The 134077-nt window shown below is 37.2% G+C and overlaps 5 protein-coding genes across 16 annotated transcripts; 2 read left to right on the forward strand and 3 right to left on the reverse strand.

Annotated features, from left to right (window-relative positions):
- Positions 1-27593: 27593 nt before the first annotated feature.
- On the reverse strand, positions 27594-31396 carry avpr2b.1 (arginine vasopressin receptor 2b, tandem duplicate, 1). The gene is made up of 2 exons (XM_067373556.1): positions 30526-31396; positions 27594-27799 (listed from the first exon to the last, which is right to left on the reverse strand). The coding sequence occupies exons 1-2, from the start codon at positions 31394-31396 to the stop codon at positions 27594-27596; spliced, it is 1077 nt and encodes a 358-aa protein (XP_067229657.1).
- Positions 31397-33072: 1676 nt separating this feature from the next.
- On the reverse strand, positions 33073-38258 carry trnt1 (tRNA nucleotidyl transferase, CCA-adding, 1). 3 transcript variants are annotated; one of them, XM_067373960.1, is made up of 8 exons: positions 38071-38258; positions 37695-37804; positions 37189-37382; positions 36949-37087; positions 36706-36832; positions 36324-36517; positions 34588-34841; positions 33073-34365 (listed from the first exon to the last, which is right to left on the reverse strand). In XM_067373960.1, the coding sequence occupies exons 1-8, from the start codon at positions 38085-38087 to the stop codon at positions 34117-34119; spliced, it is 1284 nt and encodes a 427-aa protein (XP_067230061.1). In that variant the 5' UTR covers positions 38088-38258; the 3' UTR covers positions 33073-34116. The 3 variants fall into 3 exon arrangements, with proteins under 3 accessions (XP_067230061.1, XP_067230059.1, XP_067230060.1); XM_067373958.1 differs by having other exon boundaries at positions 37695-37841; positions 38071-38167; XM_067373959.1 differs by having other exon boundaries at positions 37695-37841; positions 38121-38160.
- Positions 38259-38690: 432 nt separating this feature from the next.
- arl6ip5a (ADP-ribosylation factor-like 6 interacting protein 5a) lies at positions 38691-41929 on the forward strand. Of its 2 annotated transcripts, none has more exons than XM_067373961.1 (3): positions 38691-39013; positions 40103-40320; positions 40849-41927. In XM_067373961.1, the coding sequence occupies exons 1-3, from the start codon at positions 38835-38837 to the stop codon at positions 41034-41036; spliced, it is 585 nt and encodes a 194-aa protein (XP_067230062.1). In that variant the 5' UTR covers positions 38691-38834; the 3' UTR covers positions 41037-41927. The 2 variants fall into 2 exon arrangements, with proteins under 2 accessions (XP_067230062.1, XP_067230063.1); XM_067373962.1 differs by having other exon boundaries at positions 38792-39013; positions 40083-40320; positions 40849-41929.
- A 7300-nt stretch (positions 41930-49229) lies between these two features.
- Positions 49230-101152, reverse strand: frmd4ba (FERM domain containing 4Ba). 5 transcript variants are annotated; one of them, XM_067373485.1, is made up of 25 exons: positions 100959-101152; positions 79156-79221; positions 78975-79069; positions 78389-78481; positions 78037-78121; positions 77641-77697; positions 76054-76110; positions 75601-75623; positions 68753-68836; positions 67818-67883; positions 67336-67393; positions 66933-67019; positions 60312-60388; positions 59539-59677; positions 59279-59420; positions 59050-59183; positions 58835-58951; positions 58509-58737; positions 58231-58278; positions 57614-57746; positions 56852-57016; positions 55587-56296; positions 53454-53577; positions 51109-51303; positions 50373-50505 (listed from the first exon to the last, which is right to left on the reverse strand). In XM_067373485.1, exons 2-24 carry the CDS (start codon positions 79219-79221, stop codon positions 51135-51137), a joined length of 2958 nt encoding a protein of 985 aa, XP_067229586.1. In that variant the 5' UTR covers positions 100959-101152; the 3' UTR covers positions 50373-50505; positions 51109-51134. The 5 variants fall into 5 exon arrangements, with proteins under 5 accessions (XP_067229587.1, XP_067229590.1, XP_067229589.1 ...); XM_067373486.1 differs by lacking the exon at positions 51109-51303 and having other exon boundaries at positions 49230-50505; XM_067373487.1 differs by lacking the exon at positions 77641-77697.
- Positions 101153-127316: 26164 nt separating this feature from the next.
- mitfa (melanocyte inducing transcription factor a) lies at positions 127317-132591 on the forward strand. Of its 5 annotated transcripts, none has more exons than XM_067373026.1 (9): positions 127317-127349; positions 127743-127964; positions 130283-130378; positions 130488-130602; positions 130751-130843; positions 131275-131331; positions 131499-131574; positions 131721-131868; positions 132196-132591. In XM_067373026.1, exons 1-9 carry the CDS (start codon positions 127317-127319, stop codon positions 132589-132591), a joined length of 1236 nt encoding a protein of 411 aa, XP_067229127.1. The 5 variants fall into 5 exon arrangements, with proteins under 5 accessions (XP_067229127.1, XP_067229128.1, XP_067229129.1 ...); XM_067373027.1 differs by having other exon boundaries at positions 130760-130843; XM_067373028.1 differs by having other exon boundaries at positions 130760-130843; positions 131278-131331.
- Positions 132592-134077: the final 1486 nt, after the last annotated feature.

A 134077-nucleotide genomic window follows, 5' to 3' on the forward strand; every position in this document is an offset into this window, starting at 1 on the left:
GCCGACTGGTAAAGTCATCCCGCCACTTCAGCGGCCGTTAGAATTGCCGGTTTCTATAGAAAGAGTCAGACGTGCGCCTCCGAAGAGACGCGCATTTAGGTCTGCGCATGCGCTTTAGCTTGATCCAGCCTGAAAAATACAGTTTTTTGTCATGATTCGTTTAGAAACTAAATTTATGAGCCGGTTGTTGTTAGATTTCATTGGTGATTTCAAATATGAAATTTAATCGTAAGGTTGGCAAACAGTTTTGGAGAATTTAATGTTTCCCCATTCAAAGAGATAGGGCATGATGCCCAGGATGCCCGAGAGGCGATTCAAAGATGGCCGCCGAGTGAAATGACTTGTCTTAAAGGGACTTTGGCTGCACCCATGGTACGACAGCAAAGTTCCTTGATTATTATGCCGGAATGAGAGTATAGTTCCTAGCCATATCGGCCTAAAAAATCGCAACTTTTCATTTTCCGTCAGTCTTAGTACACAATGTAACTACAGAAGTGTCAAGTTTTAAATAGGAATAATATTAAACTCTTTGGTCATTTTTGATGATGAGATGCTATTGGTCTCATCAGATTCAATGAACTATGCTAAGCTATGCTAAAAGTGGTACCGGCAGACCCGGAGATCGGCTGAATGGATTCGAAAAGGTAAAACTCAACTGTTTAACTCTAGGGGAGTTGGAAAATTAGTCTATTTTCAAAAAAAGTGGAGTGTTCCTTAAAGAGTTTAACAAAATGGTTGGATGCAGATGCCGCATTTTGCGCCAGTCCCTGCTGATTAAAAAGCTGAGTTTCTAAGCTTTAAAATGATATTTTAAACTATTTTGACTATTTTGTGTTATTCCTGTCAGTGGTTGCTTAGTAATTTGATTATTAATTTTTTCACGGGGGGTGGTGTTGTATTCTACTCCACTTCGGGCTTAAGGGGTTAAAGAAAACATCCCATAATTTAGAAATCCAACTCAGACCAGCCCTCCACATAATTGTATTATTAATTATTAATTTGAATAGTAATTTTATCAACAAGTTCCATCTGTCAAAGACTAACTAACTAAATATATATATTATTATATATATATATCTGGTACAGCCTATAGATAGCCTATTTAATTTCATCACCTCCATTTTAAACAAACAAATTAATACATTGTTAGAGGTTATGATTGTAAAATTCTAGTACTATATTAGTTAAAATATTAGTTTTATTGACAGAGTAGTCAAATATGGCCTACATATTTTAATGATGCAGGAAAACCCCACAGATTTATTCAGATATGCACAGACATAAGTAACATTGATATAATACAACTAGACGCACATACTCAAAAACCCTTAATAAATATTCAGTCACTTCAACAGACATTTTTCTATGTCTACAGAATCTGTAAAGTGCTGTAATTATGTAATACACTGGCAGATGTGTGTGATGCTATATTATGACCTCCAGAGATTGGGCAGTGTGCTGATGGCTGGGATAAAGACGTGGAACCATGTCATTATGTCATCATATTTAATCAAAAGCACACAATGTTTAGTGTACTTTCAATTCAAGTCACACTCTAGGAAATTATTGTGAAAATAAGCTATAAAAGGGAAGCATTACACATTACGACTTGTTAAGAGATAATATCTGGATTTGTAATCAGCACACATGCGATTGCATATCCCTCAATCTGTGCAAATTTCTATTAAGGTTTAATGGAAAATTAAAATTCAGAGATATATTAGGCACGTTTTTTTTTTTTTTTTAAGTTCTTAAAAATCTTTAAATGCATACCTAAAAACAAATCGATACATTTTTGTTGTTTAGCACATGCAGTCTTATGTAATATTCTCATGCCGACAGTCCGCGGTTGATTACCTTCAAGTTTCTATGCTTTCTATACAGCATTATCCTGATTGAATGCAATCAGCGTCCCATTGGATGATTGATTGATTTTCCTCTCTGAAACAGCCAGCTATGATCAGCCTTGTTCTCCTTCTTTACTGAGATACCATCCAGTGTACTAGTAGTCACACTATTAAAGGTGCTAAAGAGGATCTTTTCGTCGACTGAGAAACCAAAGACTGTTACTGAGTTTTTGAAATGAGTGCATGCGTAAGAACAACCCCCCTCCTTTGAAGGAACGCCTCCCAAAACTTGTAATCACTCGTATTGGAACACGAGTGTTTACCACCGGCATTCGCTGTGTCGTGTTAGTGGATTCATTATGTCGGACTCACCGCAGGTAACTCATAATCTGCAGTTGTTACTCCTGTCTCCGGACAAAAACATTGCATGCGGCGCCTGTGGAGTGTGGAAAGTTACTGGAGCGTGCATCCGTGCACGTCTCGAACAAGGAACGTCATGGCAGTGACTGACAAGCCAGAGGGCCAATCCATGCACGTCTCTCACAAGGAACGTCACGGCAGTGATTGACAAGCCAGAGGGCCAATCGTTTACACGATGATCGCGTAAACGTTTGGCTGATTTTTTTAAGGCCCTACCTCGTGCACAGATGATGTATATTAATATTATTCCTTTCAGTGCACCTAATAAATAGTCTTTTATCAGTTAGTAAAGACAGTTTCAAGTAATATTGCAAAAATGTATAAAACAAAACATCCTCTTTAGCACCTTTACTTTACAAACCTTTCCCTCATTGTGGGATGGCATCAGTAAATTGTTCTTCAAAATAGCTTGAATAACACCCCAGGTAATAGATAGCAATACACCCACCGATAATTATATATTTAGGGTAGACATGGTTGTAACATGGGAGTTGATTAACACCACCAATTTCAGTTCCCTTTCGATACTTCACTCGTACTGCGTATGGGGAACGGTCTCCCTTTTTCCCCGCTGCTGAAGCCTTTTTCAATAACGCAGTGTAACTGCACCGTCATTGGTTCACTCATAGACAAGTTGTTGAACCAATGGCGGCCCGGCATAGCCGCCATTGGTTCAAAGCGCCGGCGCCCTCGCGGACTGCAGCTTCTAGCGCCGTCGCCGAGCCGCCGCTTCCCGCTTCCGGCCGCTTCCTGTGTGTCCCCTGCCGCAATCCGGCGCGCCGCCTGAGAGCTTCATCCGCGGCTTAAACGCCGCTCTAAAAGAGCGAATTTCAGCGGTTTTCACCGCTCTAAGAGCTTCCGCGGCCCTCGCCGCTCTAAAAGAGCCACCCAATTGCCGTTTTCACGGCAGCGGCGTCTCACGATGCCCCGCCACTCATGTGGTACTTGCAGGGCCCCCCTGCACGACGACGATGGACACAGCGAGTGTGTCGCTTGCCTGGGCAAGCCCCACGCAGACGGCGCGCTCACTGGAGACTCATGCCCGCACTGCGAGTGTATGAGTCTCGCTTCCCTGCGCTCGCGGGTCGCCTTCTTCACTGAGGGCGATCTCGCCGCTCGCGCCCTCCCGTCTCCTTCCTCCCGCGAGCCGGTGAGGAAAAGACGGCGGGGTAGAGCGACTCAGCGCCAGGAGTTGAGCGAGCTCACGCCGGCCCAGCCCCCGCGTGCCTCGCCCTCTCCTCCCAGGGAACTCTCTCCCGTTCTGTTCTCTCGCCCTGAGCAGCGTCCCTCCGCAGAAGCGAGTGACCTCGTCTCATTCGGGGGAACAGACGACGAACAAGACTACTCCATGTCTCTTGCGGCTTCCGAAGCGGAAGGTTGGGCTGGCGAGCCGGAAGACCCCGCTCCACCGCCTCCCTTGGAACCCATCGAGCATGGCCAGGGCATGGATGCCGAGCTCTTCCGCATCCTGTCTAGGGCCGTTGAAGAGCTGGACCTCGAGTGGGCCCCTCCAGAGGAGCCGTCTCGCAGCCGCCTGGACGAATGGTTTCTGCCAGGCCGCCGCCAAGCACCTCGCCAGCGTTCAGCGCCCTTCTTTCCTGAGGTCCACGAAGAGCTGACGAAGTCGTGGCGCGCTCCTTACTCTGCCCGCCTCCACACTACGCACCGCTCCGCCCTCACCGCCGTCGACGGCGCCGAGGAGAAGGGATACGAGCGCTTGCCACCCCTAGATGAAGCGGTGGCTGCTCACCTCTGTCCTCCCGCAGCTGTGGGTTGGAAGACGGAGAGGGCCCTTCCTTCCAAGCCCTGTCGGACCACCTCTACTCTGGCTGGACGGGCTTACACCTCGGCGGGCCAAGCTGCCTCTGCGCTCCACACCATGGCCATATTTCAAGTATTCCAGGCCAAACTCCTCCGCTCTCTGGATGAGTCTGGAATCGACGCGCCAGCCTTCAAAGATCTCCGCAGCGCCACGGATCTTGCCCTGCGAGCTACGAAGGCTGCGGCCCAGGCCATCGGTCGTTCCATGGCTAGCCTGGTCGTGTTGGAGCGCCACCTGTGGCTCAACCTAACGGAGATCAAAGACCTAGACAAGACGGCCTTCTTAGACGCCCCGGTCTTGCCTTCCGGTCTCTTCGGGCCTGCAGTGGATGGCTTCACTGAGCGCTTTACTGCCGCGCAGAAATCGTCTCAGGCTATGAGGCATTTCTTGCCTAAGCGCTCCAGCTCCGCTTCTGCGTCTAGCCGCCCCAGGACTGCGCCGGCTCAGCAGAACAATCCAGCCCCACCTGCAAAACAGGCAGCGCCGCCCCAGGAGCATCGCCAGCGCTCGCGGGACCCCGGCCCAGGATTGTGCTGGACCCGGTGCCTCCGAAGTCGTCCTGATTCGTCGGACAGGAAGAGGATGGGGGACCGACCCGTTACGACCGGACCACCCCAAAAGCTCCCACGAGTAATTTCCCCTCCGCCTCGTTTATTTCCGGGCGTGGGAAACATACTCCAAGTGACAGCTGGGCCCACACCTGTTGCGCCCACTCCAAACGCCGTTTTCACGGCGAACAAATTTTTACCTCATCACAAAAAGAGCAAATTTCCTCTTCCACCCCTCGTGGTGTACGTCCCTCTCAACGGCGGTCTGTCACCCAACATTATTCAACCCCTAGCCACTCGGGCCGAGGCCTGGCAGGCCATCCCCGATGTGTCAGAATGGGTCATGGGGATTGTAAACCAGGGCTACTCGCTCCAGTTTGCACGACGGCCCCCCCGCTTCGCCGGGGTGCTTCAAACGTCGGTCAATCCGGACGACGCTCATGTCCTCCGGGCCGAAGTCATGTCGTTGCTGGAAAAAGGAGCTGTGGAAACGGTTCCTCCGTCAGAGAGCGAGACAGGCTTTTACTGCCGCTACTTTCTGGTCCCCAAAAAGGATGGCGGTCTCAGACCCATCCTAGACCTCAGGCTTTTGAATCACTCCCTCATGAGACGGAAGTTCAAAATGCTGACGCTGAAGCAGATCCTCGCGCACATTTGCCCCGAGGACTGGTTCTGCTCGCTGGACCTGAAGGATGCGTATTTTCACATCCAGATAGCCCCCCGTCACAGACGATTCTTGAGATTCGCTTACGAAGGGGTGGCATACCAATATACGGTCCTGCCCTTCGGGCTGTCTCTGGCTCCCCGCACTTTCACCAAGTGCATGGACGCGGCGCTTTCCCCTCTGAGACAGATGGGAATCCGGGTTCTGAATTATCTCGACGACTGGCTCATCTTAGCCCGTTCGCGAGTCGAGCTGGAACGCCACAGATCCGTGCTCCTCAGCCATCTACAATGCCTGGGTCTCAGGGTCAGCTTAGCCAAGAGCTCGCTATGCCCCACTCAACGAATCTCGTTTCTGGGAGCAGTTTTCGACTCGGTCCGTATGACGGCAGTAAGTCTCGCCAGAGCGCGCCCTGGCAATTCAGCAGCTCACGGCATCTGTCACGAACAAAGCCTATCTCCCTCTGAAGTTTTTCCAGAGGCTGCTAGGGCTGATGGCTTCCGCCTCCCCGGTGCTGCAGCTAGGCCTTCTTCGGATGCGGCCTCTTCAGTACTGGTTGAAGTTCCGGGTTCCTCCCAGCGCATGGCGGCACGGCCGCCTATGTCTCAAGGTCAATCGGGCCTGTCTTCTAGCCCTGAAACCTTGGATGGATCCAGTATGGTTCCAGCGCGGAGTCCCTTTACGGGCGGTCTCACGGAGGACGGTGCTCTCAACAGACGCCTCCAACTTGGGCTGGGGCGCTGTGTGCGAGGGCAGACCGGCCTTCGGCTCGTGGAGCCACGAGGAAAGCCATCTACACTTCAACTGTCTAGAGATGCTAGCAGTGATGAAAGCCCTTCAGTTCTTTCAGGCTTACTTGACGGGACGTCATGTTCTAGTTCGGTCAGACAGTATGACGGTGGTGTCATACCTAAACCACCAAGGCGGTCTTTCGTCCAGCCGCTTATGCGCTCTGGCGAAACGTCTGCTGGAATGGGCTCTTCCGAGGCTTCAGTCGCTCAGAGCGACTCATGTTCCTGGCAGGAGCAATCTGGGTGCGGACATGTTGTCACGGAGCAACATCCCCTCCGATGAGTGGATGCTCCACCCCCAAGTGGTCCTCACGATCTGGGAGCTCTTCGGGAAGGCAGAGGTAGACCTCTTCGCCTCAGAAGACAACTCTCATTGCCCAATATTTTTCTCGAAGGAAGTAGATGCTCTGGCCCACACATGGCCCAGCACGCTCCTTTATGCTTTCCCTCCGATCGCACTGATCCCCCAGGTCATCAGGCGTATCAGAGAAGACCAGCACAGAGTCCTTCTGGTGGCCCCGGTTTGGTCCTCAGAGCTATTCAGGCTCTCTCTGAGAGCCCCGTGGCCGATTCCCCTGAGACGGGACCTCCTCTCTCAGGCAAACAGAACAATCTGGCACCCACAGCCGCAGCTCTGGGCTCTGCACCTCTGGTCCCTCGATGGGAGCCGACTAGCCTCCCCGAGGACGTCCTAAATACCATTTCTCAGGCTAGAGCCCCGTCTACGAGGCGCCTCTACGACCAGAAGTGGTCAGTCTTTGTTGATTGGTGTTCAACACGCAACATAGACCCTGTGGAGAATTACGTATCTTCCATACTGTCTTTCCTCCAAGAACGCTTGGAAATGGGGCGCTCCCCTTCCACGCTTAAGGTTTACGTAGCAGCCATTGCAGCGTTCCACGCTCCTGTTGCTGGCCAATCGGTGGGACGAAACGGGCTTGTGATCCGTTTTTTGAGAGGTGCTAGGCGTTTGAATCCTCCTCGCCCTCTCACTATTCCCTCCTGGGACCTCTCGTTTGTCCTCAGGGCCTTGAAAGGAGCCCCATTTGAACCAATGGGTTCAGCCGACCTCAGGCCCCTAACGCTAAAAACCGCTCTGCTACTAGCACTAGCATCGGTAAAGCGTGTTGGCGATTTGCAGGCCCTCTCCGTGAACCCTGCATGCCTCGAACCCGGGCCTGGTGACTCTAAGGTCGTTCTGAAACCTAGGCATGGCTACGTCCCTAAAGTGCTCTCAACTCCGTTTAGAGCTCAGGTCATCTCGCTCTCTGCTCTTCCTCCCTCGGCGGACGAACCAGAGCTGCAGCTACTCTGCCCAGTCAGGGCATTGAGGACCTACATAGACCGATCACAGTCTTTCAGACAGTCGGATCAGCTTTTTGTTTGTTTTGGCGGCCGCACCAAAGGGTCTCCGGTCTCGAAACAATGCATTTCCCGTTGGATAGTGGATGCTATTAACCTGTGCTACTCCTCACTGGGCACTAATTGCCCCATAGGAGTCAGGGCCCACTCCACTAGAGGAATGGCTTCCTCGTGGGCTTGGTCCAACAGAGTTTCCATCCAAGACATCTGTGAGGCGGCCGGCTGGTCTTCGCCGTCCACCTTTGTCAGGTTCTATCACCTCGATGTCCCGACCTTACAAGCTCGGGTCCTGTCGGTGTGATTAGCAGCCTTCAACAAGTCCCGCTTCACGCCACCATAGGAAGTATCTTCCTTCAGTGTAACCATGGGTTTGGTTAGGCTTTGCCTCCGCTTGTCCTTTTGGCCCCCCTCTGGGTTGGCCAAATGCAAGCTATATCGTTCCCAGCCGTGGCACGGCGTGGTTGAATTCATTCCCCATACGCAGTACGAGTGAAGTATCGAAAGGGAACGTACTCGGTTACTAACGTAACCTCGGTTCCCTGAGATACGGAACGAGTACTGCGTCACTTGCCGTGCCACGAGGCTGCGGCTCAGGGTCGTCGCTTCAGTCGATTGACACTGAAATCCTATGGCGAAACGCCTGCTTATATAGCCCTATACCCCGCCCATTTCGGCGGGAATATTCGCGCGCTTTGTCGCCATAGGCCGCGCTGCTATGCCGCGCCGCCATTGGTTCAACAACTTGTCTATGAGTGAACCAATGACGGTGCAGTTACACTGCGTTATTGAAAAAGGCTTCAGCAGCGGGGAAAAAGGGAGACCTTTCCCCATACGCAGTACTCGTTCCGTATCTCAGGGAACCGAGGTTACGTTAGTAACCGAGTACGTTATCAGGGATTGTTGGAGTTCTATGATCATTTAATTATTTACCCACTTCCTCCAAGATCCCTTATGAATGTCAAGGCTGTAAATAGGTACATGTAGATTTTATAAAGAAAAAAAAAACAAAAGGTAAGAATCTAAACCATTATAACACAGCTAGCTAAACACTGGCTGACGTCTTTAAAAAGTTTCACAACCATTCTCTTACATACAACTAAGAACAGTTTCTTTTTAATAATCTTACAGAATGCCTAGACAGTGGAAAAGAAAGACCGATAGATGTGTGCCAGCCAGTGTTTAAAGGGGACCTATTGTGCCCCTTTTTTCAAGATGTAGTTTAAGTCTCAGGTGTGCCCAGAATGTGACAAAATACCTCACAGATCATTATACCATGTTGTAAATACCGATTTTTGAGTGCGAGCAAAAACATGCCGTTTTTGTGCATGTGTCTTTAAATGCAAATGAGCTGCTGCTCCCCGCCCCCTTTCCAGGTAAGCACTTCCTTCAACAGCTCCTGCCTCTCTTGGATACTCTGCCAAATACTAACAAAACTTCTGATTATTCTTCATGAAAGTTTATTATCTGCATGCGTTTTAAAGCTATATCAGTAAATTAACACTTATGTTAACTCTTACATCCAACAACAAAACACCTCAATCGCTTACAAGACAATCTTGTCACTACAGCTGCTCCAGCATCATGAAACTATGCTAATACAGGACAGTCCGTCAGCGGCCGTGGGCGGGGCCTGATCAGTATGATGTCACACTGCTCAGAAAATCAAAACAGCTTGTTAATTGAGACTATTGAATTTTTTTAGTAATTAAAAAATAGGAGTGAGTGGACTTTTATCATTGTAGTGTGCTTGGGTCCACGCACTGCTAAGACACATTTATATGCAAACGCCACATAAAAGTGAATTTTGCATAGATCCCCTTTAAAAAAAAAAAAGGGGGACTGATCAGGTTTCAAAGAAGGGAATGTCAGTCAGATCAGTTGCGCAGATAATGTTGAAAGCCAGTCTTGAGGATTCTGAGACCTCAGACAATGAAAACTTTTATGTTGTCTGTAAGAGCTTGGCCACTCAAAGCCAAAGGAAGTGTGGATAAAATATGCCCTATGCAGTTTCTGGGCCCACCAAGCCTGCACTCTTGATTTTTCACCATTGTTACTCAAATTGAGAATATTATTCACACATAAACACACAAATTTACACTTCTTTTTTGTTAGATGTTACATGTTCTTTACACAAGTACGCTGCAGTCGAGTGTTCATTAAACATTAGTTTGTTCTAGTTGACTAATTTACAAACACATGCACAAACTCCTGAGTCAAACAGTAAGTTGATATGAGCTTTGGTCAATCACAGAAAGAGAGGCATTGTTTTGTATTGTTCTTTTGGATTGTTTTAATAAAACTCTTTTTGGTGCATATTTCATAGTGTGGCTGCTGTTTTTGCTTCTTTTTTCTTACAACTTAGCCCAGCATGTGTTACAAACCTATCCTGGTAGTGGGGTAGATTGTAACAAATGCACACCATGTTTGACATCAACTCATAAGGGCTGTGATATTCTTGCAGAGGTTTGAATTGATGCCTTTTGTTGTAAACAAATGTGGGTACTTTGTATAAGAGTTTAAGCACTCTAACTCAAAAATTCAGTGTTACAGATGGTGAAGCAAAAAGTGTTACAACAATACTGGGTCTCCCCATACTTTTAAATTTTCTCTAAAAAAGATTCAATTTTCCTCAGGAGGCAGAAACACAGATTGTTTTTCTCTGCTGTTTCTGCTAATTAAGACACCAAGGCATTCTTTTAAAAGCAATCAGACGAGAAACACTGTCATATAATGTTCACATAACTGACCACAAAATCGGCCCTTAGGGGCAGTTTAAACAACACCATTTATCAACTAAAAACTGAAAACTTTTTATGCATCTTCTATACTTTAAACATGAAAGAGTATTGCAATCATTTAAGACATTCCTCTTTATATAAAACCTTTTTGGCATAAATTGTTGGATTCTATATAGAACCCAACTCATCCTCTAAGAGACTTCTTCTAAGAGTGCAGTGAGTAATTGGACCAAATTTGCTCTGATTTGACTCTAGCCACAAAGTAAGCTGAGTAACCAACTCCCTAGTTTTTAGAAACTACATATCCGCCAAGATGTGTTTTGTTTGCTGGTTCATTATATTACATTCTTTCCAAATTTAGTGTGCAAAAATGTCATAACATGTATTTTAAATGAATGAAATGAAAATACACCATGGACATTATTAGTAAATTACTCAAAGTGTGAAACTATGCAGAGGTGAGGAGTGTGTACATGATGCCAAACTACTGGACCAACCTGAGAACAAGAGAGCAATATAAAATGTTGTAAAAGAAAGTAAAAGAGTTGTAGGTGTTTGACACTTCAACAGACAAAATAGAGAAACTGGGAATGCTAAGAGACTAGTGTGAAAAATAGCAACTCTGTTGAAAAAAAAAAAACATGCCAGCTGGTTTGAGCTGGTTTATACGGAAGAGGATTAGGGCCAAGCAATAATAAAAAAATAAAACCATCTCGAGATTAAAGTTGTTAAATTTTGAGAAAAAACTCGTTAAATTTAGAGAAAAAAAATTTGAGATAAAATGTTGGGAATAAACTTGTTAAATTTAGAGAAAAAAATCATACAATTTTCGAGAAAAAAAGTCGAGATAAAATGTTGAGAGTAAACTCGTTAAATTTACAAGAAAAAAGTCGAGATAAAATGTTGAGAATAAAGTCATTAAATTACGAGAAAAAAAGTTGTTAAATTAAGAGAACAAATTCGTTAAATTTTGAGAAAAATGTCATTAAATTTCGAGAAAAAAGTTGAGATTAAATGTTGAGAATAAAGTCATTAAATTATGAGAAAAAAAGTCGTTAAATTACGAGAACAAATTCGTTAAATTACTTCACTGTCGTCGCCCCTCCTCCTGGAGCTCCTCCATGAGAGACTCAAGGCCGGTGTGCCTCGCAGGTGAAGCTCATTATCTCTCGCGTCACTGGCCTCGCGCCATTCCCTCACGGCTCTCGCCCGCCCTTCTCGCCACAGGCCTAACTCAATCTTAGGGGACCCATGTGTATTTGGGGGTGCAAACACAATAATCTCCATTTTAGATTCATTTATATGCAAAAAATTCTCATCCAACCAAGTTGTCAGGTAATTCAAACAAGCAAGAAGAGGCCCTAGTGAGCTACTTTCCTTCTTTACTGGCATATATATTTGTTTGCCATCAGCGTAACAGTGAAATGATATGCCGTGTTTTTTTTTTAAATAGACCCAATGAGAAGCATATATAATGAAAACAAAATGGGACCCAAAATGGAACCTTGGGGAATCCCACATGTAAGAGGAGCCGAAGATGATGTAAATTCATCCAAGGCAACTGAAAAACGTCTATTTGTAAAATAAGAACAGTACCAAACCCTATCAATCTCTCAAGCCGTGCAATAAGAATTTTAGGTCTATGGTGTCAAATGCTGCACTAAGGTCAAGTAACACCAGAACTGCAGCATTACCAGAGTCCACAGTTAACAAAACATCATTAAAAACCTTTAAAACCACAGATTCTGTACTGTGATGCTCCCTAAACCAAGATTGAAATACTTCAAAAAGAGAATTTCTATTCAAGAAAGAATCTGCATCTGACTGAGAACTGCTTTCTCCAACATCTTTGAGAGAGAAGAAGAACCTCAAAATGATCAAACACCACAGGCCAATACTGATGTACAGATGGATTCGTAACAGCAGGAGGAATTTGAGATCTAATATTTTCAATCTTAGAAATGAAAAATCTCTTAAAATCACATTAGGTGGGTAATAACAGAGTTAATAGTATTACTCTAGGTCTATGACAGTTTCTCTCAATAATGTCTGAGAAATACTTTGACTTCACTGCTTTAACAGTCCAAATAAGATGAAGGATTTTCAAAGGCAGAAACATTATGATTGTTCACAAATGCCACAGCAAAATCGTTAATAACGCAAGAATTTATCTTATGACACAGACATGCACTAGAGTGTGATTTGGTATTCTGACATGGAAAAGAATGATGCCCTAAAAATTACTGTTTTATGGTCAGAGAAAGTTGCATCACAAACATCTACATCACACAAAGAAATGCCATTAGATAAAAATTAAATCCAATGTATGTCCATGTTCATGTGTAGGACCCTTTACAGACTAAAAGATTCAATAATATTCAAAAAAAGTCTTTCACTAGGGGGTCTGCTGGACAGCAGACATGAATATTAAAATCCCCCACATTTAAAAACTTGTCAAATTTAAATGAAATTCCTCCTAAGAATTAAAAAAAATCCTGAATAAAATCTTTATTAAATTAGGGTGGCCCACACAGCATAAGTAATGCATAAGTAGTAATTCTAGTTGAAAGTTAAGCTGGTCCTGAGCTGGAGCTAGTTGCTTACGACAGAGCACTTGACCAGCTTAAACCAGCTCATGAGCAGATAAGGACCAACATAAACCAGCTCAAACCAACTGCCATGCTTCAAAACATATCTAACCAGCATATGCTGATTTTTTCAACAGGGAACAATGTCATTGATTTCCCTGCAATTTCTACCCCCACAAAAGAATCTTCAACCAAGTCAGATGCTGCAATCACTAACTATTATATTGTGCTTGCAGCAGACTGTTATGCAGTTGCTCAATCTCAGACACGTTGTCTGGTAGAGTTGTCTTTGACTGTGAACTTGACAGTGAAAAACTTATAAACTATACAATGTCTTTTATGGTACAATAACCTCAGCAAGTGTTCCTCTGGACCACCATATAGCAAATAATGAATGTGACCTATATGTAAAAAACATGACTTCCCTATATTGTTCACATTTTCACTGGAGAAACCCATTAAGAATGTGTGAAAATGTTGACTAATCTTGATCCTTTCTTTGAGTTGTTTATATGAGCCACACACTCCTTTCATCTTTCAGATCTTAAAACCCTGTCACAGACAAAAAATTTGAAAAGAAGCTAACCCTTACTTTCTGGTTAGCTCTCAGATCCAACAAGGAACATATAGTAAAAAAAGGCTCACGTGGATGATGATAGGGTGAGATGACTCAAACCTTTCAGAGGTTCTTTCTAATGGGAGGGAGTACATCCAGTGGTCATGCACGTGAATGCATGGTCAGTGCATTCAGTTGTCCATTTAGTCCTGTGGAAGATATGTTTAACCAGCAGGCTTTGATTTGGATTTGAATATATGCATGGGCGGTTAGATGAGGCGAAGATAACATGCTTATGAATTTAGAGTGCACTTGTTTATTACCAAATACAATGTGTTCTAAGAGGTGCTTTAGTGTCCTACTTTCTACCAGATGTTCAAGCAGTGCACAGTGTGGCATAAAATAGAAAAAGGTCACTCTGGATATATTTGTTTCATGTCCATTGGGTTGAGTGTGAAATACGGAGTGAAGAAATCAGCCTCTATCTAGAGTGCTCATGCTTTACACATGTGTTCAATAGGGGATAGATGATGAAGCAGTCTCAAGGGAATTAGATCAAAATGCCTTAATCAGGCTCTTCTCACGCACAAAAGAGGAAACGTGGGGGTGGAGTGGGACTATATGACCCTGCGATGGACACAGACAGCTTCTTTTGTGTCAACTGAGTTTAAATTAATCAATTAATTAATTAGTTAATAAAAAATGTAATGGATTTAGTTTATTTTACGTCTATCAGTCATGTTATATTATATGGATAAACAAATATTGAGGACATTTTGCTAGATTCATTTATGTTTTATGATCTTCTCTGTTTGTGTAATTTACCTCACTGCTTTAGAAGCTTTTAGCAATCAGGCTGTCTTCATTCCCAATCAGTGTTATTTTAGTTTCACTGGGATACTATTATAGTTATGAAGTTTGAATTAGTTTTTATGTTTATATTTTCATTTTTTTTAACTTTAGATAAAGTTTTAGTGATTTTGCTGTTTTTGTCATTTTTATTAGTTTTATCTATTTATTGATTTTATTTCAATTTTAGTTTAAATTATTTTAGTACCTCAAGTTAAACTAAATACAAATGAGAAATGTTTCCCTGGCAACAAACTGAAATAAAATTGTTTTTTTTTTGTTTGTTTTTTTTTTTTATTTCAGTTGATTTATTTTATTTTATAAGTAACAAAAAGTATGTTTCTTTTTTATTCCATCATTTTTACGGAGAAAAAACTGGCAGCTGGCATTGCAAGAATAATTTGGTGAAAATACAGTAAAAATTTTAAACATATTTACAGAACAACCTGTAAATTTTATAGTTTAAAACTAAAGTTTACACCAAAAAGCAAACAAACAAAATTTGCAGTAAATCAAGATACAGATAAAATTCATATATATATATATATATATATATATATATATATATATATATATATATATATATACATATATATATATTCTTCTGAAATCTGTACAGAGATGCAAATTAACTTTAAACTGGACATGTCAAAGCGAACATTCTTTCACACTTCCATTTGTCCTGTTGTCGACAGAGTCAAGTGCGTGGAGTATGTCAGAAATCTGAACATGCATCTGTATACTGTATCAAGTGTAGACAGCATCAGTGATTTATGATAGGTTCTATTTGCTTTTCACCCAAAAATTAAAATTCTGTCATTAATTACTCACCCTCATAACGTTCCAAACCTGTAAGACTTTCGCTCATCTTTGGAATACAAATGAAGACTGTTATAATGAAATCTGAGAGCGACATAAGGATGAGTAATTAATGACAGAATTTTAATTTTGGGTGAACTAACCTTTAAGTAACTGATTGCCAGTGGGCGGGGTCTATGGTGCAATGATGTAAAACTATTCATCGATGTCTTGCTTTGGAGGCAGGCAAATGTATTTCATCTGTTCTTTGAGCTTGATTAAATAAATGCTTTGTTTATAATGAGGAGAACGTTTTTTAAGCTATATGAAACTTTCAGGATGTTTTATTGGTTTAAAAATAAAATTTGATTTCTAATGTCATGTTTGTGGATTTGAAAAACAAACCCAACTGGCTAATTTTCCATAAATAGAGATAAAACCAGTACTGTTTGTTTGTAGTCAAACGTAAAGACTATGCATGTTCTAGAAAGCTCTTTCATCATAGAGTAAATATAAAACACACAAGTAATCAAAAAGCATAGCAGAGGTCCACTGACAGACACTGTTCACATTGAATGATAACTTGTTGTCTGCTCGCGCCCACCTGCATCTCCATTTTCAGGGAATTCATGCATCCATATACTGTCCAACAATCAAAGCTTGTATGGATATTTCAAAGCCCTTATTGAGACACATTCATTGATCCCATTCTTTTCTTTGAGAGCCTCTGATATACCAGAGATAATGGTGTCAGCAGGCATCAAAGTCTTATTATGAACACATTAGATCTTTTTATCCCCAAAACCCATTTCCGTCTCGGTTCCTCTGTAACGTCACATCCTTTTTATACTATTTTTTTTTTTTTCAAATTCTGCTGCCCAATAAAAATGCACTCATAAATGCTTGTCTTGTTTTAGATATTAATGGTCATAAATCTTGTGATTTTTACTGAGATTAGGGTAGGGTAGGTCATTTTCGGGGTAGGTCATTTTCTCCCTTCAGATCGTATCCAGAGCCACACCTCGTTCAATACATATGAACACGTAGGGAGCAAACAAAACGTCACAAGAGACACCATTAAACTACCTCATGTCTTAAATCGCATAACATTACAATAATAATGAACATAAACAACTTGAAGAGCACTGACCTGTACCACCTGACTGCTGCAGACTGATTGTGGCGTTGATAGTGTTGCCATTGAAACGCATAAATTCAAGTCACAAACCGCTCTGAGTATAACGTCACTGGTATCCATCTCTTCCAAATTATGGTAGTTATAGTGTGAATGCAGTATAAGCTCATTGTTTTGGTTCAGCAGGAACTGTAAAACATGGCTGCTATTTTTGTTGCGATGCTTGTGACTGGCATCTGTCTTAACTGTGCATAGCATGAAACGCGCTGATGACGTGTGATGTCTGCATGAACGGGGTGCACGACGGTATGTAAAAACATCTGCTGACAGGCAGGTAGGACATCTTGTTGTTTCCCTTGGACCAGGGGATATGATTGGACAAACATAAAACATATTGCCAAAAGTATTGGGACACCCCTCCAAATTATTGAATTCAGGTTTTCCAATCACTTCCATGGCCACAGGTGTATAAAATCAAGCACCTAGGCATGCAGACTGCTTCTACAAGCATTTGTGAAAGAATTGGTCACTCTCAGGAGCTCAGTGAATTCAAGTATGGAACTGTGATAGGTTCCCACCTGCGCAATAAGTTCATTCGTGAAATTTCCTCACTACTAAATATTCCACAGTCAACTGTTTGTGGTATCATAACAAATTGGAAGCAATTGGGAACAACAGCAACTCCACGTAAAATAGCCACGTAAAATCACAGAGCAGGGTCAGCGCATGCTAAGGCGCACAGTGCGCAAAAGTCGCCAACTTTCTGCAGAGTCAATAGCTACAGACCTCCAAACTTTGTGTAGCTGAGCAGCTGCATCCAAGCCTTGCATTACCAAGTGCAATGCAAAGCGTCGGATGCAGTGGTGTAAAGCACGCTGCCACTGGACTGTAGAGAAGTGAAGACGTCTTCTCTGGAGTGACGAATCACGCTTCTCTGTCTGGCAATCTGATGGACAAGTCTGGATTTGGCGGTTGCCAGGAGAACGGTACTTGCCTGACTGCATTGGGCCAAGTGTAAAGTTTGGTGGAGGGGGGATTATTGTGTGGGGTTGTTTTTCAGGGGTTGGGCTTGGCCCCTTAGTTCCAGTGAAAGGAACTCTTAATGCTTCAACATACCAAGACATTTTGGACAATTTCATGCTCCCAACTTTGTGGGAACAGTTTGGGGATGCCCCCTTCCAGTTCCAACATGACTGCGCATCAGTGCACAAAGCAAGGTCCATAAAGATGCGGATGAGTGAGTTTGGTGTGGAAGAACTTGACTGGCCTGCACAGAGTCCTGACCTCAACCCGACAGAACACCTTTGGGATGAATTAGTGCAGAGACTGCGGGCCAGGCCTTCTTGTCCAACATCAGTGCCTGAACTCACAAATGTACTTATGGTCAAAAATTCCCATAAACACACTCCTAAACCTTGTGAAAAGCCTTCCCAGAAGAGTTGAGGTTGTTATAGCTGCAAAGAGTGGGCCAACTCCATATTAAACCCTAAGGATTAAGAATAGGATGTCATTAAAGTTAATGTGCACATAAAGGCAGGTGTCTCAAAACTTGTGGAAATATAGCGACTATGGTCCTATGACTTCCACAGACGATATAAATAGGCTACATTTAGACCACTTAACTTGATTGCTATCGGGATGTGAAGAGACTTTCAACCAGCATAACAAAAATATTTTTAAAGCAAATCACCTATATCCTGCCTTTACTGTAAAAAACATGTAAACATCATTAAGTCAAACAATAATTGTTGTGCTCAGACAATTTAGAGTTCATATCATATACTTGGAGTTAAGTTTACAATCCAAAATCAATCCATAAAATGATCCCATGATAGGAACCCCTAAACATTCTGTATGAAGCACCTGACAGAACCCCATGGTTCTATATAGAACCTTTTCTTCTAAAAATGCTGTTTCCCCCAGATTTCATCCAAACTAGTCTAGTATCTATGCTGCGTTCCAATTCGCCTACTTATACTACGCCCTAAAAGTATGTACTCTTTCTGTGAACAAAAAGTACTTACTTTTGAGTGTGTAGCAAAAGAGTAGACAAGCTTTGGGACATACTAACACGTCATACAATCGCGTCAATTCTCTCTGTCGCATCCAGTCACCGTAAACTGCCCTGTCAATCATCTTACATCCTCCACATTTCATTTAGTTAATTTCCTACCGTATCGTAGAGAAATACAGCACGTTGATCTGCAGTCGCGGGTCTTTCATGTGGAGAACTGTCCTCATATTTATGCATAATGATGCATTTAAAAGTTAATGGCCATTCGGATCTTTATAAAAGTCCACATTGGTATTTGCAGATGAAAAATAACACGGGTAACATTAAATATATATTTTCTATCAGGTTAAACTGATTATTAGTCACTCAAATCTCTCAGCGTCGATCGTGCGTATCCGCCATGTTTTGTAGTTTTTTAACACTTTTTACTCGTGTTTGTAGTTCTGAACTGAATCCTCGTCCAATGCGCAATGGGTTGTGGGCAATATTAGCCTTTATAGTGTGCACGGATCCACACTTCAAAAATCTACCGGAAATAGTAGACCATCCGGGGACTTTTGGCATACTCTTTTCAACATACTATGCTTTGGGACACACTTATTTTAATCTCACATACTATTTAGGATGGATAGTATGGACATTGGAACGCAGGGCTAGTTTCAACTTTCCTAATAAACAATGTTAACTTTTCTTAACTACCTCATTGTACATTACAAACTTACTTTGGTCAAAATTTGAAAGTCACAAATCTGCTTCACATTGCACATTCACAAGAAAAGAAAAGAAAAGAAAAAAGAAAAGAAAAGAAAAGAGAACAGTGATGCACATTACTGCTTTGTTGGAGTTGATTGCCATGGGGAGTGCTTTGTAGCTCAATTTGATGAATATTCTGAGAAATGTTCTGATTATATGTTATGTAACCTTTCATCCAGATGCTGTAAATGTACATCTGTGCTAAAATAAAATGCTAAAAGATAATTTGTTTCCTTTGGTGATTTGTGTTAATCATTGATAAAGTTGAGTGGGTTTTGTTTTTCTTGTCTTCCTCAACCTTGCATGATCATGATTATTATTAGTAGTTGCTGTCATTTTATGAACAAGTATGGAATAGTGTTATATATTCAAGAGCATTTTCTGTATCACAGCAACCATTTCCAATACCCTCTCAAAAGTAAGGGGCTATTGGACATGGTTGCTGTGATACAGAAAATCTCCACAATATTTGCTGTATTTGCTATCAATATTGTAGCAAGTAAAGTGGAGACAAAGTGTTTGACCATCAAGCTCGTGATTGGATGCAGTGGACAGCGTTTTTATGCAGAACACGTGTGGCTCAGTGGTGTCATGGGGTTTTTCGACGAATCACAAGAACACATGCTACTTAATATAAAAAGCCTTATGAATGCAGTTGAACGTACATTTTATTCAGATACTCAGAAGGCACGTGTACCAAATCTTTGCACAAATGATGTCACACATGGGCACATGCTCTTGAATTGATCTCACACTGTTTGAACTGCAGTTGCAAAGTACTGGAGTTTTTATGTAAGATGCATCACAGTTTCTGCTCCTACTGTCTGTCAAGACAGAGAGTGATTGCTAGAATTTTCCTCTGAACAAAAGCCATTTTAAGGCTTTTTTTATTTACTTTAGGGTACAGGAGCTTGAACAAAAGCCTTTGGTTTTAGGATTTTAACTAAAACAGCATTTCTGGATCAGAGTTGACATTATAAATCAACTTATCCATTGAATGTTATGGTGTGAGTATCAAAATTTGCATATAAATAATAATATTAATAGTAAAAAAAAATTAACAATTTTATCATTTTCCAGCAACTGTGGATTTGTTACAACATCAGGATGAGAACATTATGACAGAATTTCTTTTCTTTTTTGAGTGTGAGCTATCCCTTTAAAGGGATGGTTGATTATGATTTCACTTTTTTAACTTAAGTTAGTGTGTAATGTTGCTGTTAGAGAATAAACAACATCTGCAAAGTTACTGTTATTTTACAAGGGTCAATTCAATGCTGGATTTGCACAACATGACGGCACATGCTAGACGATAAGGTGAATCATCAGCAACTACATAAATTTATCCACTAACCATTCAGAAATGTCCAGTTGCATTCTAAAAGTTGTAACTGTCTCTCCATCAGTGTCCGACTCCAGTTTGAACAATATAAGGCTGAAAACCGTTACTGACAATCGTGATTTTGACTGCATAAGATTCTCCTGCTTTGTTGTTGTTGAGCAACCAATTCGCAAGCTGTTAAAGCTCCATCCTCTTTTGGAAAGTGGCCGGGAGCAGCAGCTCATTTGCATTTAAAAAGGACACACACAAACATGGCGTGTTTTTGCTCACACCCAAATAGGGGCAAATTTGACAAGCTATAATAAATTATCTGTGGGGTACTTTGAGCTGAAACTTCACAGACACATTCTGGGGACACCTGAGACTTATATTACATTGTAAAACAGGCATCATAGATCCCCTTTAAATGAGTGAAGGTCAGTAACAATTGCATGTTCTTTACAGTGTGCACTGTTATCAGAAATGGCTTACATTGAACTGACATGATTTTTAAACCTTCCATAAATGACGGGCCCCTAATTTTTCTGAAAACCATATGGGAAGATCATTTGGAAATGCCTGTCTAGAAGTATTTCAGTGTATGTATATGTAAACTGATACAGTATTTATATTATCAGAGGAGACGGCTTTAATAATTGAGTGTTGGGCCAGTAAATGTAATTATTTCAGCAGAGTTAAAAGCAACAACAGCTGCATTCTGAGTAAAACACTGTCAACAACATTTAAGTGATTCACTTCCAAAGGAACAACTTATGTTGGACAGTATATATTTTAAACACATTCCTAAATGCTGTGCTAATTGTTATTGCTGGCTAATGTGTCCTTCAAACACATTCAGTAATGATACAGACTTATCCAGTGTTCAAGTTCAATACCGAAGCTCACACTGATTAGTGAAAAAGGGGGTTAAAAGGTTAAAAGCAAAGCTGATATTTTGTCTATTTAAAAGTTCATGTAGAAGTGTTATGTGGAAGTGGAATTGATGAAGTAAGATGTCTGAACAAATGCCTTTTTCTGATGCTTTATTTAAAGTGTCCATGTGTCTTTTTATTAATAAACTCTATGAAGCCTTCCACTGTTCAAAAATGTCTTAATCAGTATTTTGTCTTGGTTTCCAGTAAAAAATATCTAAAAACAACAAAATTGTGTAATATAATTGGACATATTCTCAAAGAATGTATCTTTATTATTTTTTTCTTATTCAAATGGTAGCCGATATTGTTTTTTAGGCATAAACCTTATTATATTTAACACAATTTAATTTGTTTGTAACTCATGATTTTGCTACAGTACAGACATTTGCTACAGTACAGACATGTAAATATTGCCCACTAGTAACCATCAATGGAGGAAACATTTAAAAAAAATATTAACATTTTACTGAACAAACCACTGGAAACAATTTCTCATATTTTCATCATGCAGAGAGTCTGAAAGCCCAGCAGACATGATCCACGAGTCACACAGAGATACACTAAAAACGCTACACAGGAGCAGTTGTGCAACACAAACACACGTGTCTCATGCTGCTGCTCCTACATAAACCGTAAATCGATTCCCCATTTTGTAGCCTAGAAATGATTGTCCCTTGGGAAACATTCAGAGCATGCTGTTTTTCAAGTCTGGATTATATATAAAAGACTACAAAAGACTAATTTATGGTTTGTATGGAAAAATAATACCCGTGATATCTTGTTTCCAGCCTAAACCAATTATTAAAATATATATAAAAAACACTTTTTCAATTTAACCCTTTAACTGTCACCCCCACTTTTTTTTTTAGACAAGAAAATGCACTATCCAAACTTAAATGGTTGTAATTCAAGAATACTTTGGAGTATAGACATAAGGCTGGTCTTGTTTTAAAGATGAAATTTGGCAGATTATTGTAGATGTAAGTGAAACAGAAAAAAAGTTATAGAAGTTTAAGTTTACGAAAATATAAAATGTAAAAATATAATATTTTATATTTGATATAAAATATATATTTTACAAAACAAGTTTTACTCTAAAGCTGCAAAGAAATCAAAGCCAAAAATCTGAACAAGTTGTGTTCCAAATTTCAGGTTGATATCTCAAAAAATGAGCTTTCAGTAAGATTTAGTTTGGGCGCAGTACCACACTTTTTCACTAGATGACAACCAAGCTCCATTGGTGACCATATAAAGGCGCCTCCATTTCCATATATGGTTTGAGTGATCTGAACCATATATTTCCATTATTTTCATACAAGTTATGAAGTATACATCATATATAGAAGTAGTATGGGAAGTTTTGCAGAATTTGATATGAATTCAGCCTCTAATAAACATAAAAATAACATGTTGGTTATAGATCGCCGCGACAATCATAAATGTTTTTGTTGTTGTTGTTGTTGTTTTCTATTAAAAACATTTTCAGACCTTTTTTTTTTAAAAAAATTGAATGGATGTTATCTTTTGGCATGAAATCAAACATGTTTCAACCAATCTTTAATGATTTTTCATGTTCATCGCTATTTCAAAATAAAGGTCTGAACATGCCTTATGAGTATGAAAATATGCTTGTTGCAAATTTATAAATTACTGCTCATCTGTAATTTATTTTGAAAATCATGTAAAATATGTAAACTAGAGATTAAGCTTTCAAATGATATATAGTTTGTCAAGATTAGTTTAGGTTTAGTATAGAATATTACTGTTTTAAATATGTAATGGAAAACGTCAGTTTTGGTGACAGTTAAGGGGTTAAAGCAAATGTATTTGTAGTTTATTTAACAGTAAATATTTTTCCAAAGAAACATTATAGTGTCATACAACCAATAATACAGATAAATTAATTATGAAGTTTGCAAGGAAAGAGAAAGGTCCTACTATATGCAGATCAGGGTTATTATAGTTAACAATAAAAACAAAACAAAAAAAAACATTTTTGTTGCTTGAAATAAAACAAATGTTAACTGAGTTAAAATTATATATATATATATATAAAACATACTTTTTTTAGTTCAGCTAGTTGCCATGGTAACATTTCTCATTTTCTTTTAGTTTAAAGGTACATTACTTTTTTTGTTCTAAATTAACAAACCTGATGGAGCACACTAAATCTTGAACCTCTGGGGAATCACCTGTTGTTTATAAAAAAAATTTAAAAAAAAAAAAAAAGCCAAAAAGAGGAGAGCCTGCTGGCAAAAAGAGAACGCGACAGAGCTATAAAATGAGAATCAAGATTGGCTTGGCTTTTCAGAGATAGCAGGAACTGAGGGATTTTAAATGTAAAAGTGACGCAAAGATTTTTATTACTCAACAGGCAAGTTTTTTTATTGAACTGATGTAGTTGTGAAGGGTCATATTCACAGTCATGCAGAGCCAAAGCACAACAATGTTCTTCTGTAAAATGCATGCAGTTTTGTTTTTTAACCGCTAGAGGGCCAAAAGTTACATTGTGTACCAAATGATTTACTAAAATAAAAAAAATGAATAAACCAAGATTAAAAAATAGACCAAAAACTAATACAAATGACAAAAACACACAACAAAATTACTAAAACTTTAACTAAGATTACAAAAAAATAATAAATATATGAATAAAAACTCTAATAGTATCTCAATTATACTAAAATAATGATTTTTTTATTTATTTTTCCTCTCAAATTTTTCACAGACACCTGTACAAACCCTGTGCTGAAAATGATAAGGTACTTATCAAACATTGACTGAAGCTCAAAAACCAAGTCGTTTCATGTTACACACTGATGATTTGGATCAGATTTATATCAAAGTGCAATTTTTGATAGTCTCCCTTAAGGCTCTCATATCACAATGTTACATGTGACCATCTCTTCCCTCTGTGGTAGTAATTTTAATGCCATGTGCTTCCTTCAGTTCAACACTCAAAGATCACAGAACCATTTCCATGAAAAAAACTTAATACAGACACAGAACTAGAAGTTTCCATGCATATTACACACAAATGTCTTATATGCTGTAGTGGTGACATGTAAAATGGCAATTACACAATATATGAATATAAAAATAAAATAACAATTGAATTTAAAGCACCCTGACTACATCACTAAAACGAAAGTAAATTTTAAGGGCCATTTACATTTACATACATTTTTACTTTTTACACTGTGGCATCTCCGTGTATGCGAATAAAATTAAGCCTTATGCTGAGGACAATAGCAAGTTATATATATATATATATATATATATATACACATATGGTGAGTGAAGATGAATCACTGTGGGCCACCACCATATCTATTAAGGTTTCCGTCTAAGCCATCAAAGACTCACATCGGCAGCAATGATTACAGCCCGAATGATGTATTGAATGATGTACCTTTATTTTTGGTATCCCTATTCAAACATATTACATTTAATCACTTGACCTACTGGCAAGCTTCTTTAAAAGCATGCTTATTTACATTGATATATAGGTCAGGAACACGTCTGTCATCTGCTGGCTACTAGAATGCTTTTTATGTTAAATTCATTTGATGTACGTACTGGAAATGAAGCATTACAAGGGCAGAAATCAGTCATGATTGTGAAGTGTGTCTTAGTTTATATGCACCAATGTCAAGATCTTGACTACCCGAAATCAGAAAAATAACATATTGCTCCTTACCAGGGCACCACTTCAATACAACAATCACTCAGGAGTAAAGCATGTGTTGTTTTTCACATGCTTCAGTCATTTGACTACTTAATATGTTCCTAAAAAGCACTCAGAGTTCCATGGTAGTCAAAGTCAAAGCTGATTCAAACCAAAAATTAAAATATCATTTTTTAGTTGATGTGTCAGCCTTGCAACAAGACAAACATTTCAATATTATTGCATTATTATAATCAATTTTCCAATATTTCCACCATACTAGAATGTTTGGTTATCGACAAAAGAAAAGGTAGGGGTCATTAGCATGTGGTCTAAGCCTCTCAACTGTGATTTTCAGCAGACTGGTATGACAGATGACCATCTATAGATTTAATCTCCTTGATTGGTGACGGGTATGAAGATGTAATCTTCCACTTGTCAATATCTGGCAACATGCTTCAGCTAGAGATTAAAGGGATAGTTCCCAAAAATGAGACTTCTGTTATTAATTACTCTCCCTCATGTCGTTCCACACCCGTAAGACTTTCGTTCATCTTCGGAATACAAATGAAGATCTTTTTGATGAAATCTGAGAGCTTTCTGTCCCTTCATTGACAGCTAAGTAACTGACACTTTGATGCTTTAAAAAATTCATCAAGAGATCATAAAACTAATCCATATGAATTGAGCGGTTTAGTCCAAATTTTCTAAAGAGACTTGATTGCTTTATATGATGAACAGATTGAATTTAGGCTTTTATTCACATATAAACATTGATCAGCGAACATAAACAGAAGCTCAACCGAACCTGCTCGACACACAAGAACAAACTTTTTGGGGAACCTCATTGGTTCTCGCACTCATCAAGTAAACATGCTTGAGCTTCCGTTTACCACAACTGATGTGTGAGTTGATGAATGTTTATGTGAGTAAAAGCTTAAATTCAGTCTGTTCATCATATAAGGCAATCGAGTCCCTTCAGAAAATTTAGACTAAACCACTCAATTCATTCAGATTAGTTTTATGATCTCTTTATATACCGTATAAACCTTTTGAAGCGTCAAAGTTTCAGTTGCGTAGCTGTCAATGGAGGGACAAAAAGTTCTCAGATTTCAAAAAAAATATCTTCATTTGTGTTCCAAAGATGAACGAAGGTCTTATGGGTTTGGAACGACATGAGGGTGAGTAATTAATGACAGAATTTTCATTTTGGGTGATCTAACCCTTTAAGAGCCTCATTGATTCATGTGTATCAGTGCTGGTTACAAGGCAGTCACACAAAATTCACTGCAAATATGTTTGAAATGTTCACATTTATGTTTTTTCTGTTGTTTTTCTTCAATTTCCTGTTACCTCACGACTTCATCCATTTGGCACAATAGGTGAAAATACACTAGGTTTGGGGTCAGTGAGATTTTTTTTTTTTTTTAAATAAACTACTTTTGTTCAAAGACACATTAAATTGATCAAAAGTGACAGTTAAGACATTTTATAGTGTTACAAAAGATTTTTATTTCAAATAAATACTGCTCTTTTGAACTTTCTTTTCATCAGTAAATCCTGAAAAAAGCAACACGTTTTCCACAGAAATACTTTAAACTGTAATATTTTAAACTGTTTTGAACATTGCTAAAAATAATGTTTCTTGATCAGCAAATCAGCATATTAGAGTAATGATGCTGAAAATTCAGCTTTGCCATCACAGGAATAAGTGACATTTTAAAATATATTCAGATAGAAAACTGATATTTTAAAATGTAATAATATTTCACAATATTACTGTTTTTACTGTACTGTATTTATACTGTACTTACTAACCCCACATTTTTGAATGGTAGAGTATATGACCAGTTTGTATGGCAATCTTGGTGGTTGGAACTCTTAAATATTTGAATTAGACAACTCCAAAACTCCTTTGATTTGTGTTCTTTTGGGAAAAGGGGTTAAGCTTTAATTAGAGGGTCAGACCACACATAGTCAAATAGTCTTACCAGCTGAGATAATACTATAATTTGTGTTCATGCACTTTTTAAACTCTAAACATGCATGGCTTTGTTTCTCTCCACAGATGGCTTATTTCTTTTGTTAGTCTTGTCTCTCACCTGAAGCTCACATGAGAGTCAATGTAAAAATTTACCTTTTTAAAAATGACCATATACTTGATCATGTTAGAACTGATTCAATGCCAAATATTTCATTTTGAAAGCACTTTATTGACACATAAAACAGCGAGAATGTTCAAGCATTTTTATAATATTACACCTAATAGTCTAATAGATGTTTTTCTCAATATTTATAGACATTATATTTTGTACATAATTTTGATAGTGATTACAGCACACACAATTTATTTTCCGGCTTGCTATGTACATTTAAATAAAATAAATGATAAAAATCACTAAGTGACTGTGACCAGTTTATGAAGAAAAAATCATTTTGGGGACATATGAAATAAGGGGAAGGTAAAATTGGAGTTGAACATTCATTGAATGTAAAAATGAATCATGAACATCAAAAGCTGTTTGATATGCTTCAGTACACGGAGACTCCACAACGAGACGCCTATAGCTGGTTTCATTTTTTCTTTACATAAATGTACTGTGCTAATACCATGGTACAGTGATGGTATCAGATGATCATATCATAGTACTTTGATATTTACAGTATACTATGGTACTGAACACACCATATTAATGTACAATTTACATGGTACTAATAGAATACTAATAAGGTACATGTCCAAAAACATGTTTGTCCAATGAACATGCTTGTTAGTGTTTCTTTTTCACCGTGTGTCAGAGTGTTTAAAGCTCAAATACAGAGAGCTGACCATCGTAGCTTCATCAGGCAGTGACTCCTTCATGTCTATGTGTTTCATGCACATGAGAGTTCCCAATAGTTTGGGGAACTTCACAGTGAAAAGCAGGTAAATACACGGATTGGCAACACTGTTCAGGCTGGCCAGCAACATGAGGATGGTGAAGGTTGCAGCTAAAAGATAAAATTGATATATTGGTTAGATACAAGAAATTACATATGATGACATTCTCAATAAATGCCCCTAAACATCTTTTTAAAAGATGTAATATAAGTCTAAGGCAGTGGTTCCCAACCTTTTTTGGGCCAACGCCCCCCTGTCCATTATCAAGGTCCTTTACCATCCCCCAAACACCATTAGCCTTAATCATGAATCCATTTTCCAAACCGTGTTTTTTTCTTATCCTGAATCACTATGACACACTAATATTAAGAGTTTGTATTGTATATTTATGGGACTATTAGACTGGTTCAAGTCAGCACCGCTGCGGAGTACAGTACGTGAATTCTTGTCAGTGCTTGAGCGCTGGTCTATGACTGGAAAAATAATCGTTGCAAAAGAAACGATACATAGCGTAGCTGACATGTTACGTTAAACTGGCAGATTTTATAATGTTGTAGGCAATTCTTTTGCAAGTAATTACACGTTTAATCTTGTCTTGCCTGGATCTTTGGTGTAAACTCGTGAACGCCCCCCTTTTAAAAATCTTGCTTCCAACACCCCCCGTTGTTCTCTGAACGCCCCCATTGAGAAACACTAGTCTAAGGTGTCCCCTGAATGTGTCTGTGAAGTTTCAGCTCAAAATACCCCATAGATTTTTTTAAATTCATTTTTATTTTACTGCCTATTTTGGGGCATCATTAACTTTGCACCGATATATAGGTTGCGGCCCCTTTAATTCTCGTGCTCCCTGCCCCCAGAGCTCGCGCTTGCCTTGAACAGCATAAACACCGTTCACACAGCTAATATAACCCTCAAAATGGATCTTTACAAAGTGTTCGTCATGCAGCATGTCTAATCGCATAAGTATTGTATTTATTTGGATGTTTACATTTGATTCTGAACGAGTTTGAGGCTATGCTCCGTGGCTAAAGCTAACATCACACACTGTTGGAGAGATTTATAAAGAATGAAGTTGTTTTTATGAATTATACAGACTGCAAGTGTTTAATAATGAAAATAGCGACGGCTCTTGTCTCTGTGAATACAGTAAGAAACGATGGTAACTTTAACCACGTTTAACAGTACATTAGCAACATGTTAACGAAACATTTAGAAAGACAATTTACAAATATCACTAAAAATATCATGTAATCATGGATCATGTCAGTTATTATCACTCTATCTGCCATTTTTCGCTATTGTTCTTGCTTGCTTACCTAGTCTGATGATTCAGCTGTGCACATCCAGACGTTCTGCCCTTGTCTAATGGCTTGAACATGAGCTGGCATATGCAAATATTGGGGCGTACAACCCGACTGTTACGTAACAGTCTGTGTTATGTTGAGATTCGCCTGTTCTTCTGAGGTCTTTTAAACAAATTAGATTTATATAAGAAGGAGGAAGCAATGGAGTTTGAAACTCAGTGTATGTCTTTTCCATGTACTGAACTCTTGTTATTCAACTATGCCAAGGTAAATTCAATATTTAATTCTAGGGCACCTTTAAGTAATTAGAAACAAGTTACAAGGGGTAGCATTATATCATTCAGGACCACTCTCCTAAGATAGGCTAAGTACATGTGCAGAAATATAAACCATTATGATGTAAGAAAGCTGACATATGGACTTGGACACAGTCACCTATGATAACAGATTACTCTAAATTATAGGCTAATTCAGAAACATGCATTTTCTGTTAAGCTGCTTTGAAACAATAGGACTTTTCACACTGCGCTTAACCCCGGGTTATCTTCGTCCTAAACACCGCATTTAAAGTGTAAAGGAGCGTTTCACACTTGTAATTCACATAGGCCCTACGTGATGTATAAACAGTCGTTTCTGTGTATGAGTTTTCTCAGAAAAATTTGATATTACAGTCAGCAATATGTAATATGAGGACGCGCAATGCTAGAAGCCATTATGTAAACGGGTCACGTGCTGTGTTTGTCCTGACACTGCGAATATTCAAATAACCCGGGGTTTAGAAATGTGCAGTGTGAAACGGCATTTACGAATACCCAGGATTAACTGACAGTTATTAACCCCGCGTATATTATGAGCAGTGTGAAACGTGAATAAAGATAACCCAGGATTCAGTTTACCCGGGGTTTAGAATGACCCAGGGTTAACTATTTCAAGTGTGAAAAGCCCTAATATGTAAGTAGGCAATTGTGAAAAGCGCTATACAAATAAATGTGAAATGAATTGAATAATGTAATCGAGTATATGTGTGTTATTAAAAACAGTAGGCTAACATTGTGAAATAGCATAATTTAAAATAACTGTTTTCTATTTGAATATATTTTAAAATATCATTTCTGTGATGGCAAAGCTGAATTTTCAGCAGCCATTACTCGTCTTCAGTTCCATGTGATCCTTCAGTTATTTTAAATTATAATAATATTTGACAATATTACCGTTTTTACTGAATTTATGAACAAATAAATGCAGCCTTGGTGAATATGAGACTTCTTTCAGAAACTTCTTAATTAAAAAAAAATCTTAATTATTCCAAACTTTTGACTGTTAATGTACATAGTAAAACATTTAAATATAGGCTACACTAATTTAGAATAGATAGATAGATAGATAGATAGATAGATAGATAGATAGATAGATAGATAGATAGATAGATAGATAGATAGATAGATAGATAGATAGATAGATAGATAGATAGATAGATAGATAATTTATAACACTTCATGACCCAAAGTGTTTGTTAGAAGACTTTCTCTTACTCTCAGTCGGCGCGTCGGCGTCCCACACAGACCACAGCTGCACGGTAAAGAACGGAGCCCAGCACACGGTGTAGGCGAGCACGATCACCACTGTCATCTTCACGGTCTTAATCCGAGATTTGGACACAAACACCACGTTGCTGGCTCTAGAGGAATAAGAGTGTGGGTGTCCATCACCTCCCTGCTGCTGCTGCGTCTTCAGGTACATGTTAATCTGGAGCGCGCGGCAGATGCGCACCTGGCACACCGTCACAGTTACGATGGGCACCAGGAATATCACCAGTGTCGTCCACGTCACGTACGCTTTAGGTCCCCACGGCTGAATAAACTCTGCCCAGCAGTCGTAGACACCCGGGGCGATTTGAACCCTGGAGAAAATAAACAGTTGAGGGACGCTGAAGACGAACGACACGAGCCACGCGACGCACACGGGCAAGTTCCAGCGCGCGCGCCTCCTCTGGAAAGTCACCATGGGGTTGCAGATCGCCTGATAACGGTCCACCGTCATCACAACTATCATGTAAGTGGAGGCGAACATGCCGACGATCTGCAGATACTTGACTAAACGACATACGAGGTCAGGACCGATGAAACGGTCGGTTATGTCCCACATGAGCTGAGGACACACCTGGAAGAAAGCGACCACCAGGTCCGCCAAGCACAGATGGGTCACAAACACACGCATCCTGGACATCTGCTGTCTCTTTCTCCACAGAACCAGCAGCAGACCGAAGTTCAGAGTTGATGCGGACAGAAAGATGACGCTCAGAAGCGCGATCTCGATTTGAGCCAAGCGCTCGTTCCGGGGTTCATCTCCGGTGACTTCCATCTCTAAAGTTGCGTTGCTTAAGTTTAATGCGAAGAAAGACATTATCTTATTAACTGTAGATCTCTTAAAAATAATTCAAGTTCAGAACCTGCAGTCCAACTGACCCTGTGCACACAAGACAGTGTTCACGAGTCTGCGCATCTTTAGTGTGTGAGCGTGAGTGAAGACTAGAGGTTTTTATATGTGGGTCTGGTGGATGGAGGGTGGGTCTTTCATTCAGAATTACTCATGAACAAAATTGCATTCAGAAATCTATAAGCAGAAAAGATGAACTATGAATTTATTCATTACACAAAGACACTCATTCAGACAGTTATGCTTAATAAATAAGACTAAAAAATAGCCTATCGACTCTTGGTTTCCATGCATTTTGCCAAAAAAATCGTCACTGAAAAGCACTAAAGATTCATGTAAAAACAAAAAACCTGTAGAGACGAAAAATATAAAAATATGCGTGAAATTTAATAATTCCCATTTCTATTGTTTCTGTTGTGGTAGGGGTCCATTTGACCCCACATATTTTTATGTTCAAAATTAGAATTACTGCATAAACACGACATAAATAATGACTACTCTGTCACGACTAATTAGCACACTGAGGTGCAAATTACTACAAGCAAGTGTAATTAGTATAAAAGTTTTTTACTTCGCAAATAGTTTCTATAATTTAACTCGGGAGCACTACAATTTCGCTTGTAGATGCTACATACAAGTTAACCTGTGGCAAATTCAATTGAATGGGTATGATATGGAAAGGCACACACCTCTCAATAAAAGGTTTAACAGCCGAAAATGCACATCAGAGCGAAAACCAAGCCATGAGGTCAAAGGAACTGCCTGTAGAGCTCACAGACAGAATTGTATCAATTCACAGATCTGAGGAAGACTACAAAAAAAAAAAAAAAAAAACTCCTGAAGGTTCACAGAGGCTTGTAGCCTCCATAATCCTTAATAGAAGAAGTTTGGAACAACCAGGACTCTTCCTAGAGCTGGCCTCCTGACCAAACTCTGCAATCAATAGAGAAGAGCCTTGGTTAGAGTGGTGACCAAGAAGCTGATGGTCACTCTGGTTAAGCTCCATGATCATTTATGGAGATGGGAGGAATTTACACTCCACTTATCTGGCCTTTAGGGCAGAGTGGCCAGACTCAAGCCTTTTCTCAGCGAAGACACATGAAAACACACTTTAAAAACAAAAACAAAAAAAAAACAACCTAAAGGACTCTCTCAGACTGTGAGAAACAATATTCTCTGGTCTGATGGACCTCAGTTCCCAACCAGGCACTGCTCTTCACCTGTACAATACCATCCCAACAGTAAAGTGTGGTGGTGGCAGTATCATGCTGTGGGGGTGTTTTTCAGCAGCAGGGAATAGGGGACTCGTCAGGACCTCGGACAGGGCAGAAGCTGAACCTTCCATCAGGAAAATGACCCTAAGCACCAAGATAAGACAATGCAAGTGTGGCTTAAGGACTACTCTGTGAATGAGTGCTCACCCAGTCGAACATCTCTGGAAAAACCTGAAAATGGCTGTCCACCGACATTCCCCATTCAATCTGACAGAGCTTGAGTGGATCTGAGGAGAAGAATGGAAGAAAATCGCCAAGAGCAGATGTACAAAGCTTGTCACATTATAACCAAAAAGACTTTGTAAAGGTGTAAAGGTGCTTTAACTAAGTACCGAGTTAAGGATTTGAATACTTATGCAATGTACTTATTTCAATTTTTTATTTGCAGTGTTAATGATGATAGAATTTTCTTTTTGGGTGTACTATCCCTTTAATTTTGACACCTTTACATTGTCTTTGACTCTTGTAAAGCTGTGGAGATATATAAAAACAGTTAAAATTAGAAATAATGAATGGGAAAAATGATGTGACACAGCTTACCCCAAACATTCATCAATGTGAAACCATTATCATATTGTCTTCAAAAATAATACTCAAATATCAAAATTATTACTCAAGATCATCCATGGACTTAAAGCAAGACATCACGTCTCTGTAATACTTGATGTGTGCTACTTTATTTCAAAGTAAACACCTGAAGTGTTGGTTACATAACCATCTACTAACTATGAACTGCTGACAAAAGGAACATAATTTTTCCTCATACTGAAACCATGGCTACGTCTTCATATGCGAAGATGTCATCTCTGCAGGAGAGCTAAATTACTCTCTTGACTATAATAAATACTCCACTTCACTCTTCTGAAAGGGCAAAATCCCACATCAAATAAAAAAAAATTGAAATGAAACTGCATCCCGTCATTCAATTTAGATGCATCCTTGTTCAAACCAATTATATTAATGAATAAATTAATGATATTATGTCAAACTAAAATCACCATTTATAAAAGGAAAATGATAGGGAACTTAATTTATAAAACTTCAGAAAGAACGCTTTTTAGAGAGTGATTATGATGCCCATGGTTAAGTGTCGGGGTAAATGCTCCATTTGTTAAGCGTTCTAAATCTCACAATGCATGTTTTGATATTACAAGACATTTTCTGCATCCCAAAAACAGCCATTACATACTCCCAAGATAGCAACCATAGATATTCCTCAGCCTTTGGCAGCATTGTATCTGCAAAGCCACAGGACAAAATAATAAGTGTTATACAAGTGCTCCATACAGCCCTGATGGCTCCTCTGTTGACACTATGGAGGTGCAGCTTGTGTACACGGACTCGTAATGCATTATAGAACATGCATGCAGAGACAATAGCACTTCTGACACTAGTGTGTTTCCTTGTCTGACATCAGGATCTGCTGAGGTTGGCCAAAAGTTCCTCTTTGCTCATCTGATAGCGGCTCTTCTTCCACACGTCCCTAAGCTCCTGAAGGATTGTGCCAATCTCTTTACCCGAGGTAATGCCCAGCTTGCGCAGGTCATGCCCACTCACAGGGAAGCGGGGGATGGACCACTTTCTCAGCTCATCTAAAAGTTTCTTTTCTCCCTGATACTTCAGAAGCTCCAGTGCTTTACTCTGGGAGTCCGGCTCTCGAGACTGCAATGGGGGAAAAAATGATATACTGATATATATATATATTTATTATAGAGTAAATTTTGTCATAATGATTTGTTGTAATGATTATGGGGATAAAGCGGGTCTTCCTAGTGTCTGACAAACATTTTTCTGTATGTCAAAATGATTTAAATGGATTAAGTTAATGTACAGCAACTGATGTACTGACATTTTTGTACTAAATATTAGAGGAAATGTACATACATCAATAATGAAATCTGTGTACGGTTTCAAGCTGTCGTGTTGATCCTGTCCCTTAATGAGATCTTGTCTGTATCTGACCAGAAAGAGGCCCAGGTTTTTCTCTTCTCTGGACAGCTTCAGTCGTAGATCCAGTTTCTCCACATCCTCCTGGCTTCGGAACAGAGCAGCCAGGATAGTCATGGGTTTAGGAGAGCTGTCTTGAGCCCTCTGCCAGACCTGCTTCATCTCTCCAACATTGCCATCTGCTGGAAGACCTGCAGGGAAACACACAGCAAGTCAGAATATTTATATGTTTTAGTCTTAATCTATAATCTCATCTATTCAAATATAATAAAATATATAATTTAGTTTAAATTAGGTTCACACCCAGATATATTTGTTTTCATAAAAAAAAAAACATTTACACTATTTTCTAACAAAAAAATCTTGTGTAAAAAACTTTTAGACAAAAATTGTGTAACCACAAGGTAATGTTTTTCTTTTTCTTTTTTCCTTTTTACAATCTCCAAAAGTTAAATTGCCCAATTTTATGCTCCACAATTGCGTTTTTAAATAGAAGATAGATGATTCAGAGAGAGCAGTTGTTATGTAGGCTATAGGTATGAAACAGCTTCACAAACAGTCTTTTCAACCACACTTTTGTTACAATAATTCTAATCGTCACAGAAGTACTGGGGAAAAGTTTATAGTTTGGATATAAAAACACTGCTGTCTACTGTAGCGATCAAAATAGAGTAGGGACGGTTGCCTTGAACCGAGCCCAAGTGCGTTTGTAAATCACCATTTGAAAGTAATGAGGCTTCAAATAAACATTGTATCAATTACATTGTTACACCAGTAGGTGGCGACAAGTGACTGTTAAAAATGTATTTGTCATTGACTCAATCATTCATTCATCCAGTAAAAGAGGCTGAGCATTGCTAGACAGACCAACCACACCCTATCCTACCCATAACCCTATCGCTAAACACAACTCGACCCATTAGGTCCAAGAAGGTGGAGCTGGACTAGGACAAGCTCCAACCATTACATCCAGAGAGGATGACATTTGTCCAGTAATGAGACAAGTGAAGTCTTTAGGAGTAATTGAATCATTCACAGATTTAAAAAAAATATAAATAATAATAATTAATTCAAATAATTAAATATTTTTAAATAGGCTGCAGCTACAATTTGTCAGAACTAGGGCTGCACGATTAATCGCATGTGTTTGTCATGCGTGTCTCATCAGTAAAGCCGGTTCTGTGATTAGCGGTAAATGTCCATCACCTGCTTTCAAATGGAGCGGCACTTAATATACAGAGCCGTAGTTCGCGGACAACCTACGCAATATCGCGTTCATAATCGAAGGCGATTCATCTGCGAGTATGAACGCGATATTGCGTAGCTTGTCTGCGAACTACAGCTCTGTATATTAAGTGCCGCTCCATTTGAAAGCAGGTGATGGACATTTACCGCTAATCACAGAACCGGCTTTACTGATGAGACACGCATGAAAATCTCCTGGGATTAATCGTGCAGCCCTAGTCAGAACCTCTATTATTTTGTTTAGTTGTCTATAGAATCGTGGGAGAATTGTGATCTCTATTTTAAATTATTATTCTTCTTATCCAGAATTATTCTCAATTTATCCAGCACTAAAAGACAGATCAATGACAGACAGACAGACAGACAGATAAATAGTCTTAATCTTTTCAGCCACAGTTAACAAATATCTCTATTTCTTAGTTTCTCACCTGTGTACTGGGCTAGGCCTAACTCATAGACAAGGTCCAGCAGGTGACCAGCATGGTTTCCAACCAGCATCTTCTTCAGCTCCACCCAGATCCTCTCACCTGAGATAACAGCCAGTCCTTTGGCATTCTCTCTTATTGCCTCCAGAGTCTCAGGTTCATGTTGCCCAGGCTCAGCTGCCACCCGCCCATAGAACCTATAGAGCAATCAGACCAAAAATGCAAAGATAAACCACAAGAGCCACTCATAGGCTAAACAGTGGACTTCAGTGTTCATTAAAAATATTTACAACATTTTAAACTATTATAATTTATTCACCTTATCAAAAAAATGTATTTCTTTCCAACTACTTTCTATCAAGATACTGTAATAGCATATAATTACCTGAAATATCTCAAAATTCGAAGGTAGTCCTCTTGGATCCGTAGCGAGGCACTGCCGACAAACCTTACTTTCTTGTTCTTGAGGTCTTCATATCCTTGGAAATAATCATATAGAGTCCCATCCAGCCCTTTAAAAACACAAAAGGCCAAATATTAATGATTCCAAATCCTGTAAAAGCCAACTTTAAATTAAAGAGGAATTCACTCATTAAATTGCAAGGCTCATTCAGGTGAAATATCTTACCAAGAAACATGGAGTTTATGGTGAGATCTCTGCGCTCTGCATCCTTCTGCCAGTCAGTGGTAAACTCCACTTCTGCGTGCCGCCCATCGGTCTGCACATCCACTCGCAAAGTGGTCACTTCAAAGTTCTCGTTATGAAGCTATATAATGTACCAAAACAGATCACACTGCAGAAGTTTAAAAGAGGCTTGACAAAAGGTCAAATGTTTTAGGAATATCAATATAAAATTCTTCACTTTACCCTGGCAGTAATGGTCCCATGTTTCTCTCCTTTATTGTTTATCATCCTGACTCCTGCTGTCTGGAACATGCCCTTCATTTCCTCTGGAGTGGCCGTGGTGGCAAAATCTACATCTTCAGGCCGGTTTCCTGACAGAAGGTCCCGCACCGCCCCTCCTGCAATCCTCAGCTCAAACTGGTTCTTTTCAAATATTTCTATATATCATAAAAAAAAAATCATGTTCCTTGGTAAAGTAAATAGCATTTTATACGAAAATGGTAATCATTCAAAAGTTTGGACATGGACACCTGACTGAATGTACCATGTTATGTTATAGTTTTGTTATGGTGACTTTACTATTATTGTAAAATGTGAAAATACTATTAACAGACAATAAGTAAGTGTGTACAAACTTCTCACTAGTACTAAGGTAATGGTAAAGTGAGGATATCTTCACTGTATCAAGGTGCCACCACTAAATTTTTCTTTTATAAGGGTGATAATGGCGTAAGATAAAGTGAGCTTACCAGCAAGGCCAACCAGCCCGTCGGTAAATAAAGACTCAAACTCTTTAGTTTTCAGTTGCATTGTGATTAGTGATCTGTGACTCCACGTGAGATGAACTCGGTTGATAAACCTGGGGTTAAGAAATAATTTAGCCCACATCGGTGAACCTAAAGGCAACAAAGTCAGTGTCTGTAAATTTCCCGTCATATAATTAATGCTGTAAATACGTATAAATGGTAGATTAAGTTAATATGACTTCAAGTGACTCTTCCAGGTTAATTCCCAATGTGATGGATACACAACGTGAAATTACCAATGATAAAAACACTGTGAGGTTATAATGAAAGGCGCAATAAATGTATCAAACGTGACATAAAATACTTAATATTTATTCACCTGAGGGAAAACAACATATGCTATTTTAGCACATCCGTAGTTTCACTCACGCCGTGAGCAGCCATGACAGAAATTCGCAAGGAGGCGTGGTCAGACAACACGGTGTTTCCGGGACAGCTACGTAATGACACTAACAGCCAATGAAAATGGTTTATTTGCTTTTTTTCATGCTCCCACCCAACACGCTGCCTTTAAAACATTTACATCTCTTGGCAGAAAACGCTTTTGGATGTTTTAATTAAATTATGTTAATTAATGTTTATCAGTCAAGTCCTACGTTCACCATGGCTTCCCGAATCGGACATGTCCGAAACAAACGGTTCATACTTCAAAGGAATCGCGCGGAATTATTCATACCCATTCGTGATTAATGCTGCGTCCCAATTCGCATGCTATCCGTCCTAAATAGTATTGGAAATTAGAATTAATGTGTTCCAAATTGTAGTATGTTGAAATTAGTATTCCAAAGATACCCGGCAATCTGTTTTATGAAACAGTTCAAATGTTTCATTTAAAAGATCCGACTCAAGAGAATCGTTTGTTCGCGAGTTGATTAAATCAGGCTGTAAACCTTAAACTGTATGCGAGGAGCAGGACAATAAAAAGCATTATCTGTTTGATTGAATCAAGTCCTAAATATTCAGACATGATGGTTTGTTTACACTTGAAGTAACCGCCCATTTAAAGCGCATCGCGAGAGTGAGGAAGTGACAGGCTAGTGCATAAGCAGTGAGCAGCTGCTGGTATCCGGTTAGTCTGTTTCAATGGCTAAAGTGGAAATCGCCCCTTTGAGAGGCTGGGATGATTTCTATCCAGGCTCAGAGCGCTTCGCCAAACCAGACACGCGAGATTTGGCGAAATGGAACAACAGAGTGGTCAGCAACCTCCTGTATTATCAAACAAACTATCTGGTGGTGGCAATCGTTGTATTCCTGATTGTAGGGTAAGTCCAATAGTCTTGTTGGTTAATTTAAGCATTCATTCTAAATATGGGATTTAACTGTAAACAGAATAGCATTTCTAACATGTCTTGGACACGTCGACGCAAACATCGTATTACAGAAAGTATCGCGAGAAGCAATATCCTGTTAAAACTGTACATTCAGCTTTAAATGGCCACAACTTTAAATGCACTGTTACTAATGTTCTGATAAAATCAGCGTAAATGAGTTTTAAAAATGGTACTATGATAATAATGATTTTTTTTTTTTTTTTGGATATGTACCATCTTGGAGTATATTGTAAATAATGCTACATGATAATTGCAATCTTACAGTAACGTTACCTACCTTGATATTATCATTTGATACCATCATTATACCTTGGTACACTACTGTACTTGTACATAATGTTTTGCTGAAAAAAAAAAATACGTTGGGATAAACTTTCAAAAGTTTTTTTTTCCTGTCCAAATTAGAACATGAAGCCATTTCTTCCTAAATATAGTTAGTGGACACACATAGTTGCATTGATATGTGGGCAGCTGTGTTTCTAAGATGAATGCCAGTGTAATGTCTGGGAGATTATCGTTTGGTTCTAATATTATAGCTAGTTGCTAAGTCTGAACAATATTTAAGGGTGTAATCACATGACACTGACCATGAGCAAAGAGCACGAGGGCAGTATTTAGCAACTCATTTCACAGTCATCATTCAGTCATCAATGTCTATTTCTAAGTTTATTATTTAACTGTCAAGTTTATTAGTTGTTTTATTTATTTTCAGACCAACATGGTCCAGACCAAAATGCCTCTTTTTGTCAGCAATATGTGTTTACATTGTGTTTACACTTTATAGCCATTAGGTGTCACCATTGACATGCTTGTATTCTCATAAAGCTAGAAGGATGTGATCTAGAACAAATTCAAATGAGTTTTTGGGATAACAAAGGGAATATTTATGTGTACAATCCTTTTTTCTTTTTTTAGAAGACATTGACGCATAAGTTTAAAAAAAAAACTGAACTGTAGTATAATCACCATGATTTTGGCCTCAATAACATCCTGTCACCAGTCAATTCTATGTCCATACAGGTTCATGAACCCTGTGAGCATGTTCACGGGTGCAGCAGTGATCGCTTCTGTCTTCATTGGCTCTGTATGGGCAGGGGAGAACAAGGCAATCATCAAAAAATTCAAGAAAGAGAACCCGGCCTTGTTTGTTTTCCTGGTGATGGTCGTGAGCTACTTTCTCATGTCACTCTTCGGTGGAGTTATGGTATTCCTGCTTGGAATCAAGCTACCACTTCTGAGTAAGTTTCTTAAGAAATATCCTTATCATTACCATAGATCATTGTTAGCGAAAAATGAAAGGAGGAAAAAAAAAATTCTGTCTTGACATTTGCAATTCAACAGTGATTGGATCTGCCTGCATTGACACCATTGTATGCGAACTGAACTGAGCTGGATGATGACATCACTGTTTACTCTAGTGCTGATATAAATGAACTAAATTAATAACTATTGATTCTTACAATGGAATGAATCAATACTGAATTTACTTAAGATGGATACTGACACCACTTTCTTTAAGAGCTGCTGTGTAGCCAAAATCATTTACCAGTTATCACTGTAAAGCTGCTTTGACACAATCTGTATTGTTAAAAGCACTATATAAAAAAAGTTGACTTGACTTAAAAAGTTGGAAATTAGATGGAATGCAAGAGTAAGGTTGTGTGTCTTGAAAAGTAAAAACTCCCAACAGTTAAAAAACTCCCAAAGTCTTTAACACGCAATGAAACATCTGGAAGTTTAAAGTGCTTTGTCATTTTGCATTTCAGTGATCTTTGCACATGCATCGCTTCGCCTCCGGAACATGAAAAACAAACTGGAGAATAAGATGGAGAGCGCTGGACTCAAGAAATCACCCATGGGGATCATACTTGAAGCACTGGGTCAACAAGAAGAGAACTTCAGCAAAATTCAAGACATTCTGGAGAGCAAACTGAAGAATGAACTCTGTCAATAGTGCCTTTCTGAGGTTCTCACCAATACATGAAGGAACTGCTTTCAGCTGGCACAATTTGTGAAATCCACTCTGTTTCTTCCAACATGTGTATTTGGCAAAAAAGAAAGTATTTTTTTCGCATTAGTGTTTTCTGTAAAGGGATGAACAAATTGTACTGAAAAAAAGAGTGTTTTATAATGTTTGTTTACATCTCAGGTCAAATGTAAGAGGATGCAATTCAAATCTCATCTTTTAAAGATCTTTTCTTTCTATGACCTGTTGGGTAATGTGTCATATGTGTGCATAATGAGTTCTTTTCTTTCGAAATAGATTTATTCTTACATTAAGAAAATTTAAAGTATAACATAAGATGTCATCAGGTTTATAAGATTTAACATCTCCAATTTTTCTGCAGTGTGATGATAACTGGAATTCTGCGAATGAAAGAGCGCATGGTCTGGACTAAAAGTAATGGCAACTGAAAACATCTTATAATGAGGTACAATACTTGGTTGAAGAATGGCTTCTGTTTGTTGTGTATGTGAACTTTATTGAACATCATATTGCTGTTTGTTAAAGCAATTAGTAATCCTGCACTACAATGATTTACCATAGGAAAGAGGGTTTTAGACACTGTGTTTTTTTTGCATCATGCCTAAGATCATCTCTTACATTTGGTAAATTATTGTAATGCACAGCCTTTCATGGCGCAATTTTTTGTTGTCACCTATTAAGTAAAATAAGTCAAATGTGAATGTCCTGTGATGCTATACTCCTAATCTATGCAAAAAGTGTTAATAAAATCACTATTTGGTACAATCATGTGTTTTATTTTAATCAAAGTTTGATTTACATTGAAATCAAATTAATTGCTGTGGTTTGTTTGTTTTAACGCCATGCCAGCTTCTGGCTATATTCATTAAAAATGGTATCAAAAACTATTTCAAGTTTTTAAAATCTGTTTTTTATAAAACTAAATTTGGTTTAAAGGTGCCAATGAATGGAAAATTGAAATTACTTGGCATAGTTGAATAACAAGAGTTCAGTACATGGAAATGACATACAGTGAGTCTCAAACTCCATTGCTTCCTCCTTCTTATGTAAATCTCATTTGTTTAAAAGACCTCCGAAGAACAGGCGAATCTCAACATAACACTGACTGTTACTTAACAGTCGGGATCATTAATATGTACGCCCCCAATATTTGCATATGCCAGCTCATGTTCAAGGCATTACACAAGGGCAGCCAGTATTAACATCTGGATCTGTGCACAGCTGAATCATCAGACTAGGTAAGCAAGCAAGGACAATAGTGAAAAATGGCAGATGGAGCAATAATAATTGACATGATCCATGATAACATTATATTTTTAGTGATATTTGTAAATTGTCTTTCTAAATGTTTCGTTAGCATGTTGCTAATGTACTGTTAAATGTGGTTAAAGTTACCATCGTTTCTTACTGTATTCACGGAGACAAGAGAGCCGTCTTTATTTTCATTATTAAACACTTGCAGTCTGTATAATTCATAAACACAACTTCATTCTTTATAAATCTCTCCAACAGTGTAGCATTAGCCGTTAGCCACGGAGCACAGCCTCAAACTCATAGAGAATCAAATGTAAACATCCAAATAAATACTATACTCGCATGATCCGAAGCATGCACGCAGCATGCATGACGAACATTTTGTAAAGATCCATTTGAGGGTTATATTAGCTGTGTGAACTTTGTTTATGCACTGTATTATAGTCGAGAGTTCGGGGGGGCAGGGAGCGCGAGATTTAAAGGGGCCACACACTGAATTGGTGCATAGTTAATGATGCCCCAAAATAGGCAGTTAAAAAAACTTAATTTAAAAAGATCTATGGGGTATTTTGAGCTGAAACTTCACAAACACATTCAGGGGACACCTTAGACTTATATTACATCTTGTGAAAGAACGTTCTAGGGCACCTTTAACTTAAACATTTCCTTCCAAAGTGTTAACTGAATAAAAAAGGTTTCTCACAGGATTAAACCCGGCACATTCTAATAAAACATGCTCGAGAGATAAAGTATTTTGACAAAATGAACATGTTGGTAGATCTTCTCCTAATTAAAAAGCGTGTGTCATCCTGGAATGGTCTATATGGCAAAAACAATCTTGTCCCATTGATTTAAAAATGATAAAAACTTTCCCAACATTGGTTAACGGCTGTGGTTAAAGGTGCACTCAGTGATTGTATTGTTTTTGCTGTGCTGGTTTTTGAAATACACTTTTCACGTTCAGCCATTATCAGTTTGCTCTGAAATCAAGTGTTTGAAAACAGTGGGGTTACAGTGATGAAACAAGTAGAAGTCGGTCATGTGATCTCAACATGCTGGCCTCATGCAACCTGGTCCATGTAAAATAAATCTGCTTTATTAGCTTTTTTATATGACTGAAGTCTTTATCTCCTTTGACTTTAACAAAAGCATTTACTTCTTTAAATGTTAGAGTTTTAAAAAAATAAAAAAAATAAAACAATTCAAAGCATCAAACAATGGATATGCTGAGCAAAGTATCCTAAAACACTTTTCAACAGCTGCCTTTCATTACAGACTCGCAGAAGGACGGAACTTGTGGACGTACTTCTAAGAGTGAAGAGTCTTTAAAATGTAAAATCTTGACAGGAATGACTTTAAAGGTAGCTTATCGCCACGTCTGATTAATCCACTGTCATTCTGTTCCTCTCTCTTATTCTATGCAGTAGATTACAGGGTGTTTCAGAGCGGCTCACAACATCTGTGCAGACTTACCTGCAGTAAATCATGCTGCATTCCTGCTGAATCAGCAACTTCACTTTCATGTGTTTACACTTAAAAACAGCCCCAAATCTGAGCTCTTTAACCGAGCACTTTAAAATGCTGAGCAAATAGCTAAGGAATATAAAATAGATAAGTGAATAATTACAAATTGTTGAGCACACAAAAAGCAAATGTTTTAAATATTGTTGGGAATATTGTTTTCTTATGTTAAGTGGTTTGTTGCAACCAGGCCCTTTTTTTTTTGAACCAGGGATGGGGTTCAGATTTTCTTTTGCAGCAACAGGGATAGGGTTATACAGGTGGTAATTAATTAATAATTATAACTAAGACTTGGTTTGTTGTAACTAGTTTTTTTCTTGCACAGGGAAAGAGTTTTATTATCACTTTTCAGGCATTCACAGTAGAGTTAATGATCTCTAGGAGAAAGCGACCTTCAATGGCCGGTTGCTGACAATATAGCCATTCATAAATGAAATAGCTATAACAGCATCATCTATTGAGGAATTAGGTCATAAAAATGTAACCCATGCTCTGGTTGTTCTTCACCTTCACCTTTGTGCTGGTGACACATCTAAAAGCAGAAAATAATACAATTTTCTCTATACTTTTAAAACTGCTTTTAGACCCACTTGTGGAGACTGTCACTTGTGGCCATAATGTATATTATATTGATATTTTATACTTACACTTATAATTTTCCACAGCTTATGTTGTTTTTTTTTATGTTGTAGGTGACTTTGTTTCTTCAGTAGAACACAAATTATGATTTTTAACTCTAACCGTTGCGGTCTGTCAGCCGTATAATGTGTGTCAATGGGAACTTCTTTTATAAGAGTTAATAAAACTTGCATAGACAAATCAAAAAATTAAACCCTGCGGCTCATGACGACACATTGATGTCCTAAGACACGAAACGATCGGTTTGTGCGAGAAACCGAACAGTATTTATATCATTTTTTACCTCTAATACACCACTATGTCCAACTGCGTTCAGCATTCGCTTAGTGAGGTCTGATCGCGCTCTGACAACGGAAGTGATGTCTAGCACTCATTGAAGTATAAGCGCGAGACATCACTGTCGTTGTCAGAGCACGATCAGACCTTACTAAACAAGTGCTGAATGCAGTTGGACATAGTGGTGTATTTGAGGTAAAAAATTATATACTGTTCGGTTTCTCGCACAAACCGATCGTTTCGTGTCTTAGTACATCAATGTGTCGTCACAAGCCGCAGGGTTTAATTTGGATTTGTCTGTTGTGTTTTTTGACTCTTATAGATGGAATTCCCATTGACTCACATTATATGGCTGACAGACCACAACAGTTGGAGTTAAAAATCATCATTTGTGTTCTACTGAAGAAACAAAGTCACCTACATCTTGGATGTGCTGGGGTAAGCAGATAAACATCAAATATTCATTTTTGGGTGAACTATCCCTTTAACATTAGTTAGACTATAGTAAGATTTATGTATGAAGGTCTCTGAAATACACCTACAGTGATGGAACTCTGTCTCTGCCGCTACCCTCCCCCATCTCCAAAGGTTAAACATGACCTCATTTCTAATGACCTTCAGGTGTATAAGTTGACCATTGTTACAAAATTTTACACCACCATGAAATTACTGTCTTCAGTTCACTGAGGATTGGAATAAAAGAGTGTACAAACACAAAACCTAAGAGCTCAGAAGATGCAGCAATTCTAAAGGGTGTAACTGTCAACAGTAAAAGTGTGTGAAGAACAAAATGTCCTGAAGTGATTTTAGATGAGCAGTTGTGTGGTTATACAGGCTTATTTATGCACTGACACTTTGGAAAAACTAGGTAAATAAAACACCACTTGGTTAGTCAGATGACCGTATTACAACAATATTATGTCTACATACTGTGAAGTTTAAGGAGGATGAGTAACCACAAACCCACTTGACAACTGGAAGGAGTATGTGTGTGTGTGTGTTTATGAAGGACTAATAGATGGCCATTGTTTGCATGGGTTTTGAGTCAGCTGCGGATGACCTGGCTGATATCTTTGTACAGCTGGTGGCTACAAGAGCAAAGGGAGGTTAGACAGAAGGGTACAGCTGCAGCACAAACATCCCAGCATACATCAGGAGCAGTGTAGGGTGGACAGCCCCGGGCCACAGTTCATCAGAACAAAGCCTCTGTATCTCTCTCACAGCCAGGAGCAGCGGGCGATGTGAGGAGAGACAAATGACAAAAGAGCTGTGGGGTGAATTTCATGAAGAAATCTCAATATAAAATCAAAAGAAAAAACGGGAATTTAGGCCCTGCTTACATTAGTGCTTTTTCGTTTTAAAACGCATAACTTCTGCTTCGATTACTCCTGTTGTTTACACTACTCCCGCGTTTTCGACGCTAGAAAACGGAGACTTTTGAAAACATTCGCGTGGCTGCCAACGCTCTAACATGGAGATTTAGCTGCAATCTTTGCATTGTTTTAAAGGTGCACTGTGTCAATTTTAGGAGGATCTATTGACAGAAATACAATATAATATACTATGTTTAGGTGTATAATGAACCATTATGTTTTTATTACCTTAGAATGAGCCATTTATATCTCATACACCGTGGGTCCCCTCATGTTAAGTCGCCATATTGCGCCGGCATGTTTCTATTTGTGTTTAATCTGTTTTATCTGTGTCTAACAAAGGGTTATGACAACACGTTTGGTCTATCAAGATGATCTTTACAAGTTAACAACATTTATAGATTTTGAAGCCTAAATAAAGTCGTCAGATATAAAAGGCTAACAGTAGGCTAAAAACGGACTACAGCACACCATGGTCGCGGATCAACGTCGTCACCACCAAGCTTCCTCAAACTTTATTTAGAAAACAACTTTATTTAAAAACATGCTCACTGATTATGATCTGTGCTGTTATGAATACTTATCCACTTTTTCATGAGAAATGCTGTCCAAATGTCCCGTTTTTAATGACGTCTAAAGTCCCCGCCAAAGGAAGTAGTCCCTTTTAGCAATTTGTTAGCAACCGCCGATTTTAAGACACAGGAAAAGTTTAAACAATCACAAGCGGGTTATAACTGGTGTGTTTTATGTCATATATCAAAACCTGAAAGTATTTAGAGGCTTTGTTAACCACAGACCTTATTTCAGGCGATGTGCGTGAGTTTCAGATGAATTTACAGGTTTAAACATAATTACATATGACTCAGAAAAGCCCTGACATTCGGTTCTATTTATTTAATGAATCATAATGCGATCGTATTATTCAACGCTCTATTATTATGTTTGAGATATCAACCACTGGTCAATGACCATAATGTTTGTATAAACTGTATGTAACAACTGGTAAAATGTACACCTAGGTCCGTAATGATACCTACACTTAAATATTTTCTTCTCAGCCATGTCATCTTTTGTTCTTGAGCGAAATCTCCTTCCATCCATTGTCTGACTGGCATTTTGCAAGGATTCCTGGGTAGTTAAAGTGTGCGGAGCCTGCATCTATGCAGGCTTTGCGGAAGACCGCTTCAAGGGTACAAAGGGGGCGCTGCTGAGCACACTTCAGAGTGTTAAAATGCTGAATGGAACGGCCTACAGACTCGTACACTCGGCGAGCACGCGCAATTTAAGTCCACGAGACCGAAAGTCCACATGAAGTGCGCCATTTGGGACAGGGCCGCTGTCTCAGACAACAGCATTTTTGTCCTATGTTGGCCACCATAGCTTCTCTATATTGCAATTTGCAATCTCACCGCTAGATGCTGCTAAATTTTACACACTGCACCTTTAATACTGCAGCTACCTACATGCCAGAGGCAACTGTTTACATTTCTACGCGCATGACCAGTGTGCATGAATGGTCATGTGACATGCATGAACGGTCATGTAGTGTAGATAGAGATCATTTCTGAAACGCTGTGGAAATACCTGTGTAGACGAGGGTGTTTTCATTTTGAAACAAAAACGCACTAGTGTAAATAGGGCTGGGTAAAAAAATCGATTTTTCGATTAATCGTTTTTTAAAATGTGGCCGATTCAAAATCGATTCTCAAAGGCCACGAATCTATTATTTTTTCCATATTTATTTCCGCAAACATTGAACGTAAGATTAACGTTAATCTAATTATGAGTCTTCTCCACTAGATGTCACCCTCTTATTTGCCTTGCGTGATGTCACCAAGGAGCGAGAGGCGAACCTGTCATTCATTCATTCATTCATTCATTCAGTGCTTAAATGGCAGTTTCAGGTGCTTTGTCGACGTTGATGCCACCTTCACATAAATCGAATCGAGAATCGAAATCAAATCGATTTGAGAGCTTGTGAATCAAAATCGAATCGATTTGGAACATCTGAATCGATACCCAGCCCTAAGTGTAAACGTGGCCTAATATTTTGCGCAAAGAAAATGTCTAGTTTTAAATGTAATCTTTCCCCCATTTCAATGTGAAAAAACAACATCATTACTGTAATGCAGTAAAAAAACATCCTGCCCAGACAAGATGAAATTAGACTGAGAATAACACATATTGTAAAGACTTTATCATAAAATATGTAATATTATTCTTTTTTTATATTACTAATGGATGACCTCTGGATTTTTTTTTACATTTTAGATTAAAATATGGTAGTCCTATGTTATTTTGTATTATATTTAAAAAATATATATATCTTGTGAGAATGACAGTGGCTTGTGTGCAAGTAAAGGATGAAGGTCAGAAGGCACAAACTACATAGAGATTTTTAAATGGACCAAATCAAATTTAATGCATTTTAAATTCTGTTTTATTTCTATTAATCAGTCCAAGTGTGAACATAAATATGTGCATTCTGGATATTTATCAAAGGTGTAGCATAAAACGCAGGCTAGGCATATGATCTGTTCTTACCTCATTATGTACACAGATGAATGATTGCTTATCTTTAGGGGAGTGGCTCGTGTGCTCAGTCGGAGTTTTAAAACATGTTCTTCTGGTTTTATACTCCATGCATGACTGATGACGAGCTGCTTGGTCTCATGAGAATAATGCCTCTGAAGTGATGGAGAGTGTGTATAGCTGTAACGCAAGTGGTGGTTTTTACGCGAGAACTTTAATTCAACTAAATTTTCAGCAACAATTTTTTTTTTTTTTATAATGAATCTCTTGTACCACTACTTGTAAGCTGCTTTTTTGAATGTCTGTAGAATTAAATGAATGTAAACAGTATTACATGAAATGGACTTGTATTAAATAACACAAATGTTAAATTATCTTAATAGTCCTAATGGTGAGTGTTATAAGCATCATGCTCAGTCAAGCTCACAACTTCCTTATTGCATCTCGGCAGGTGGTATTTCCTTATGAAGCCATAAGAAGGTTATATTTCCTATTATAAACACTCCATCAAATCACCGATTCTCAATATTGACAAAAAACAAGGACAATACATGTCAGTTTTCGCTTTTAATTCCAATGAATTTTTTTTTTTTAGACAATTTACTAAGAACCAGCTTGAGAAATCCAAACTATATATTATATGCTTTCAAAACAAATCTTTCAAAATAAAAAAAACAAATCTCTCTAAAAGGTGAAAAATGTATCAAATGTTTGTACAGTATTTACAAATACATTTACAGTTCCCTTCTGAAGAGAAAGAGAGATGCAGTGTGCTCGGTCATGATTTCCAATCTTTCAGAGTGAACAAAGTCCATTAGGGTATAAAAGTGCAGTATATGGTATTGTACCCTGGCTAATATGAAAACAATTATACTCCCATATAATCATGTTTCAATAATTAGAGCTGTTTAATCCATTTAACAGGATTAAAAAAGTAACTGAATACTTGGCAATGGCTGACGCAACGTAGAATGTCGACAGCCACGATTTACTAGTACTTGGTATGCGTAAAAACAGAAATACTTTTTGTGACTGGTCCAAATGCTAGTTGCACACTAATCAAAAACAGCATTGCTGGTTGTGAACCAAATTAAAATGGTACACAAGTGTAAAGCCCAGTACAAAGCCAGAAAAGACTGTTATTGTGAATGCACTTGAGAAAATACTGAATGAAAAAGTTTTTGTTGCACCATCACATCCCAAGTACTTTCAGTTTATGTACAACAACAACAACAACAACAAAAAACACTGTAAAAAGTTTGTTGAGAAAAGATAAAATCTGCATGAACAACATGAACAATCCGAGTGTGAAAAAACATTGCAGAACATTTTGGTGAGGGTTTTACACGTACAAAAAAATCTGTTTTCAATCCTTCATATCATTGTTAGCTTGTGCCTGATGAAACATTATGTTGCAAAATCCTTCAGTGTCACACAGTGTATTGAGGGTTAGACAATGTACCCAGTTCATTCTGCCCACAGCATCGTAAGTTTCCACAGCAGCTGTGTCTTGTAGGCAAAGTGCTATCCCATAGTTTGTTCACGAAGAGAATGCATTGTCCTTTTCTCAAGTCGTCTAGCAGGAACAACTTCACACGCATGTTTTAAGGCTCTCCTCCGGCAACATTCCTAACTTCGGAATTCATTGCCATTAATAAGCCAATGGGATGAGAACAAGGCACATGAGAGTGAACAGGAAACAGGTTCTCTCATTCTTCTACACTATGGTTCCAGGTTTGGAGTCCTCATGCCAATACAGTGTCTGCTGGTCTTCAGAGTCAAAACTGCTGTCCATTGGGCTAGTCGTGTGTGAATCATGGTGGCTCACGTCTATATAGGATCTGCAAATAGAAAAGAAAGTAAAAAGTTTTAATAATCTACATGAAATATGGACAATGACTTACAAATACGTTGATTTAGTGAATATTTTAAACCCCAGTGGCACATAGTAAATATATAAATACAACACCAGATATACTAAAACCCAGAGTCACGGTCAATGCTTTTGCAGGAACAACAATGTTACAAAAATAGTTTCTTGTGCGGCTGGTTTTGCAGCATTATGTGCAAAGGGATTCAGTATATCTGGCCAAGAAACTGGCCTTGTTTCCATAGTGATGATTGTTTTTGATTATTTCGATTAATGCATGTCAACTTGTTGAGTGAGACACAACATCACTGAACAGTGTTAAACACTCACACACCTGAAGCAGACCATACAAAAGCACACACGTATGCTAGTCAAAACTTGCACACAGCAATCAAAAACATGAAGTGTAGGGTCACATGCTTCCCCTTAAAAGGATACCTCACCCTTTTTTTGGAAGAAGAAAACACACAACCATCCCACCACCAGTGAGTAAGCAGTAGAAAGTGCGGTAACCGCAGTCTTGTTAACCCCTGAATGATTCGCCATTACAGTTAGAGAGTCCTTCATATCTCACCACTGTTTTATGTGTTGTCTGTGTCATTAGCAATGAGTGTAAAAGTATTCCGGGTCATAACCACTGGCAACAGCACCAGGCACCTCTAAATGCACTGGCAATGGGCTTCTCCTGCCCGGAGCCATCCACCCGTACTCGGGTGGCTGTCTGTCCATAAGAGGGTCAGGAGGCGGAGCCAGCAGATGGGGGTCAGGGCTGGTTTGGGAGGAAGGGTAAGCAGCAGTCAGTCAGATCAAATGGATAAGTGTTCTACACAGCCGGAGAGAGATGACTGGATGTACGTTGACGCTTATAATAGGACAGTTTACCCAAAAAAAAAAAAAATTCTGCCATTTACTCACTCTTTATTGCCATTTACTCACTCTTTATTTTGTTGCAAACATGTATGACTTTCTTTCTGGAACGTATAAGTGCCATTTTATAAAGTGTCTTTAGTCTTAATGGATTGAGGCAGGGCTGGTGCTGCATTACCGTATGTTACATTTGTTAATTATGTATGTGTATTTTTAAACCTTAAACACTTAAAACATTTGGTTTTTATGTGAAATTTATGTGAACTAGAAAAATTATTGGCTAATTTTCCAGCAAAATTGTTTGAGTTAATGGCCATCTGGGAGTTTCCTGTGTAATTATTATACCACCTATATATTTATATATATAAAATGTATAAATGTAAATGAATACATGTAAAGTAATAAATATAGATATACAATTCTAAATGTATTATGTTTTACACTACTGTTCAAAAGTTTGGGGTCAGTAAGATTTTTGATTTTTATTAGTTTCTTATTCTTACCAAGGCTTCCATTTACTTGATCAAAATACAATAAAAAACAGAAATATTGTGAAATATTACAATTTGAAATAAGTGTCTTCTATTTGGACATATTTCAAATATTAATTTATTCATGTGATGGCAAACTTTATTTTCAGCATCATCATTGCCACATGATCCTTCAGAAATCATTCTGATATGCAGATTTGGTGCTCAAGAAACATTTACTATTATTATCAATGTTGTGCTGCTTAATATTTTTGTGGAAACTGTGCTCAATATTTTCAGGATTCATTGATGAATAGAAAAGAACAGCATTTATTTAAAATGGAAATCTAACATAAGTGTCTTTACAGTCATCAATTGATTGCGTTCTTGATAAATAAAAGCATTCATTTCTTTTTAAAAAATATCTTCAAACTTTCAAATGGTAGTGTATGTGCTAGTGTCACCCTAATAGACCAACAAAAAATAGACCAACAAAAAAAAAAAAACCTTAAATGTTGCAGCTTGTGAAGAATACTATGACTTTAAAAGACACAAAATATAACGCACAAGTTGTATGGATATAAATAGACGCTCCATTATGAAATAAACACTCTGGTCATTCTATTTGCATATTTATGAAAGAAAGAAACTCATACAAGTTTGGAAAGACATGAGGGTGGGTAGTACACAAGTGTGAACTACTCCTAAGTTGCTTGGAGGAAACACAAGCACATTTAAAGAAAGCCATGCAGCCATACTTTTACAACACCAACAAACCAGACATCCTGAGACGCTGACTAAACATCAAATCACGCTGAGTACAGACAAAGCAACCCCACACAGCTGACGCGTTACTTACTATCAAGGGCTACACTTAGCAAATGAAGCTTTATTAACTCTTGCATGTCTTGCACCACCAGATTGAGGCGGGGACAAACCCATCTGCTTCATCTGATAGCAAGAGGAGGATGAAGGAAGAGGAGGAGGGAGTGAGGAAGAACAAGCTTGGGAAAAATGAGGAGGATAGTACTGAGGGCTGGCTGGGTAGTGCCAAGCAGGTTTAGGGTGCGAACTGGAGTCGTGTCTGTGAGGAAAAGAACGGTCATAGGGAGAACAAAGTGTGAGAGCAGATACTGCACCAGCGCGCCTGCAGAATTAACCAGATGCATTGTGTCAGGCAAGCCGTTAGCTTGAACATGCCCTAATGAACTGTTGTATATCAGCTAGATTGTGGACTATATGGCAAAAATTAAGAAAAAATACATTATTCAAACTAGCATTTTCTTTAAAATGTAAAAATTTAGGTGGTTGCTAGAGCATTTCAAGGTGGTTTATAGGGTTTTGTGCTTAGTGGCCAAGTCAAAAGAGCCCACCAAAAGCTTGGGATCTTCCTTCAAAATGGGTCTTAAGGGATTTTTCAATTTTTTATTCTTTTCATTGTGCAGCGCTATAGAATCACCAAACGATGAGGTTCTTTTTTGGCATGCCATTGTGATGGTGGTACTTAACTCTGGTTAAGACGGTTCAGATAAAGGCTAATGAGCTAATCAGTAAAGGACGATTGTGCACAGAAGAGTCATACCTGCTGTGTAATGGGTGGCTGTGATGGACAGTGTTGTAGCCGTAGGACTGATGATGGTGTGTGAGAGGCATTTCATACTCTGACATTGCCATGACTGGTCGACCGTGCCAGTTTCCCGAACTAACTGCGATTACATGAAGATGAAAGCAAATTAATGAAGGAGAACCTCATGCAGATAACATTACTGTTCAAGAAAATTATTCTTCAAGACAACCAATCACCCAAGGTTTTAGACTAGCAAGTCTGATTAAATTGCCAAGTGGGCACATCTGTCAAATAACGGACGATTAAAAAAAGTGTTAGATGCCCATTTAAGCTTTTTTTCTAATTGATATTTAAAAATTTTCAGTTTTTTATATTTTTATGCATTTATTATGTAAAGCACGTGTCATTTAAAGCTGCATTCTGCGATTTTTCCTCTTTGTCGCCATCTCTGTTTGAAACCTACAATTGCAGTCATATGCGGAACCATTATCTGTACGTGCGTTGTGCATCGGCACAGCTCGTCAGCGCGGATGAATCTAATGCTTGCTGTCAGTCACCGCACCGGTGGATACTGAACTTCAGAATCACAGATTTTACATCTTGAAAGTATGACCAATATAAGAATTTTCACTGGAAAATATCATCTGAACAATTAAGTAACATTTCTGCCACTTGTTTTGACCAACTGAAGAAAAAAGCATTAGGCCTACAATAAATTGCGCTGCCAGTGATGATTAAATCTAACAATCGCTTAGCTTGGATCACGCCAAACCGTGCAAATTATTATTACTTTTATATTGTTCTAAAATTGTTAATGTTAACAACATTAGCATTGCGTGACTGTGTATTTAGTGTATATTAGCATTACCTGTATATTTCAATTTCTGTAGTCACTCCACAGTCCAAAGTCTTTTGCTTTTGACTACGGCTAAATCTCCAGTTGTCACTGATGATTGTCATTTGGACCTTTCTGGATTACAATCCGCCATCAAAATGATAAGTTTAATTATTTCAGATGCTGTGAGAAAAGGCTATAAATGATCCACTACCAGCAGCGTCCTCACGTGATAAAACCGACTAGCCTGGACGGACTCCTTCCTTTCTGTTTACGGACGTGACGTAATGACGCACAGAGGAACTGCTGCATGCTCAAATTTCCCACGGAAATCCGCCATGTCGCTCCTATTATAAAACATCATTACAAGCTTACCGTTGTGAATCGAGCTAAGATAATTAGATAATTCTGAACACTGGCTGGTTATGTACTTGCTCAAAAATTTGATTTTGGATCAATTTTATCCAAAATTTCAGCAATTTTGTGTCTCATTTGCCATCAAAAATTTAACAGTGTGTTCACTAAATAATGACATATATATTTGAAAATAAATGTTGATATAAATATTTAAAATATAAGAGGGAAATTTGAGGAAATTTAATTTTTTAGATTTAAATAAAATCATTCTGTCTAAACAGTAGGAGAAATTATTGTTTTGCGTTACATTACTGAAGAAATGTGCTTAATTGCCCTGACAATAAGGTCACAATGCAAACCACCTTAATGGTCCTAAAATTGGCTTCTTTTGGCTTTAAGGGGCGGTCACACTACACTTTTCTTTGCATCGACTTCCATTTATACGCATACGAATGCGTCAGACCACAAACACATGCTCATGTGAAAAGTTTCGCATTTTGCTGCATTCTAAAGTTCTCTGAGCAGCAAATTCGCATCATGTGAAGATGTTTGACCAGTAGAAGATCGATACGTAACGCCATGACCTCTTGGTTGAATTAAAAGAATGACATTTTTGCAAGTTGAGTAGATTGTATATTTTTTTTTACATTTTGAGTGTATTCCTATTTGTTATACACTAACAAATATACTACACTATACAAGTACACTATTACTATGTGGAATTCATGTTTATAAAAAAGACGCTGCAGAATGTGTTGTCTTATCACGACTGTTGCAGTGTCCAAAGAACTTTTGTATGCTCAAAGTCTAGTGCGACTGCAGCTTTATGCGTATTTGTTTTCATTTTGGTGTAAAAAGTCCTCGTGAGATTCAAAAATTTAAGAAGCCCTTGGAAGCCCAGAAGTATTTCTAAAATGAGGAAACAGGAGGTAGTGTTTTTATGCAATGCTTCTCACCTGTTGAGTAGGAAGCTGTACTGTCACTGCGTACATAACTTGATGACATGGTCCTGTAACCTAGGTTTTGCTGTGGCCCCCTGTAGGTATCATACCCTGGTTGTTTGTGCTGTCGGTTGTACCATCCACGCAAATGTTCCACCACTTCAGCCCTTTGCATGTTCCTGGCAAAATTCTCATTCCTGGATGGAGGACGGTTCCTTGGCGGCCTTAACGTGGCATAAAGGTTATGAGCCAAACCGTCTATCTCATCCTGGCCATAGTTCCCATGAGGGTCATGTCTTGGGTAGGAGGGGTTAACATTATAGTGTCCCTCCATCTCAGTCTCATACATGTACGGTCCATTTGAGTACACTTCAGGTTCAATGTACCGAGGATATCCAGTGACGTAATAGGCTGTGGTGGTTGGCTGTTGTCGAGGCTGGGATGTATAACCACGCGTGTCATTCTGTGCTAGGTTGGGCATGCTTCCTGTGTTGGCGTATATGTTGCCCTGTCTCCGCCGATGCCGGTTTTTGGCACGGGAATGGCAGCCGGGAACGGAGTACTCCACACTGGACTGGCTGGTGTAGGAGGAGCCATCATCAAGTATTTCAGTGCTGTTGCTACGACGAGGAGGAGGGATGGTGAAGACAGGCTCTGATGGTTCGCTTTCCACGAGGAACTGTGACTGAGATTCCAGACTGCCACTGCGCTGCCGAAAATGAGTGCTGCATGCAGAAAAAAGCCAAATAATTCATGAAAACATTATCGAAATCACAACTAAAAATAATTTTAAAGACAAGTAAAAAAAACACATATTTCTTCTGTGTATTTCTCCTCTTCTCTAGCTTGCTTTCTAATCAAGTTGTCTAATAAATCTGGCATTTTATATTACAAATATTGTTGGCTCTTTGAAAAAACTGCCTTTGTTCCTCTTTTGTAAGTCACTTTGGATAAAATTGTCAGCTAAATGCATAAATGTAAATGTGATAAAATATTTAAATAAAACATTTGTATTTCCTCGAGAAAGCTGAGCATTAATAGAACCTAATAATGTTTCACACTGGTTTGTGGCCATTTTGCTTTACACAAACATTTACAAAAAGCCATATCTAGGCAATTAAATTTTTTAGAACAGAGCAAAAAAAACTTTTCAAGATCTACACATATTAAGAAATAAAGACAGTGTTTATGATCATGGAAAGTCTTTATTCCTTAACCATTGTCATTCAGGGGCCATGCTAGTGGGCGGGTGATGAAGAAGGGTCGATTATGTACTATACCTGAGCTGGGTGCTGCTGTAGGCATTGCGGGGAAGTTGAGGGGTGGGGGGCATGCTCCTCGAGTCTGAGGGTTGCCGTGAGGGTTGACGGTAAGGGCTGCTGTGTGTCGATAAGGCGTCTCCATGTATATAGGGCACAGGATCTTGGACTTCGCCATAATTTAATCTAGAACACAGATAAGAACAACGCTTTACCAAACTTCCTTCATGGGTGGAGTTCTTACTGCATACAAAGCCTCCAAGGAAGTACAGAAAAACATTTCACAGCATACCACCCTTGTACCTAGTTAGATCTAATACAAACGCCCACTGGTTTGAGGAACAAATGATTAAATAACAAACGGCTGAATTACATCTCATTTTACGGGATTTCAGATTTCAGCCGTCTGGTCTCATTATACTTCCACCTCACTGGCTCAATCTATTAATGCCCGTTGTTCCTGTGAGATTTTCCAGAGCTGCTTTCCTCTGTGTTTATGGCCCTTCCGCCCCCACTTTGCGATTATTGTTGGAGTTTTTGCAGTCAAGCAGTGACATGCTTATTCCTGGGGCACTATTTTTAACACTGTGAGTGTTTGGGCTGATAAGAGGAGACTGTGAAGGAAGAAGTCGAGTCAAGGGAAGACTGGAATGCAGGGCTGATTCCTTGATCACAGGTCTCTACTAGCTCAACAGGCACAAAAGCAAACACCAGCCAGAGGCAGGGAAAGGTAAGAAGTGCTCAAGCTTAAACCTAAAGAGCTGTGTTTCATGGGCCTCTCACCTGCTGCAGTCCCGGTAGTCGTCACTGCTGTGATCTATGTGATCTGAATGGTATGATGCAGCGAAGGAGTTTGACGAGTTGGGACGTGGAGAATACTGTACTGATCGTGAACGTTGTCTCTGCGATGGCTCATCTAAGACAAAACAAGTTAACGAGATTAAGAGTCTAGATTGCAGCGACAAGTTCTACAGATATTTATACACTACAGTTCGAACGTTCGGGGTCAATAAAATCTTTTTATAAAGAAAATAATACTTTGTTTCAGCAAGGACACATTTGACAATAAACCAAAGGTGAAATTAAAGACAATATTACAAAATATTTTAAATAAATGCTGTTCTTTAGAACTTTCTATTCATCAAATAATACTGAAAAAAGTATAATTACACAAAATTATTAAGCAGCACATCTGTTTTAGCATTGATAACAATAAGAAATGTACCTTGAGCAAATCAGCATATTAGAATGATTTGCGAATGTAATGATTGCTGAAAATACAGCTTTTTGCCATGCAGCTTTTGGTGAGTATAAGAGGCTTCTTTAAAATAAAATAAACTAAAATAAAACCCCAAATTTTTGGACGGTAGTGTACACCTGTTTTCAAAAACAGTACTCACCATCTTCCAAATTCAGGCAGTCAGAAAGGCTGTCAAGGTTCAGATCATCTGCAAAAACAATTGAGATTATAGTTCTGTCTGTAATATTTCCTAGGTGCCATGATCCATTACCACTATTAATCTAAAACATTAGCTCATCACAAGTAAAGCATAAAACCATGACTATCAACAGAGCGAAAAGTTTACATACACCGTATAAGCATGCATGTTTTCAGTGTCCCACATATTTTGACCAGTGCATTTATATAATTATATAATGCGTTAAACCAGATACGCACCAGCAATGATGACAGAAGCTCTTTGTGTGGGCTCCTTGCCAATCTTCACTCTGTAATCATTAATCTCATTTTCAATCTCCTGAAGTTTTTTGGTAGCATCCAGAAGGTTTCTCCTGCGTTTCTTCTTCACAGTTTTACAGAGCTCATTTTCATAGGCAAGTTTTTTCCCTGCCTCCACAATCTTCTTCTGGAGTGCAAAGCAGCTCTCCAAGTTTCTTAAATGAGGGTCCTGCAAGGGAAAAAAAAACCTTTAAATTAGTAAAGAAGTACACAAAATGCAAGCAGTTCTTGCAGTATTTCTGAGAAGAAAGAATGAGACAACCTACCGCATCATAAGGGAAAAGATCATCCAATTTGAAGGCAGTTCCCATGCGCCTTCGAACAATGGGGGGCTTCTCTCCCAATGCCAAAGGATACTCCTTAGGTAACACACCGGTCAACTCCTGATCAAATAAAAAGAACAAGCAGAGAAAATCTTAAAATAGGCCTGTTTAAATTGAAAAACTTGAAAGACTGAATGGAAATATGACAAGCCACTAACAGCTTCCCGGAGGCATATTTTCTTCAGCTCTTCTTCCTTTAGTGCCAGAATTTCCTTTAAGCTCTCCTGTTTTTTCCTCAGTTCTGCAATCTTCTCTTTCTTCAGTTCCTCATTCACATCATTCTCGGCAGAATCTAAAATAAAGCAAAAGCAAGCTTAATCATGATAACAGTACAAACAACAAAGTTCATTATGCTGTTCTTGGAATGAATGAAAGAGATCATCTTACTGGAAGAGACCAAACTTCCATTGCTGGCCATGATGAGCTTGTCTTTACTCTCCATGCTGACCAGCTTACTGTTCCTCGGAGCTCCAGTCTCTGAGAGATCCATGGCAATATCACCCAAACTTCTTGCTGTAGTTATGTTAGCCTTTGGACAAAAAAGAAGAGGTTATTACATCATCTTTTGCATGCTATCAGCACAAAGACATTTCTGAATTTATGAGCACTGATTATTAAAAACTGCGCTAATGCTAATGCATACTCACTTTACTCTGTTTGCGGTCCAGGTAGAACTGGTGTTGGCTGATTGCCATTACCCAGATGGTTTTGATCAGAGAGTGGCTGGCATACCACGTGTGGATGACCTGACCAGACTGGCCAAATGTGCGTCTAGAAGCTGTTCTTCTATGGATTAACATGTGCACATTGAAGTCAAACATAATACATTTCCATCCTATGTAGTGTCAGTGAAATTAAAATGTTGGTTTCTGTAACAGATATTATTTGCATGGTATGCAAAGATGTAGACATAATTCCCAAGAAATAGTCATTGGTTCTAAGCTTAAAAAGGTTGATTCAGTCAAACTAAATAATTTCTTAAATCAGAAAAATATTAAATTGAATGTTACTACATAAAGAAGTTTTTAGGTTACCTGATATTTGATACCAATTGACAATAAGGCAGGTTGGTAACACTATGGTAACAACATACAGTGGTGATATCATCTTTGTTTACAGAGCAACCCCAACCCGTATTACTACTACAGCGTAATGTGACTGATTGCTTCACTGCTGCAGTTCAGAATTGGAAACCCATCAGCTACGTCAAAAGGCTTTGCATCACTAACATTTACTTAGTCAGTCTATTCAAAGGCCATGTCCTACATTTTGAAAGCGCAAAAATTATGCTCAATGTTTTACACTAAGAACAAATAACAAACTGTGCTCAATGAGTGCTTCAGCTCGTCTCATTCAGGGTTATGTCATGGAAAAAGTATATTAAGGCTTGACCTAGTGTAGATTTGTCTCATTCTCTCACCTCTGAGGGTCGTTGACCTCTACAGCGAACTTCTTCTCACGGAAATACAAGTTCTCAAGCTGTTTCCACAGAAAGAGCTACGGAGAAAAAGGAAATAAGATTTAGACAAGAAGTCTATTAGGAACACAGTTAGGAGAAATACTTTTTCCTCACTGAAAAAAAAATAATCCTAAAAATAGCATTTATTTTCGTTGAGCATTCATTTCTATGATTTGCATATTTTGTTATGAGATTCATCAGATCATTTACATCCTTGTATTTCAACAAACTTCTTTTTTTTTTGCTTTCTCTGTCAAATCCAGAAAAAATATTACAAAAAATACATTATTAATTCCCTCCTAGAAACACTATACTCTGAATTCACCCAAAATAAACATCACTAGATCCATATGGATATTGATATATTTAGCTGGAAGCATCAGACAATTGCTTCAGGTATAAAGCCAATACAATCTAAGCACGACAGAAGCAAAGCGTCCACTGAGCTGGAAACTCAATTTTGCCCTAAAGGGAGAGCACTGAAAAAAAGGTTTGTGGTAAAAACATGGCCAAAACATCTGCCATTCATGAGAACTGTCCTTTCAGATCTTATTTTCCTAGAGCTCCGTCATAGCTCTTCCCAGCTTAGGGCAGGGAAAGTACAATATCCAACTACTATCAGCATGCGGGGGTGAGGATTTACCAGGAATGTTAATAAATGCTTCCCAACAGGTACTGCTCCAATGCACCTCTGAGTAACATGCATAGGAACATCATAATCCGAGCATGGATCGTACAGTACATTGAGCATATTACAACAACATATTTCTGACAGTTATGTTTAATAACAACAAAATTAATAATGCAACTTATTCTAATTTCAGAGATTTCAAAATGGATCTTACCAGATCAGTTAGTAAGCCTGTAAAATCCCTTGATAGTTGGACAGGTTCAGTATAGTCCTGATCTAAAGTTTCCCACAGGGTTGTGGCTTCCCTGAACAATACGCTCTTGTCTGCTTTCAAAGAGACCAAAAGGTGTTGCAAGAGTTTCAGGCGAGTGAGCCCCGCCCCTTCCCTCCCCCTTTCTGTGACATCACTAGCACCTCACTTTGCTCTTACCCACCTTGAGCTAGAGTTCTCTTCAAGTATTTGTTTCTCTCTCTGTTTCCGCCAGCCAACTATGCCATCATCTCCCTGAAACTCTCGAACTCACACATGTAATTAAGCTTTCACAACTTCATTCTTTCTCTACAGTCACCTCCCTCTAACTCTGATACTCGCTTCCTGTTCCTGTCAAACCAGACAAACAGGTTACGCTCACTGAAATACACACACATAGAATGGCATTCCTCTTATTTCATTATGGGAGGGGATTTAGAGCATTGATCATAATGTACACCCTTCAATAGCTTTTGAACCCTTTTCCTGGTGCGTCTCATTTTTACAGTCTGAATCTTAATCCATCACCCGTTGGTTTGGATGCTTGCTCCCTTACACTTCCCAAGGCAAATATGCGAGGAATCTACTACTTTCTTGTAATCATTAATGACTGGCCATGGCACTCTTCACCTCCTGGTGAAAACAGCATGCCTCTCTCACAGTGACTAAATAGCTGAAGCGACAGCAACAGGGAATGTCTCACTATCTGACAGCATGAAAGTTCCCTGACCTTTCTCTGACATTTAAAAAAATAACTAAAATTATACTTCATATGTCGATGTGGAAAGGTGCTTATTTAAAATAAGCAGTATTAACACAAGACTGACCCAAAAGAATCATTTTTTAAGTCATGCTGTTTTTGTATTATAAAAACATGTGATAACACATTACAAATGTATTTCTTGGGACACAGAAATACTAAGTGCAAAATCAGCTAATTTAAAACCAGGACTGGGTGAGAAAAAACTATTGTTAACATTAAATTAACAGCAGTCATTTAGAATGCTGAGCAAGAGCAAGATAAGCTATTTCAGCATAATTCTTTTAGCCTATTAAATAAGAGATAACTAGATAAAGTCTGAGGGAAAATCAGAGAGCATGCAAATGCAAAGACAATGGAAACAATCCTCAACACCTCAGACTGTCTGTGACTGATAAAGCAAGACAGGCAGGCACATCTAGGAAGTCTGCAGAAGTTAACAATTAAAATAAAATTTAATTAGATTAAATTAACAAAAACAGAGATAATAAAATAAACAAATACAAAACAAATGAACATGCAAAAATGGAATAAATAAATAAATAAATGAAATAAAATATTAATATTCATGGTGACAAATGTTAACTTGCATACCCAAACCCTACATATGATGTAGTTTTAAAGTATCACTGATCCTGATGTAAATGTATCATGTGATACCTATTAGCACCAGAGATTTGCTTAGCACCAGTATTGATAACCATGGATTCAAATCACCATTACACGCGTCTAAAAACCAGTTTATGTATCTTGATGTATGAAAGTATTATTTTATAATCATACACACCTTGAACTCTTTCATATTACTGGGATAATGATGCAGTGCAGAAATATTTTGCGAATACTGACACACCCTGAAGATGCGTCACTAGACCTTCAAGACAAGCTGCTTTCACACAGAAGTAAAATACAGTTATCAGTCCTTTTTTGGAGTGGTAAATACAATTATATTCACACATAGATCTATTATATGAGTGACAACTGCATTCTGTAAACAAAATGTTAACTTGAGGACTCAATGGGCCCTATTTTAATGATCTAAACGCAAAGTGTAAAGCGCATGGCGCAGGTGCACTCAGGGCGTGTCCAAATCCACTTTTGCTATTTTAACGACGGAAAAACGGTCCGTGCGCCGGGGTGCATTTTTGAAATGAGTTGTCCTTATTCTCTTAGTGAGTAATGGGCGTAACGTTCAATAAACCAATCAGAGTGTTATCTCCCATTCCCTTTAAGAGCGAGATGCGCTCGCGCCATGGCGGATTGCTATTTACATGGTGGAATTTGTTGGCGGAAAAGCTGAATTCTTTGGCCGAGCAGGTACTCCATTTGGCTGAACAATTCGAAAATACGTAACATTATAAAATACACTGACTTATTAAACACACCGATTCAACCGAGGAGTTCAATGAGTGATGTTTTGCTGAAATTACCTGTTAAGTGGCCAGTCAATCTTTCAGTCGTCTGCGCTGGATGCAGGCTTTCAAATAGCTCAGCGCGATGAGTCAGTAAATATATATATGTGTGTGTATTGGCACCATTGTTTAATTAATTAGCCAATTTTTTTCATCATTATAAGTAGTAATAGGCTGAATTGAAAATAGCTAGCCTAATTCTAATACACGCAATGACTATTCATCATTACATTTTTATATTTATGTAGCCTACACAATAATATTCTTTTACACTGTAATCCTTTTGTTTTTAATATTTGGCATGTTTGTGTGATGCGCATCCCTGTGTGTAATAAGCAAAGTCAACGCGCACTGTGGACGCGCCCAGAGGTGCAGTTTCTACCAACGCGCTCTAACAAAAAATATTGCGCCATTGACTTTAGACTTTAGATCAGGTTTGAGTTGGTCTATGGCGCAGTCTATTTTCAGCTCCTTAAAATAGCAATGCGCCTGAACACACCTCTTTTTTAGACCAGCATGCCCATGAGCATACTAACTGGCGCAAATGCATTTACTAATTTAAGGACGTGGCGCTGAACGGGAAAACACGAACGGCGCCGGACGCAAACTAGCAAACACACTTGCGCTGCGCCTTGCGTCGCATTGCGCCGGGTGTATAGGGCCCATAACCACATTTTTTGTAAACTCATACTGTGTGAATGGAACTACACATTTGCATGAGCTGGACTTAAAAACAAACAAACAAAAAAAACATTCTTAACAAATACAGTTATCACAGTCAATCTCAAAACCGACTAAAAAGATTACCTCTTTAGAAGGTAAGGTAAACTGTTATAAATATAACAAGCCACACCAGACACCTCATGAACTCATGCATTAAATGCTGCTTCTTTTGAAGTCATGTTGCAGCCAAATGAAAGCAGCTTGCTGAAAAACAAGAACTATATTGTCTGGCATGGTCTTAAAATCTCTGATGTGTCTATGATTTGTCATCATATTACAGACAATCCAGACGCAACTGTCAGCTCTGAATTATGACTCAAACATATTCTGCATCCTCCTCTCTCAGACAAGACACACACACACACACACACACACACACACACACACACACACACACACACACACACGCACACACACACACACACACACACACACACAATCCCTATGGAGGTAACCACGAATAAATAGTAAACAGTTTAGAAAGAGGTGAGAGGTGCTTGCCTTGCCTGTGCAAAACTTGCTTGGGAGTATTGGGTTGTTGCCAGGTTAGGTTTATAATACAAGTCAATATTTTAATACTTTATTAATTTACTTTGACTTCAGTACAGTAACAATATAAAAGTAATTTATTAAATTTAGCAAACAACAGGTTATCTTTTTTAAATAATAACCATCACACATTTGCTGCTTTTATATTTTAGAGGGGATCCCTTACAAGGGAGACATCACACTTAGGGGCCATTTGGCATCAAAAAGTTTGCAATAGAGGATATCCCAGTGAAATAATATACAAAAGCACATCATTCAGTGTAAACACAAACAAAATTAAGAAATTATTAACCATCATCTGCCAAGCAGTATGTCAAGATCTAAAGCAACTTCCCTATAAATTACTGGAGTTTTGCTTTTTTCAAATTTCCCTTTATCAGCAACAATACAAAATACATTTAATTTAATGCTTTCATAGGACATCAGTTCAGAGCCCGGGAAAGTTCAGACAAAAAGTTTGGGAGCTTCTTTTAATTCTGAAGACCCCCAATAGCTCTTGCATGTGGAGGAGTTACAGCCGCGAGACCCCTCGCTCTCCTCTATGGCCCCCTGCTAAGCTAATTGTGTTTTATTGCTTGATCAATTGTCTGGCCTGAGTGAAATGCACAATGGTGGTCAGATTTGCATAATGAGCTTGGCGTGCTGGAAGAAGATTGGGGGGCGGGCGGACACAAAAACTGCCCTCTTGGCAGGAAGCACAATCAATACTGGCCAGATGATGGGTTGCACTCTGACAGGGCCTAGTGTACTTTCAAAAAGAGAGTGTTAAAACACTCGGTCGAGTGGGAAAAGACACACAAAAAGAAGAAGGAAATAATGGGAAACCTTTTTTGGACATGGTACCTTGTAAAAATGTGAATATATATATCAAAGCATCTTGGTAATACTATGTGATAGATTCACTTTACTATGGTACTGCTACATTATCCTTCTTTTAAGACAAAATGAGAAATAGAAAGGAAGATGTTTACTCTCTAACCCTCACGTAGCTGTCTTAGTTTTGCCAGGAGAAGAGCTGATGGGGGCTCTGTCAATGGAGCCAATCCCCCTTCAGACATCACATTGCTGGCATCGCTCCAGTTCCTGCCCCAAAACTGCTACCCATGAAGCTCCATAATTACACCCTTCACAGGGAGGGACTGGTGTTCATTGCAGCCATGCAGCAGGGTTACAGAGTGGGACATGCCCATTGACACTCTGATACAGGACTGAATATACATACACACCCAGCTGCATCCTACAAAGCATTGGTGTAATGGATGCCAATTAACAGACACTTTAATTTGTGAGGTTGGGATAAAATATAGAAGTCCACCTCATAAAAAAAAAAGAGCAATTGTTACTAATCTCTCACAGCCTTGAAATGTGATAAATGAGGATGTTCATTAAAAATGCCAATGAGCACAAAATGAAAGCAGGGAGATATCTAAATAGGACATTTTTGGGAAATGCATACTGCACACAAAAATCTGTTTGGCTGACGTGGCCTAACATCTGGAATTTGAGGCACACCAATCCACGTGGAAACAAAGGTACTGGGTTAATACAATGACTGCTTCTAAGGATGAACTTTAAGCACTGAATTTGCTAGTTTACTGTCATTAAATCTGAAGATATTTCAAGCAAACTAGAGTAGATATCCACTAGGGATGGGACAATACATCGACGCATCATGAATCGAGAAATGTTTCTGGATCAATTCTGATATTTTCTGTATGTATCGCGATTCTCTCAGCCGAACGCATGAGCGGTCTTCTTCATGAGCATTAGCCTAATGTGCCATCTGCTGTGGAAAACTAATACATTTGCTTGAAGAAAAAAAAAAAATCGCAACTGGTTTTGGAATCGGCCAATTTGCTTGTAAAAACATCAAAATCAGAATTAGCAATGAAAAATCATAATTTGTGCATCCCTAGACAAAACTGGTCAAAAACCTTGTAACTTCATTTGAGCTTGATTTTAGTACAATGTTAATAATATAATGCAAGTGTCTGACCATATATAAAGCCACAATATCAACTTTGACAACACAGTGTTTAATTATTTAAAACATACAGTAAATAGCAGAAGGAGGGAGGGAGGCCCAAATTTTTGCCTGTCACAATAAGAAGTAAATCTGGTCCTGGTGGTAAGCCCACCCCTAAATTATGAGTTTGAACCTAGAAAGAACCATAGAATTTTCTCCATCACCACTGAACCCTTGTACAAGGCTTTTAGCACAAGAGAAAAACAAAAACAAACAAACAAAACAGCAAACCTTTCGTGGCTTGAGCTTGTCTTGCAGGTCGTACTGGCCAATGCCTTTGTAGCTAATCCCCAACCACCACGGTATGCCCTGTTTGTCCTGTGAAAGAGAAGAGGGTTTTTTTTAAAAAAAGGAAAGGTAATTACTGCTTTTGTCTGTAAATGGTAGAGAAATAAAAAGTTCAAATGGGTTCAATCGACACAGCCTTTCACATACAGTAGCACTGTTGATCTCCAGAGACATTTCTAATGATCTAAGCACAATTATAATTATACCACACACATTTTACTAGTGTTTAATTATTTAACCAACCATAAATCAAGTTAAGGACGTACTATTTATGGCAGCTTCAGTATTTATAATGTCTAGGTTTGTATGTCCTAAAAAATACCACATGATAAATCAAACCACATACCTTCACTTTGTAGTAATGAACTCCATATGCAGGCAAGGACTCAACTAAGGTCAGATACCTGTTGATTGAAGTTACAACAGTCTAGTGAATGATGGTATAGCACAGAAAGTTAATAAGACAGTGTTTCAGACAAAAACAAAAAGGATGAACAACATTTTAACCCTAGTTAATCATCTATAATTTGTCACTGACAGTAGTCCTACAAACTCCTGGTGCCTTCACAGTGAGGGACAATGTCAATATATCAATGCAGGAGCACAAATCAAGCTGACAGAAATGACCTTGTCTCATCCCAATGAGCTAAAAATAAAGTGGGACAGTGTGATTAGGCCAGCTGAAAGCAGTCACTTTCAGTAATGTGGTCTAATTAATTACGCAGTTTCGCCCTTCCACAAACAACTGCAGCAGTTATCAGAGGTAGGGCAACAGGCTCAGACTCGCAGTTCCTTTATGTCAGGCATATAAATTATTAGTGTGCTTACCGTACGATAGCCTGTCCACGACTGAGTCCTTTTAGCTTCTTATAATGCTCGATTACTTTATCTTCACTAGAGGGTAAAAGAGAGAAACGTTACCATCCGCATGGCCAATGGCAACAAAATAGTACATAAGACCAACATGTGAATGTGCCATTTAAATGACGTGGATAGTCAGACTATTAACTAGTCAGATATTACACCAGGTGCACCCATGTGTGAATTGCCATCTGGCTGGCTGTCCTGTGAATCACACATACACTGTTTGTGGCAATTATCCTAATAACCGGTTCCTCAAACACACATACACACACACGCTTTAAGTATTCATGTCCACTATTAATATGAAACAACAAAAAGGAAATTAATATGACAGATGAACATTACAGGAAACTTTTACACCAATAAAATTACAATCTATAGACAATTTTTATACATGAACTAACAGCTGCTTATGCAGTCACTCGCACAGCTGCCCCTTAAACACTTGCACTAATGCACAGCTGTTTCCTAACATACTCATTCCCACTCACACACTTCAATAATTGCTGTCTGTTAACTGGTTTACTGGGTTACTGCTCCCCACACTCAATACCCATTGATTAAAGCTGCCACATCAATTCTTTAAAGGTGGTAGACTTCAACATCTAGACGTCTAGGGTTACAGTAGCCAGAGGGCAGGCATAATTAACAAGCAAGTTAATTAACAAGGTTTGTTTGAAATAAACAGGCTACAGCTTGCGCACTACAACCTGGCTACACTAAAGACTTTGAGTTTCAAGACTGCAATAACACACATATTCACACTCTGTGTGTCATTTGTGGGTATTAGACACTGAATAATGTTCTTCATTTCCTACTGAATATTGCGTCTCACTCTGAAAATTGTCATATTACAGAAGTTACCTGCCTTTATTACAGAAACAAAAATGCAGTCTTACCAGAATGCTAATGATGGGTGCTCCTTCAAAACCGCAGTAGGGAAAGCTGGAAGCTTTTTTAAGTCTGATCTTGTGCTTTCATCACTAAAAGATTGAAACAAACACAAACATCACTAATTGTGTTAAAATGAAATACTTCAGAAATGAGAAATGGGTGGCCTAGCATGGTAGTAACGTAGATATGATTGTAGTATAGAGGCAAAAAAAAAAAAAAAAAAAAGTAAAGACTTGCATCAACAAATTTCCTTGTTTTTGGGCATTAAAGGATTAGTTCACTTTCAAATTAAAATTAGCCCAAGCTTTACTCACCCTCAAGCCATCCTAGGTGTATGTGACTATTTCTGATGAACACAATCAGAGAAATATTAATAAATATCCTGACACATCTGAGCTTTATAATGGCAGTGAACAGGGCTCACTAGTATGAGCTAAAGAAAGTGCTTGCATCCACATCCATCCATCATAAACGTGTACTCCACATGGCTCCGGGGAGTTAATAAAGGCCTTCTGAAGCTAAATGATTGTGTAAAAAAAATATATATATATTTAACAAGTTATGAAGTAAAATATCCAACTTCCGCCAGACTGCCTTTCGTATTCAACGTACAAAGAAAGTGTAAACTGCCGTCGCGTCAGTTACACTTTTTCCGTAAAATGAATAGGGAAGGCGTAGGATGTAGCTTAAGCTTTTTGAACTTCAAGAGTTTTACACTTTCTTCGTACATTGAATACGGAAGGTGATCTGGCATCGTTTCACTTCAGAAGGCCTTTATTAACCCCCCAGGAGCCATGTGAAGTACACGTTTATGATGGATGGATGTATATGGAAACACTTTCTTCAGCTCATACTAGTGAACCCCATTCACTGCCATTATAAAGCTTGGATGCGTCAGGATATTTATTAATATTTCTCCAATTGTTTTCATCAGAAAGAAGAGAGTCATTTACACCTAGGATGGTGTGAGGGTGAGTAAAGCTTGGGCTAATTTCCATTTGAAAGTAAACTAATCCCTTTAAAAGCAAGGTATGAAGTGTTTGTTAAAATTAATTTAAAAATATTTACTGTCAATTTCTTTTTAAACATATTTTCCAAAACATGCCCTTAAATATCTCATTACCTCAACAGTCTAAAAATGTCAATACCATTAGGAAAGCTACTAATAAATTCTTATTTTAAAATTAATCAACAGTCAAGTGTAGTTACTTGAAACATTGAAATATTAGACATTTTTATTTGATTTTGACCGATGTCTCTCATTACTGCAACACCTTTCATAATTTACAACCAATAATTTACAAACAATTTTTCCATATATTTTAATAGGTTATCATTTCATTAGATTTTATTGAAACTTGACATTTTCAAACTGATATGGCAAACCTGAAAGAATATAATGTATAGATTCTGTAAATGCCAGTCTTGTTTGGCCAAAACATGGTGTGATTTAGGAGATAATGTTTGTTTGAGGAGATTATTTTTCATTCTTTTCAAATAGAACTTGAGGTGATAAGTGATGACACCGATTTACTGATGTTTGCATACTTTTCTCTTAGAGCTTCTTGATGTTTGGAGAACACATTGTTTTTATCTTTCATCCTCATGCTGGAATTCCTTTTCAGATAGATGGGCTTCCTATTGCAAACAGCTCACAACGCGTACACTTTAAACCAATCAGTGTTTAAATTACAAATCATTACGAGGCATGCATTTTTTTCTATTCTGCAACTACAAAAATCTTGGCTTGACTTTTAATAGTCACTCAGAGCCCAATATTTAAAGATTAGATGTAAATGTAAAAACTGAGATTTCCCTTGTAAGGTTACAAATTTAAGCTGAAGTTAGTGATGATGCAGTACTTGAGCTAATAGCATCTTATCTCAGTGGAGAGAGTGTGCTATAATTCAATGTAAAAGTCTGTTGCCTAAATAATATACAGCTAGCATGTTTAAAGTAATAGTTTTGTCACATAATTCACGCTCATGTTGTTCCAAAGCCGTATGACTTACTTTCTTCTCTGGAACACAAAGCATGTAATTGCATGGACAAATGGCATCTAGTGCATCAATAATCATGTGTTCTTCTGTGCTGAATTGAAGAAAGAAAGTAATACACTTTTGAAATGGCATGGGGGTGAGTGAACAATGACAGATTTTCTATTTCATTTTTGCAATAACTATCCCTTTAAGAGCTTAGAAAGCTACAACAAAAGCTATACAAAATGGCACCATTGTGATGGAAGGAAAGACACAACACCTGAATTCATAAAACAGGACAGCAGTGTTATAGAAAACCCTCATGTAATGTGTTTTCAGACATCTGATCTGTTCTAGCAAGCTTTGATCTGATCTTTTCCAAAACCAAGTTGAGGGTGAAGTGGGCGATATTGTTTTTACAGGAAGCAATTATTCAGAAAGCAAAGGGGCAAGAACTGATTTAAATGTGCAGAACACTTTAAAACCATAACATATGAGTCAGAATACTTTGAAAATTAATTGAAAACAAAAGGAAACAGGTTACAGAATTGATAACATGTAAAGTCATGCTTATCAGCCTATTAATACCTTGCTTGACTAAGCACCACCATATTCCCTGGTGCTCTTCCCTTTCCAAGCCAGTTGGTTCTGCAGTTCAGCAATTTATGATAAGTTTGAAGGTATAAATCTAGCAGGCTGGGTTGATGATGTGGTAAAATACAGTAAGTTGGTGCCCTGAGACTGCAATGCCTTGTCAGCAATCTGGAATTCATTATACTGTCTGTACTATCAAAGAGTTGGCAAGGAAGGGCGGGTAAACGCTTAACCCAGCACAAGCAACGCATGGAGGAGTTAGAGCCATGTGTCAGCTTTTTCAAGAATCCATATAGAGTGCCCGCCCACTTTTTCAGTGGTGTTGGATTCTGAAGTATTGTTTCCATTTGTTTTTCCTATAGGGATTTTTAAAAGTCTTCCTTAAAGCATTATATTAAGCCAAGAACCAAGCAAACTAGTTGCAAGGTGAATCACAACATTACAAACCTTTAATCGGCCGAAGTATACTTTGTGCTTTAGTGAGGGGTAGAACTACTTTCCCTTCACTGAAGCATTATGAAGGACAATTAAATGAAAAACTATAGAGAAATATAACTATTCATTTAAAAGTGACTTATTATACCCCTTTTTACAAGATGTAATATAAGTCTCTGGTGTCCCCAGAATGTGTCTGTGAAGTTTCAGCTCAAAATACCCCATAGATTTTTTATTATAGCAGGTTTTCCTGCCCATTTTTGGGTCGGAGAAAAAAAAAAGTGCTGATTTTGGTGTGTGTAGCTTTAAATGCAAATGAGCTCGTGCTCCCTGCCTCCAAGCTTGCGATTCAAATACATGGAGGCATAAACAATACAGGAGAAGTTCACACAGCAAATATAACTCTCAAAATGGTTTAATTCAAACTGTTTGTGATCACCTAGGTACGGCATGTATTTTGTGGATGTTTGCTAAAAAATTGGTGATGCGTTTATGATTTATACAGACTGCAAGCGTTTTCAGGTTATAAATTAGAATAACAACATGGCTCTGGTCTCCATGAATACATTTACAAACAATGGTAACTTTAGCCACATTTATTATAATCTGAAGGATCTGGAGAGATTCAGCATGAAGGAATGGTCTCTGATCTCTTGTCAGGTGTTCTCCAAACTCATTAGGCATTATAGGAGAACACTCAGAGCTGTTATCTTGGGAAAAGGACGTTGCAAAAAGTATTGAATAAATGGGTATGATTAATTGTGAGCAATGTGTATTAGAGAAAAACTTCTCTCATAATGAGATTTTAACCCCATTTAAAAGTTATTATTTTTCTCCAATGAAAGGTTGGATTTTTGTAGATTTTTTTAAATAAAAGATCAAAAGTATTAACGAGATATATATATATATATATATATTAGATAGATAGAACAATGTCTTTAAAGGTTAATAAGTTATTATTAAAAACAAATTTCGCTATGGAGAAAATAAATGGAGTTTTTACTTCCAGAACCCAACAACTGCACTCTACAGGTCATTTGATGTCAACGTCCTTGAACTGAATGTGATTTCTGCTTATAATTCAGGTTCAACAGGATCAAGGATTATTATAATAGTATTTAAAAATAATAGTGAATATTTGATAAGTGACAACTTCTTAAACTTTCCATATGCTCTCTAAAGAACTAGGACATATTGGGAGGGGGTCGTACAGGGAGAACCCCTGCTTGGTTGCTCCTGACATAAACTGCAGACAGATGACATCAGCATCCTGCATGACGCCCTATCGTCTGCCAACGGGAGATGTCTCCACTCCCTTTCCACTAACATCTATGCAGTCTTAACAGAGGAGAGGAGGAGGTTTATATGAGAAGAGGTGGGGGTCTTCTAGCTTCCTACATAAACTTAAAGCTCTGGGCCTCCAAATGCAACTGCTCAGGCTTTATGAGATCTGGAAGTCTTCATCCTCATGAAATAACAGAAATTAGAGGAAGAGAAGGTCTAAGGGTTTGCTGCTGCATGTTAAGCCCACTTAAACTATAAGAGGATGCTATCAGTAATGATACGCTGCTACCAGATCTGCTTGACCGCACTGCTTAATTATGTGCCAGCAAATAAATAGTGAAGGTCATATCAGGCAATAAAAATGAATTAGCATAACCCACCTATATCTTTAACCAAAAACTCAAAATTGGGAATACACTAACATTTCAAAAGTTTGGAGTATTTATTAAAATTTTAATAAAATTTAATGAAAAATGTATCTTATGATCAGCAAGGCTGCATTTATTTGATCAAAAATACAGTAAAACATGAATATTGTGAAATATTATTACAATGTAAAATAACCATTTTCTATTGAATATATTTTAAAATGTAATTTATTCCTGTAATGCCAAAGTTGAATTTTTAGCAGTCATTCCTTGAGTCTTCAGTGTCACATGATGACCCTTGTAATATGCTGACTTTTAATATGCTCCAGAAACATTTCTTATGATTAATGTTGAAAACAGCTTAATATATTTGTGGATGAAACCATGATACTTTTTTTCAGGATTCTTTGATGAATAGAAAGTTCAAAAGAACAGCATTCATTTGAAACAGAAATCCTTTGTAACATTTTAAAATGTCTCTACTGTCACTTTTGTTCAATTTAATACAACCTTGCTGAATAAAATTATACAAAAAAAAAAATACAATTTTATAGTATGCCATATGCCTAATATGCCACCAGTGTACTCTAACCTCCCATTTTCCCGATGAGCCCTTTCAATATGTCCCTTCCTGTCCATTTCGACAGAAGCACGTCAAAACAGAAAGAAAACAAAGCTTGTCAAGCCATTTCACAAGGCATTTAACAAGTTCCCCAATGCTAAACAAAAGCAGTCGTTGTTGCAAGGTAAACATTTTCAGAGAAAAAGGGCCTGTTTGCACACCTCTGTTCTCACTCAGCTCAACAGTGGACAATCTCTGTTTTCCAATAATGAACTGCAAGGCTACTGAGAAAGAGCGACCAACACATGTTCAAACCTTGCTGACCAATTCACCCTTTTCATTTGTTAGTGTTACGTTAAAAGATTGCTTTATCCCTATGCATCCCATTCACTGCCTCAAGTGCATGTTAACAGAGAAGATGAAGAATTCCATTACTCACAACAACTAATCATTTGGAGTAAACCTCCTGAAAATTTATGAACTGAGAACTAGGTAATATGCCAACTGGTATGGTGATTGTAGAAATGTGCTTAGAAAGTGGGCAACATTTATATACAACAAAAAGCTCTGAATTGAATTATGCTGTCGTACATGAAATGCACATCCAAAGGGTCTTTTTTTAAGATTTAAGACCAGAAATATCCAAGCCATGGACATATACATAACATATGCCATTGACTGCCAGTTCTAATCACTCATTAAAAGTTTCCTTTGGAAATGATCAACTAGAGCTGGATGGATTCACAACAAAACACTGAGGCACACAACCTAAACATTAACTTAAAAGTGCTTACATTTAGATGGCTCTAACTTGCAAAGGCTTAATTCCACCAAGTTGGATGGAGGCAATCTTTATCAATACAAATAAAACCATAGAACATGACCTTTTTATTTTCTAGTTATTTTATATGGTATGGTGGAATTTTTAATCAATCGAACACCTGTGCAAAAAGTGAGCGCAGCAATTTTTTTCCTTTCATGTTTGGTCTGAAAAGGAATTGATTTATGATTGAGTTATAAATGTTATGTCATTTAAAGCAGTAATAAAAGTTAAATATCTGAAGAGTTTAGCCTTGTAACCCCTACGCCTGTTACTTGCTGTTGATTAATGGACACTATCAAATTTTATAAGGCTAAACTGTGAGAACAGGAAGCTTAAGCTATGGTAGTGACAGTTTAAAAAAAAACTTTATACTAACGTTTTGATCCCAACAAATACCAGACGTATACAGTGAGGGTAAAAGTATTTGTCAACTTCAGCTTTACTCAATGTACATGTACATGTCATTGCACAGAAAATAATAATAAAAAAACACAAATGATCCTTAACCTTGTCTCAGAACTTTCAGTCATTGAATTTTCTGTTAACCACCTGGTTCAAGGTCATTTTAGTGGATTAAAGTTTCCCTCAAGTTCACACAGGTGTCCGAGCAGGTGTATGTTACAAAGTTGGACAATTAGAAAATGTTTTACTTTTACTAGGTGATAAATAAACTTTTACTAGAATTTCTTTCTTAATTTAGAACAAGACAGACTTTATATTCTAATATATATATATATATTATATATATATATATATTAGAATATAAAGTCTGTCTGTCTGATCTAATGTCTACCAAGATCTCTCTTACCTTGTGTAGTCTCCGTTTGCCTCCTAAAGAAAGAGACAAAAGTGCTTGTTGATGAATCATTTCATACTGAACCTCTATAACGTTACATGCTTGTGCCTTGAGTCAATGCGGTAAGAAGCTTAACTCCAGAGTGGGTTTAGACCACACGCCTCTAAACTTTGTATTAGAAATTTGCTAATTAATGAAAAGTTGATATATTTAACGTTACAGTGAAGTTGCATCCTAAGCACTTCAACGCACAAATACAAGCGTACGAAGGAACGTCGTTTTACACTACAGTTTAGCGAAAAGACAAATGCAAATTCTGAGGTAAAAACTAGACATACAATAGTACGCATGTCGTTGTAACGGGTTTAGTTATAAAACAGTTTAAAATCAGTTCAGGAGATAGTCAGAAAATGACTCGCAGCGAGTCTGTCAAAACTAACCCAGAGAACTCAAATTCTCACTCACCTGAACAGTGTATGCAGCTAACTTAAAAACGATCCCACTCTCCACTTCAATGTTTTCCTGTAAGTTTTAAAAGGAAAGAGTAAAAAATTGTTAAATCGCTTTATTATGGTTTCGTTAGACCCCAAACCTAACTATTTATCCCACCAACCGTTTTCGGTTCCACACACAGGTTCCACTGTGGACGATACCATCTTTGTAAACAAACACAGGGTGTCTGTACAACAGTTTTCACTTTATCTACACGCAGTGTATCATTACATGACTAACAAATTATTACGCTAACACATGAATTTAGCATTTAAAAAAAGACACTAATATATTCAGAATTAACGTTACTGCAGTAAATAACTTGTACCACCCCAGGATGACATGGTACAGTCTAGGAGCAGGTTCAGCGCTCGTGTTTCAACCAACGTCCATCAAAAGAAGTTACTCTGGTGTTTCGCGAACGCAAATAATTATATGTATGTATAAAAACTTTATATAGATTTAAATAAATTGTTTTCACCACACGACCGCGCAAGGGTTATTTTAAATAAATATCTAAAGAAGTTTGTGGCTGTAGTAGACTGTAGTACTACAGTTACAACCAGGGTAGATTAATCAGTCATCATGGGGTCGCTGTACAGCAACCAGGAAAATCCCTCAGCCACTCAATCACGCCATATGCAGCGCCCCATCACACCATTCTATATTACAAAGACGGATTAATAGCAATATTGCTTATATTTACTTTTTATATTATAATACATAACTTCACATTTAATTTGTTAAATGGCATCTTTTTACTAAGTAGTAGTTACTATGAATGAAGGCCAGTATTACCTATATTGCTGCTGATATCTCTATTATTTTTTCCCCCTCAATTTCTGGGGATGAAATGTGCAATTATAGTCATTTAACATTATAGTATAATTGATATATAGTATAATAGGTTTTAAAAATATATAAAAACTTTTACTTAAACAATCTTCACATAAACCCATTGTAATAAATGTCATGTTTAGTTTTTGTTTTCTTTATTTTTGACCCATGTAACCTTGTATTTTATCTTGTATCTTGTTTTTACACATTAACATTTTCCATACCAGTGACATTTCACAATTCTTGATCCTTAAACCACAACAAAAACTACTAGCCTAACCAATATAAAGTCCATAGATTTTTCATGTAAACAATCAGTAATAAAATGGTTAAATACACATTAAATGTTTAGGCATTAAACCTTATACTGCAGCAAAATGTACAAAATTACAGCCAAAATCTTAAAAATGTCATATTTATTTCCATATACAGAAAGTAAATATAAAATCTCTGTCAAAAATTAGCAAATGGTAAACCTCATTAGGGTTCAGTATCACATTGAACATACCCAGTTGCTTCAAAACAAATATTAGTATTTTCCATCTCATTTTTGTGTAAATTAGAACTTTTTATTATTTCATTACAGTGGAGAACATCAAAAGGCAGCATAAGATAGGAAAATATGTACATGATTATTTCGGAATTCGTAATGTGATTTGTAATAGTTTCTATTTAGACACTAAAAACAAGAAAATCTTTCAGAGCAAGCTAAATTCATACTACCTTTCTTTCTTTATCAAATGTGTTAAGTTGAGTTAGATTTGGTGGTTCAATAATGGCCTTTACAGTTGAAAGAGGCTACAGAGGAACCAGCCAACCCAGCAGCATCCTGCTGTGTCAGGGCTGTCATCTGTAAATGCCCGTAATCAAAAAGAACTTAATGGAAGCCACCTGCCAAGCTCTTTTAAAGCCTCACAAAAAAATCAAAGGGAAAAATCATCCACGGACAATTGTAGTAGAAAACATAAGAATACAACACGACAGCAATGAATTATTCTATTGACTTTTAGCATGCATTGCACTACAAAATAACAGTACATTACTTCAAGACTATTGTAATCTTTAATAGATTTTTGATGTTTTGATCGGTGACATGATTTTAATACTTGGATCACTTACATTGAAGACAGATATCTTAGCATTCCGGAAAAACAGTTCGACAGTGGTAGCATCTTTCAAATATGCAACACTCTCGATGTAAAACCTACAGAAAACAGCAACAATCAATAAGGAACATAAATGAACTGCTATAATAAACCAAAACTAACAATCATCACATATAAAGAGATTAAAATATAAAGAGATATGAATAAGAAATTATTGTCAATCTCAATGCCAAATCTTCTTTTGTCTCCAGCTATGCATGTCTTGCTTTTGCATGTTGAAGTTGCACCAGCATGCCTCATACTGTGCTGGTAGCGCCCCCTATTGGTAAGCCATTGGCCATGCAAATAAATGAATCTGAACTAACCTGACTTGGAATTTGAGCTCAAGTGGTCCAGTCTTTTTGGAAAAGTCATGGTCCAGCACCCTGCGATCCAGTTGAAGCCAGTTTGTTTGACCCCTGATGAACGGCAATAAGTCTAATTGAATGCTTGGGTTAAATCACATAAGAAACATACACATAATGATGTCTTTGAAAGACTTGTAAGAACTATTTATGATTGTACGTAATTAAACCTCAAATGTTGTGTATGATCCTATATGTTCTGTTTGGCTGAATGAATGATCAAAAGCAAGTAAGTATTTAAAAAAAAAAAAATCATAAAACAACAATAGGCTCATTGTAAAAGTGGAATTGCCTAATTTAAAAATCTAAGCCTTTTGTTCGAAAGCATGCAAGTTGACAGATTTATAGTAGTTCAGTTATTATTTGAGGGAGGGTGTCTGGCTAATGATACTACAATGTATGCAATGTATAGGGATTACATGCTAGTTTAATATTGTAATTAAAGATCCACTGGGGGAGTCTTTGTATTAAGTTGTAAAGTAGTGCTAATAAGCAATAATAATTATGTCTTTCTATACAATGACAACAAATCACTTCACTAACTTACCTCTCATCAGTGAAGGAGATTCCAAAATATTCTTTCTCTTTCAGGTTGAAATGTGATGAAACCAGATCCAGGAGATCTCGGGACAGCAGTTTTGGCTGTATTAGGGAAAACAGGTGTTACTGTTAATAATGCAACTGTTTTTGTCTGTCTATCTATAGTTTGTGTGGTGAGTTAGCTTTACCTGGACCAGCAGTTCCAGCTGCCTGTCATCTAGCAGAAGCACCTGACAAAGCCGGCCCTCCGTCATCTGGAAAACACATATGCAGTATATAGTATTAATATATTCAATATCTGTATATTATTAATTCACATAATAAATATGGTTATGGATAAAATAGTGTGCACTATAGTTCAAGAGTTTGGGGTCAGAATGAAATTAACACTTTCAGCAAGGATGCATTACATTGATCAAAAGTGACAATAAAAGGCTTTTGTTACATTACAATATTTTTTACAAAAATGTCCATTTCAAATAAATGCTGTTCCTTTGAACTTTCTATTTAATCAAAGAATCCCAAAAAACATATGGTTTCAACAACTGTTTTCAACACTGATAATAATAAGAAATGTTTTTTGAGCAGCAAATCAGCATATTAGTATGATTTCTGAAGGATCATGTGACACCAAAGACTGGATTAATGATGCAGAAAATTCAGCTTTGCCATTACAGGAATAAATTATATTTTAAAATATACTAAAATAGGAAATTGTTATTCCACAATAATAATAATAATAATATTTCACTATATTAATATTTTTTTTATCAAATAAATGAAGCCTCTGTGAACACAAGAGACTTCTTTCAAAAACTTTAAAACATTTTACCAACCCCAAACTTTTGAAAGGGAGTGTAATTAACATTTTTACTGACACTGTATGTGTGTAAGTGCATAGTATTTTGAACATACTCTTCCATGACCTCTAATACAGATTTAGACACCATCTGCAATACTTATAAACAGTAATCTAATGATGTGAGGAGAATGTGTCCTCTGATATTGGGTTAATAAATTGGATTGTTTTTCCCATTGGGAAGATTGATCTCTGTGTAGAGTCAGCTGGATTTAGATGTTATCTTGGCAGCCTCTTGGCAGGGTGACTTTAGTATATAGTATTCAAAAAGTCAGAGAAAACTGAAATTATGAACACAATTACTATTTCATTAGTTTGTACAGAATCTTTATTCTGAATATCCTACATATTAATTGAAGTACTAATTATTTATGAACCTATTTAGAGTGTAGCATTTGATTTACAATGGGAGAGTGGAGAAAAAAAACACACAGAGAGAGAGAGGGAGAGAGAGACTTAAACAAGAGGGCCTAAAGAAATTTGAACTGATATAAACCTGAACTTGCAAGGACACATTGTTCCCGTCACCATGTCCAATACAACGTTGATATTTATTTTTCCCAGTTTACATCATGTTTTTCTTACACAATGGCTGTGCAGCGACAGCTGAAAGCCCAAGACTGAGCCCTAATAAAATTTAATATAATCTAAGTGAATCATAGTCATGTGACATGTTTTCAATGTTGAAAGTTTCCCCCAATAAGCTTTATCATAATAATAAAACTATGATTATGTATAAATCATTCTGCCCTCTTCTTATCTCTAATACTGCATTAAATCAATTGCAAAATTAATAACACACACAATTAACTTTTCTATTTCATGAATTAAAACAGTGATGAGACTGAGGTTTCAACATGGAGCATGCATGAATTTTGCTTAATTAGCAAGAACCAACCTATCTCTCTTCACCAGATCCTCCAGTGTACAACTACTGATAACAGTTGATTAATTAACCAGAATTAGCCATTCTCATGTGAATTAAGCAAATTTCATGTCTTGTGATTAATATAATATAATATTTTTATGTAAATAATTTCTTTTCATTTATAATAGGAATTATATTTCTAGAAGAGAAAACATTTCTTGTGACTAAACAAGAGCTATAAAAAGTACTTTCAAATAAGAGAGGAAAAAGTAGAGTGTTAGTGGCTATAAAAAACAAGGACTTGCATTTAAGCCATCTTAATGGAGAGAATTATTGGTGTTGTTAATTACACAGGCTCCATTGTCTAAGCTTGGATTAGTCACTATAGAAACCCTTTACAGGACTAGCCCAGCCCAATAAATGATTCAAGCCATGCTTTAATAAAACTTGCTTTGTTATTAAAGATCACATAGAACATGCATACTAATAACAATAGATCTTTTTGATGTTGCATTCAGCATTACTTGGGATTTATGCTTAAGCAGTGTTTTGCTGAGCTAAATGTTTAGTTTAATGTTTGGTTGCACTTTATTTTACTACGTACTTACAGTTACTTACAATGTACTTAGGTAAGAAAATACTGGGTAATATAAGGTAACGGGGTTAAGGTTAGGTGTAGGGGTAGGTTCAGAGTTAGTACCTAGTTATTACCCAGTTAAGGTAATTACTGTAATAAGAACAGGACTGTAAAATAAAGTGCTACCTAATATTTTAATTTTGATTAGATTAATACTCAATAGGCAATACCAATTTCCATACATTAGGAAAATCTTCTCCACCAGCAATGCAGGGCCTCATTGGCTTTGGGTTGAACTTTACCTTGCCAAAAACAATGCACTCGAAAGTGCTTTATACCAGACTCAGCATGAGCATTATTTAAGCTTCATGCGGCATCGTTTCCCTGCCCCCCTAAGACTTTCTTGCCCCCCTAAAAAGCCCTCCACTTATCCCTGAAAAAACATCCACTTATGTGTTTTCTGCTTGTCTGGTATAGATTTACTCATGCAGAGATCTCTCTTGTATTGTGTGCTGTCAGACTATAAGGTCATCACTGTGCCAGGCACCGAGTGGCTGCTATATTAGTCTGTTAACTCATGTTGTGGATGAATGCAGACAAAAGAGTTAGTATGAAGTTTGGGATATGTAATGAATACTTAAACTTGTGGCTCTGTACTTTAGTATCTGAATAGAATGGAAGCATAATTGATTTGTATTTGTGGATAAGTAAGCCTATGTGCCTATGGGGGTAGGGAATGAGTGACCACTGACCATGCAAAAAAAAAAAGAGGGTCATGTGATGTGTAATGCTCTTGACATATGGGGCATTCACCCCCAATTTTAATCTGAGTTCAAACAAAGCCCATATACTCCCTCTCCAAAATGCACACACGCTTTTAGCTCTATTTAAAAAATACCACTTAAACTATTATATACCACTAGCTCTAAACCTGTAAATGGTTCAGCCACTGCCCCAAAACATGCTTGAGTATGATGCTTGAGAAGTCCAATCTTACACAAACAATGCCATCCATCTCAGGGTGGGTCGCAAGAAAAACAAAAAGATGAAATGACTCAGACCTACCAGCTCCAAACTATACAGCAAAGAACTTAAAAGAAAAAAAGAAAAAAACATATGGAGAGAAGATCTGTCTGGATATATAAATATCATCCAACTGTGGAGTGACTCTTAATAAAGTTGATTAAAGAAATACAGACATAAAAGCTATTCAATTTCAGTTTCTTACTCAAAGTCATCCTATGGCTTCAGATTTCACTCAGTTAAACGTCACAATAGGGAGGAAAAGACGATCGCAACTTCCGTTTCATGCCAACTTTTATGTATGTGAAGCAAATGTGGAATATTATTACCACATTTTTTTTTCTTCAAACTCTATGCAGATAGATATTGTCAACAAATGGTCAGTGAAAAGAGGGATTTTTATCTTCAGAAAATGTCAAACTCAGGAGCTCTGTTTTTAGAATGTAAAGTAGGGCTGCCCAATTATAAAAAAAATATTATTAATATAATGTGATTATTAATGTAAATTCATAGAATGTACATACTTGAAAAATACTTGACACTTAACACTCACCAAATGCAAGTAAAAATCAGTGTTGGAGAGTATATTAAATGGTATCAATAGCCAGTTTGACAGTAACATTTTTATAAATTCTAACAATGCAAAACTGTGAGAACATGAATGTGAACGACAGTGCAGTGCTGCATCGTCACAAAGGTTTAAGCCTTGCCAATTTAAATCTTCAAGCTCAAGAAGACGAAAAAGGGAACTCAATTCATTACTCGTGCACTGTGTGGGAAGTTTTCTGTGGTGCAAACATCTGAAGTGCGCACCCAGAAATCCGCATCTCAGACATGCACTTGAACAGACATATTAAAACACAGTCCTCCCAGATTTTCACTTTTGTCTGATTTTTGCAGCATAAAATTATACTTTTCTGACATTGAGAACCATTGCAGGACTCCGGACTAACATTTGAGGGCAGAAGCACGAACATGAGGGTGAGTAATTAATGACAGAATTTTCATTTTTGGGTGAACTAACCCTTTAAGTTCTAAGGTGGCACCAGCCCCTGATTTTGCAGTGCTGTGAGGGCTGACAGAAAAGCACTGAGTTTAAAGGGTCATGAAACCCCAAAACACTTTTTTTGAGATGTAAACAGATATGTATAGGTTCCACATCATTGAAAACACTAAAGGTACTCATAATGTTATTCATAAGTGAAAAATTGTTATTTTTCAGAGCGATTTCTGTCTTCCGGTTTGAAAAGCTAAGTCGGAGCAAAGTCACAAAATCTGACGTCATCGTGTATTTTCGGCCCAAGTATGGACATGGTCGAACATGCTGACGTAGACCGTTTTGGGCGATTCTCGACATATATTGCATTGTTTTGCTGTAATCTACCAGCACAAATGGAAAATATGTTCGCGTGAGATCGCATTACAGCGGAGAATGTCACAAAAGTGCTGTTCATTCACCTCTGCCTGCTCTAGCTGCGTTCAAACACGTGAGCCTTGTGTATGTTTCCCCCTGCAGCACGTATTTTTTTTATTTGCTCGCAATGCGGTCAGAACTGGAGTTTGAATACGAACACATGAAAAATACGACTGTCATGATAATACACGCGGAGCACGCATATGAGCGTGCATTGTTTCACAACACTAGCCACACTCATAGCTCATACAGAATAAAGTATCTGTGTTTAAAGTTTTTATTTCACACATTCTCCTGCACCAAACATGAACCAGCATGGTGTAGTTATGCACACATATTTCATCAAATCTTCTTCAAATGAATTATATGTGCAAACTGGACACTGATGCAGTGGTGTAGCCTATCTGAACGCGACAACAGGATTATTCTAATAGACAAAAGACTGATTTTGAGACTGCAGCGCTCGTAAACGTAATCAACGTAGCCTATTATTAGCCCTATTAAATATTCTTTTGCATTTCTCCCTTATGCTTGGGAGTTTGTTGTCATTTTCTCCATGCTCATATATTAATATTCATTATTCTGTATAATGAGTGTGTTCTATGTCTGTGCTTCATTGGTTGTTCTCTCCCCTCTTCTCCCCCTCTACACTCCCACTTTTCCAGAGCTTTACACGCCCATTTTAACAGACTTTTTCCAGCTCAGAGGTGTGAACGACCAGGGTAAAACAGGGGGGTTTCATGACCCTTAAGTTGAGATGCAGACACTATTACCTTTTATTTTATTGTTAATAAATATTAAAAATATATACCAAGGTGTGGAAATGGCTAATAAGCCAATAAGTGCTCCTTTGTAACATCTACTACAGTGGTAATTTATTGTCTCTTTTTATTTCTAAACAAGTGTTTGCTTTCCTACATCGTGAAACTTTTAGTTTTACAAATGGGGACAAACTATGAAGGATGAATGTTTGTAATAATGTTTTGGATGTCACATTAAAAATAACATTCAAATTGGCCAATATTTAAAGGTTTGAAGTGCTGGAAACGTTGTGTGAAGCACTTAAAAGCACTCGAAAACATTAGACCATTTCTGCCACAAGTTATTTCTGTTAGTGTTAGTGGCACAATGTTTCTCATGGTTTCCAGATGCTGTGAAGAAAGTGCTTGAATTCACCACAGAATTAATAACATCACTGTGAAATCTTGTGAGAAGCATTTACCTTCATCGCAGAATTCTCTGGTAAACCACGGAAACTGTTTGATCTGATATCTAAGTCGGCACAGTTTCATCTGATATCTGTGGTTTAACAGAGAATTCTGCTAATGTGAATGCTTCTCACAAGATTTCACAGCAATGTTACTAATTCTGCGGTGAATTCAAGCGCTTTCTTCACAGCGCTGTGTAGAAATGGTGTCGTGTGATCGAGATCGGCCCGCTGCTCTGAACTTCTGTTGCGTCGTCCATTATTGGTCCGAGCTGTGCAGCTCAAACGAGTTGATTTAGAAAAAACCAAGCTCCTCCGAATATTACGGAGTTTGCTTGAATTTACGATAAATTTAGCGACCGCAGAATCGACGAAATCCTGGAGGGACTGAAAACAAAATGCATGTCATTGTTATGTCTTGGCAAGTAACCTTGTAAACATAGTCAGTTATGTCTTAACTGAATGTAAACAGTTGAGAAATAAAATAAAGTGTAAGAGTATATTGGATCAATGCATTAGCTCTTAAAGTGACAGCAGCATAATATTGCAACCTGGTCCTATGGAAAGACGTACTTGTGGGAGCATTTTTGCAAATTGCAAAATACGTACATATCACTGCAGTTTCCAACAGAAATGAACACTAGAGGCAGTAAAAAATCATTTTTTCATACACAGCTATGATTTTTCCCATATGTTATGATCTCAAAACACTTTTGCCAAAGTGCACGATTTGTAAACAAATACATTCAAGACTTTTCATCGCTAAACCAGCTCCATATGTTTCACTTTTCTGATATAACAAGTTTGCTCTGTAGCTCAGCTGATACGGAGCTGTACTTAGTATGCGGAAGGCATGGGTACGAATCCCGTGAAAAACGAATCATGGTAAAAGAGCTCAAAGATGAGAGAAACAAGCTAAAATGGCATGATTACGAATGCTTTTTATATCACATTTGCTTTTGCTAACACTATCAGGTAGGTTTAGGTGTAGTGTTTGTGGTACGTTATTTTTAAATGTGCTTTAGTGCTCACCGGACATTTCAAATCAGAACTGCGGTAATATATATAAAACCAACATAATAAAAACGTAACATGTTCACGTTCATCCGTTTCAGAAAAAAAAAAACCACACTTTTAGCGCCACTCAGTGGAAATCTCACATTGAAACTGTCACGAAACGTACATGGCGCTACAAAAATGTTCCCACATGTACGTTTTTCTAATGAGACTGGGCTGTAATATTGACAGTTGAATACAATAAAATAAAAATATGAATGCCACAATTTTAATATTGATAAATATTATAAAAAGTATTAAATATAAAAGTATTCTTACACATTTGTATGTCTTAACATTGTTCATATATAAATTAATGTTTTAGTGAAACCAATATTGTATGTTTCAATGTGTATGAAAATGGAAGTAAATGTACATGTGTAGAACCACACTTTACGTACAAATACACACGGATACTCATGAGATCACGTTGTATCATCATTACTCTTATGTTGTTTCAAACCCATATGAGTTTTTCTACCAAACACAAAACGATTTATTTACAGAATGCTGACACTGCTCTTTTACATACACATACATAAATTGAATGGAGACCATGGGCTTATGCCCAAAAAGCACAATAAAAACACTGCTATATTCTATTATTTCTTTTTTTAAACAAAGTGACTGAATTCATGTTAAGGTTAGAACAACATTCCTTACACACAATGACATCAGACAGACCACAGCTCTGACAACAGTAAGAGGAGAAACAACATCCTTAGTCAACAATGACGCTTGCACGCATGAAAAGTGAATTGAGCAGATGGTGTTTTGACAAGTCCAAAAGAACAATTTACATTTGTATTTTGACTTAACAGACCAACTCTCAATACAACTCAACTAAAAACTGTATTTTGTCAGTCAGTTCACCCATAAATTAAAATTGTCATCAGTTACACACCCTCATGTTGTTGTGTAATGAATGTCTAAGCTGCTATTTTATATATAAAGTGATTTTTATTTAATAAATCATTTCAGTTTGTTCCACACATAAACTATCATATGGCTACATAAGCCTTGGAATATAGCACATAATTCATATAGGCTACATTTATGATGCTTTTAATTGTTCTTTTTGGAACTAGATGCTAGACAACCCCTGTTCTCAATTTACTAAGAGCACATATGTTAAATTGTGATGACAATCTGCTAAATTTCTCCTTTTCTGTTCCACAGAAGAAAGGTTGGGAACAAAATTGAGGGTGATTAAATGATGCCAGAATTTTTATTCTTGGCTAAACTATCCCTTTAATTTACATGTAGACTATATCGTTCAAACGTTTGGATCAGAAAGATTTTTTTTTTATGTTTTTGCTGCATTTATTTGATCAGAAATACAGTAAAACAGTACACTTAAATATATATATACTGTAATAATATTTCATAATATTATTAGATTTCATTGTTTTTACTGTATTTTTGAACCCCAAACTTTTAAATGGTAGTGTACATGACAACTATAAACTAAAGTGTATAATCACTCATCTCATACCTGATAAACATCTCGCAGATGACAACATGTCTGCAGGAACCTCCTACAGGGCACAAGCCCATCACTGTAGCATCTCCTCAGCACCTGTTCAGCCAAAGTCCACACTAACTGACTTCCAGAGGCCAGCAGATCTTCGATACCACAAAGTAAGCCTAGTGCCATCGCTGTTTGTTTGGCACACTAGGAAGCTGTGCTCCCTCAGAGACTGATGTAACCTAACTGGAGCCTGGAAGAGCCAGGGTCGAAATGCCACTGGCTGGGTTTGAGGCTCTGTATATAGGCTTCTGTCCAAGACTTTCCCCCTTGGAAGAGCACACAGAGAGAGGGCAGGCCACAAACAATCCACAGTCAGAGACAAGCCTACTGAGGCTACATAACACAGTGACTGAAGCACATACATAGACATACTCAGTGATGCACACACTCATAAACAAAAGAATGTGACCACAAATAAGTGCAGACTCACATACACACACATATTTACGCAAATTGTACACAATGGCCGCCCTAGCCGTGCCAGTCCCTTCTCATAAACAAACGTTGTGGTTTCTCTCTGCTTTTTACAAGCGTATGTTTTTTGTGATCAACATTTTACAGACACTTATGTTAGACCAATCAAAAGAGAATGTTTTGGTAGAATAAAGTAAAAACTCACAACTTTATTTCTTTGGCTCCTTTTTGGGAAGGTATGGGTTACGATTAGCTGTTTCTGTATGTATGCATGTGAAAGTGTGTCTGCTAAGGGTGTAGTTTCCGCCAGACGCAACACTTCTCCACCCGGCATATTCCATAAAGGAAAAATGTATAAAAATACTCACTTTCATTTTAGCCATCTGCAATTTAAGAGGCTGATGTGTTATGACTAAGGCCCAAACTCGACAGCAAAATATACAGGAAATTCAAAGGTCTTCATGGAGAATATGGAATAAAACCGGACATTTTCCATCCTCACCTAAATTTTTCCACAGCAGCACTTCCTGTTCCAAATCTGTTTAGTTTACGTTCAAAATGTCAGATATTTATGGAAGCTTGCTTCCACCAAGAAAAAAAAAAAAAAAAAGTAATCTCAACTTTTTATCTAACTTTTTTCTCTCAATTGCAAGTATATATCTGCCAAGTCTGACTTTTTTCTCAGAATTGAGAAATAAAGATATAAACTTTATTTTTTATTCCATGGCGGAAACAAGCTTCCATAAATATTAATTTTGTAGGAATCCAAAAGAATGTTTTTTTTCTCCTCCTGCTGTTTGTGCATTAGTTAGGGTCTTGCATTACACATCATGGTGTTGAGTTCATGCTTAAGGGTCATTCTGGCAGGAAATTGGACAAATCAAAAAGGAACATGCACACACAGCTGTCATATCTGGCAGTAGTTTATAGAGAAGTTTATATGTCCCTACATGTTTGGAAGATTTAAATCTTTAAATCAAATGAAGTCCATAGAGATAATGCAGGAACAAAAAAGTAAAATAGTGGTAGTTAAGTGGTAGCTCCATCATTAAAATCCACTAAGAAATATGGGCCAATCAATAAATACTACATGACAAGACATAGTAGGAAGGCTGCATGTTTGCAAGATAAATTACTGTATTATCCACACAGACATGGGCATAGAGTATAATTCATCAAAATATATTTAACACTTAAATATATATATGCTGTACCCTACTACTATTCAAAAGTTTTTTTAATGTTTTTGAAAAAATGATCATGAAGGCTGAATTTATTTGAACAAAAATACAGTAAGAACAGGACTATTGTGAAATATTATAACACTTTAAATAAACTGCTTTCTATTTTAACATTTTAAAATTTAATTTATTCTTGTGATGGTTATGTTATGATCCTTCAGAAATCATTTTAATATGCTGATTTGGAGCTCAAGTAACATTTCTTATCCATATTGAAAACAGGTGTGCTGCTTAAAGGTGCTAAAGAGGATGTTTTGTTTTATACATGTTTGTAATATTACTTGAAACTGTCTTTACTAACTGATAAAAGACTATTTATTAGGTGCACTGAAAGGAATAATATTAATATACATCATCTGTGCACGAGGTAGGGCCTTAAAAACATCAGCCAATCGTTTACGTGATCATCTGCCCTCTGGCTTGTCAATCACTGCCGTGACGTTCCTTGTGAGAGACGAGCGCGGCTGCGCGCTCCAGTAACTTTCCACACTCCACAGGCGCCGCATGCAATGTTTTTGTCAGGAGACAGGAGTAACAACTGCAGATTATGAGTTGCCTGCGGTGAGTCCGACATAATGAATCCACTAATGAATCCTTGTATATATAAAATGTATGTATCTGTGTGTGTGTGTATTTATATATATATATATATATATATATATATATATATATATATATATATATATATATATATATATATAGAGATATAGATATGGGCATTAGTGTAAAGACCAGTGCTCAACAGTTCCCTCACGGAGTAGAGCATCCATTGATGTTAAGCGCTGATTGGATGCTGAGAGGCAAAGAGTCAAGGATTTGCATTCTGGGAATTCAGACAGCCTGTGGCATTGGTAAGACTGAACACAGGGGTTAGAGACAGGGCACCCTGCGGTCTTACATTGATCTGTAAGAGCCTCAACCGGTGTAAAACTCCAGGCTGAAAACAATTCAAATTCCACAAAAAATAAGCAGTTCTTAATATTTTTTCATAATAGTCATAATGGCATTCTGAATGAGGCATTCTGTATTTCAATATTTTTGTATAATGGCCGGCGCTAAGCCATACAACCGATTTCCCATATTTCTCATATGGCTCCATTAGCTCTTTATTATCACATAATTTCTCAAAATAATAAAATAAAATAATACTAAATATTTTTTTAAAAATGCTTAGATTTATAACTTTGAAAAAAATTGTAATTTTCAAATTAAATTATCCAATACCCATATAGTTCAAATATATTTACACTGAAAAACCAAGACATATTTTATTGTTTGGTTGAATGATGCAAACTCTCACGTTATATAATTTGTTGATTAATAAATCCTTGTAGATTATAAATTTAGCTCAGCACAGAATACACTGAGGAATACAATGTTGAAAGTCATTCCCAATGGAAGTCTTAGGTAATTCTCTGGGTACATCTGACAAAACGTGTCTGGTTAAACCTCTCAGGTGTGTGTGAGAGAGAGCAAAAACAACACACTCATACATCAAATGCTTAAAATGCAGGCTGTAAATATGGAATGCAAGTACAAACACACAAAGACATAGACACACACAGCATGAGGTTCACACTCAAGAGCTCCACTATGAAAGAAAAAAATAATTGCCTGTATTCATAAACACACAGAGCAACCAAGGTTCACGTACTGCCTGCACCTTTAAAAGTAAACACAGCTGTAGCTTTTGAAGCCATTTTTCAGGCTGAAACTCAAAAGAAAGCACATTGTGAAATAAAACAAAAACTTTCACATCAATGTGGGGGAAAAACATCAAATGGCAAGTTTAATTTCCACATGTTGTGTTCAAAAGGCAAAAACATCTGGGAGAACTATGCCCTATGAGTTAGTGATGAGTTTGGTCTGCGAGTCATGCATTATTACAAACGTTACACATTATTGCCACAGAAACTGAGATACAATTACAGCTTCAACCTGGCATTGAATGATGACCTCACACTGGCACTTGTCCGGTGTCATGTGCATAAACTCAAGCTCTCAGTGACATAGGATCCTATTCATTTTAATGGCATTGACGCTTGATGGCACCCTGCTGCTAATTAAATGCCTATTGTATTTCCAAAACAAACAGGACAATTGCATGTTGTATTATATGACGTCAATAGTCAAGTAGTCCTTCAAATAACAGCCATTACATCTAGACTGGGCCAGAATGGGGTCATGATCACAGTTGAATTTAAAAAATTGCATTCTTAAAATCATAATGAAAAGTAATAATCTTTCATTGTCTCAAATTCAGAATTTAAAGAGACATTATGTTTTCCAAACAATGCCATACAATGAAAGGAAATTCTGACAGCAATTACTGGGTCTTGCTTATTAGCCATTCGTACACACAGATTAGTGTGTTCTCAGCTGGTAAAGATACCATCATATGTCAAAATTGATAATATTATGTCAAAGAAGTCCTTCAGAAAAACAAGTCTACCTACACATCTTGGAATTACATGAGGTTGAATAAATCAGGGGCATTTACTCCGAGGCATTGTCTCCTCAAAAATTCTGTATTAGAAAATAATCAATGTTACAATGTTGGCTTGTGTGATAAATCCCGCCTCTTGTTTTCGTGCGTGTTCTCCAATCAGCCTGAATGAAGACAATGATGGCATTAATGGGAAAACAAATGAAAAAAGTAAGTAAACAACTCAGCCACTTGGATTTTACCGCTTTATGTCACGCCAGTGATTTTAGTTTTTAAAGTTATAAATATGGATATTTTTCTTACAAAAACACATTGCTTCGCTTCAGAAGGCCTTTATTAACCTCCTGGAGCCGTATGGATTACTTTTATGATGGATGGATGCGCTTTTTTGGGTTTCAAAATCTCAGTTACTATTCACTCCCATTATAAAGCTCATAAGAGCCAAGATATTTTTTAATTTTTTATTGCGTTTGGCTGTAAAAAGAAAGTCACCTAGGATGGCTTGAAGGAGAGTAAATAATTTTTATTTTGGGGTAAACTAACCATTTAAGATTTTTTATTTTATTGGCTAAAATTGTTTTTTAAAATTCTCTTTTTCTCTTTGTTTCAGTCTTTATCTTTCTCCCTTTTATCAGTGCCAAGACAAACTCCCATGGTTACATTCATACACTGATATGTATTAATGAGCTAATTTCCACTGAGAACCCAGAGGAGGGCGGCACAGAACTGCCATCCTCATCACCCTGTGCGGTCCCCCAGCATAGCAATAATGTGACATCAATTACCAAATGCAATATGAGCATATTTAATTGGCTGAAAGGGGAAGGCATTTTATGCATCCAGAGGGCACACACACTCAGAAATGATGGGTATGCAGCTGCTCCAAAGTACACGCGTGTACATCAACAGCTGATGGCCCCAAAAGTGTGCATGACTGTGGTTTGAGAAGTGCAGTGTCTGCATTACACTTTCATTACTGGGATGCCTCCCACACCGTTCAGCCACTGTACAGAGCAAACACCAAACGGCTGTTTGACCAGCCCACTGACTCATTGACTGACAGTGTCTCTGTTGGGTTACAGATGATTTGACAGGTGGATTGTTGGAAGGGAAATCAATAATATTCTGTAATAAAAGATATCAAACCATCTGTTTTGCAATCTACAAAAATAATAATGCCTTTTCATAACAGAGAGAGATCAAAAACCAGAGCAGACTACTCTAATAAATTTAGCTCTGTTGTATTTTAATTTAAAATTCCTTGGGAAAAAACATAGGGCTCTGATATAGAGTTTAACCCTTAGTATTAAAGTTGGCATATAACCTCAAAACCTTAAATCTTTTATAAGCAATCAAACATACCATTTTCACTTTGTGGGTGATAAAACAGTAAGGTGACAGTAGACATTTATGATGTTATAAAATATTTCTGTTTCAAATAAATGCTAATCTTTTGAATATTTTATTTATCATATAATTCTGAAAAAGTAACACATTGTCCACAGAAACATTGAGCAGCTGTTTTCAACAAGTCAGCATATTAGAATGATTTCTGAAGGATCATATGACCTGAAAGACTAGAGTAATGATGCTGAAAATTCCACTTTGTTATTGCAGGAATAAATTACATTTTAAATTATATTCAAATAGAAAACAGTTATTTGAAATTGTAATAATATTTCATAATATTACTGTTTTACAGTATTTTTTAACAATAGTTTATCAGACGGATATTAAGATCATAGAGACTATTTTGACTTGGGCTGGTGCGCAACCATCTAGAAACCACCCGGAAAACCCTAGCAACACATTAAAATCCATTCAGAACACCTTATCAACAGCACAGCAACACCCTAGCAACCATCCACAACACCTAGCACCACTAAAAACCTTTTAGTCTTTGCTATATTGTCAGCGTAGTTAAAAAAAATTGACTCTTTATGAAGATTAAGAAATATAAGCTTAAGCCTTCATGAATATTTAGGCCTTGAGGCATTTATATTACAGTAAGTCTTTGCTTTCTGTGTCATAATGGGGTTTTAGTATTTTGTCGTCACAGAGAGCCCATTGAAGTGTCTGTTTGATTGGGATTTGGGGCTGATATAGGCCACAGCACACAGAGCTGGGTTATGTTGAAACCTCTGAACCATGACAAAAAGGATGGGTGTGAGTGTGTGTGCGCATAACACAGATGCCACGGAGCAGACGGGGGAGGTGGTCACTGCTGCTTCTGCCCAGTGCTCTGCGCACTGTCTGTCTGCCCCCTCTAATAAGGTCCCCACGGGATTGTGGGTGCAGGGACTTTTCAGAACGGTAGATTGAGAACGTGGGGCCACTGGGTTTAAATATCATTTGCAAGAGATGAAAACCATGAATGGATTCTCTTAGTTTCACTGTAGGGGGGCAGACAATGGCAGAGAAGAAAATCTGACAGAGCAAGAAAGAGCAGTGGAGAGATAAAGACAAAGACAGAATAAACCATTTCAACGAGTGAATATTTTTGTCAACTATTATTTATATTAAATAATTTCTATATCTATGCAAACTGATTCGAACACTCTATCAAAATTGCTTATTGTACAAAAGTAAACAAACTGTTTTTTTAAAATCAAGCACTAAAATAGGGTGAATTCAGGGTGATTAGGACACTTTTTGCCATTGAGATGACTTGGAAAGTGTCCCAATCAACCTGAATTTACCCCTATAAGTAAACTGATTAGGCCCAACAATATGCAAAATTATTAACATTATTCACAGCATAAAACACATGGTGGCTGGCACTAGCCATGTTGAACAATGAACCTTTATTTAATGTAATTAATTAATTTATTTATTTTACCTTGCATAGTTTTGTTCATGGTTTTTATTGGTGAGGACATGACAAGCGACTTTGTCATCTACCTTTTTGGCTGCTTTTTTCAAATGACAGGTGAATTTGATCCAAAATACTGTAGATTTTGAATGGATGTCACAGACTTTGAGGTCAACCCAAAAAGTTATGGGAAGCATTTTCAACTCTAATAAAAATTCTAGGACTGGAAAAAGCAACACAAAATTTCTGTGATTACTACTGTCTGCATTTAAATAATTAACGTAATTAATGCAGTCTCCCTTTTTCTCTACCTGAGGCTACAATTTTGTTTTTCCCCACTTATTTTGGCTAGTGTTATATGCTCATGCTATTAATCACACAGACGCGTATGATTTATTTATTATTTCTAAATCGATTCACATCCCTAAAAATGTTAATACCATTTTTTATTTGATTATATGGTTTTTGTATTTATTTTATATTTAGCACTGTCTGTGACTTTTTTGGGGGTCCTGACCCACCAGTTAAGAAATATTGACCTATTGTATGTTCCCTCTTATGTGTCACACAACTTATTGGCAATTTCTTATAAAATGATGTGCACAGTCACACTATATACATAAAACATTCTGAAGTTCATAGCTGAATGAACCCTCACCCTGATATGTTTATATATGCGCATTTTTCTGAATTTGTAATCTTAGTGCTACTGAAGCATAAGAAGTGTTTAGCTTATCCCAACTCTCTTGGCTCTTGTCCTTATTAATATTTAATGATCCCTCCCGCTTCACAACGCATCTCCAACTATATATTATGCAAACTACCACTGTGTTAACATTTAAAAACATGTGTATAGAAACTTATGTCCTTGTCTCTTGTCATACACTTAAAATACAGTGTGACATTTCACCTTAATTTCAGCCATGCTAAAATGATAATTTTCCTCTGTTCTGGCCTAAAAGATCTGGCCATTTTTAATAAATACAGATGAGTTATGTATAATATTTTTATCCCTAACAGGCTGGGTTCAAGCTAAGGATACTGCTGTAAAAGGGACATGTTTAAGTGTTTTCAGACAAGGAACACAAACTCAACCTCTTGCAAAATTATTTATATCTCACTAGAACTCATATTGGAATTTACCAAACGTGCAAAATGATCCTGTAATAATTCCGAATCCTTAAACATGTGGTGGATGAGAACATTTTAAACATTTCTTTAAACATTTAGGCTTTTCAGAATGGATTATACTGCTTGCTAAACATTCTGAAGTATACAAAAAATTGTGTGAAATAATATATTCATACACATGCAACATTTTTAAGCAACAGTATGCAGATTTGCATATGTACAGTATACATACTGTACTACTAAAGAAAATAGAACAATAATAAGATGCTTTTCTGAACATTGCCTTAATTCTACTGAGTCCACGAACAGGAAACAGAGGGATAGAACAATCAAATTACTTTAACTGTGATCTTTATCCTCTTTCATGCGGGTAAATGGCCCACAGACACATGCCATGTGTCAGTATAAATAAACAAGACGGGCACAGCAGGGTAAGCAAATGCATGAGCAAGTAATTCACAGACATGACAAGTTGGATCACAACATGCCACCTGCACTCTTTGCTCTAAATCTTATCACAATGATCCAGTCAAACAAGATGTTTTGCTTTGTTTAGAAGAAGAAAAAAAAAAACAATTCAGCAAAATCACCACAATTCTCAGAAAAAAAAGATAAAGACTTCATTGTGAATTGCTGATGATGTATGAAACTGCAGCCTTAGTCACAAAATACTGTAAAGTTTTACTAACCCCTTTGGGCAACAGTTCATTCACCTCTTGCTGGTCATTCATGGCATGAGAAGGTCATCACCCTTTGTCAAGACCTTATCAAGTCCTATGCCCCACCCCAAGGCTAGTCATACCTGGCGGTCAGCTTATGGTGATAAACGTGAGCTCCCTCTTTCTCCGAGTCATCCATATTTCAGAGTTTAAAGGCTAAAGCTAAAGTATCAAGTTCCTATCTCAGCAGGTATTCTTCAGAAGCAGAGAAGTTAGAGCATGTTCACAGGACAGATCTGAGAATGAGTCATTTTTTACATTTTCAGACAAAAAATGTGAGTGGAGTAAAAGTCGTCGACTATATGAATATATATGAGTGTTTGCTAAGGTGTTCCAAACAGTTTTTAGTGTAATACTATTGCCCAAACGAACGTTTTCATGGTTCCTATAACTAATGGCGGAAGTACCCACTTTTTGGAGCGTGTTTACACTGCAGGAACTGGGAACAATTTTAGTTATAGGAACGTCTTTCGGTGGGACTAAATTAGCTCCTACTTCAGAGTAGGGTCTAACCCTGCACAATAGGAACTATCAGTAACGTAAGTGTACGTTGATTGGCTGAATGCATGCGAAACACTGGCATCCGCAATTTCTAAAAAGCCGACATAGCCTACATATTTACTCCACGAACCAACATGACTTGGAAGGGACCAAGCAAAACATGATTATGTATTTCTGCTCAGCTAGCGACACTGGGCATCAATCACACGGCAAACATATAATACTATTTTGTATACTGTTTACTTTTTAACACTGTTTAACAATTCTTTCAATAATGTATAGGACTGTAAAACAGACTATAAAATAATGAAGACGCTGTGTGCTCAGGCTCTGCCGTTCTCAGCACCATAAAAAATAAAAGTCCCACACAACAACAAGAGCAGCGGGACATAAGTGGCATCTTATATCACTTCAGAGTTCTTACTGGCGATGCAAATGCAACCAGGAAAATGACCCTAGGGAAAGTTTAGTTCTCAGGGTGGCTCTGGTGGCTTGTTAACTGAGCTCCTATAACTACCTGGTGCAAAAGCCCCTTATGACATTTTGATCCCTATAACTTAGGTAAAACAACTGAAAAAATACCATAGACTTACATTGAAGGAGTTCAATGTGAAGAAGACCTGTTAACACCAAGACTGATAACTAAGGATAGTGTCCACACCAGCAGACGACTATCTGTTTATTGTAAGTGTCCACTGCAGTTATGTCGTCAGATGAGTTCCTCCTATGTGTCGTTATCATTATAATTGTGGTGTAGACCTCCCTATTCTCACAGAATTAGAACAAATAATAAAACTTTATTAGTTATAGATATCATTATAGTTATCATCCTTGTGTCTATGGTATTTATTTTCACTTGTTTTATCATTCACCAAGTGAAAATTCCATACATTCTCATGGCAAATCATAATTTTACATTTTACAGAATTGGTGAATAATTCATATGAATTTGTATCTCATTCATACGTTCTTGAATGATATGCTCATGCCCCACTGAAGGATAATTTAGAGGTGGAACTTCATGTTTACTTTTTATTTTTTTAAATGGTTCTGTAAAAATAAATACAAAAGTCGGGTAGCTTAGAAAAGTAAAAGCACACCTCTCCTCAACAACGCCACACAGTTTAAAGTATCATCAATTTCTGTAGCATAAACAGTGTAGGAGAAATTACATCTGAAGTCCACTATGGGTTAGAGGTTTGTTTAAATGAACAACTAATAATGCAGCATCTGTTAATGAAAAATTATGTTTCTTTAATGCTGAATAATCATTAAAAGGCAAAGGGCATGTGGTGGATTTGATTGTCACTCATGGTAATATGAAAAGCAATTCCTTAACCATCTGCTAGATGAAAAGGGCTCCTGACCTGTGTCCATTTCCTGCCTGCAGTTCATTGTCACTGTGGCCTTTGGGCGGTATGTGTGCTACTAACCTACTATTTATGAAACATCTTTCTGATAATGTTTACCATATTACAGGGTATTGTATTTACTCTACCCATCTCCCTTGAAAAGAACACTATCCCTTGATAAAACAGAAATATTAAAGAATCGGCCATGAATCCCTCCAGCGCTACCACTTATATGGAGCAGCACCATACAGCTCTATTGATTTCCACTGTATCCAGACTGTAGGCCATGTCTACTTTTCGGTGAGGATGTTTCCATACCAATGTCTCTTGCGAGCAAGGAAACACACACACATAAAACAGTAGTAGTAGGCAAGACAGCAGCGGATGGCCCATTATCATGAGCATTTCCTCTCTGTGTCTAGGTGGGCTGATATTAATAGTCGCTCTCATTCGGGCATTGATGGAATGTAATTGAACATATGCCTGCCAGTGGAAAAGAGAAAATGAGTTATAACTATAGGGATCATTCTCAGTTTTCCCTGGAGAACAGTAGCAGGGCATCATGGAAGCTAAAGTTCAATTACTGGAACAGAACAGCATCACATAATAAAAACATTCAGCTTTGTAGCTGTTCATCTTTTCCAAGAGCCTTTAATTGAAGGTGAAATATGGATAAATAGCAATTGGTTGATAGATCTACACTTCTAGAGATTTACACCCTGAACTAACAAGTCCTGAGGACAGGTTTATGGACTCCTAAACCTTTGGTTTGGATCCCTTTGTTTTTCAGAGCTGCCTCTGGACAATTTAAAGTCTCCAGTTAAAACAAACCAATGGAAAAACAAATCTGAAGCAGCTATTAAACACATGAAAGCAATGACCCACTGAAATTTTGGACACATTTTGTATATAACACTAATTTGACACAGATATTCTGATTTCCATACGAGTCTTACTGAGAAAACTGGCCCCAAGTACTAGAAACATCTGCAAACATTACCTAGTTTCAGCTGTTCTACAAATGTACTTTGCACATTTCAACCATCTGATGCCTTATTTGCCAGCATGCCTTTCTAAGGACACGGTCAAATTGGACTGACACCAGTGTCCTTAATGCAATAAGGGATCAATTATACGACACTGGGTCACACTTGCTCTATAACGGAATTGGTTTAATTGAATTGAACTGAATCCACATACCCCTCTGAGGCATTGCCAGCACCATTAAATGCAGAGGTTTTGAATTGATTTGTACTTCCAAGCTTAAAGATAACTGCCAACCCATAAAGAGAAACTGACAATCAGCTCCCCAAATCTTAGGTCCAGCTTGAATCAAGTAATTTGAAAAGACCCTTAAAAGAGCTAAAATTGACGCACTTCCTTAAAGTGCCCATTTTCAAGTTACACTTCTGGAAGCAACAGCCATCAGTGTGCACACAGGCATGGAATATTATCTTTTGTGGTCAGCCTTCCTTTGTTGTGCAAAGGAAGGTGAGCTGGTTGTCAGGTTACACATGGTGAACAGACTGGATTTACAACTATATCATATAGCAACATGAGCAGTGTTAAAGGAAATAAACTGATAATATGACATGGGCACAAAGATAACATGCTTCTAACCAACATATAGACAGAAATGCAGTCGGGAAAGGGGGATGGTAAGTGTTTAAAATGTGCTTCAATTAAGCACTCCATCCTAAAAACCTCCAGAGAAAAAAGCATTGCTTTAAATGATAGTTGCACATTAAAAGCCTAGTTTATAGGCAAATCCATTAATGCACCCTGATTGGAAAATGACTGTAGTATCAAGATATGGAATTTTCTATATCAGGTAATATAGCTTAAAGGAATTGGTAAAACTGACCTCCTTTTAATGCTTCCTGTATGCATATCTATTTGAAGGTGTGCTTGTGCTTTTATCATAAAACCAGCTAAAAATATAACCCACTGTGGCATAAATCAGTTGTTGAATCACATGCACAAAACAAAGTCAACCAACATATCCCTTAAATTTAATTTGTATTTAGCTGAATAACATCACCTGCTCCCAAAACAAGCCCTACAAATAAAGAAAGCCTTTCTTATCCTTCTTAAATTTGGACCAAAATGCGTCACCGTACACTATCAGGATGTCACATGTTTCTGTCTCCTATTGTTTGTCTTTCTCAGGAAGCAGGAAGTTCAGAATCAGCGTCTGCAGGAGCGGTGGGGAAAATGGGCTTTTTGATGGAGTTCTGTCTTACTTGGTCTTTTAAAATGAGCCAGGGTTTCTAATCAACAGCTCTCACATGTGTCAACAGGAAACAAGCACACACATGTTCTCACTCTAGGTAGTCCCTTGAGTATCATTGTTCAAGGTTTGAGCAAGGCATAAAAACTTAAAGTTGTTATATTTGTGAAAAACAACAACTTTACACTGAATAACTATGTGAGTCAACCACTACTATCAAGTAAAACAGGGTTTTGAATTCAGCCATTGAAGGCTCATTTAAGGGGTGTCAGGTGCTCCAAGCAATATTACTGTACTGTCTATATTATCTGTATTTCACCACCAAAGACACTTTCCGCAAAGTTTGAATCTTAGCTGTCTGTCTGCATGATCCCAACGAAAGAATAGTGATTTGTTTGTTTATTTCACATGGCACATGAGGTGAAGTTTCTGACATTACTCAAGCTTTACGTACCGTGCGGTCGTCATATATCAAACATACTGTATATCAAAGAAACTCAACTTCTTATCCTCAAGTTGTTATAATATTGTATATCCATTATCCCTAAAGCACAAAAAGGGGGGAAAACATGCAGAACACGCAGACATTTCAATAAGAAGCGGAACTCACCTCTCTTTATTGTCGGTATTGTTGTGTTCAAGCCCCAGGTTTGCGAAAATCTTTTGTCTTTTTTTGTTACCGGAGGCTAAAATGACTCTGTTGTCTCCGTGATTTTGCGTCCAAAGTCATGAACACAAAAGGAAAACCGATGCGCAAAATACAACCAGCCGGTGATACAGTTCATGTCAGCTTTGTGAGGACACAGGCTCTGTCGGTAGAGTGCCGTCCGTTCACTTTACCCCTCCTCCGCCCCTATCTGCTCCCAACAGTCGGTCCAGCCTGAGCAGACGAATTTCCCTCTGCCGTTACTATGGTGATACGAACGCCATTGACGCGAGCGCGGGCTGAACCTGCAGTGCCTGCATAAATAAAATAAAATAAAATAAAATAAAATAAAATAAAAAAATAATTGTACGGAGTGTATATATGGTGTTAAAAGTTCTTTGTCATGAGCAACGAATTTCCCTCTGCCGTTACTATGGTGATACGAACGCCATTGACGCGAGCGCGGGCTGAACCTGCAGTGCCTGCATAAATAAAATAAAATAAAATAAAATAAAAAATAATAATAATTGTACGGAGTGTATATATGGTGTTAAAAGTTCTTTGTCATGAGCAACGAATTTCCCTCTGCCGTTACTATGGTGATACGAACGCCATTGACGCGAGCGCGGGCTGAACCTGCAGTGCCTGCATAAATAATATAAAATAAAATAAAATAAAAAAATAATTGTACGGAGTGTATATATGGCGTTAAAAGTTCTTTGTCATGAGCAACGAATTTCCCTCTGCCGTTACTATGGTGATACGAACGCCATTGACGCGAGCGCGGGCTGAACCTGCAGTGCCTGCATAAATAATATAAAATAAAATAAAATAAAAAATAATTGTACGGAGTGTATATATGGTGTTAAAAGTTCTTTGTCATGAGCAACGAATTTCCCTCTGCCGTTACTATGGTGATACGAACGCCATTGACGCGAGCGCGGGCTGAACCTGCAGTGCCTGCATAAATAATATAAAATAAAATAAAATAAAAAAATAATTGTACGGAGTGTATATATGGCGTTAAAAGTTCTTTGTCATGAGCAACGAATTTCCCTCTGCCGTTACTATGGTGACACGAACGCCATTGACGCGAGCGCGAGCTGAACCTGCAGTGCCTGCATAAATAAAATAAAATAAAATAAAATAATTGTACGGAGTGTATATATGGTGTTAAAAGTTCTTTGTCATGAGCAACGATGCAGTCCTTCCAAATCATATTGTTATATTCGTTATATATCTACTTTAAATAAAAAGTAGGCTACAAAGGTAGTAGCCTAGGCTACTTTGTTTTTCATCACTTAGCATGTGGTAATAACAAGTTTTTTTTTTTCTTTTGTGCCATCAGAAAATGTAAATCACAATTTACATTTAGCCTATATGACTCGGCGGCTTGGTCCAAAAAACACAAATATGTAAAATGTATTCCTTATTGTGACGTATAAGTGAAATGCTTCTGTAACAAGAAGAAATGTTGGGCAGGACTTGATTTTGTCCATCAGGAATTGATTGGATGGTTGTATGGATGTAGTTTGCTATTGCTGTGATCTCATGTGAGTAACAGGTTGCCCCGCCCTCACACCGGATAACACGTCATCAGAGAAGAGAAAAGATTTTAACTGCAAAAGGGTAGGGAAGTTGTTTTGATTAAAGATTATGAGGGCACATGAATTTATATATATATATATATATATATATATATATATATATATATATATATATATATATATATATATATATATATATATATATATATATGTTTATCAAGATAAATCATGTATAATACATACTACAATAATCCATAAAAAATAAGTATGGTCCATTTCAATTTCATGGTGACTTTAAACCTTTTCTTGACTTGTGCTATATCTTTTGTTAATATAGAAAGAGAGGAGTGTGAGAATGCCACCTCATCTTGTCCAGCTCTGTGATTTCACACATGGCTAGTCAGCACTGCTACTGTATGCCTGTTCACTCTCCCATATCCATTTAGATTCTGTTGATTATCCAGTAAGATGGGTTAATGAGATCTCTGGGCTTGTCACTGGAGAAAAGTTCCACTTCTCACCTCAGCAAATGAGTGGACATTTTCACAACACGCATTTGTTAAGATCATGACAGTCTTGATGAAGGACATGTCACCTTAAACTTCATATTGATTGAAGTCAAAAGTGTAACTACATGTGGGTCTTTCTTATTAAAATACAAAGGTTTTTTTCCCAATAAATAGACAATCTTACTGATGACATCAATGACAAATTGCACCAATGTGTTTCAAATTATTATGCAAGTGACATATCAGTAGGATTTCAGTACAATAAACATTCAGATTTTAGCTTTTCTAAAGTGTTTGTTTATTTATCCTTGTCTTTTTAGATAACTGGCATCAATCTCGTTCAAAATAATTCCAGGTACTTAGGTAAATGGAAACCCTATTAAAGAGGGTTTTCCACATTATAAAGCAAGTCACAGTTCTCATGAAATAAGAAAGATCTTTCTGAAAGCATGAAATGGTGCAACCTTTGCAAAAGGCATGAAAACAACTAATATTGTGTGAAAACTGAATGCAGATTTTTGAACTATCATAAGATTTGTGAGTGATTTAGAGCACAGCAGAACTCGGTCAGATAAAGGCGTATTAAGGAAGGTTTCTGTCAAACAAATTAATTGTATTAAAAGGGCAGCTATAGCCAGTGTTGAGCAGCAAACAGGTATTTGAAGCTCCTGGTGTCTCTGGAGTCTCAAGAAGCTCTCCATGCAGGCTGGCAGTTATGTGTAAAATTGCATTTTAGCCACCTCTAACCAAACCTAACGAGAAACATTTACAGTGGATGTAGAAATACATTTTCAAACAGTTTTATTGCTGTGGTGTTTTTTTTTTTTTTTTTGCAACATGGGATAGTGCATAGTGCATTGTATTTTAGAAGGCACTATTCTTTTTATATACCATAGCTGAAAATGGCCAGTTATGAACTTCATATATCTTGATGAAGTCATTTGACACCCTCAGAGACCCTAAAGGGACCTTCTCATTTCTCATTTCCTAATATTCCAGCCCAAATCATCACCCGCCAGCTCCCTGCTGACATCGCAGTCTTGTTGGAACATGGTGGCCATCAACCAACCATCCAGAAATCCATCCATTTAGACCATCCATTGTAGTACGGCATTCATCAGTTTGCCACCTGATGTCACTTGTTGGAGTTTGGGTTCCTTGCCACTGTTGCCTTTGGTTTGCTTAGTTGGGGACACTTGACATTTGCTATTCAACAGTGTTTTGATCTGCCTGCATTGACACCATTGTATGCAAACTGAACTGAGCTGGGCTGCGTTTCCTAAAAGGATCTGAAGCTTAAGTTGATCGTAGCTCCATTTGGACGATCAACTTGGGCTAATGATGCTTTTGGGAAACTCTGCCCTGGATGATGACATCACTGTTTACTCCAGTGCTTATATAAATTAACTAAATTAATAACTATTGATTCTTACATCGGAATGAATCAATACTGAATTTACTTAAGATGGATACTGACACCATTTTCTTTAAGAGCTGCTGTGTAGCCAAAATCATTTAACAGTTATCACTGTAAAGCTGCTTTGACACAATCTGTATTGTAAAAAGTGCTATATAAATAAAGGTGACTTGACTGGAATAAATCTATTTAAAAATGAGTCTTCATGAATTTCTAAACCCACTGTAAATGTTTCTCTTTGTGAGGTTTTGTTAGTGGTGGCTGAAATGCATCTTTACGCACAACTGCCAGCCTGCATGGGGAGCTTCTTGAGACTCCAGAGACACCAGCAGCTTCAAATACCTGTTTGCTGCTCAACACTGGCTTTTTTTTATAGCTGCCCTTTTAATACAATTAATTTGTTTGACAGGAACTTTATCTGACCAAGTTCTGCTGTGCTCTAAATCACTCACACATCTTATGATAATTCGATAATCTCCATTCAGTTTTCACACAATATTAGTTGTTTTCATGCCTTTTGCACAACATTGCACCATTTCATGCTTTTCATCTTCAGAAAGATCTTTCTTCCTCCCCATATTGCATGAGAACTGTGACTTGCTTAATAATGCGGAACAAGGGGTAGGGTTTCCATTTACCACCTTGCAAGTTATTTTGTCTGAGATTGATGCCATTTATCTAAAAAGACATGGATAAATAAACAAACAAACACTTTTCTTAGAAAAACTAAAATCTGAATGTTTATTGTACTGAAATCCTACTGATATGTCATTTGCATCATAATTTGGAACACAGTATAACTACAAATTATGTAGCTGTTCCAGCTACCAATCCTCACACTACTGTATATTAAAATTTACTTTGTCTACAAAAATGTGAAGTGTGGTATGTGTAGAGGTAGGTTTTCCTCTTTAAAATGTCTTTTTATGCCCTAAAAGGCAAAAACCAAGAAGCTGGCAAAGCACAGGGAGCAAAATAGAGTGAGAGGACTTGTGAAAGAGGGAGGGATGGGGAAGGAAGGGAGTGTTAGTGCTCAAAACAATAGAAAAGCTCTCAAAAAAAAAAAAAAAAAAAAAAAAGAAGAAAAAAAGAAACAATAGGCATAGTGCGGCAGGAAAAAAAAAGGTAAGTGAAAAATACATTATAACATGATGGACTTTGCAGGCATTGGTTACACAAATAATTTACATAGAAAAAAATCCCAACCTCTCTTTTGGATTTGTTATGTTACTGTTATTGTTATATTGTCAAATAAAATAAAATAATTAGGCTAGCCTACTTATTTTCTTTTCTTGATGCCGTTAGAAATACTTCGTTCACCAAATATGTTCATGATTTCTCAGTATTAATTTGTTAAACAAAGACCATTGAAAAGGATGAAATAGGGTGAAAGACTATGTTTGGTGCAGTAATGTAGAAATTCACAAATTGTATGCTGGTCCCCTATCCTAAATTAAGAGAATAAAATGACCTGTGCAAACACAATAGCGCTCTGCTCCCATTTCCTCATAATAAGCTGTTGTTTACTGCCATCTAGTGGATAAAACATTACTGACTGGTCAGGCAGAAATGTTTAGCACCATATACTGATGAAACATTCACTCAATGACTCAAAGGGAATTTTTATTCATTTTTTTTATGTTGTGTCAGTTTAGAAATGGCAATGTTATTGTTAATTAATTATAAACTTGCGGTTGTCTGTTCTTCAACATACAGTTGTAAACTGAACGAATGCATTACCAGAAAAATATTTAAACAAGTAAAGAGAGATTTTTTTATGCCAACGTACATCACGCATGCGCACTATGACCTTGACACTTAAGTTAATTACCTTGAACCACAGCATGCGTTTTTGCGTTCTTGTGGGTTTTAGAAGTTGTTTTTGCTGTGTAGTTATAAATGTTTTCAATGACTGAAGAACATCACGGACATAACTGTGTCAAGGCAAGTTTGTTATCAAGCTAACCGCAATTGTTTGACTGATTTATTAGCTAAATAACGAAAGACGACATTGCATATATTAAAGTAAAAGATTAAAGGCATATACTAGCATTCCTGTGTTTGTTGTTGTAGCCATAGACCTATTATTATATGTCTATGGTTGTAGCTATTGTCAGCTAAGACCTTTAGGCCTTCATGAAGCTGGACCGTTTTATCATGGGAAAAGATCCAAGAGTGCCACATAACATCTGTTTCTAACAACAACAACAACAAAATGGTTGTTTTGAGGAAGCGAAATAGTCATTTCCCAGCTCCATCTTTTAAAATCTTACTCCTCTTGGATGCTCAAATCATCACCATAATCCACGTGGTGGTTCACCATGAGATGAAGTGTGAGTCTATCTGTTTCTATCATAAAAGATTGGAATGAAAGTTTTTCCTGATATATTTGAATTACCTTTCCCTATATTTTGTCAGTCTATGCTCTGTTATACAGTATTTAGTAGCAGAAAACTATCACCAGTACCTTTACAAAGAATGACCCATTTCCCCACCTCAGTAATGTGTGTGTGAGATTGTGTGTTTCCATATGAGCTCAAAGTAAAATAATAAATTCCTCCAATAATTACATTTTTGTTGTTGTTTTGTTTATTTCTGTCCATTCATGCTCATATCGAATGTCGTTTGTAGACAGAACCATTTCATGTCACTCTGACTACTGTGGAAGATTGGAGATGATGGGGTGTGGATGTGTGGAGCAGATGGCCATCTGCTGGACATGCTAAAGGGCAGCTATATATACACAGTATAGTGTTCAAGTAAGTGATTTCCTGTTCAAGATTTATCATGTTAGGTAACAAATATAAACATCTTTAAATCAGAACCAAAATTAGTTTGAAAAACCTCATTTGAAGAATCCATTTTAACAATTTAAGTTTTCCAAAAAGCATGGAATTTGATACAATTCTTGCCACTTGGAGTATTTTATTATATTATTAGCATTTACAGGTTGTTTGTCTATTTATATCAATTTTACTTTTGAAGATTCTTGCTTCTGGGTGTCAGACTACTGTGGGTGGCAGGGAAGATGCAATGTGTTCTTTGCAATTTTTGGCTTTCTAAATTTCTAAAATGCACTGTAAAGATGACTTTCATTTAGTTTGCAATGAATCAGTTGTGTGAAAGGACATGCCACATTCCAGCCACATGTTGGAGTGATTTTGCAATGCAGAACCAGAATAGAAAAAAGATAAAGGGCCATTCACATCAAGAATGATAACTATAAGCAAAAGGAAGTGGATGAATATGTGAATGCTACCAATCCCAATTTGAATTCAGACTTGTGATGCAGCCTGAATCATAAACACTGTGTTTGTTTGTTTGTTGGCCAGAGGAGAACTGACCCCAGAAATGAGCCTGGTTTCTCCCAAAATGAATAATTTGTATTTGTATTTTTGCTGTAATTGCTGTAAAGCTGCTTTGAAACAATCTGTAATGTGTAAAGCGCTATTCAAATAAAGGTTACTATAGAGAACTATAACAATAACTATATTAGCGTCCACACCAAGTGTGCCTCACACATCCTAAAAAGTGATGTCAAAACATTTAGAATGCACCCTGGTGGTTGGCTGCAGTATAAACCCTGCTCTTTCTATGTAATCGAATGGGATGTGTCGTGAACCAAAACTAAACTGATAAAATCCAATTTCACTTCAAATATTCACTTCTGCACAGTCCCAGGCTCCAAATGATGTAGATGTCAGCAGTTATTTCTGGGATATTTTGGCTTCATTTTACTTGTGTTACAGGCCCTGTCCCAAATGGCACCCTAAACACTCGCGGTCTTCCTACGAGTCTTCCTGCGGGCTCAGCGAAAGTGTGCATCGAGGGTGCATATTGGCCGCAAAAAGGGTGCTTGTGAGGATTATTATAAGTTTATAGTTATCGTTCTTGGTCAGTAAGATTCCATGTGTTAACTACATTAGTTAACTAACTAACAATGAAAAATAATTCTGAAGCATTTCATAATCTTAATTCCAATATTCACTAATAGATTAGAAGTTGTATCTTTTAACATTATTTAATTGACCTGAGCTCACATAAACTAACAGTGTACAGTTGTACAATTGTATTTTTATTAACTAACATTTAATAAGATTAATAAATGCTGTAAACGTTAATTTTAGTTAATGCAGTAAGTAACGTTAACTAATTGGAACTAATAACATAAACTAATTGGACTTATTGTTGGTAGTTTGACACTTTTTAAAACAATTTTGAGCAGTTTTACAGAGACACCCTAGCTTTAAGCCGAACTAGCTGAGATTATTGCAAAGTCTCAAGCAATGTAAGTCCACATTTTTGATTGACACATTTTTGATCTCTTTGAAGCGATTGTGCAAGTAGCGTGCAGCTTGGGAGCGCTGCTCTCCTCAGCTTGAAAAGGCACTGTTTCATTTGAGAGGTTTTTACCTGGAGGCTGTTTAAAACATATCTGAACCCAATAGCCCCAGTGGCTCACATGTTTTTAAGGTGTTTCTGTGCTATCTATGTCTCTCTGGATGAGTGAAGGTTTTGTAACAGTGATATGGATTTTGGCATTAGGTTGAATTGCTGATGAGGCATGTTCCTTACAGCCCTCAAGAGAGATGCATTCATTACTCGTGTACGAAAAGTGAAGAAGTGCTCATATCATACATAGCTTATCATCACTTGTCACTTTGAGTTTACATGTCAGTAGCTTTATACATTTTTTTTTTTTTTTTTTTTTTTTTGCAGCGAGAAATTCTGTTAAATTTATGGTAAAAAGTGACAGCTGTAATTCTAGAAATTTAGTGTAAAAAAGTATGATGACAAAGTTACTGGCATTATGGGTTGGAATTTGGTCCTGCATGTTTTATAGTTCATAACTGATTAAAAAAATAAGATTAGTATTAAAATCAAATAAAAAACAAACATGATGCCTCATTCTCGCTCAAGATCTTTTACTGTTTTTCACTATAAATGATCTTATTTTTCATTTAGAGTCATAAAAAAAAAAGATGGAACAATATTTTACTGTAAAGGTACATGTATTATCTTGTTGAATATGAAATATTTACTTTCCAAAACAGTATTGTTCAGTAAAATGTTTTGTTCATTGTTCAGTGAAATGTTTTTGTTTTTATGTGAAATGTAATATTATTTTTCACTTTATATGGTAAGCTAACTTACAGTTAACTACTACTGTTTTTATTCTAGCAGTTTGACATTGTTTTTCTGTTAAAATTACAAAAAAAATTTAAACTGCAGTTTTAGAATATATAATTTTGTGAACTTGAAAATTGTACAAGAATTGTGCTTGTGATCATTACTTTAATTTGCATATAAAAATATTTCAGTTGTTTTTTACACTACAGCATTCCTCTAACACAGCTTTCACTGGTGCCATGCCAATGTCTGGCTTTGTAATATTTAGGGAGGAGAAAGAACATGCAGTAACCTGTTACAGAAATGGGCACATTTTCAGCTTCATTTAAAGTCTGGAAACACATGTCATGCTCCATCCTTCCTGTTTCATACTTATCACAAACACAGAGATATGTTCTGACAGAGAGTGCTCAGAATAACCACTACTGGAATTTTCCACTCCTGAGCTTTTCCCTTAAAACATGGCTTTTTGTACAGTACAGCTAGATGTGATGCAAATAGTTTGTATTGACAGGATGTTAGAACAGGTTCTGTTGGTTTTCATAACCTCTTGCCTAAGCATCCAAACGCTTTTGCTGCATGTGGTCTCAATTCACTGTTACCAGTTAAATAAGTTATGTGTTTTGCATGTAAATATGTTTGTACATAAAAAAATAAGTGCCATTTACTTTTTCTTTCTTGTATATTTTTATGTATGTTGCCCCTTTATTAATGATAGATCATTACTTCAGTGTTATCAAACTTTTTGAAACATTCATACTCGAATTGTTGGAATTTTATTTTATGCTTTATGTTGTCCATCCAAGTTTAAGACCGTTAATCAACTGTTAAAATCAATTTATATTTCAGTTAAAAATACTGTTTCATGACTCCACTTTGATGGATGCATGTTTATATAATTTAATTAGGGCTTTTGGATTCAAACCGTCTTGTTTAAATTTTTATAATCTTAGATTTAGTTTGGACTCTGAATGAATCATAAATCTAGACAGCACTGATCAATCAATTCCTGGGCATTTAACTCTAAATTGAGAGGTCACAAGCACATGTCACACACTAATGTAAACTTAAGTATGTGGATCTTATGTTACATCAGGGTTGTTTTAAGCCACTGTATTTGTTTTAGTTTACCAAAAAACTCTCCACACTAGAATTTTCCGCTCTGTAACTTGTCTGCATCTCACTTACTCTTGCTTCTTCCTTGTGGATGTTTTAGCATTACTTTTGTCATATTTTCCTGATTTTTTTTTTCTTTTGTCATTGACATAATCATTCTAAAAGTTCAGACTAATTAAATCTGCCACGTGTTTCAAGCCATTACATGTACTCATGTATGTGTATATATGTCGTTGACAGTGCCATCATCAACCACATCTCACCGGCTTTGATGATGCCAGGAATAGATTCTTGAGAAGAAACAGGAACCAGACCATCAGGTGCACTGAGGAACTTCAAGGTGAGGCCTTCTAAGGCCTTCTATTTTGACCATTGTACAAGTGTCAAGTTAAATTAAAGTCCTGTGAAGTTGTTCATTTTTTGACATGAGTGTAAAATAACTCGCAAAAAGTTGCTGTCTTGATCTTTGAGATACAATGGTGCTATATTCCACTGGATATTCAGTGATGATCCCATTTGTAGGATCTCAGCCTCCAGAGAAAATTCCATGGACTCTGTCTTCGGCTAAAGAATACTGGTTTTAAAGACTAAACTGTGTTAAATCCATAGGGGGGATTATCTGTACTCAGTGAATTCCTCCCCTAATTTGTGCTCCGTTTCCAGACTTTTGGCGTTCAAAATGTTTAATCCTATTTGCTCCACTACACTGACGTATTTTCATAGCTTTGATTTCTAGTTTGGTCTGAGTGGACAACACAAGGGGATATCTGCGAATCTCAGAGACACAAAGTGGTTTCATTGGCAGCAAAAATGACCCTTCTGGCAGACAGGAACTAGCTAAAAGGACTGGTAAGGATTTCTAATTTGTATGTACCTTTGTAGAGAATATACTACAGTAATTGTGTAATATTTTGTCATTTTGTGCTTCTAGATTTTTTGTAATATTATGGTAACTTCATTAAGTAAATTCATTAAATAATAGTAGGTACCATCCATTCTTCAGAGTTTGTGAAAAATGCGAATTCAAAATACTTGTAGAGCTGTATGTAATGCCAAAATGAATATCTGTTAAAATTTTCAATACACATTTTGGATGTTAGGCCATAAATTACTACAATTACTAAGTAACTTAACTTCATATTTTTAAGACTTTTTTAATGTTTTTTAAACACTTCTTTACTATAGTACACACTAAAAATATCAGTAGTGTGCTTGTGTTTTCTCAATAACATGCTCCTATTACATGCCAGTATGGACGTCACCGTGAATTTGCCAAGTAAGACATGTTCCTGAATCAACACATTTTGTTGATCCTGGAACAACATTCTTATCCAAAAATTTAGTCCTAACCCTATCCCTACCCCTAAACCCTACCCATAACTTATCCCTAAAATCAGAGGGAAATGAAAGGTGAATAACACTGATTTGAGAAGCACCTAACCCTGGTCTTAAGCCTAAACTTGACATAAACTGTAAACTTGTCTCTTAAATCAGATTGGTTGATTGAAATGTTGTTCCAGGATCAACAAAGATGCTGATGTTGCACTTGGTGAAATCACATTCATCAGACATCTAGTGGGGACAACCAGGAATTTAATCTTGGACCCAAGATATAATTATTTGTTATTGTTTATAAAATAATTATTTATTATTACTGTTACAAAAGATATATTCATACACATGCATGTTTTATGGGGACATTCCATATAAATAATGATTTTTACACTGTACCAATTCTGTTTATTCTGTCCTCTAACCCTAAGTCTACCCTTAAAACTACCCATCACAGAAAACTATTTGCATTTTTACATTTTCAAAAAACATTACTTAGCATGATTTATAAGCCGTTTTCATCATGGGAACCAAAAAATGTCCCCACAAAGACAAAGATTTTGGATACTTCAATCTTTGTGAGGACAAATCTATTTACCATAACTTTGTTTATTGTATTGTACTGTTTTTTTGTTGTTGTTGTTGTTTTTTAACAAATGAGGATGTCCCCAAAAGAAGATTTTTGTGAGATTTCTGGGTACAAATTTTTGCCCAAAATATGGTTGTGTAGGTACACACACACACACACACACACACACACACACACACACACACACACACACACACACACACACACACACACACACACACACACACACACACACACACACACACACACACATGTTTGTTTTTGTGAAATGTGGGGACATTCCATAGACATAATGGTTTTTATACTGTACAAACCGTATTTACTATCCCCCTACACTACCCCTAACCCTAAACCTAACCATCACAGGAAACTGTGCACACTTTTACTTTCTCACAAAAATTCATTCTGTGTGATTTATAAGCCTTTTGAAAAGTGGGGACATGCTGAATGTCCTCATATTTCACCTTTTTTTGTAATACCCATGTCATACCCATGTCATTATACACATTTATGTCCTGATATTTCACAAAAACAAGTACACACACACACACACACACACACACACACATGTTTGTTTTTGTGAATTGTGGGGACTTTCCATAGACTTCAATGCATTTTACACTGAACAAACTGTACATTCTATCCCCCTACCCTGCCCCTACCCCTAAACCTAACCCTCACAGGAAACTGTGCAAACTTTTACTTTTTCACAAAAACTCATTCTATATGATTTATAAACCCATTTACATTGTGGGGACCGCTGGCTGGTCCCCACAATGTAGGTGAACTCAGGTTTATATTACATCATGGGGACATTTGGTCCCCACAATGTAATATAAACAAAAGCACACACACACACACACACACACACACACACACACACACACACACACACACACACACACACACACACACACACACACACACACAGAGTCCCCTTAAATATAGTAGTAATGTATGGTAAGAGTTTTACAGCAGATCAAGCTCTTTTGTAGGCTATAGATTAGTCCATGTCTCCACAAGGCAGACAAACTTTTTTGTGAGGTACCAGGCAGAGCCTGCCGAAGCAGAAAAGTGAAATCATTAAGCCCAGATGGGTTTGACCAAAGATTGAGTGAACCCTTAATTAGCTGAAGTACCTCTGACCCCACCAGAAATAAGCAAAGAATCAGCTCAGATACGAAGACAAAGGCAAACACAGTTCTGCCACACACACACTCGGCGCTAATTCAAGCAAGAATGCTCATAATTAGGGCTGCCGTTCCCATTCTTCAAATTATTTAGGAGGGGAAAAAAATCTGACTGCTTTGAAATGGTGACAGGACAGGATCCTGTCTACTGGGTTTAATGTCATGATCAACAACGTGGAAATAAAAGCTCACAATTCACTTTGAAACTTTGAAATTTTTTTTCTGCTAAGTTAATTTCATTATAGAGGCTTACTGTAATACGCAAAACGAAAGCCTCTGTTTTTTTTATTGGTGTTCAAAAAGTGCTAGATAACTTCATTTGCTTCAAAAGAGGCAAGAAATAAAATCGTTATGCTTTTTGACACAATGATCCGTTCTCATAGCTTCACGTGACTGAATGAAATGCATTAAAGCTTGTTGCATGCTACCATTGTAATTATTGCTTCAGTAAGATAGCCCCGCAAATGTTTTCCAAAAACAGATGACTTGAAATACCATCAGATTTCAGCTCCACGTGCGAATGGCTTGCCGTTGTCTACTTGGCTCGTTGGTGGTTGGGGTGACCTTTCAAACTGCGATGCTTCAGGACTCTGTCCGTGTGCATACACAACTCCGGCTTTGTTTACCAGCTCCTAGAGATGATGAGGCTCGAGGCTCTGTACTCTGTCAAAACCTAGATGGCAGAAAAAGAGCTTTTGTTCTGTGAAAAAAGGGGCTGGCCTGTTTCTGAGAATTAGTATGTATTGGTTTGCTGGCAGGTTGTTCGTTCAAAGGTTTTGGGTTTGTAATGAAGCAATATGAAACAGTTCACGACTTTTGCAAATTCGTTGTTGTGTGCACACGGCATTTCATAATATACACCCAAAGCGCGCAAACGGTAAAATCCTGTCAGACTTAAAGGGATAGTTCACCAAAAAAGGAAAATTGTCATCATTTACTCACCCTCAAGTTGTTTCAAATCTGTATGAATTTATTTCTTCTGCTGAACATAAAAGAATATATTTTAAATAATATTGGTCGATGAATAGTTGATGAACCACATTGACTTCCATAGTATGGGGAAAAAAACACTAAGGAAGTTAATGGAGTTCATCATCTGTTTGGTTACTGACATTCCTCAAAATATCTTCTTTTGTGTTCAGCAGAAGAACGAAATTCATACAGGTTTGGAACAACTTGAGGGTGACTAAATGATGACAGAATTTTCATTTTTGGGTGAACTATAACTTTAAGTTCTCTTTTGCGTCTTACTGTGCTTAAACTGTCAAATTCACACAAGGTTATTCACACATAAACACAGTAGTTTATATCTTAAAGGTGCAGTATGTAGGATTTCTGTCCGCTAGAGGTCACTAGAGGCCTATTCAAAGCAAAGGCATTACTTGATGACGCTAAGTTTGAGCACGGAATCTTGGGACATGTGTTCTTCACCTCAGCGGATAGTGCAAAAGAATAAGGATAAGACTCGGGAAGAAATCATGTTCATGGATTTGATTATTAACTTTATTGTAGTATGAAGCAGAGCAGGGCTGAGTGTTGTGGGAGCTGGAGCGATTGTTAACGAGAGACGAATGCAACACACGCTGCAAGCTTTTATTATGCCACAGTCGCCGGCGCTGCTTCCGCTTTTCCGTCATGAATATGAGGTAACGCAGGTCTGTTTATCATATTAGATACATTTGAGTGTGCTGAAAATGATAAAGTTACTTTGTGTGTTCGCTCGGCGGCTGCTGTGAGACACTTGTTGCACACTGCAGTAAGCTAGATCGATTTTAGAATATCATATTAAATGCTGGATGGCTTGTGTTGATAAATGGCATGCAATTCATTTTAAAACGTATTGTATGATGGAGAAAATTCTGTATTACTGTTACTAAAAATAAAGCTGCATCTGATTATGCTATGTTAGGTACTTGACAAAACAGTGTTTTTCTCTGAGGCATGGTAAAGCATGGTACTCGCAAAAAAACAAGAAAATTAGATTTAAACAATAAGACTAAATGTGTTGAGCTACATAACAACAATTAGTTTTCCGTTTATAAATATATCAAAACAGTTGTTCCCTTGTCTATTAAAACGTGTATATAAGCGTCTTTGGTGTTTCCATGTTTTCTACAAAATAAAACCGGAAATCGAGGCAGACTGAGGGTTAACGCGGGTATGATGCAATTGATAGGCGACTCCTCACACGTCTCGGAGCCTTTGTTAAAGGTGCCATAGAATTGAAAATTGAATTTACCTTGGCATAGTTGAATAACAAGAATTCAGTACGTGGAAATGACATACAGTGAGTCTCAAACACCATTGTTTCCTCCTTCTTATATAAATCTCATTTGTTTAAAAGACCTCCGAAGAACAGGCTAATCTCAACATAACACCGACTGTTACATAACAGTCGGGATCATTAATATGTACGCCCCCAATATTTGCATATGTCAGCTCATGTTCAAGGCATTAGACAAGGGCAGGATGTCTGGATGTGCACAGCTGAATCATCAGACTAGGTAAGCAAGCAAGGACAGATGGATCGATAATAACTGACATGATCCATGATATTTTTAGTGATATTTGTAAATTGTCTTTCTAAATGTTTCATTAGCATATTGCTAATGTACTAATGTGGTAATGCATAATCACAACTTAATTCTTTATAAATCTCTCCAACAGTGTGTAATGTTAGCTTTAGCCACGGAGCACTATCAAACTCATTCAGAATCTAATGTAAACATCCAAATAAATACCATATTTACATGATTAGACATGTTGCATGACGAACACTTTGTAAAGATCCATTTTGAGGGTTTTATTAGCTGTGTGAACTTTGTTCATGCTGTTTAAGGCAGTCACGAGCTCGGGGGTGGGGAGCATGAGAATTTAACCCTTTGAGCGGTACGATCCCACATATGGGATTTTTATTTCAGTGCCCCTGGGCGTCCGGTACCACATATGGGATTTCGAACGTTCAGCGACGTCACATAACTGCCAGATTCAAACTGTGCTTTCGCGCTCTGGCTACAAGACAGACGCGCTCAGCTCTTGTCATATATCACAGCTATGCAGTGTTTTCAGCCACATAACGTTTATTTTAAGGTTTCAGACATTTAAATATGCATAAGCACCATTAAAACAATACATTAAGCGTTTATAATTTACACATTGATGTCCGACATCAGTGGAAGCAGCAATAACAAATATAATTTGGTGACATTTATTCATATCAGACACACATAATGGGCCCATGTAACTACAAAGTTTACTCTATTATTCTTCCAGTTCACCAGCCACTTACTTGCATATATTTCGGAAGAAAATGATGAATTAACCTGCTGTAAATCCGACTGACAGGACTCTGTGAACTGCAGCGCAAACTAAGATGGCGGCGCCCATCTCGCATTATAGATCAAGATAAAGATCATTTATAAAGGTTTTAAAACGACAAAGCACACTCACTCACACATATTTGAGAATCGGAATATCAGATAGTTGATGACATGGTAAGCAATTTTGCGAATATTTTAAATAAAAAAGGAAAAACTAAATAATAGTGATCCATCTGTCATACAGTGTTATTGTTGCAGCATTTAGTGTTCGTGACACGCAAGACGCGTCGCTATGGAAACATTAAAAGCGAACGTTCTAAAATAACGGTCGCCTTAAACTCACTCTGGGGGGACAGTTAGAATATTTTAAACTCACGGTCGAAAGGGTTAAAGGGGCCGCACTCTGAATCGGCACATATTTAATGATTAAAAAATTAATAAAAAAAAATCTATGGGGTATTTTGAGCTGAAACTTCACAGACACATTCAGGGGACACCTTAGACTTATATTACATCTTTTGAAAATGCGTTCTATGGCACCTTTAAAATTGCAATTTTCTCACGATTTACAAATAGCTGGAAACTTTTGGGATATTGTAAGTACTCAAACGAACAAAATATATAACACTGGCCTAGTGGTTTTTGGATATTTTACTGCAAAAATTGTACATATTGCACCTTTAAGGTAAGCAGTATATTAGATCAGTGCATTCACTAATATACCTGTTGCTGTCTGTGTTAAAGTTAAACAAACAACAAAGGGCAAAGAGAAAATCGCTCACTGCTCTTGACTGAATAACTTCAGTAGCGTTAAGAATCCATGTATATTTAATTCTTTCAGTGAACAGTCAAGACTAAGCAGACTAATTTATTTTTATGGTTCATTTACTTGAATGCTACTGTTACTGTAAATACACATTCTGTGACAGGAAATATTAATGCACTGTTTATTTCATTTGTATCTTACATTGTATTTGTCCTGTTATTTGTAATTTGCATATTTGTTCTTATTTTTAATAACAAAGATAAAATAATAATACGATTTTTGTCATACCGCCCACCTCTTACTTTGGCCTAAATGGTCTGTCTTTTTTATTTTGTTACCTTGTAAGGCTAAATTTAAAATGGGGAAATTAGTTTGGCTGTACAGCTCAGTGACTTGCAAAATTGTTTTAAAAACCAACATGAAAAAGAATTATGATTAAAATCATGGATCCTGTCTGAAAAAAATTGTGATATATTTTTGCCATATTGCCCACCCCTATAATTGAGATTGCTTTTTGAGATTTTTTCCCTTTTAATTAGGAAATGTGTAATATTCAAAATCTTGTTTTAATTTTTCTGTGTAGTTTATGAAATGTTGTGCTCTATTGTCAGTAATATTGTGTTAACATACATTAATGCATTTGTAAAATTGAGTGTATACAGCTATTCATCGTAGACAAATGAATATGCCAGGTTCATATACTGAAATAACCTTTTAATGAAGTGGTGAAGTGGAGAAGAATTCATAAACTAGCTTTACTTAATCTATTATGCTACTGAGTTTATAGAAACATCATTTTAATTGCTAGATACAGATACAAAAAAAAACAAACAAACAAAAAACACCTACAACATATTGCATTGTTCGTTAAAGAAGCCAATAATATGCTGTTTTAAGAATATTTGGTTAATGAAACTGTATCTTTGGTAAGTTAAATTGACGATGGTAATCAAAAATCAACATTCTAACATATATATTGAGAAATTTTAATTCTGAAGCACAGTGGAATTGCAATAATGTATTTTCTAATTAGATTTGTAAGATAGTGGTATCAGTCATGTTATTTCAAGTATTATTTTATTATTATTATTATTTTTATTTTTTGTTTATAATTGTAAACAATATATAAAAGTGTTTATAATTATATAATTGTATTTATGCATGTTTTCCACAAATGTCATGTGTTCTACACAAATGCACACTGCTATATTCTATGGAAAGGTAAGAAAAAGAGCGACAAAAGAGTTTCATTAGAGATTTAATTCAATTAGAGAATATATTTTTGACAATTTTTTACTGTCTAACAGAGTTGCCATATGGCAACATCTTTGTCCAATTTAGTAATTTTAGTTAATTTTAAAATGTATTTTTATAAATTTTATTTTAAAAATCTATTTTTCTGCAATTTGATGTCAAAAGATCTAATATGCCATTATTTCAACATAAACAGAACAAGGTTTGTGCTCATTTTTGTCTACGAAGAGTCTCCTAACTGACTTTGCCCTCATTATTAATTGCCATGAGTCTGTCTGCAAATCTGCAGGATAATCTTAGATTTGTAAGCAGTGTATTATGTACTTTCATAGGAGTGACTAATTGCCTTTTATTTCCATATGTGTGTGACTATAAAGTCATCATTCATTCTGTTTTTGGCCTGTGTGGCCTTTCTGACCTTTGACACCATGACAAATATTTGTGCTCCCAACACCCACATTATGATACACTGTGTATTCAGTTTAGGCCTGGCCCACCAACTGTCATAACTGGGCTGTCTCAGAGTTTTAATGAATTTATATCAGACTTGACATGGGACAGTAGCCCAGCTGCACACATAAGCAGTATTGTCTGTCATGTAAGCAAGTGCATTTTTGTAATCCCTTGTAAATCGTCTAGTGTTGCCCATTCTGGTCGGATGCTGGGACATTTTTGTTGATGTATCTTGCCACAGGCTCAAAAGCACATTGCACGAATGTGTCTGGAGAAAAAGCTGCTCTTTTGTCTCAGACCCCTCCTCTTGAGCTGCATGTCTTCGTCATGGTTCTTTATGCGTAATGGGAAGGGCAAATGCTAATTCACACCCCTCAGGCATGCGTTTAAACCTAATCACTTAATGGCTGTTGGCATGCACACATACACACATACACACACACACACACACACATACACACACACACACACACACACACACAAAGCAATAAACACTACAGTACAGTTGCAAATTAAGGGCCCTATAATACACCCGGCGCAATGCGACGCAAGGCGCAGCGCAAGTGTGTTTGCTAGTTTGCGTGTGGCGCCATTCGCGTTTTCCCGTTCAGCGCCACGTCCTTAAATTAGTAAATGCATTTGCGCCAGTTAGTGCACCCATGGGCGTGCTGGTCTAAAAAAGAGGTGTGTTCAGGCGCATTGCCGGCGCATTGCTATTTTAAGGAGCTGAAAATAGACTGCGCCATAGACCAACTCAAACCTGGTCTAAAGTCTAAAGTCAATGGCACAATATTTTTTGGTTAGAGCGCGTTGGTAGAAACTGCGCCTCTGGGCGCGTCCACAGTGCGCGTTGACTTTGCTTATTACACACAATGCGCATCACACAAACATGCCAAATATTAAAAACAAAAGGATTACAGTGTAAAAGAATATTATTGTGTAGGCTACATAAATATAAAAATGTAATGATGAATAGTCATTGCGTGTATTAGAATTCAATTCAGCCTATTACTACTTATAATGATGAACGAAATTGGCTAATTAATTGAACAATCGTGCCAATACACACACACATATATTAACTGACTCATCGCGTGTACGCCATGTAAATAGCAATCCGCCATGGCGCGAGCGCATCTCACTCTTAAAGGGAATGGGAGATGACACTCTGATTGGTTTATTGAACGTTACGGCCATTACTCATTAAGAGAATAGGGACAACCCATTTCAAAAATGCGCCCCGGCGCACGGACCGTTTTTCCGTAGTTAAAATAGCAAAAGTGGATTTGGACACGCCCTGAGTGCACCTGCGCCGTGCGCTTTACACTTTGCATTTAGATCGTTAAAATAGGGCCCTAATTGTTTCATGCTTTCAGCGGCCCCAAAAGAATCTGGACGCATAAGCCATGCTTAAAAAAGTATGAATGTCAATGCATTAGATAACAAAATATCAAGCCAAGTGGCATTTGTGAGCAATTAAAATTTTCTTTTTTTTTTTTTTTTTTTAACCAAAGGTGATTTTTTTTTTTTTTTTTTTTTTTTTTTTTGTTTGTTTGAATGTATGAAGTCAGTTCTCCTAAAGTTCCCACATGTGATCTATCTTTAACTATTTTTTTATTAGTAAATCTGTTGTTTTTAATGTAAATCTCGTAAATTAAATGGCACTTGGTGTTGTAATTGTTAGTTTGACACCGTACATTTTCTTTTCCACAAATGCTTTCTTATACATACAAAGTGTCTGTTGTCTTCAACAAGCTGGATGTTGGTCATGCACATTTTGTGTGTGGTTCAGATAATTCTACTCTCCCCACTTTCACCATTGTAAGTAATGCCACATCAGTTGTCTGAACTTTGTCCCCCTAACTGATCTTTTACGGTCTTTAAGTTGACATAAAAGTTCTGATTTACTATGGCTATAGATCAGTTAATGTCAGCAAAGTTTGGTATGGAATGGATGGTGTTAGTTTTTTTTTTTTTTTGCCATTTCAGGCTGTGTGCAGCTCTTTTGCAAACATTTTTCTTTACTTGTATACTCATAGACAAACGATTGAAGTTAATTAATTTATTAGTGTCCGAATTGTCATGATTCATATTCAGGGGTAAATCAAACATTTTGAATTAGATGAAAATAATCGTTTCTAGTATTATATAGATAGTTTGCAGTACTTTTAGATTTGATGTGTTCAATAAAGAATGCACACATTACTAGTGTATTTGGAATATGTACTTAATAATCCTAATAATAATCCTTACATTTATATAGCGCTTTTCTGGGCACTCAAAGCGCTTTACATATTGAAGCGGGAATCTCCTCAACCACCACCAATGTGCATCTACTTGATGTAGATTTTATAGCCTCTGGTAATCCATGCACTATATGTAGCCTATTACATTTTTACTGCCATGGTCAGCAATCCTGCATCAGTGTTTTGATATTTCATTATTTAATTCATTAATTCATAAAAGATTATCAAACAAGTCTGTTCCATTCTAGCAAATCATATGACTCAGACTAACAGGCTCTTCATAGTGTTTAACAGCTCAAGATTCGCTAAGAGGTTCATGCTAGGGATAGATGTCACATAGTAGCACTGATGTTAAGCTCAGATTCACAGTTTTGTCATTCTCTTTCCTAATATTAAAGAGGTAGTTCACCCAAAAATGAAATTTTGGCATCATTTACTCACCCTGAAGTTGTTCCAAAACTGTATGAATTTCTTTTGTCTGCTGAACAGAAAAGTTGATATTTTATACCGAATGTCGGTAACCAGACAGTTGATGTCCATAGTTTTTTCTTTTTCTTTTTCTTTTTCCATACTATGGAAGTCGATGGGGTCCTGGGCCTGTTTGGTTTCCCATATTCTTCGAAATATCTTCTTTTGTTTTCAGCAGATGAATGAAATTCATATAGGTTTGTAACAACTTGAGTGTGAGTAAATTATGACAGAATTTTCATTTTTGGGTGAACTATACCTTTAAGACACCACTGGAGACCTTTTAGTTGCTTCCCAAAACTTTGCACATCTTATACGTTTGATAGCCTTCTGCTAATTTGCTGTTCTAAAAGACTGTCTCATCCTTTTGCAGAGAAATGCTCTAAGTAGTTGATGCATCCCTTTTTAGATGTCAATAGATCTCCAAAATGATTGAAATTGACTTATTACAAAAAAAAAGCACTGTTCCCCCACATTTCTGCTTTAAGCATTATTGCTTGTACTTCAAGTATATTTAATGTTGTTTGTTTTTGAGGGTCAAGCTTTGCAATATTTGCTGTAACATTTTGTTTTACTTTGATAATTCAAAGAGTTTGCACATTTAAGACCTCCTGTCCCTGAGGTGACTTGGCAAAGCCACAGGTTTTTTTTAGTCATTATCATGCTTGACTTTATCAGAACCTCGTCTGATCACTGGACCAGAACTGGCACACTTTATTATGGCTTTTATGGGGCATTGCATTTTGACTGAGCATTTAGATTAGCAGGGAAAAGATGTAGTAGTAGAGGAAACTGGCAGTATGAGACTGAAGTTCTAGTGCAAAAGCCAAAAGATAATGAAAGTGTCCACTAAGTGGTTCAAGTAAAATGCTTTTTTCTTTTCATTTTATTTTAATTTTTTTATTTCACTTATTTTGAAGCTCTGCTGTAGTATTGGTATTTTTAATTTGTAATCACATTTTAATTTAGTCACCTACACCATTCTGCCTTCAAAAAATAAAATCATTATTAAGTTTATATTAGTTTTAATGCGTTTAATTGTTACTATATGTTTCTGTCATTTTCTTTATTATTATTAAACATCTAATCAGCACCCAAGATAATTCCACTTTAGCAGAATTGAGTGATCAACAAAATGTCACCAACTCCTCCTATCACCTTACTCCATTCTCCTATGGGAAGATGATAAAACTACTCAGAATTTATGAATCTCTCCATAGACACATTAGCTGTAGGCATTTAGAGAATACTGCTTCTCTTCAGCAGGAACTCTTTATTGAACCCAAAGGTTTTGGGCCAAAGGAGGAAAGTTCCAGTGAGAGTAAAGAAAAGCACAAAGACTTTCCCTTATAAGAAAAAGAAGAGCATTCTTATATGCTCTGACTAAAGATTTTATGGTCCAGAGCACACTTTTGTCCATGGAATCCACACGTGACACACTTTATGATGTGTGGCTGCTTTTAAATAGGAATGCGTACATAGATTCATTTATTCATTTTTTTACTTCACTGACAACAAAATACAACAAAATGGCATGTAATATTATGAAAGTATTGACTACTTCCACTTGTACATGTTTTGCGTATGCCCACAATCTGTTTTAATCTATATATCCATAAAAGTTCAGGATTTATTTCCTTTGCTGCAGGGATTCTGAAAAACAATCATCACATTGTGGTGACCAATACTGTCCCTATAGTCTACCAGAAGGGAATTTTCAGTGTTAAGCATGTTTGTGTCTCGTGGTGTCATTGTGTACAGAATATCAATACTTTAAAACTGTAATAAATCATGCAGCTTGTTAATTTGCTATGTTTGTAGGATTTGAAAGCATACCTTAAAGTGTTAGTTCACCCAAAAATGAAAATTCTGTCATTAATTACTCACCCTCATGTCGTTCCAAACCTGTAAGACCTTCGTTCATCTTTGGAATACAAATGATTTTTGATGAAATCCGAAAGGTTTCGGTCTCTCCATTGACAGCTACGCAACTGACATTTTGACGCTAATAACTAAACTAATTTTATGATTGCTTTATATGATGAACAGATTGAATTTAGACTTTTATTCATCAACGCACACATCAGTTGTGGTAAACGGACGCTCAAGCATGTTTGCTTGACATGCGAGAACCAATGAGGTTCATTCTCGTATGTTTCGCAGCACATTTGAGTGTCCGCAAGAGGTTTGTTCTTGTGCATCAAGTAGGTTTGGTTGAGCTTCTGTTTATGTTCACTGATTAATGTTTATATGTGAATAAAAGCCTAAATACAATCTGTTCATCATATAAAGCAATCGAGTCTCTTCAGAAAATTTTGACTAAACCACCTAATTTATGTGGACTAGTTTTATGATCTTTAATTTTTTTGAGGCAGCAAAGTGGGTGTTGCCTGCTCAGATTTCATCATAAAGATCTTCATTTGTGTTCTGAAGATGAACGAGAAGTCTTACAGGTTTGGAATGACATGAGGGTGAGTAATTAACGACAATTTTCTGTTTCGGCTGAACTAACCCTTTATGCTAAATATTGTGAAATGCTGAAATGAATCATAATCAGGGTGGATGGTAAAAGTTTTTAATTGGTGGGCCTCCTCTAAACTAGGCCCAGGATGTACCATAGAGGATCATCACAAGGCCTTGGACAACATTCCTGGTTGTCTCCCCCGAAAACAGCCTTGTTCATAAACAGAATCAGTGTAATGTGACTGGTTAAGTGCTTTAAGTCTGTAGTTTCTGAGAGCAGTGTTGGATTCTTTGTGGATCTCAGAGCGTCAATGGGGATCTCAACCCCCCCACCCATGAAACGTGATTTCAAATGCTAGCCCTGAGAAATATATATAAAAAAAGCCCCCCAAAGCGTGTCCTGGCGCCGGGACTGCGCTAATGTGAGGTCTTCATCACAGGGATGTTTGAATCACCCTTCTGTTTGACTTCTAAAGAACAATTTAGCTTTTTAAGACATCTAAAGGACTATGAAAACATTTAGAAGGGGGAGGAGCATGGTGAAAGCACTTAGAAAAAAGGAAGTCAAGTCAAAGGTCCAGTGATATTTCCTTTTTCTTTTCTTTTTTTCTGTCCAGAACATGTCTGGATTATATTTCACCCTAAAATCAAACAAATTATACTTTTGCATAAACAGTATTATTTTTAGAACAATTAAGATTTCCATTGTAACATTCTTGTAATAGCCTATTGCTTATATATTCTAATATTGTTTTATGTTAATATAATATGGACGACATGTTTTCTGCATGAGATTCAGCCATTTACTTATTGTCAGTTTTAACCATTAATAGTTAATCGATAATTGTTCACCATAATACTATTGTGCTTGCATGTTAGTAATGCTCAATCATTATAAATACTCATTATGTTTGTGTTGACAATATTTGCAAATTACACTAAGGCCTGGTTTCACAGACAGGGTTTAGATTAAGTGAGAAGTAGGCCTTAGATAAATTAGGACATTTTAGAAGCTTTTTAAAATGTGCCTTAGAAACATTACTGGTGTGCATCTTGAGACAAAACAATGACACTGATATATTTTAAGATATGTCGGTGCAAGTTGTTTTCAGTAAAGACAGTTCAAACATGCATTTTAGTCTGGGACTGTGAAACCGGGCATAACACTTCTTATTTTTGTTATTAATGTTATATATTATGTTAATGTTATGTACCATACAGTACTTGTTTTATAATGTGAAGGAATCATTGTATACTTGATTGACAGGATTTGTTTTCATAAAACTATTGCAATAGTATGAGTGTCTAATCTGAGCACACAAAAGTTCATGATTTGTTCAAAACTTCATGGCTTAAGTTGGTGTGGCATCGATCAAGCCATAAAACTGCAGAAATATTAATTATCCTCCAATGCTATTTTTGTAGAAGTCAGTTCATATAGCTGTTATGTAAGTGGGGTTATGGGGGTCTTTTTAAAGCACTTTTTTTCTCACAGAAACATTTGAAGGATTTGAACCATCATCTGTGAATGCAATGAATAGTAAGTCATGGATATTAATGAACAGTCAGAAATATGCTGTTCATTTTTGTTTGGTCATGTTTTATATATCAAGATTTATCAATTGACAACAGCTCTGTGGTTTAACAGATTCAAATTCTGAAATGAAAAAGCACCCGAGGCACTTACAGATCTTATAATGTATGCCTGCATGTGCTTCGTGTAGAAACACAAAATGTTACACAAAAAAATATGATGATATAAATGATTATTAAACACAATGCTTTGATCAATATTTAAACGATTCATGCACATGCCATTTTGCTTATGCTTGTTAGCATCTTTTTTTTGCTGTTCTTTTTTGTGCAACAGTGGTTGGCTGAGGATTATTGTTTTCATAACAATCCAGCAGCTCTTTGTATGCAGAGAACAGACTTTTAATGATTTTGTAGGTCCTAATCCAGTGGTTCAATCGGATATGAATTGTACGTCTGTGAGTTTGTTTGTACGCACGTACATACGTGTGCACAATATTTCAACTTTTAAAAAAATGCAATTACCAAAGGCCCATCAGGCAACAAAGTTCTTTCCTTTCTTTCCCCCTTCAACATTTCAGAGATAACTCCATCTTAAACTGTCTTGTTTTTAGACTAACAGTGGTTGTGATTGTATGCCGGATGCTGAGAACAAACAATGTTTTATGCAGAATGAGTGGAACTAAAGATGAAACGTTAGTTAGCCGTAAGCCAGTTTCAGTTTAGACACTAGTAACCCATCGTCTCAAAGAGTCTTTTGTGGAATTGAACTGATGACGTCAAATGAACTTTATAAAAGCATAAATTCATCGTTTGGGTAAAAAACAATATGAGAACAGCAATCCTTCTCCCAGCTCCTTAAATACATTTTCACTCTTTCTTTGGCATTGATATCTTCAACTGGCCAAGACGACTGGTCAGTTCTTGCACATCACAAACTGAATCCACAAAGGGAATATTTTTTAAGCTAACAATTAGTCCTGTTTAATATGTTGGAGATGCTAGAGTACAGTCATTACCAGGTGAGATGAGACTTTGAGTTTATTGACTTAGAAGAGAAATAGTTTAATTATGTTTTAACATATTGCAGCATTGATTGGTCTGTTTTAATTATGTTTAGACTAGTGTTTTCCTTAAATTTACTTTCTCAGACTCAACCAATTCTGTGCTTTTGTCTTCTTTAAGCATGCTGGCAATAAATTATAAATGATAAAAAATATTATAAAATGTACGCAATGGATTTAGTTTGTAGTATGTTCAAAATATAAGCCTTAAATTGCTTATTTGTCTAAATATTTATAAAAAACTACTATTTTTGCAGAATAGAAATGAAGAAATGAATGCACAGATATACATACGGTATTAGTATGTATCTGTCTGACCATATTGGCATCACTTCTCTGTTTGTGACTCAGGTGCAGACCCACCTGGAGAGCCCCTCAAAATACCACATCCAGCAGACCCAGAGGCAGCAGGTGAAGCATTACCTGTCCAGTGCACTGGGAGCCAAGCTAAGCCCACAGGCCAGCACAGGGCCCGGCCCCAGCCAGCCCACGGAACACGGCATGCCCCATGGACCAGGAGCCAGCGCTCCTAATAGCCCTATGGCCCTTCTCACCCTCAACTGTGAGAAAGAGGTAGATGCAAAATCTGGCATTGCCAGTTATGTCAATCATATTCTCAGATATTATATTTTGCCAAACTACAGTATGGTGTCAAAATGTGGTGAGTTTCCTAATAATATGTATGAATAATGCATATAGACAACTAAGGAAAAGGGCAAAGGTAAACAAGAATCCCACGAAGCTTTAGATTTTGTTCATCTTATTCATCATATTGTTCACCTTTTAACACTTTGGGGTCAGTAAGATTTTTAAGTTTTTTTTAATTAAGTTTTAATTATTTTACATTTATTTGATCAAAATAGTAAAAACTCTAATATTTTGAAACAGATTTACTATTTAAAATAGCTGTTTTCTATTTTAATATATTTTAAAATGTAATTTATTCCTTTGAAGACTGGATTAATGATGCTGAAAATTCAGCTTTGTCATCAGTGTCACATGATCCTTCAGAAATCATTGTAATATGCTGATTTGGTGCTCAAGAAACATTTCTTATTATTTAAAAAAAAAAAAAAACAGTTTATTTTAAATGCAATTAATGTAAAATTATAAATGTCTTTACCTTCACTCTTTCTTTCTTTCTTTCTTTCTTTCTTTCTTTCTTTCTTTCTTTCTTTCTTTCTTTCTTTCTTTCTTTCTTTCTTTCTTTCTTTCTTTCTTTCTTTCTTTATTTGACCTTAATCTTATGAACGGTAGTGTACACTCTATCAAGGCTGAAAATTGTAATGAGTATTAAGTAACTGCATGCTGGGGCCTGTTAGACCTCAAAAAAGCAAGTTATCTAAGTTGCATGACTAAATAGTTTCTCACTATTTCTCTGTCTATGAGTGATTGATGCTGTAGTAGAGCATTTGAACTTATGTATGTGAGTGCTCTAAGGGTTTCTAGAAAAGTAAAAGGTGTCAGCTGGGGAAAAAAAAGTTCTAAGAAATGATTCATGTATGTAGAGCAGTGTTTCTCAAACTGGAGGTGACAAAAGGGGGTACGCGAACAAAATGCTGAGTAGTTAATTTAACTCTACCATACCTTAAAATAATATTAAAACCGAGCATGTATTTCTAACTGGCAAAATGCCGTAAATCCATTACATTTAATCAAATGACCTCATGTTATGCATTCTAAAATGACTGCATCCACACAAGCAGCATGCATATGATAATTGTGTGCCAAATCTGCTGTCTTAAATCACGCTAAATTACTGCCGTTCTCGACAATGCATCTTTGTAAAAGTGGGGATTTAGCACTTGCATGAAGAACAAATATAGACACAGATAGTGGATTGATATCAATTTAAGACTCAAACTTTCTTCGATACAAAAACATACCTTGTGTGAGTTCTTGTATTTAAAGGTGCTCTAAGCGATCCTGGGTGGAGCAACTTCCTGTTGACGTTCAAAGTGTTGTCAAACAAAACAGAGGCTAGCTAGACTCTCCCTCCTTCTCCTCCTCCTCCTCCCCCTCCCCTCCGTGCTTCCTGAAACAGTCATGAACGTGGATTTAAAATCATTCTTGTCGGTCATTGGCTGAAGCATGTTTATTACGTTTTGTGGTCCAGACTGCACCAGTTTTTTATTGCGGTTTTTGGAGCTTGTGGCGGCTACAGAGACCACGATTTTTACAGTGTGTTCAGGGGACAGGCAGCTAGCGGATAGTGAGGAGATGCTGTATGTGACAAAAAATGTTTTGGCCTAAAAACACGTGACATCGCTTAGAGCACCTTTAATGTTGATAAACGAGGAAGAATGCAATTGTACCCAAATATCCACATGACTGCAAACGTGACATTATTACAAAAAACAAAACATACATTTTAAACACAATACTGTCAGTATTTACTCTATTTTGCAACGAAAACCAGAGCAGAACTACAACACACGAATGTGGCTTTGAATGAATCGTGAGAGTCAATGATTCATTCACAGCTACTTGCTTCATTAAAACAGTGACTTGCTGCCACCTACTGGCAGTTTTAGTTTAATATTTAAAAGTATCACTTCGTTTTACCATCATTGCATATTTCTCTATTAAACATTTTTTTATTTAAAACATTATTTATTTTATAAAGTTATTCATAAACGAAAAAATATATAAATATAAATATATATATATAAAATACTGTCCCTTAATGGAAAAGGTGTGACTGCAGTCGAAGTGGAAGAGAGGGGGGTACGCTGAAGGATGGTAATCCACTCTAAAAAGTTTGAGAACCACTCATTTCTATTAACCATTATGACTTTCTTACTAACATAGATCTAATGAATACTTTGGGATTGAAGCAGGTGATGTAAACACATTGTGCTCTTGTTTGTGTAATATTTGAATTGGTACAGATGGATGACGTAATTGAAGACATCATAAGTTTGGAATCGAGCTACAACGACGATATTCTTGGGTTCATGGATGCGGGACTTCAAATGACTAATGCGGTAACTGCACTAAAATACCAGGATTGTAGTATCATGAACAGTTTTATTTAAGATTCATAAAATCACCTGAACAGTCAGAACTGAAATCTTTTTGGTTATAATTTTTCAGATTCCAGTTTCTGCAAACCTATTGGACATGTACAACAGTCATGCTCTTCCTCCTGCTGGGGTTACCATTAACAACTCCTGCTCTAACCTACCGTCTGTCAAAAGGGAATTATCCGGTATAGTCACATTGTCGTATCTATCATTAGAGTAAATAATAACTTTTGGTTACCATTTCAAAGCCCACCATGCTTAGGAATGGAAGTATCCATATTGTGTGCAGTTTCAAATGCACAATATCAATGAAAGATATATTGTATTAAATAGTTACCCCAGCACCTGGCATGATGCACATAATGGACAATCCAGGACCATGTGGCAAGTTTGACAATTATCAAAGGCCTGAAGGCTTTCCAGTAGGTATGTTTTCCATTCCTCGGCCTCTGAAGGCTCTAAGCATGAATAAAGAGTTGTTGTTTTTTTTGTCCAGAGACTGTACATTAATATTTAGAACATATTATTTGATAAACTAACATGAGTGTCAACAAGGTTTACATTTGAAATTACATTTACATACATATTTAAGTTAAGAAAAAATATTTTCAAACAAAATGCACAGTTAAAAATTGCCTGTGTACTTAAGACAGTAATTGCACACAATATGGACACTTGTAAAACATGATACACACACACATTTGAACTTGAAGTTTTTAAGTTTTAAAATACATTTTTCTACATTTTAAGAATTTCTAGTGAACAGCAAAACATTAGAATACATGAATTTGACTCGGATAATTCTGAAGTTGTTTTAGTTATATAATCATGTTCAGTAATATGATCATGTGTTTCAGAAGCAGAGGTCAGAGCCTTGGCAAAAGAGAGACAAAAGAAGGACAACCATAACCTCAGTGAGTCTAATTATCACTTTGTATGCAAGAACATCTGAAAAATGTGCTGAAATGTCTGTCATATAATTTATTTTTGTATATTTTAAATTTTAAGTATACCATAACATTAATAATATTGATGATAATAATGTTTGACCATATCTTTATTGGTTCTTCTATCCATGCAGTTGAAAGAAGGCGGCGTTTTAATATAAATGATAGAATTAAGGAGCTGGGGACATTAATTCCAAAGTCAAATGATCCGTAAGTCTTAAAAATTGATATTAAAATAAATTTTGGTTTACAATTACATATATTCTGTATTTATACAGTCAGCCAATTTTATACCAGTATGTGTAAATTTAGCGGTGCCAAATGCCAGCTTAACCATCTGGCTCTGGTTTTTGCAGGGACATGAGGTGGAATAAGGGGACCATCCTGAAAGCTTCGGTGGATTATATTAGGAAACTGCAGAAAGAGCAGCAGAAAGCAAAAGAGCTGGAAAACAGACAAAAGAGACTAGAACATGCAAACAGACATCTCCTGCTTCGTATTCAGGTAAAAACCAAATCATAAACGCTACTCAATGCGACTGGTTAAAATACATTCATTGAGTATGTTTCGACATGCCCTTTGACAGAATGCTGCTTTTTTTTTGAAAACCAAGCGTAACATTGCTTTGAAAGATTATAAAGTATGCTCAGTGCTTCAGTTGCATGAAATTCCAGTGTTACACTTGAGTAATTCATTATGGGGAATTTCCCTCATTTTGACACATGGCATTTGGTTCACAATATCCCTACTGTTTACACACACAACTTTTCACATACTCTTGCATTTTTTTATTCTAAAGTGTGCATATTTGTTGGTTCTGGTTGTGTCCAGGAGCTTGAGATGCAAGCCCGTGCTCATGGACTCGCCGTTATACCCTCTCCCAGCCTTTATTCCGCTGACCTGGTGGCTCGAGCTATCAAACAAGAGCCCGGGATGGGGAACTGCACGTCTGATTTGTACTCACACCTCCCCAGTCCTGACATATCCCGCCCCACCACTCTGGACCTCAACAACGGCACCATCAGCTACAACGACAGCCCCACAGAGGAAGAGGAACCGGGGGTCTATGACAGCCCCAACAAGACCTCCGCCAAGCTGGAGGACATGCTTATGGACAACACCCTGTCTCCAGTGGGCAGCAGTGACCCCCTGCTGTCCTCCGGCTCCCCCGTCCCATCCAACAGCAGTGGCAGCAGCAGTATGGATGAACATGAAAATGGCTGTTAGCATTGCGAACAAACTTCGATGAACCAAAGTTAGACGATTAGAGGTTTCTTTTGTATAATGAAATGTTACAGTACTAATGTTACATTCAGGTGGTTTCCTTTCAATCTAGATCATGTGTAACATGAAGAGCACTTTTAAGTACAGTACTTATCTTATATTTTAGAATATTTAGTGTATATATTTTTTTCATATATTGTTTTGGAGTTTACTAGTTAAGAATGACTTATTTAAAAAAAAAAATCTTGATTTATGAATGATTTCTCCAGCACAAAATAAAAAATAGCTAGAATAAAAACATCTAAAGTGTAATTTCCAGAGTTGGCCTGATATTGATATTTTTTGGGGGGGGGGGGGGGTACATTTTCCAGAGGTGGAGTAACCAGTAACACTTGTCTAGACTTGCACAATTCAGTTCACTTCTACAACTGTTAATTAACTCTTAAGAGAAACTTCAAAACATGACTGCAGACATCGCTATAAAAGAAACATTTACAGAGGTCTGATAGTAGTTAGAAGCAATCTCATTTTGGATGTCCAATCTGTAGCATAAATTCATTGAGTTATTTTCAACAATTTTTGATGATGAAATTAAACATGTTGGCCAGTGGTTACCATCCAATGGTCAGAAGATGAAGTCTATTTACCCATCAGATTCCTCAGATGAACATGAGAGAGTTGTTGGACATTTTGAACATTTTAAATTTCTACTGTCATTGTCTGGTTTGTTTTCAGTACAATATATACTTTTGCACAGCATGGTAGATTTTATCATTCAGGCACAGTTTTTAATCCATAATCTGTGAATATTATGTGCAATTATGTGTTGGACCGTTTATACAGGATACTAACATTATCAGTAAAAATTAATGCCAAAATCCTGACACATGATAATTTACAAATTTTATTACAATGATATCTGGTATACGTAATGATGAATGACTTGCTATTGAACAGCTAAAGTACAATTGTTTCTATATTATACCTTTTATCAGCTTGTATACTACAATTGATGGAATTCTACTGTGATTTTTTTTTTTAAGGGTCAAGGTCTTAAAAAGTGGTGTGGTTTTGATGTAGTAACAAATCATTAATGAAGACAGGAGTGAACATTTATATCAGATTATCTGATTCAAATCTAGTAGTTTTCTCACTTTTTTATGCATTGTTATTAGGTCATTTTTATATACAGTACTGTAATATCCTGAATAATGCATGCATTTCAAAGGTTCATTGTTCTTTTTGTTTTTTAATTGACTTGGCTACACTATAGGGTAAATGATTACAGTGAATCCTGCATGAAGTGCTGTTTTTATTTTTAAGGCTTATAAAGACATAAAAATCAAGAGAAAGATACATTCACTGAATACCGAACCAATTGTGTCATGTTTTCCACACACATATGTGGTATTTGTGATGTCGTTCACCACAAAACTGAAGCTACTGTTGCTCTCAAACATAATCTAATCATATCTTTCTCTTAAAAACA

The sequence above is a fragment of the Chanodichthys erythropterus genome, chromosome 21, assembly GCF_024489055.1.
Source record: "Chanodichthys erythropterus isolate Z2021 chromosome 21, ASM2448905v1, whole genome shotgun sequence".
NCBI classification, from domain to species: Eukaryota; Metazoa; Chordata; class Actinopteri; order Cypriniformes; family Xenocyprididae; genus Chanodichthys; species Chanodichthys erythropterus.

What these genes read in the sequence shown, in the direction of transcription:
- frmd4ba (XM_067373485.1), bottom strand. Translation starts at nt 79,221, where the DNA reads ATGACGGAGGGCCGGCTTTGTCAGGTGCTTCTGCTAGATGACAGGCAG. An exon ending in TTCATTACTACAAAGTGAAG is followed by an intron (nt 67,020 to 67,335) that starts GTATGTGGTTTG and finishes TCTCTTTCACAG; the next exon opens with GACAAACAGGGCATACCGTG. An exon ending in ATCTTTTCCCTTATGATGCG is followed by an intron (nt 58,738 to 58,834) that starts GTAGGTTGTCTC and finishes TTTCCCTTGCAG; the next exon opens with GACCCTCATTTAAGAAACTT.
- avpr2b.1 (XM_067373556.1), bottom strand. Translation starts at nt 31,396, where the DNA reads ATGTCTTTCTTCGCATTAAACTTAAGCAACGCAACTTTAGAGATGGAA. An exon ending in CGCCGACGCGCCGACTGAGA is followed by an intron (nt 27,800 to 30,525) that starts GTAAGAGAAAGT and finishes TTTATCTTTTAG; the next exon opens with CTGCAACCTTCACCATCCTC.
- arl6ip5a (XM_067373961.1), top strand. Translation starts at nt 38,835, where the DNA reads ATGGCTAAAGTGGAAATCGCCCCTTTGAGAGGCTGGGATGATTTCTAT. An exon ending in GTTGTATTCCTGATTGTAGG is followed by an intron (nt 39,014 to 40,102) that starts GTAAGTCCAATA and finishes ATGTCCATACAG; the next exon opens with GTTCATGAACCCTGTGAGCA. An exon ending in AATCAAGCTACCACTTCTGA is followed by an intron (nt 40,321 to 40,848) that starts GTAAGTTTCTTA and finishes TTTGCATTTCAG; the next exon opens with TGATCTTTGCACATGCATCG.
- trnt1 (XM_067373958.1), bottom strand. Translation starts at nt 37,833, where the DNA reads ATGTGGGCTAAATTATTTCTTAACCCCAGGTTTATCAACCGAGTTCAT. An exon ending in ATGGGACCATTACTGCCAGG is followed by an intron (nt 37,088 to 37,188) that starts GTAAAGTGAAGA and finishes TACATTATATAG; the next exon opens with CTTCATAACGAGAACTTTGA. An exon ending in CATAAACTCCATGTTTCTTG is followed by an intron (nt 36,833 to 36,948) that starts GTAAGATATTTC and finishes GTGTTTTTAAAG; the next exon opens with GGCTGGATGGGACTCTATAT.
- mitfa (XM_067373026.1), top strand. Translation starts at nt 127,317, where the DNA reads ATGTTGGAGATGCTAGAGTACAGTCATTACCAG. An exon ending in TAGAGTACAGTCATTACCAG is followed by an intron (nt 127,350 to 127,742) that starts GTGAGATGAGAC and finishes TTTGTGACTCAG; the next exon opens with GTGCAGACCCACCTGGAGAG. An exon ending in ATTCCAAAGTCAAATGATCC is followed by an intron (nt 131,575 to 131,720) that starts GTAAGTCTTAAA and finishes TGGTTTTTGCAG; the next exon opens with GGACATGAGGTGGAATAAGG.